The sequence below is a fragment of the Lithobates pipiens genome, unplaced genomic scaffold (genome assembly GCF_037356315.1).
Source record: "Lithobates pipiens isolate NorthernLeopardFrog02 unplaced genomic scaffold, aLitPip1_a1.2 Scaffold_13, whole genome shotgun sequence".
In the NCBI taxonomy this organism is placed as follows: Eukaryota; Metazoa; Chordata; class Amphibia; order Anura; family Ranidae; genus Lithobates; species Lithobates pipiens.
In genome coordinates this window covers 42,180,868-42,325,046 of record NW_027507718.1, presented here as the reverse complement: position 1 = coordinate 42,325,046, position 144,179 = coordinate 42,180,868, and the positions used below count along the sequence as shown (strand labels likewise).

At 42.7% G+C, this 144,179-nt stretch overlaps 1 protein-coding gene across 1 annotated transcript; it reads left to right on the top strand.

The window, feature by feature from the left end:
- Positions 1-46,185: 46,185 nt before the first annotated feature.
- Positions 46,186-122,563, top strand: BRD10 (bromodomain containing 10). Its single transcript, XM_077475052.1, has 8 exons — positions 46,186-46,703; positions 65,266-65,466; positions 89,465-90,846; positions 105,655-105,734; positions 113,873-113,962; positions 114,377-114,492; positions 114,807-114,973; positions 118,760-122,563. Exons 1-8 carry the CDS (start codon positions 46,336-46,338, stop codon positions 122,053-122,055), a joined length of 5,700 nt encoding a protein of 1,899 aa, XP_077331178.1. The 5' UTR covers positions 46,186-46,335; the 3' UTR covers positions 122,056-122,563.
- The last annotated feature ends 21,616 nt before the right edge of the window (positions 122,564-144,179 follow it).

Here is a 144,179-nt window from a genome sequence, read left to right as displayed (position 1 = left end):
ATGCCTGGTTCCCACCGTGAAGCATGGAGGAGGAGGTGTGATGATGTCGGGGTGCTTTGCTGGTGACACTGTTGGGGATTTATTCAAAATTGAAGGCATACTGAACCAGCATGGCTACCACAGCATCTTGCAGCGGCATGTTATTCCATCTGGTTTGCGTTTAGTTGGAACGTCATTTATTTTTCAACAGGACAATGACCCCAAACACACCTCCAGGCTGTGTAAGGGCTATTTGACCAAGAAGGAGAGTGATGGGGTGCTGCGCCAGATGACCTGGCCTCCACAGTCACCGGACCTGAACCCAATCGAGATGGTTTGGGGTGAGCTGGACCGCAGAGTGAAGGCAAAAGGGCCAACAAGTGCTAAGCATGTCTGGGAACTCCTTCAAGACTGTTGGAAAGCCATTTCAAGTGACTACCTCTTGAAGCTCATCAAGAGAATGCCAAGAGTGTGTGGAGCAGTAATCAAAGCAAAAGGTGGCTACTTTGAAGAACCTAGAATATAAGACATATTTTCAGTTGTTTCACACTTTTTTGTTCAGTATATAATTCCACATGTGTTAATTCATAGTTTTGATGCCTTCAGTGTGAATCTACAATTTTCATAGTAAGGAAAATAAAGAAAACTCTTTGAATGAGAAGGTGTGTCAAAACTTTTGGTCTGTACTGTAGGTGTACAGTATATAGGGTTCAGTGCACTGCTGTGCTGGTGTTTGCAGCAGCCTGTCTTTTGTCAGTGCAAGGAGGGACAGGACGCTGTGTGCAGCAGGGACAGTCAGTTTAATCACTAGCTATTATTATTAGGTCCACAAAGGTCCTTTTAAGGACTGGTATAGGTGTACAGTATATAGAGTTGTACACGTATAATATACTTTCTTCCAAATATAGAAAGAATATTATACTTGACTGCTGCCCTATTCTGCAGCAGTCATTTATCAGTGTAGGGACTGAGGTACAGTCTGCAAATCACTAGCTACTAGGTCCACAAAGGTCCTTGTAAGGACTGGTATAGGTGTACAATATATAGGGTTGTGGTGCACTGCTGCAGATTACTGCCCTATTCTGCAGCAGTCCTTTATCAGTGTAGGGACTGAGGTACAGTCTGCAAATAACTAGCTACTAGGTCCACAAAGGTCCTTGTAAGGACTGGTATAGGTGTACAATATATAGGGTTGTGGTGCACTGCTGCAGATTACTGCCCTATTCTGCAGCAGTCCTTTATCAGTGTAGGGACTGAGGTACAGTCTGCAAATAACTAGCTACTAGGTCCACAAAGGTCCTTGTAAGGACTGGTATAGGTGTACAATATATAGGGTTGTGGTGCACTGCTGCAGATTACTGCCCTATTCTGCAGCAGTCCTTTATCAGTGTAGGGACTGAGGGACAGTCTGCAAATCACTAGCTACTAGCTCCACAAAGGTCCTTGTAAGGACTGGTATAGGTGTACAATATATAGGGTGCTGGTGCACTGCTGCTGACTGCTGCCCTATTCTGCAGCAGTCCTTTATCAGTGTAGGGACTGAGGTACAGTCTGCAAATCACTAGCTACTAGGTCCACAAAGGTCCTTGTAAGGACTGGTAAAGGTGTACTATTTGGTGTGCAGTATATAGGTGTGTAATACATGTATAAAATACTTGCACATATAGAAAGCATAGTATAGTGCATTTCCACTGTGCAGCATTGTGACTTCTGAGCGGTTCTGCAGTGATACTACAAAGAGTGGCAAACACAATAAAAAAAAAGTGTTATAACTGGTGTGATAGACCATTGGCCCCCAAAAACAACAGATTGAAGCGGGGTGTTATATACCTTCTTCCACATACATACTGCACTTCTCTAGAGACTTTTGTCACAGGGTCATTTAAAAAATGACAGGCAGAGGAAGAGGCAGGCCCTTACGCAGGGGTGGTAGGGGTAGGGCAGGAGCAACAGACTTCAGCCAAAGTGGCAAATTGCAGAAGGTGCGTGCGATTACGTCAAAGGACTTTGTTGAGTGGCTCACTCAGCCTTACTCTTCTGCACCCTCCTCATCCTCTCGATCTGCACCCTTCTTCACTCTCTGCTATGTGCACCCCCAAAGACACTACCACCAACACCACCACCACCATATACCTTCTGCTTGAGTCACAGGAATTATTTTCTGATCCATATCAAGACATTTCCGATGGGCAGCCACTCTTGGCATTTTATCAGAAAGAGGAGGTAGCAACAACCGCCACTCAGTAATCTGACAACAGTACCCAGATCAGCCCAAGGAGGAGGTTTGTCCCCGCTGTTGCTGCCTACTCCGAGATCTCTAATTTTAGCAGTGGGGAAGGTGACGTCGATGACGACGTGTCTAGTGATGCCACGTGGGTGCCCACAAGAGAGGAAGAGGAGGGGAGTTCAGAGGGAGATATGGACCAGCAAATAGGGAGGAGAAGCAGGTGGAACTTACATTGCACAGGAGGGACAAAGCAGACTGCTAATGTATCAGGAGCGAGGCATCGACCATGTACAGTCACATCTGGCGCTCCCAGGACGCCGGCACATGGCTCCGCAGTGTGGGCTTTTTTTAATGTGTCCGCTGATGACAATAGTGTTGCCATCTGCAGCCTTTGCAGTCAACGCACAAGTCGCGGTAAGCCCAAAACTCACCTAGGGATGACCGCCTTAAGAAGGCACATGAGCTGCCATCACTGAGCCCAGTGAGAGCAACGGAACCCACAAAGCCACACTTCAGGCTCTCACCGTCCAGCCTCGTCTTCTACTTCTCCTTCTCCTCTCTCCTCACAATTGTCCTCCACTCTACCTTCCATCATGCCGTGCTCACGTTTTTCTGGAAAAAGGTAGGCTTCTGTGGGCCAAATGTTCGAGCGTAAAAAAATGATGACGCCGGATAACCCTCTTGCCCAACGGTTGACGGCTGGCTTGTCAGAACTGATAGCCCGCCAACTACTGCCATATAAACTGGTGGACTCGGAAGCCTTTTCGAAAATTTGTGGCCATTGGAACACCACAATGGAAGGTCCCAGGAAGGAAGTATTTCTCACAGAAGGGCATCCCAGAGCTATATGGCCATGTTCAGCGGCAAGTGAATGTATCTCTGGCACACAGTGTCGGTGTCAAGATACATCTGACCACAGACACGTGGCCTAGCAAACACGGGCAATGATGGTATACAACTTTTACTGCCCACTGGGTGAACCTTCAGAGGGCCGTCAAGCATGTAACCCGTGGCACCCGTGTAGATTTGGTTTTACCGCCACGGATTGCATGCAGGCCTGGCTCTTCTTCTGCTCCTACTCCACCCTCCTCCCTTTCCTCCTCGGCTGACTCCTCCTTTTTTCCCGCTGCTAGCGTCTCTTCCGCTGCGCCGCCCAAGATCCCCAGAACCTATTCAACATGCCAGGTGAGATGTTGCCATGCCGTGTTGCGTCTGTTGTGCCTGGAAGCCAAGAGCCACACTGGCCCGGCACTCCTTTCAGCTTTGCGTTCACAGGCAGATCAGTGGCTAACACCGCTCAATTTGACAGTTGGTAAAGTGGTGTGTGACAACGGTGCCAATCTGCTTAGCGCACTGAAACAGGGAAAAATTACACACGTGCCATGCATGGCACACGTCTTAAACTTGGTCGTGCAGCGATTCGTTGTCAAATACCCTGGGGTCCAGGACATCTTGAGGCAGGCAAGGAAAATCTTGGTCCATTTCAGAAGATCTTACACGGCCATGGCCCGCCTTGCTGGCATTCAGCGGCGACACAATCTGCCGGTCAGACGTCTTATTTGCGATTGCCCGACGCGATGGAACTCAACCTTGTATATGCTTGATAGGCTGGTCCATTTTAATGGGAGCGAGTGATTTGATTTCATAATATCAGCTGCTGCTTTCCCTGAATTTAAGTATGTAGCGGCCATAACCCTTTGTAGGGCAGCCTTGACTTAATGGGCTTACCGGATACCCAACAACTTGGACACTGACACCAATAAAGTCCTTCTGGAAGGTTTTATTTTGCAGTGATAACATCCAATAACACAGTCTCTTATAGGAACAGAGGGCACGGGTGAAGAACTCAGGTACCTTGAACTGCAGATATAACAAAGTCTCTAATTCCACCCAGAGAGTAGCCACTCGCAGCTGGGCACTTCAAGGCTGAATAAATCTCTAGCCAGAGATCGTGGCAATCAGCACGTTGATTCAAAACTTGAAACAATCCTATGAACGCGTACAAGTTGTAACTAAGAATGAATAGGGACCCTTTTCCTCAGTACCTGGAACATTCTCCGTCTCCTTAATAGTACTGGAAAAAGTGTGGATTCGTCAATGTCCTTCCAAACTCAGTAACCAGGCACTTCTCAGGATGCCACTTGTCTGCCCTCCTCCAAAGAGTCCTCCCCCGGTCACTTCCACGAGCTGTGGTGCCTCTCCAAGCAGAGAGCACACCCGGACACCTTGAATCCTCCCTTAGTTACTGTGCCTCGGACCAGCCAGTTCTGAGACTCAGGAACAGACGGATCCCTACCTCAGACCAGACGGGTCTATTGGGGGTAACCAGCAGAAGCATGTTGCGGGATGTCAGACACCCCGTGACCGGGACCCATCGTGGGGCTACCCCGGCCCTGGAACTAGAACAGACCACACAGGCCTCACAAACTCCTCTCCCTAACACATGACCCCCAACATCTTAAGTACCCCTTCCCAGACTCCTCAGCGAGGCCTGGCACACCCGCTGATTGGTTTCCGAGAAGGCTGATACCTAAAACGTCCAACCAGGCCTGGTTCTGGCTTGTCATGTGCACCTCACTACACACATGACCAAGCAGAACTTCCAACATAGCCCAGCCAAACTGATGTCAAAGTCTACCTACATAATTAACCCTCAGAACCCCTACTGTTCTGAGGCAAAAAGTAAATTTACACCTGTATGACACTTTGTCCAAAATGTCATCCGCTACAAGTATCTCACCAAAATATATGTAGAAGGATGCGGTCAGTGGTCACTGGGAGGAGCTGGGGCACTGTGAATTTTGGCATAGCACAAGCACCTAAAGGCATAAGGCCGGCCCTGGGAAGGGCTATACATGTATTATATTATAGAGAGACAACTTGGAGCTGACTGTGTGGGGTAAGAGAGAACATCAAATCAGAATAACTTAAATTGTCCCCCCTAATTCAATCCCACAGATACAGAAAACCTCACATGATGGGACAAGTCAAGCCAGTTGTAGTGCACAACCACAGCAAACTATTTGCACTGCTTTTAGGTGCTTCAAAATACAAAATTGACTCCAAGGAACAACATGCAAGGGAGGCCATAGCAAGATGGATTGGGCGCACCGAATTACCAGTCAGAACGTTTGAAGAGGAGGACTTTGTTAGCATGATGGAGACAGTAGATAGGAAGCTGACTGTTCCAAAGAAAACTAAAATAAGCAATCTGATTGACAAACAATATGCAGAGGAAAAACAAAAATTCAAAAAGAGAGTGGCTGCTGCTCGGAGAGTATCTATTTGCACGGATTTGTGGACCAAAAAAGGACTCTCAGCTTCATTCCTTCCCATAAGTGCATGCTACTTTTGTGTTGAACAACATAAACCTGAACACATATTGTTGGCTCTTGAACAAGTGGCCCACCCACACACTGCACAGTCAATCAAATCATGTGTTATCTGCTCTACTCTATGGGTGCACATTTGTTTTTTTTCCACTTTATTTGTAGTCTTGCGTACTGTAAAAGTATTCCCATAAGATGTTAAGTGTTAAAATAATAGAATGGAACAGAAACCTTTTCTATACTTTATGCTTATTTGGCTGTGTGTTCCACTTGTTAGGTACCAACAGATCGAGATGGACCGGACACCATGTGTGGTGCATACTTTGCAACTTGTGGTCCACATGGTGCATTAGGAGGCAAGTGTGAAGAGAATACAGGATGAATCAAGATCAATAGTGAACCTCTTCCACAAGTCTTCAATTGTAACACAGAAGCTATTGGAGCATTGTGGCCTTATTCTTTTAAATGACGGCCTCACACGCTGGTCAACACTCTTGATCGCAAGACTCCTCACACTGAAAGATTGTCTGCCAAATCGCAAACCTGGAATAGGACAGCTTGCTCCCTAGTGAATGGCAAAAGCTTGCATCATTGCATGACCTATTGCTGCCTTTTGCAGAACATGCTAAAACCCTCCAGAGTGACACCATGTCTATGTCCCTGGCTGTCCCTGCCCTCTTTGATCTGCTTAGCCATCTTGAGGACTTTAAATAGAACACTAGTTACCATGACCTTGCCACAATTGCACAGAAGATGAAAGGGAGTGTGAACCAGCATTTTGCTTCATTCTTAGCCCTTGTACACACGATCGGAGATTCTGACGGAATGTGTCCGATCTGAGCGTTTTGTCGGATATTCCCACTGTATGGACTATTTCCGTCAGAATATCCGTCGGACCAAATTTTCCAACTTGCCGGAAATATTTTCAGACAAAATGCTCCAAACGGACATACTCCGATCATGTGTAGAGAATTACGATCGGACAAAGTGCCACGCATGCTCAGATCAAATTCCTACATCAAAGCTATTGGCTACTAGCCTGAACGTAGTCCCATCGTAACGAAATAATGTCATCATGTTCTGAACGATCGGATTTTCCGACAACTTCGTCTGACCGTGTGTATACAACAGTTTCGGACAAAATCCGTCGGACAAAATCCGACGGATTTGGTTGTCGGAATCTCCGATCGTGTGTACAAGGGCTTAGATCCAACTGACGAAATGTTCTCTCCACTTTCAGCAGCTCCTTGTTTTGTCAACCCCATCGTCTGTGAAACCCTTGTTGATGTGACGGATGAGAATATTCAGAAACTGCTTAAAAGGCAAATGCGTAAGCCACAAGAAAATCCACATTGCCACACACAAAACACGAGGAATTGTCTGAAGAAGATGTGGTGGAAGAACTATCGCAGGAAGTGGAAGAAGCACCGCCACAGGCATTCACATCTAAGCAGTCAGTCTTTCGGTTTCTCTCTAAATGCCCCAGAAGACCCAGGCAGAGGATCTCCCCAAACAGCATAGAGCAGCAGATCAGAAAATATAAGGAAGAGCTTTTGCACCAAGTTGCCATCAGTGAGGACACCACAACAAATTTTTGTCTGTCAAAGAGTGACACTTTTTATCCCCAGCTAAAACCTTTTGCATTAGACCTGCTGGCTATGCCAGCTTCTCAAGCCTTTGCAGAGAGGGTATTCAGTGTTACAGGTTACCTTTCTAGATGTCGGCGAAATAGAGCAAGGGTCATGTTGGCACAAAGTGCTTTCCCTAAAATTAATCAAAACAAATAGAAGTGTTCTATTATTCTCTTCAGTATTTCTATTTCTAACATACGAAGCATACCTAATACTTGTGGGTTGTGCTTACTGTGATAGGAAGAATCAATAGTTAAACAGTTTTAATTGTCAATTAAATTCATAGGAAAAATGCACAGGCTGAGGCTCAGGCTACAAATGCCAATGCCATTAGTATGTGGAACAATAACAACAACCACCACTTTTTTATCAACTTGTCTTGTACTCTCTTCTCTTAGCATTGACAAATTTGACAATATAGGTAAATATCACACTAATGAAAAAGAAAAATAGATCAGTAGCGGTAACGGACGGTCAAAAAGGGCAGCCTTTGAGCCTTATCTTACGCCGATGTCCTGCCCCAGTAGTCTTTTAGTGTGATGTTTACCTCTATTATTGTCATTGCGAATGCTAAGAGAGAGAGAGGAGTTGATAAAAAGTCGTGACTGTTATAATTAAGTAAATCCACACACTAATGGCATTATTGTAGACTGTGTACTTTTTCTTTGAATGTATCTGAGAATTAGAACTGTTCAAATAATAAACTGACAGTAAACTTATTTTTATTGTAGAAATAAGCATTACCCTCAAGTATTGGTTTATTATGCTGTTCCTGTACCAGACTGGCAGTAACAGTGCCTGTGCAGTGTGCTGCTGTCAGTGTGTGCTGTACTTGGCCATGTACTGAACATGTACACCTATGGCCAAAATGACACCAGTATTAATTTTGACAATGTCTGCCAATGTCTGCCAGTGCTGCTTCAGTGTTTTTAGATCTTTTTGTGTCAGATGTATCTAGTATACATGGTCTGACATTTGTGTCAGACCATTGTATCTGGTAAAGCATTCCATAGGTGCCAAATGCTTTTATTGACAATTACATTAAGTTTATGCAAAGAGTCAATATTTGCAGTGTTGCTTTGAATTGACCCTTCTTTTTCAAGACCTCTGCTGCAATTCGCCCTGAGCCTGGCATGACATGTTGTCATTGTCAATCCACTTCTGTGCCACATCCTGGTTCCTGACTGATCTGGCATCAGCACTGGCAGTGGCACTGCCCATTATTGCATAATCAATGCTTGCAGTTGTCAGAATTTGTGGGGGATTTTTTGGTTAGCTCACCACCCTCTTGTGGCCGGATTGACCATGACCACTGGTCCACCACAAGTTCTCAAAGGGATTAAGATCTGGGTAGTTTCCTGACCATGGCAATTTTTTGTTCCCACTTCCCCAAACCACTTAGTAATCACTTTTGCCTTATGGTAAGGAGCTCCATCATGCTGGAAAAGGCACTGCTTTTCATCACCAAACTGTTCTTAGATGGTTAGGGGAAGTTGTTCTCTGAGCCTGAGGAGGTTTTCATACCATATATTCATGGCTGTGTTTTTCTAATGCCCTGTACACAAGGTCGGACTTTCCGACAGAAAATGTTCGATCGGATTGTGCTGTCGGAAAATCCGATTGTGTGTGGGCTCCATCTTTCTGTCAGAATTTCCGACACACACAAAGTTTGAGATCTGGATCTAAAATTCTAAATCTGATTGTTTAAATGCCGATCGTATGTAGACAATTCCGATGGACAAAGTGCCACGCATGCTCAGAATAAATTACGAGATGAAAGCTATTGGCTACTGGCCTGTTTATAGTCCCGTTGTACGTCACTGCGTTCTGAACAATCGGATTTTCCGACAACTTTGTGCGACCATGTGTATGCAAGACAAGTTTGGGCCAAAATCCATCAGGAAAAAATCTGACAGATTTTGTCATCGGAAAGTCTGACCATGTGTACAGGGCATTAGGCAAAATTGTGAGTGGGTCCACCACTCCCTTAGTTGAGAAGCAGCCAACTGCACACATGAATGGGCTCCGGATGCTTTACTGTTGGCATGACGAACACACAAAGAGTTCTTATTTTTTTTTGGGGGGGGTTGGAATTTTTACATTACCCATTTGTCAAAACAGCAATATTCTTGACGAAACGGTTTTGCTTAAATAAAGATGATATAAAATGACAAAATCTGTGTCTGTAGTGCATGTTCAAACCTAACCATTAATAACAACAACATATTAAAATTTTCACTCCAGCAGTAGTATATAATGAGTAAAGAAATTGTAGAGAAATGCTTAAATAAATGCATTACATTTTAACTGCACCCATTCGATTTTAGACAACTAAAATTAGTTTTAGTCAAATAAAAGGAGTTTTAGTTGACGAAAATTAGTTTTCGTCAACTAAAACGTACTGGTGATTTAGTCGACTAAATACAACTAAAACTAAAACACTTGCAGAAGACTAAAATAGGACTCAAACTAAAATGCCATTTTAGTCCTAAGACTTATGCCCTGTACACAAGGTACAAAAGATCCGATCTGATTATATTGTCGGAAAATGCAATGGTGTGTGGGCTCTATTGGACTTTTTCCCCAAAAATTTGAGAGCTGGATCTAAAATTTTCTGACAAAAAAATCCGATCAGACTTTTCCGATCGTTTGTAGAGAATTCCAATGGACAAAATGCCACGCATGCTCAGATTAAATTACATGACCAAAGTTATTGGCTACTAGCCGTCGTACGCAACCAACGTCACCACGTTCCGAACGGTCTGATTTTCTGACAACTTTGTCCGACCATGTGTATGCAACACAAGTTTCAGCCAAAATCCTTTGTGGTCAGAATGTCGGACCATGTGTACAGGGCATAAAACTAAAACTAAATCAAAAGCAAAGAGGAGGGGGGGGGATTTTGGGACTTTGAACAAAATTAAGGTAAGGTTGTGTATTTCCATCCCTGTCAATATGACTAAACAAGCAAGAAAGGAAGCAATGAGCTAGCAAGCAAAGGGGGGGGGGGGGGGGGGGGGTTGGGACTTTAAATGAAGCACATGGTTTTCAAAACAATAATTGGTGGATTAATAAACTGCTTAACAAGTCACATACAGTAGACCATAATCCATGCGCTTCATTTAAAGTCCCAACCCTCCTCCGTTCTTGTTCGCTAGCTCCTTGCTTGCTTGCTTACAGTCAAAACTAAATCAAAATTTGCTGCCAGAATTAACACTGGTTTTAGCTAGTAATAAAACCAGCATAGATCACCATCTAGTGGTCATATATGGAAACATCTACTAATGTTCAGAAAAATAGAACGGAGAAATTATTGTGGATACCATGTAAGGCTGGATTTACACCTATGCATTTTTTGCGCATTTTTCAGATTTGCACTACAGAACATGTTCCATAGGAAACCATGTTAAATGGACTCTAGTGCAAATCTGCAAAATGCACAAAAAATGCATAGGTGTGAATCCAGCCTAAAACAAAACAATTTATGCCCAAAATAATTCCCCTTTGGTGAAAATGGCCAGTATGAAAAGAACGGGAGGGAAAAGAAAAAAAAGATATACACAAAAACGTAGGCCTGCAATTATATAGTATTTGTTTGTGAATTACCATTACTAAACACTTCTTATGTACCTTTTGTTTTTCAGAAAATGGTCAAGTTACCTCTTTAAGGCCTGGTTCTCACCTATGCAGATTGCAGTTTGCATATTGCAGGGGCATTTTGCAATTTTCAATACACCTTTTTGATCCATTGAAGTCTATAGAACCAAAAAACAGAAAAAAAGTCCCTTGCCCTTTCCATAAAATGCATAGATGTGAACATGACCCATAGGAAACCATGGTGAATGGACTGTTGGTGTAAACCAAGCCTAAACGTTCATTCATACTTTAAATTACTGCATTTGCTATATGGAAAGGCACAAAGAAAAATGGTGAAAAAAGGGCGAACCCGAGTCCTGAACTATCTTGCCAGCAAGCTGTCATTGCACAAATCCAATCATTAGCACCCAAGGCATTCCCCATCCCACAGCTGCATGAATTCAAGGGGCATGTATAGCTGCAGAGCAGGGAATGTCTCTGTTATTTATGATTACTACATGTGGGTTCAGACTAGGATCTGAACAATCCATGAATGAAGTCTTATAAAACCTAATCCTTATAGTGGCTTCCCTCTTTCTATCCTCAGAAAGTAGAACCTTGCAAAACTTTTTTCTTCCATTTTGGATAGAGTGTGCTTGTCTAGACTTGCAGTTGGAGGCATTAAAATACATTGTTGAGCCGTGTTTTTAGCTCCCCTTTTTAAAGTGGTTGCAAACTCTCGTTGTTTATTTTTACCTACAGGTAGGCTTCAGGTAAACTTATAATATTGTAGCCACGCCCACCACGCCCGCCGGCACTCAAAGCTTCACCGACCGACAACGCATGTCCATTAGGTGAAGCAAGATGGAGACCCGGTGCCGTAGATAGGCGCCATAGACCCCACATAGTGCCGCCACAGGTTAAGTAGAACCAGGGTGGCTTTGCGTGATGGGCGGTCACCAGGATACCGCCATGCCGATCTTTTTTCCCTCCCCTGCTTTTATTTTCCCTCTACTGGCATGGCGGTATCCTGGTATCTTGCTTCACCTAACGGACATGCATTGTCCATCAATGAAGCTTTGCATTCCGGTGGGTGTGGTGGGCGTGGCTACGTTACGACATGCAGCCCTTCTGCGAGCATGCCAAGACGTGGTGGCGCGCGTACCGCTCGGGGGGCCAGGTCCATGAGCTTGGTCTGTTCCTCCTACCTCTTCAGGATCAGCTTTGCTTCAAACAGCTGATTGGGGAGGGGGGAATTATATACCCAGTGATGTTCGCTCGCTCTCACATCACCCGCATTTGGTTGTCGGATGTTGAGACGAGCGGTCAAAACAAATTTGTGCTTTTCAAGGTAAAAATTTTCATTTTTCTCTTCAACTCCCTTACCAGCCTGTGCTTTTGAACTTTCGGTAGTAGAGATCACTGTGCCTTAATAAGGGTATGTCTGGGGTTTTCCTCTATACTCTGTAGGCATAGAAACATTTTTTAATTTAACATCTAATATATTTATATAAATTATTTCTTTGAATAATAAAAAATAATAAAAAAATGTAAAACTACAACTATATATAAAAAAGCTTTTCACTTGCTGATTAAATATAACGGTGCATTTACCCCCTCTTTTTCCATACATATGCACACTCCATGTATATACATTGAAATTAAGTTCCCCTTTTTTACAAAGACCTTATTTACATTATACAGGTCATAGAGAAATATGCATACTTATCATTGCTATTTATTTTATTTTATAGCTGTGGTCCAATATATTTTTATACCAGCCCTTACTGTGTGGGGACAATCTTACTACCAACAGGTATCAAGTTATTTTTTGCTCTCATTTATATTTCAATTTATATTAATTTATATTTTACAGATCATCTATCTACATTTCACAAGGCTTCTCTTTTCCCAACCTCAGTGGGTCCCCAGGCTCCCCCTGCCCTTTGGTCATTCCTCCCTTTGTGGACGAGGGGGTGTTGGGTTCACGGCGGGCTACTTCTTGGGTCCGACATTTGCACATCTATTCCACTGGAGACCTCTTGAATGAGAACTTGAAAGCATTTTTACTCTCGTATGTTTTTAAGGGACAACTACTAGAATGTTAATTATACTGTCACAACATTTGTAAGTGCTTCTTTTAACATTGTACTCCTATAACATTGTATGTTACCAAACACCAATGTCAATATTATGTACTCATTAATCTATTGCTTTATTCTAGAAACCTAGTCTCTTCTTGCTAAATTCCCCTAAAGAAGGAGACAACTTAGTATTCTGAAATATGTTGGGTCCAAGAATTATAGACTGTACTGTATTATATTGTATATGACGGTGTATAAGCTTTTAGATGTGTTAAAACATTCCAGGTTCTTTTATACATTTTTTCTACATATTTTTTCCAATAAATATTTTTGAAACTATGAAAACTATGAAAATGCCTTACTAAAATCTTTTGAAAAATGATTGTGCCTTAAAAGTCCACCATATAGGTTTCCTTCTCTCTTGGAACTTGGGAGTTACACTATTGAACTATTGGGACTGTGTTGTTAGGGGACAGAAGGGAGAGGTCTGACATAAGAAGGGGTCATTCCTCTGCTCTCCTCCAGCCTGGACTCGTAGAGCCCAATTAAAGTAGAGTGGTGGTCAATCAATTACAATGTTTGCTATTTTGTGATCTGTCATTGTTAGAGTGTTTTGCCTCTGCTTTCTGGGTTTCTCGTCTTGAGGAGTCCCCTGAAAGCAACCAGCCAGTATCATTGAGTTCTATTGCTCTTGATTTTCAGTCATTATTACATGGTTGACTTACTTGAGATCTATTTTCTACTGTTCAGCCATACTGTTACTGTTTGTTTCCACTCCAAGAAATTTCACAGTAAATACCATTTCTGTGTTTTACTACAACTTGTGTCAATTATTTGTGGTGTTCGCACTAATATTTTTGCCAGGTGTGCCAGAGGGGCTGAGACTGTTCTTGGGGTTGAGAGGCAGAGTACAGAACCAAACATACTCAAGCAGGGGTAGCGCTACACATACAATGCAGGTTTTTTTATTTTTGTTGTATTGTTTTAGAAGTGTATTGGTTTTAACAGGAAACACAGGAACAGGTAGGCGGTGAAGAAGCCATCTAGTATATGAGCATATGAAAGTAGTACTACAACCCATATGGGGCGGGTGCTGGTTTGTTACGTCAGCTAGTTAGTATAGTAGAGTTGTTAACTTAAAGGTGCTTTGGAGGAGCTGACATAGATGATTGCAAGCAAACTTGATGACAATCTGTTTAAGTAGTAGGGATGGCATTGGGTATGGAGACCAGGAGTGAAAAGGGGTAAGAGAGGAAGAAAGAGAAGAAGAAAATGGGTATGTGGTAAATAAGAAAAAGAGGGAGATAGAGCTCCTTGTGGAGGTAGCACAGCTCTAATTTACGAGATAGCGAGGGGTATGAAAAGACCAATGAGCTTACCAAGGCACCTGCAATGCAGTTTCATCCTTCAGGGAACTTTCTTCCAGTAATAATGGACCTTGCACTTGGCTTCAGTGGGTGACTTTTAAAGTCTAAGCTCTCCTTAACTATCTCAATACCATCATGTTTCTTCATTTCCAAAGAAAAGTGGGAAAAAATAAGGTCTTGGGGTGTCCGCTTTCTTAAAAGGGGTCATTTTGGGAGTGTTTGTTATTTAACATTTTTAATTGATATGGTTTTATAACAGAAAGTAAGGAAACAGCTCTCAGAACAGCTGAACGTTCAACGATAGTATCCGGCAAACTAATGAACAGATTATAAACAAAAGCACTGTAAACATTTTACACCCCATAACATGAGATAACTTTTTTTTTTTTGCCTTAGGGATTTAGATAAAAGTCTGTGGCTGGAGTTGGCCTTTAATTTTGTTTGTCTTTTACTTCAAGTGATATTAAAGCCATTGTTTACTGAAATGCTGGTAGCAGGCCTTACATAGTCTTGTTGTTTTTTTGTTTTTTTTATTTTCTCTTCAGGGCCTTCCCCTCATACTCTCCCCCAGCCATGCTGCCCAACTTTAGGTATGCTTTAGACACAGCTCAAGAGTCCATCACCGCTGTGGAGAAGAAGGAGAGGTGTGGCTTTAGTGCTGGATCTCATGCACTGCCTGTGTGTGTGTGTGTGTGTGTGTGTGTGTGTGTGTGTGTGTGTGTGTGTGTGTGTGTGTGGTGCTGGAATTGGCTTCACAAAATGGAGACCCTGAAGAGACTCCATAGGTCCTGACATCATCGGCACATGCCCTCTGAAGGAACGACCACCTGGGCCGTTCCTTCAGAGTCCTGTGCCACAAACTGCGGCTCCCTCTATGGGAGTGACTTCATTCCACACAGTTACACCCCGGAAGGAAATGAAGCTGGGTGAAGATGGAAGTGACCTCCAGCGGTGAAAGTGCTTTGCTGGAGGGCTTCATTTTCATGTAAATGTCACATAATGTGTTAATAAGCGATACTAGCACATTATGACAAAAAAAAAAAAAAAACTCACCCAGCAGTTTACTACCGCTTTAAAGTGGTTGTAAACCCTTACAAACCACTTTGACCTACAGGTAAGCCTAGATTAAGGCTTACCTGTAGGTCCAAGCAATATCTCCTAAACCTATATGGTTTAGGAGATATTTGCCCGAAAACGGGCACCGCTGTCTACAGCGCATGCGCCGTAGACAGCGGCGCGCAGGCGCACTGAGCGCGGCATTTCCAAGAATGGAGCTGCCGCGCGTGTCGACTCCCGTGCGCATGCGCGGGAGTGACGTCATCGCAGCTTCGCCGAATGACAGTGGCGGAGCTGCAAGACCCCACCAACAAGATGGATGCGGCGGACTACAGGGGACAGCGGCGACTTCGCTGGCTCCTGTGTCAGGTAAGTGACACATTATGGGCTACTATGCGATGCATAGTAGTCCATTATGCTTTGCCTTTGCAGGGAATGAAAGAGGAAGTAAACTCATCAGGGTTTACTTCCTCTTTAAGATACAACAACAAAAAGTTGAAAAATATCACATAGAGTTTATACAGGATATAAGAATCTTCCCAAACACTGCGCTCTCAATAACAGTGAAGTGTAAATTCTTCTTTTAATCCAGACACCGTGCTCCACCGCATGTAGAAAAATGAATACTTCACCAGATTTTTATGGCCAATAAAAGCCTACCCAAGACAGATGGGTCAGATGGCACCACAAACTGTAAATAAGGCTTTCTCTCATAGGTAAACAACATACACCAGAGAAATAATATCTTCATAGTGTAGTATAATTATTAAAAAGTAGGAACCACAAGGTTAGTTGTACCTGAAGAGCACCAACACAAACAGCATGCAGTGGATAATACTTAAGCACCACCGCTTGCAACCACACAGCCTGTGTTCCAGAAGGGACGTCAGAACAGGACCTGGATATCATGACAGCAGCCCAGCCTCAATGCATTTCACAAACATGTGTCCTCAGGATAGGATGTATATTAACCATGTTTTGTTGTAGGTCATGAATATTGATGCTTTGGCTGAAGTTTAATGTGTGTAAATACTGAAATGTGTTAACTAACCTTTTAGCTAGTGATAAGGCTCTATGTAGCTAATCTGTGTACATATCTGAAAATGTAAATATGTGTATATGCTTTGATGTTAGAGTTCTGGTGTTGCATAGCCACTACTCGACCTGATGTCAATATCCCTATTTATTGTACCAAAAATTCTTTGCAATGAATTATTCCATGGACCGCCACGTGTACATATGTTAATTTATTATTTTCCTTTTCCCCTACATTTTTTATAAGATACTCTACTCTTGGGCACAAGTTATTTTTTATAGTCAGCCCATGAGGACATGGCCTATTTTTGGTGGTGGGGTGGATGTAGCCCCCTTTTAGATAGGTTGCTGGTTTGTTAGGTAAATTTAATTTTTTGGCTCCTTTGTAGTCAGTAGAGCATTGCTGATTGCTTTTTGGCTGTTCTGGTCTTCACAGGCTGCAGGTTTGTTCGTTTGTACATAGTTCTGGAGTTTCCCATACAACTCCTCATCTCAGCCACTCAAAAAATTAAAAGAAACAAAATAAAGAAAATACCCTTAGACTGTTTATTAAGCTAATTGGACTGACTGCTGCTGTGCCTGGCTGCCTTTGTACTAAACTGGAGAGACCCTTGGGACCAAATCAGCAGATCCTTTTGGGGTGAGCAGTAAAATTGTATGAATTGTTAACAATTAATGCTTTAGGGAAGGAAACAAATAAGTCATATGAAATAACATGTATTCAAGATAATAAATATATTTTCTGAAGTACCGTATATACTCGAGTATAGGCCGACCCGAGTATAAGCCGAGGCCCCCAATTTACCCCCAAAAAACTGGAAAACTTATTGACTCGTGTATAAGCCGAGGGTGAGACATGGCTGTCCATCCCTGTGTGTCCGTCCATCCCTGTGTGTGTGTCCGTCCATCCATCCCTGTGTGTGTGTCCATCCATCCATCCATCCCTGTGTGTGTATCCATCCATCCATCCATCCCTGTGTGTGTGTGTGTGTGTGTGTGTGTGTATCCATCCATCCATCCATCCATCCCTGTGTGTGTGTGTGTGTGTGTGTGTGTGTATCCATCCATCCATCCATCCATCCATCCATCCCTGTGTGTGTGTGTGTGTGTGTGTGTGTGTGTGTGTGTATCCATCCATCCATCCATCCATCCCTGTGTGTGTGTGTGTGTGTGTGTGTGTGTGTGTGTGTGTGTGTGTGTGTGTGTGTGTGTGTGTGTGTGTCCGTGCAGCCTTGTGTGTGTGTCCAGCCTACCTGTGTCCCAAGCCTCCGTCCCGAGCCGCCGTCGTCCCGAGCCTCCTCCGTCCCGTGCCGTGCCTCCTCCGTCCCGTGCCGTGCCTCCCCCGTGCCGTGCCTCCTCCGTCCCGTGTCTCCTCCGTCCCGTGCCGTGCCGTGCCTCCTCCGTCCCGTGCCGATGGATCGCCGCTCTTCTCGGCGGCCATTCTACAATTCAAAATTCCGCCTCCGCCTGTGATAGGCGGAACACTCAATTTCCCAGCAGCCTGTGTTCCGCCTATCACAGACATCCTCTCATACTCGTCCGTAGTATGAGAATGAGCGGATGTCCGTGATAGGCGGAACACTGACTGCTGGGAAATTCAGTGTTCCGCCTATCACAGGCGGAGGCGGAGAAGGAGGCGCGGCTTTTGAAAATTAATGTCCGCCGTCTGTCTGCTCGATACGCTGATCGAGCAGTCAGACAGCGGCGACTCGAGTATAAGCCGAGGGGGCACTTTCAGCCTCAAAAAAGAGGCTGAAAATCTCGGCTTATACTCGAGTATATACGGTAATTTGTTTTTCAAAGATTGAGTCAAAACATATCTATTTAAATTTAAGAAAGGTGAAAAAGGAAATGGGAAGGCATATATCAAGAAGAAGATGAATTAAGAAAGAAGAGATGAAGATAACAAGTACACAGTATTCTAACATTTTGAATTAATTGTTATTTGCTAGATACTGTACCCAAGGTTTCCATGTTTCATTAAATGAATCATTTATTTTTCATTTTATCCCTACTGTTTCAGTCTAGTCATTGAATTACATCCTAGATGCAGGCAGTGAACTCAAGTCAAGGCATCTGCAATTCCCAATTGTGAATATGGTCTTTGTTGTATGTCTTACTACAAACCTATAATTTTAAATACTTTATTTACGGATTGCAGGTAATACAGAAGCAAATTGTAAAAAAAACAATAGACACCTAGTCTTCTCATTACATCGAAAAATACATTCAGTACATGTTGGGGAGCATCTGGTAGCTTATCATATTACAGCAGTATCAGACCTAGAGTAGCCAAGGCCCTAACACTTACTGGCTTCTTTGGTTCTCCCGCTCGGTACTCCCTTTTATATTAATGCGGCACTTGGAGTGGTCCCCCCTGGGCCGACCCTGAGGGGTCTTCGTTAATGGCTTGGGATCACTCGCAGAATAAAAAGCCCAGTCGGGGCCACTCCCATGGCCAACAGTCTTTAGAAAGGAAACTGGGTAAATAGTTCGATAAGGCCCTTGCAATCACCAGTTATTTTTATCGGGATTGGGGGGAGTGGAAGAGGGAATGGAAGGGGGGCACGGGGTGGGGAGGCTAAGGAGCAGACAGAAAAGAAGGGGGGGTAAATTGGGTCAAAAGGTAGAAAGGGAATAAAGGGGGTGGGGTGGACCAGAACGGTCCTCAGGTGGAAGTAAAGACTGTGGGGACCCCGGTGGTGTGCCCAGACCGGGAGCGCCACTCTGTTCTCTTGCCAAGTTTCACAAGTAAGTTCTGTATGCATCTGAATACCTAAACAGGCTCCAAGGCATCCATCGAGCGGTGTGTTCCTCCTCTCTATCATTCAGGGATGATGTAAGCTGTTCCATTCGATAGATGTCACAAACTCTTGCAAACCATTGAGACACCGTCGGGGCGGCCTGCTGCTTCCACATACTAGGTATACATGCCCTGGCTGCGTTCAGGAGGTGTTTTAACAGTCACTTACGAAATCTCTTACCAGAAAGCGGAGTCAGGTTAAGAAAGATCGCCGCTGGATTATCCCTAAGATCAATAGCTGTGAGGTCAAGTATAATCTTGAGAACTTGCCCCCAGAAATGGGACAATTGCGGGCATTCCCAAAATACATGGAGCAGCGTACCTGCATGAGCGCCGCATCTCCAACACTCTGGGCTATGCCCAGGGAACATGGCTGCTAGGACTGTGGGAGTCCTGTACCAGCGAGTCAATATCTTATATGTGATTTCCTGGTATTTGCTGCACAAAGAAGACCTGTGTGCAAAAAGAAGCACTCCAGTCTTTTGTTCCGTCGAGAACCTGACATTAAGGTCCCTCTCCCATTTTCCTATAAACGTCGGGTCTCCCCGAGATAGAAGATCCATTAAGATCCCATACGATTGGGAAAGAGACCCACGGATCGCCCCCTCGCCCAAGCACAGGTCTTCGAATGGAGTTAAAGGTCTGCGAAAGCTCTCACTGTTGGGCAAGGACTTCAAAAAGTGAGAGAGTTGGGCCAGTTTCCACCTGCCCAGGGCAGTGTGCCCCAACGGCTCATATATAGTCAGGACACTCTTCCATGCCCTCGGGCCCAAAAAAGTGGGAAGCTCTGATCAGATCTTGGTCTGGATTGAGGCAAAAGGACCTGTCTACCGTACCCAGTTCAAAGTGCGGGTGTCCAATGATTGGGGTCATGGGTGAGGGAAAGCTGAGCACCCCCGCTAGTGAGAAGTATCTGGCCATCTCTCGTAGCATGGGCTCATGGTGCAGCAGCGTTACCCCTGTAAAGCCAGGCCCACCCCAGGGTAATCCTTCAATCGGGAAGGGCATGGATTCTCGCTCAAGACGAACCCACAGCTTGTCCTCCAAGTGTCTGCACCAATCAACCGTCCTGTTCATATGGAGCGCTGTATAGTACCAAGCCAGGTCTGGGAGTCCAATCCCCCCCCTGTGTTTCGGTCTAAGTAGTAAAGTTCGACTGAGCCTTGGGGGCTTGCCTTGCCAAACATATTTGATAAAGGCGGATCGTAGAGTCTTGAAGAATGACTGGGGAATTCGTACAGGCAGGGCCTGCATAAGGTACAAAATTTGCGGCATTACATTCATTTTGAGCACATTACTCCTTCCGAACCAGGAGGTTGCCAAATGTGACCATCTCTCTAGGTCCGAGGTAATGGTTTTCAGGAGGGGCTGGAAATTCAGTTGGAAAACAAGCTGCGGGTCTGGGGGTCAAACCTATAATTTTAAAGGCTAGGAACAACACAGCGAGCCTTCTAATTTTAGGGAAGGACTGGTGATCAATTCAAAATGTTGTCTTTGATGGTCATTTCTGAGAAGCCCCAGTGGTTGTACATATGCACATTATGTAGGTTCAGAAATCACATATTTTTCTTCATGATTATTGGGTTTCCTACTGAAGTTTTTATATTGAATGTTTCCTTCTATTTCACGTATGCAGTAATGTGTATCCTTGTCAAATTTGTTTATTGAATTTTAACAATTATTATACATAAGAACATATGGTGGCAGCAAAAGAAAAGATCACATATATGATAATAATATTGAGTTGTAGTTCCAACATAAACTAAAAGTAGTTTAACCTCTAGGGATCCGTGCTATGTCCGAATGACGGCTACAGCGTGGACCTGCATTTCCGGGATGCCGTCTATTGAAGGGTGCGCGCTGCACGCTCTGTGATCAGCGATTCTATGAGACTCACTGGAGTAAGGCATCGATCCCGACCCCTTACCACGTGACCAGCTGTCAGCCAATGACAGCTGATCCCGTGATGTCAACACAGCCGCAATCGGCTATTTTATCTCCTCGCGCTGACAGCGCGAGGAGAAAAAAAAAAGCCGATCACCGGCGGCAGTGAGCGGGACATCAGTCCCGATCACTGGGATGTGTCCAGATCCTCAGTGCCCACCTGTGCCCCCTAAAAGTGCTGCCTACCAGTGCCCACCAGCGCCACCTGTCAGTGCCATCTGTCAGTGCCCACAGTACCACCTATCAGTGCCCACAATCAGTGCCTGGACAGTGCTGCACATCAGTGCCATCTATCAGTGCCACCTATCAGTGCCCATCAGTACCATCTATCAGTGGTACCTATCAGTGCCACCTATCCGTGCCACCCATCAGGGCCCATCAGTGCCATCTTATCAGTGGCCATCAGTGCCGCCTTATCTGTCCCCATCAGTGCCACCTTATCTGTGCCTATCAGTGCCGCCTTAACTGTGCCTATCAGTGCCCACCAGTCCTGCCTCATCAGCGCATATCAATGAAGCAGAAAAATTACCTGTTTGCAAAATTTTATAACAAACTATTAAACATGATTTTTTTTTTTTTTCAAAATTTTCCATCTTTTTTTGTTTGTTTAGCAAAAAATAAAAATCCCAGCTGTAATTAAATACCACCAAAAGAAAGCTCTATTTGTGGGAAAAAAAATTATAAAAAACGTATTTGGGTACAGTGTTGTATGACCGCACAATTGTCATTCAAAGTGCGTCAACGGTGAAAGCTGAAAATTGGTCTGGGCAGGAGGGGGGGGTTTAAGTACCCAGTAAGCAAGAGGTTAACTAAAACTATTTTAGCATGGATCTAACTACTCAAAAGATTGCGTCATACATTGTATAAGGAAGGATAAAACCTACTTAGACTAGGTTAATATAAGATAACCTCAGATAAAAAAAGTCTTAATTATTATCAAGAGTATAGTTTTTAAATAAAAAAAAGAAATAATTTATTCTAGAATCTAAAATCGTATATTATATATTGGAACTATGTACAATTGGTATAATGATAACCAAGGAAATAAAAGTTCTGCTACCACTTAATCTATAAAGAGTAAATTGAAAGAGGAGAGAGAGAATAGGGGGAAAAAGTAGAAGAGAGAAAGAAGATAAAAGAAAACGTAATCTTAGGTATGAGAAAAAATAGATAGGGAAGAAAGAAATGAGAGGTAGTAGGGGTCCCCGGGGTAGTACATGTAAAATAATAAAAATAGCCTTTGTGCTACTAACTAAATGTGAAACCTACATCTATAGTAAATAAATAGCAGTGAATCTCATATAGAAAAAAAATTCAAAAATTCCAAACAAGTGCTCATAAAAAGTGCTATAGAAAATAATCATAAAATAAGCGTGCACTATCAGCAAGAATAAATAAATGTATACACGTGCAAATTGCAATTAAAGTGCTAAAGAATGCAGCAGGGTCTATTAGTACTCACATAATACTAAATAAAAAAATACAGTCCATGATGATCCTGCGCAAACAGATTAGTGTATAAAATAATAAAACAGTTATAAAGTGACTGGTGCTGATAAAGAAGAACAAAATAAAAATATTAATAATCAGGAAGATTAAGGAAAGTAAGCACCATTAGTAGCTCCATATGAGTGAGTCTCTTAATAGCTTAGACCACACCACAGGCATTTAAACTCGTTCAAAGGGCAAAGCAATGCATGGAATCAAAGTATGGGCTCTCCGAACTCTTACCCCCACTCCTTGATTATAACCACATCAAGTAAGATAAATCTTCTGCTCGTCCTGTTATCTACCACCAGGGGGTCTTCCACTGTTGTAGTTAGTAAGTGATCAAGTTTACTTATAAGATTAGGAGCAGAAATATGAGGGGGGTGACATAAACATTAAGATATTATCAGGAAATAGGCAAAGTTTATGTTGGTGACCAGCTAAATCTAGATCTTTAATAAAGGGGTCAGTATGGATTGATTGAGCAAGGGGCTCAATCAGTAGGACAAATAAGAGTGGGGAAAGTGGACATCCCTGATGCGTACCCCTACAGATGTCAAATAGGTTTGATTTAATCTAGCATATTTAACATAAGCTTTGGGATTTTTGTATAATGAGGAGACTCAGCTAAGAAAATTGCGACAAAGTCCCCAACGCTGCAGGACAAAATGTAGGTAATGTCACAAAACTGTATCAAAAATGCATTCTAAAGATAAGAGACACATGGGTATTTATCATGATTTAGCTGCTTGAATTAGTAAAGTAGTCCTGCGTACATTATCTGCCGCTTGGTGCAGTGGGATAAAGCCGACCTAGTCTTTATTTATTAAAGAACCTATAGCAGGTCGTTAAGACTTTCACTAGTAACTTAATTTTAAGGTTGAGTAATGATATGGGTCTATAGTTAGAACAAGATGCATCATCTGACTGAGGTTTGGGGATCATTGAAATTATAGCTGTTAATGTTTCGGGGTGAAAGGATTTATCGTTAAAGGGAGAATTAAATGCGTCTGTTAACATTGGAGCAAGGATATGAGAGAATTTCTTATAGTATAGGGTAGAGAAGCCATCTGGGCCTGGACATTTATTTGGTTTAAGAGAGTTAATTGCTAATTTAATTTTGATAGCTATAATGGGGCTTTCAAGACAATCGCATTGGGCTAAAGGAATAGTAGGACGTTTGATTTGTAAAAAAATTATTCTATTTAAGTTTGATCAAAAGATCCTTCCTTTTTATATAAGGAGGTAAGATATTTTTGAAAGGTGTGGAGGATCTTTGCTGGATTACTAGTAAATGTATCATGAGATAATTTCAGTCGAATCGGTTTAAAGGGGCAATTTTGTTTTTTAATAATAATAATATAATAATACATTTTATTTATAATGCACTTTCCATCAAAAGATCTCAAAGTGCTACATGTTTACAATTAAAATATACAACTAACATCAATTAAAAAATGTATTAAAAAGAAAAGTCTTTAATCCCTTTTTAAAACTTTCAGTTGATTGAAATACCCTCAGACTATCAGGCAGAGCATTCCACAAACGTGGGGCAGCAGCACAAAAATCCCTATCTCCCATTGTTGTTAATCTAGTTGGAATTTGGAGAAGATTTAATTGAGTTGAACGAAGGGAACGAGATAGATTTTGCAATCTCAAAAGTTCCTTAAGATAAGATGGAGCATGTCCATATATGCATTGGTGTGTAAGAAGAGAGACCTTATACTCGATCCTCACAGAAACCGGGAGCCAATGAAGCGATTTAAGAATAGGAGTAATATGCTCATGCTTCCGCACTCTCATCGGGATCCTATCCGCAGAGTTCTGAATATACTGAAGCCTCTGTAGAATCTTTCTCAGAATCCCAATGAGAAGTGCGTTGCAATAATCAAGTCTAGAGGAGACAAAGGCATGGACCAACCTTTCAGCATCAGAAAGGGAAAGAAAAGGACGAAGTTTAGAAATATTACGAAGATGGAAAAAAGAGGTCTTACATAAATGATTTATATGTGCTTCAAAGGTGAGTTGAGAGTCCATTTTTACCCCAAGATTAGTAACTATGGACGAAACAGGAATTGTAGAACCTAAAAAAACAATACCGGTTATCAATGATAATTTAATCTGATGAGTCGTACCAATCATGATAACTTCAGTTTTGGAGCTATTCAATTGCAAAAAATGTTGTTCCATCCATACCTTTATCTCCTCTAGACATGCGGTGAGTACTGAAAGGGGTGACTGTACAGACGATGTTTCTACTACTGCTTTTATGTATAGCTGTGTATCATCAGCATAACAGTGAAATGAGACGTTATAACGGCTCATAATTTGGCCCAGAGGAAGGAGATAGAGAACAAACAAAATTAGTCCAAGAAATGACCCCTGGGGTACACCGAAAGTAACCATATACAGCTTGGATTTAAAGTGACCAAGTGCAATTTGTTCAGTCCTATTTGTAAGATATGATTCAAACCAGCTAAGGGCCAAATCATTTAATCCAACACTATAACGGAGCCGTTCTAAAAGAATGCCATGATCGACAGTGTCAAAAGCAGCTGACAAATCCAATAGGATGAGGAAAGACGGAGAACCTGCATCAGATGACATAAGAAGGTAATTTGTAACTCTAAGCCCCTGTACACACGGTCGGAGATTCTGCCAACCAAATCCGTCGGATTTTTTCCGTCAGATTTAGTCTGACGGATTGTGTCCGAAACTGTTGCATACACACGGTCGGACTAAGTTGTCGAAAAATCCGATCTTTCAGAACGTGATGATGTAATTTAGTTACGATGGGACTACATTCAGGCTAGTAGCCAATAGCTTTGATGTAGGAATTTGATCTGAGCATGCATGGCACTTGGTCCGATCAAAATTTGCTACACATGATCAGAGTATGTCCGATCGAACCAGTTGGTCTGGAAATATTTCCAACATGTTGGAAAATTGGGTCCGACGGATATTCGAACGGAATCAGTCCGATGCATACCACACACAGTCGGATTATCCGATGACACGGTCCAATAGGACACATTCCGACGGATTCTCCGACCGTGTGTACAAGGGCTAACAAGAGCAATCTCTGTACTATGAGCAAAACGAAAGCCTGATTGAAATTTTTCAAAAAGATTATTATCCTTAAGATGATCCTGAAGATGACTTGCAACGGCTTTCTCACTTTTGATATAAATGCAAGATTAGAAATAGGCTTATAATTTTTAAGTGCTCAGGCTAAAAGAGTGTCTGGTTTATTCGCTTGAAGATAAAATTTATGTTTAGACTTGCATAACATTTTATCTACAGATTCTAACTAAAAAAAAAGGTCAAGGTTTAAATGTGCTTTATCAAGCTGTAATTTAGTCACAGGGGTAGGATTGGATTGAAAGATTGTGTGGCATGTATTAAATTCTGCTTCTAATTTTTGTTTTAGTTGTTTTTCTCTTAAAGTGGTTGTAAACCCTCCCCCACAACTTTGTCCCATGTAAATCAGCATAAAAAACCCTAATGAACACTGCTTGTAGATATCTCCTTACTTGCTTAGTATTGTTGTAATCCTTGTTGTTCTGTAGAATGAAGTCACTGAGCATGCCCAGATCTCCCCTGATTTAAGGCATACTCTCTATGTCTTATCTATCTGTTATCAGGACTTCCTACGGCATAGCTCTGAATTCTGCTATGCACTCAGAGCTTCCTCCTACACACCATGTGACCATGTGACATGATATACATTCTAAACTGCAGCTATTACTGCAGTCTTATCAGCTGAAGCTGGTAAGTCTGACAAAGGCAAACATTAGACATCCACACAAGTAAATACTATGAAATAAACAAGTCAGCTATGAACAGGGAAGCAGGGTTGCCATAGAAATGTTGGATTGAGAAGGAGGCTTGGTTAACAGTACAGGAAGTGCTCAATGTAAGGGCGGAAATACACTCCACTGTGGACTCAGAAAACAATACTTAAGATGGAGCTGCCTAACCCCTGGAAACAAGTTTTTAAAGTTTCTTTAAACAGTAAGTAATATGCGATTTGGGCTGGATTACAGTGGCTATAGTCTGATAATGACTTATTATAATGGACTAAATGAAAAGAAGCATCAGAGTGGGAGAGTTTACTTCCTCTTTAAGAAATGAAGCTTGGCGTATACAAACCCAATGGAGAACAGGTTTATGAGCTTCCCATAGGGTCAGTGGGGATATATCAGGGGTCTCATTATTGGCCAGGTAATCTTTTATGGCTATTTCTAGATCAGAGGAGTGTGATGGATGAGATAGGATTGAGTCATGAATATGCCATGTAGAATCTTGTGTTTTGGGTAGAGAAGTGAAAGTTGAAAGTACAGTACAGTGGTCAGTCCATGTAAAAAGGATAATAGATGAACAAAGGAGTTCAGGGGTCATGCCTATTGAGATCAAAAGGTGATGAATACGGGAAAATGAATTATGAGGATGAGAATAAAAAGTAAATTGGCACCTAGTAGGATTGATTTCAATCAAAGTATCTGATAAAGAGAGTTGTTGAAATTTACGAGATTGAGAACTAGATGCAATAGGAGTTGGGGATATATCTAAAAAAGGATAAAGGACTTGATTCGAATCTCCACAGATTAAAAGTGTGCCAGTTTTATGAGTATTAATTACTTGTAATAAATGGGAGAGAAATTAGGATGAAGTTTTGTTAGGCGCATAGTAGGATACCACTGTGATTAGAGAATCGAATAGATATCCCGTGAGTATAAGATAGCAACCTTCTGGGTCTTTGATCTCTGTCAGAAGGGAAAAGGGTGTAGTACGATGAAACACTACTAGCACCCTTCATTGTTTTGTTTGGGCAAAGGCTGTAAAAACTTGGGGATAAGCGGAATCAACATATTTAGGGGTCGCCTTAGCTGCAAAATGGATTTCTTGGAGGCATACATGTGCTTTTGAGGAAGCTAAGGAGCAAAAAACTTTAGTTAGCTTTCGTGGGATATTTAGAAATTGTACATTTAACATAAGGACATTTAAGGGGGCCATCAGTAAATCTTAAAGGAAATATTGTAGTATACTGCATTCATAGATTGTGAGTCCACAATTACCCTGGGGGGACGGGGGCAAGAACCAAGACGTAATGAGTGCATAAAAAAATGCTAACTCAGAGGCCTAGTATCTATCCAAGGAGGTCCTCCAATAATAGGTCAGAATGGAAGTTTATCCTAGGAGAGAAAGATAGGGGGAGCAGTGACCATCTCTCAAGACACCAATGGCCTAGATCTATATACAGAAAAAGAGAAATACCCAAGTTCAGCCGTTGAGAGAAAAAAAAATGAGCAAAAGTAAAAAAAAAAGGTTAATTAGCTATTATCAACTATACTGTAAGGTGAGTATATATACCTACAGGTAACCCTAGGGAAAAAATACATTAAAATAAGAAACTGTATAGTTTGCATAGCAATAATACTTATCACAGGATTGCCAGTAATGAAGAAGGAAAATAGTGCTATTGATAAACAGGATCATTTAATATAAAACAATAGAAGTACTTCAATTTAAAAAATAACTAGATTTTTCTCTAAGATAAAGGTTATAATCGATACAATAGGTTTCTCATTGGCTTGGGGGGGGGGGGGGGGTGGAGAAAGGGGGTAAATAGATAAAACATGATATGTTTATCTGAGATTGTGGAGGTTAAAAGGGGGAAGTTCAAAACTTAATAGAACAGTATTATTTTAAATAAGCTTAGCCAGATTATACTGAAAGTGGTAAATTACTTAGTGAGCAAAGAAAGGCAAAGCCTTAAGATGGAATACGCCTCAAGATAAGGAGTGAAAGTCAAAGTCATTCAGTCTACATGATCTATATCAGGAGAATTGAATCGACTTTTCTTAGAGGAATTTTTGTCGACCTCTATCTTTTTCAGATTTGGAGGATTCCTGAGGGGAGCTGGATGCTGTGCGTCGACAAGGGCTACTTGAAGATTTTTTGATGAGATGTAGTTCTTGTAGAGTGTTTTGTAGTTCATCTGAGGAGCTACATGAATGTTTGACACCTTGATAGGTAAAGTGGATGGAAAATGGGAATCCCTATTGATAAGGGATCTGGCGTTGCTGTAGATTATGAAGTTGGGTTTTCAGTGCACGTCGTTTAGCCACAGTAATTGGGGAAAGGTCAGCAAAAAGCTGATAAGGATGATCTTGAAAAATTAGGGAATCTTTTCCTCCAGCTGCAGCCATGAGTTGTTCTTTGGTCCGATAAAAGTGGAATTCCGCATTAATATCACGAAGAAGACCTTCTGGTTTGCGTGGTGTTAAGGTTCTGTGAATTCTATCCATCTCCAAATGATTGACTGGGATTGACAGTAGTAGTTCTGGGAAAAGTGCGGTCATAGTAGAATGAAGGTCAACAATAGTCTCAGGTATTCCTCGTATACGAAGATTTGATCGACGTGCGCTATTTTCAAAGTCCTCTAAGCGTGTTTGTAGAATAAGGTTTTCTTCCTTAAGAGTCTCTGATTCATTATCATGGGACAGTACATTCGTTTCCATGTCATCCGCTCTGATTTCTAGGTCAGAAGTGCGCTGGCCTAACTCACGGATTTGTTTTGTGAGACTAAGTTATATATAGTCTAAGGCTCGGTTCACACAGGGGCGGCACGACTTGCAGCGCGACTCACAGACGCGACCTGCACACGACTTCAGCGGCGACTTGCAAAACGACTTCTGTATAAAAGTCAATGCAAGTCTCCTGAAGTCGCCCCAAAAATAGTACAGGAACCTTTTTTCTAAGTTGGAGCGACTTGAGCCGCTCCTATTAGAACGGTTCCGTAGTACAGAATGGAGCGCGACTTGTCAGGCGGCTAAGTCGCCTGGACAAGTCGCCCCTGTGTGAACCGAGCCTGAGGTCTGCTTTAAGGCTTTCTGTAACATTTTTTCTATTTGTCTCAAAATATTTGGATGTAGGGAATCTGTTTTTCTTGTGAGGCGGTGCTGTATTCACAGTCAGAGTCATTATATCTGGACTCATAAATAAGAAGTCATCCAAGTAGTGTATTTTATTAGTAGAATCGGCTTGAAATTAGACTGTCCATTCAAGAAAGGAAGCAAAAGATTCAAAATATTTGCAAGACAAGGAGCAGCCCATGGGTAGACATTTATCATAATAATAAGCTCCATTAAAAACCCAGAGATCTAAAAGCGGAATGATTAATAGATAATAAATGGAAAGCCAATTTAATGTCAGCTTTGGCAAGCAAACCGACTGTCCAAGCAAACGTATTTTAGAAACGACGCATACTAAACAGAAATTGCAATAGGGTCAATACTATCGTTAAGAGATGAACCGACAGAATGTCTTTCTTATGTATTAAGCCAAGAGTCGAGACTCTAAAATTTCCAAATGACGGCGAAAGAAAGGGGCCTTTAACTCCACCGTCATCAACTTCTTTCAAACATTTTGGGGATACTATGTTAGGAAAAGACAAACCGAAGGGAGATTATTGTGACAAGAACAACCTGTGCAATCAAACTCTGGCAATCGAAAGCAAACAGAAAAATATGCTAATTATGAGATCCGCTGTTGGACAGTCTGGTCATATTTGAAGAAACGGTAATAAGCCGATTAGTTTCACCGGCGTTATTTCCAGAACTAAAGTTATCCCTAGAATGAGCAACCTGAGACAATTTTTTGAAGCAACGAATAGCAGGATGAGCCCAAGCGCAGGTAACGCATTCATGCGTGTAGTGACATGAATTAGGCCATTTACATTGCCCTTCATTTTTTTATTTTTTAAAAGGTGCAGGCTGTGAAGATTGAGAAGGCAATATTTGTTTCCCAGGTATCAACAGGTTTAGCCACAAAACCACATCTTTAGAACCCCATTTCAAGTTTTTGTGAACCGCCAATTTTTGTTTGAAGGATTCGTCGTAATAGAACCACGCTAAACCTGAACATTTTTTAAAAGCTTCAAGGATAATTTCAACGTGTTGAAACATCCCGCAACATAATCAGGATGTTTTTAGCCCATAATGCTGGCATATATGCAGAAGGCTTGAAACCAATTGTTAAAAGAGCGTGGTACTGACTTGCGCCTATCATCCTCAAATTTATCAGAATCCTTCTTATCCAGACGATTCTCCTTAACCAGTTCCCGACCGGCGCATGCCGATGTATGTCGGCAGAATGGCAGGGCAGGCATACTGGCGTACAGGTACGTCCGATCTTTAATGCCGCCCTGCCATCACGAGCGTGCCGGCGGCGGCGTGGTCGCTTGCTGGTTGGGACCCCCCATGACTCCGGTCGCGGGTCCCGTGGACTCGTTCGGCGCGGGCATACCCGTAATCATCTCACGGGGCGGCTGAACGGAGAAATGCCATTGTAAACAGCATTTCCCCTTTCTGCCTAGCAACTATTGACCCTGATCTCTGCTCCATGTGATTGGAGCAGAGATCAGTATTCACTAAATGAAAGCCCAGCCCCCCACAGTTAGTAACACACCCCTAGGAACACTTAACCCCTACACTGCCAGTGTCATTTACACAGGAATCAGTGCATTTATATAGCAGTGATTGCTGTATAAATGACAATGGTCCCAAAAATGTGTCAAAAATGTCCGATGTGTCCGCCATAATGTCGCAGTAACAATAAAAAATCGCTGAACGCAGCCATTACTAGTAAAAAAAAAAAATTATTAATAAAAATGCCATAAAACTATCCCCCATTTTGTAAACGCTATAACTTTTGCGTAAACCAAATAATCGCTTATTGTGATTTTTTTATCAAAAATATGTAGAAGAATACGTATCGGCCTAAACTGAGGGAAAATTTTTTTTTTTATATATTTTTGGGGGATATTTATTATAACAAAAAGTAAAAAATAATGCATTTTTTTTCAAAATTGTCACTCTATTTTTTTTTATAGCACAAAAAATAAAAACTACAAAGGTGATCAAATACCACCAAAAGAAAGCTCTATTTGTGGGAAAAAAAAGGACGCCAATTTTGTTTGGGAGCCATGTCGCATGACCGCGCAATTGTCAGTTAAAGCGACGCAGTGGTGAATCGCAAAAAAAAAAAGCGCCCCTTACTAGGATATCTGGTAAGGAGCCAATCTTATCTGTTTGGTGGTGGTGCACTTCAGTTTGTTCTACATTGGAACACGATTCAGAGACTTGGAGTCATCTGGGAAACGTGGTGTTTCGTTTACAGTGCATTTATATTTAAAATCTTGTTTTTTACAAGAATTATCACAATGAGGACACATCATCAATTTATGTGATTTATTCATTTGCACATTTTTAATTTTTGTGTCAGTATATGGCACAATATTATTGTGATTCACTGTTTATGTAATTAGTGACACTGTTGCATATGTATTGTCAAATGTGTTTAGTACACGTCACACAATAGGTTTGGGTATTTATAGTGATGTGATTTCTTATATAACACTTTGCACTCTACGAGACTTTTTTCTAAAACAGGTGTTATTGAATTATAATCACTTAAGGTTCATATTCAATTTTGGGTGAGGTGTTTATACCTTAATATTCACTATTAGGGATTGCGCGGTTTTTTCCTTTTCTCATTTACATATGTATATAACTGTTTTTGGTATATATTAGAACTGCAGCATCACTTATTTTTTATTTTCTCCATTCTGTAGCACACTTTTTCCTCTTTTTTTCAGGTTTGTTGAATCACCTGGCCAACTGTTGAATCTTCTATAAGTCAAATGTCAGCTGACATGTAAGTGACCAATTAATAACTGTATTTTAAATTTACAGTGAACTGCCCTATTGATTTGTCCCTATTCCCATAGGTAGGGGGCGCTATTGCGTTCCCCCCACTTTCATTATAGGCATCCTGAGGTAACTGCAGTTGCTTAGCATGTGCCTGTGTGTGAGGAAGGAGGCTGTGCTATTTTATAGGGACCTATTGACTGTGTATCCTTGGCACGCTTTCGTTTATTTTTACCTCGTGCGGCACCAAAGACCATTTCATTTATCAGAGGGTCACTGAGGAGGCTTATAGTAAGATTATTTTCAGTTTACCATGCCTTGCGGGTGTCTTTCTCAGCCGAGGAGTCCCGAGAGATGTGGAGCTTCAGCTGGACATGTCTGTCACCGGCGACTCTGCCTCCTCCCCTCCGCAGTAATGCTTATACTGCATCTATTTCACAGGCTGTAAAATTAACTCTTTTATCCACTTCCCGACTGGCGCAGGTCCCACAGACTCGATCGCCGTGGGGATACCTGCGATCGTCTCACGGGGAGGCTGAACGGGGAGATGCCGATGTAAACAGCATTTCCCTGTTCTGCCTAGCAACAAGTGACACTGATCTGTGCTCCCTGTGATTGGAGCAGAGATCAGTCTTCACTAACACACAGCCCAGCCCCCCACAGTTAGTAACACGCCCCTAGGACACACCTAGCCCCTACACTGCCACCCCCTGGTTAACCCCTTCACTGCCAGTGTCATTTACACAGGAATCAGTGCATTTGTATAGCACTGATTGCTGTATAAATAACAATGGTCCCAAAAATGTGTCAAAAATGTCCGATGTGTCCGCCATAATGTCGCAGTCACAATAAAAAAAGTCACTGATCGCCGTCATTTCTAGTAAAAAAAAATAATAATAATAAAAATGCCATAAAACTATCCCCTATTTTGTAAACGCTATAAATTTTGCGCAAACCAATCAATAATCGCTTATTGTGATTTTTTTTACCAAAAATATGTAGAAGAATACGTATTGGCCTAAACTGAGGAAAAAAACTTTTTTTTATATATTTTTGGGGGATATTTATTATAGCAAAAAGTAAAAAAGAATGCGTTTTTTTTAAATTGTCGCTCTTTTTGTTTATAGCGCAAAAAATAAAAACATTAAAAAAAATATTTGTGGGAAAAAAAGGACGTCAATTTTGTTTGGGAGCCATGTCACACGATGGCGCAATTGTCAGTTAAAGCGGCGCAGTGCCGAATCGCAAAAAGTGGTCTGGTCTTAAGCCAGCAAAATGGTCCGGTCTGAAAGTGGTTAAAGAACTCAATGCCTCCAACATTGGCTGAGAACACAGAAACCTAAAAATGACTTTTCCACTTTGGCAACCCATAAGTCACTACCGACTATCTTTCTTCAGTTACAACTTTTAACTTGCAGTTATTTTTTTTAGACTTAAATAAAAGTGTTAAATGAATAATAAATGTAACTCTTGTTCTACTAATACTACTGTGTATTTAAATAAAGTTAAATAAGTGTAACTTACAATAAAGATCTGTGTTATAATCTCCAAGCGGTAAAACATAAAAATGTACCTGCTGAAAACACCAAATTGTGTTCCCAGAATAAACCAATTTAAAATCTGTATAATAAGGGCTCTTCCACACAGGTTGATGATCCGCCCCGCGGACATCCGCTTGCTCAGCGGGGATCGATCCGTTGATCCCCGCTGAGCAGGAAGATGACAGGTCCGTCTCTGCACACTGCGCAGGGACGGACCTGTCAGATCGCCGCTCTCCCCTATAGGAGATCGGATGACGACGGACCGCAGAAAAATTCCTCCGTCATCCTTTTTCGGATCGAAGCGGGTCGGATGTCAGCAGACATGTCACCGCTGACATCCGACGCTCCATAGAGGTCTGAAAAACTGACAGGCGGTCCTGTACGGAACGGTCATGTGAAAGAGCTCTGAGAGTGATGTGCTGATAATGAATAAATCAATACATCAATGACAAAAACCAACTACTTAATAAAGTGTAAAACCTGTGACAGTGCAATCATCATTCGGTATTCACAAAACACACACACACCACAACGATTGAAATCAAACTAATTCAGTTTAAATGAAGTGTCCAGTGTGTGTTTTCTTTACTTAATTCTTCAAATTACTGTTGCTTCCATCATGAAAGATGTGAAACCACAAAGTACTCTTGATAAATAAAACGTGTGCCACCACAGTTCTCTCAGAAATCTCACCTTAATATAATGACCTGCATGTTTCGCAAGGTCTAGAGAGCTTTTGTTAACAGGCCAACCAGGTCTCCTGTTTTTTCAAGAGTATGGTACCAAAGGTCTCCTGTCTACTGGTTTCTCTGTGAGTGCTCTCCCATGAACATACAGGTACACAGAAAAGTGAGGGTCCCCTACATTTACAATATGTAGATAACAATTTGGTAAACTTGGTGGATTATAATGAACGGCAGTTCCCTGCAGTTTTGTTGTGCCACATCCGATAATTGAAAACTAACCAAAGAGAACCCCTAATGGTGGACTTTAAAGGCACGTACAAAAAATAAGTAAATAAGAAACACAATTTATTATTAATTAGACTGTCATAAAAACATTACATAGGAAAACCACTTGAACAACATGGGTATCAATGGTATACAGTGCAATACACTATAGAGTTTGACACCCTACGCGTTTCAGAGCACCGAAAGTCTCCTTCCTCAGGGGTGTATATATAGCAAAAGCACATTTCTATTCAAAAGATATAAATAACAAGGTATTAGAACAAAAATAATTTCATATATATATATATATATATATATATATATATATATATATATATATATATATATATATATATATTGTAAGGGATCTTCCCGGGGTAGGGTGTGTTTGGACACAGTTCACAGCAGACTTGGAATTTATAAAGCAGATCTTGGCATTTATTCGTGGTACAAACAGTCCTAGCCCGGCTGGGCGCTTACTAACAGGTTCTGCTCACCTATCTGACACTTACAAACACAGCGTCTTTCGCCTGGATATCGCAGGGTGAGTTTTAGCTCCAGCAGTGGCTGTGCTTGCAGCTTCCTTCAACACACAGATTGTTCGTTCCCTGGCTGAGAGCAACCACCTGCAGACCCTGCAGTGCCTTTAGCTTCCCAGGCTAATTAGGATCAAAGCTCACCTGATCCCAAACCCAGAACTGGATCGGGGGATGTGGAATGACAGGTCCCTCTACCAAACCTACCTGCCATTCCATATAAACCCAGGCCTGGCAAAATTAAATAACAACTCAGCAGCATATCGCTGCTGAGAAACTGATCCATCCTGGATTTACCATCTCACACTGTGTAGCAACCTAGGTGAGATGTACACCCCCTCAACCACTTCTCCAGTGACATGTCTACATATCCCCCCCCTCTTTTTCAGACCGGAGGGCTGAGCCTTTTGTCCCCACAGACAACTTACCCTTGACAATGCGTCAGCATTTGCCTGTAATTTCCCTGGCCTGTGTTCCACAGTGAAATTAAAGTTTTGTAGGGAGAGAAACCATCTAGTCACTCTTGCATTTCTCTCCTTGTTTAACTTCATCCATGTTAGGGGGGCATGGTCTGTCACCAACTTGAATTTCCTGCCTAGCAAGTAATACTTTAAAGATTCTAGGGCCCACTTTACTGCCAAACATTCTCGCTCCACAATGGCATAATTTTTCTCGGCCGGGGTTAGTTTTCTACTCAAGTACGTCACTGGATGCTCCTCACCATTCACTACTTGTGAGAGTACTGCACCTAAGCCTGTGTTAGAGGCATCTGTCTGGACCAGAAATTCTCGCCTGAAATCGGGGGTAACTAAGACAGGTGGTTGGCACAAGGCAGACTTAAGGCTTTGGAAAGCCTTCTCGGCCTCTGGGGTCCACGTGACCATTGCTGTCTTTCCGCCCTTTGTCAAGTCAGTTAGTGGAGCAGCAACTGAGGCAAAGTTCGGCACAAATCTACGGTAATACCCCGTAATACCCAGGAAAGCTCTAACCTGTTTCCTTGTCAGGGGTCTAGGCCAATTCTGTATTGCCTCAATTTTATTTAGCTGTGGCTTAATCAACCCTCTCCCAATAATGTAGCCCAGATATTTGGCCTCTTCTAGGGCTAGAGCACACTTCTCGGCATTTATGGTCAACCCCACATCACTTATGGCATCCAACACGGCCTGTACCTTACAGAGGTGACTTTCCCAATCAGGGCTAAAAATGACCACATCATCGAGGTAGGCAGCTGAGTAATCACGATGTGGTCGCAGAATCAAGTCCATCAACCTCTGGAAAGTTGCAGGCGCTCCATGTAACCCGAATGGCATCACTACATACTGGAATAGCCCATCAGGGGTGGAGAATGCAGTTTTCTCTTTAGCCTCACCAGAAAGTGGAATCTGCCAGTAGCCCTTTGTGAGATCGAGAGTGGTTATGTACCTGGCGTTACCCAACTTCTCAATCAACTCATCTACCCTGGGCATAGGATACGCATCGAACTTGGAGATCTCATTCAACTTTCTGAAATCGTTACAGAACCTCCAAGTTCCATTGGGCTTTGGGATTAGCACAATTGGGCTGGACCATTCACTCTGTGACACCTCAATTACCCCCAGAGCAAGCATACGTTTTACCTCGGCAGATACGGCTTCCCTACGTGCCTCCGGTATCCTATAGGGCTTAAGGTTTACTCTGCTTCTAGGCTCAGTTTCAATGTGATGATGGATGAGGTGTGTACGCCCTGGGAGGTCAGAGGACTTTTATTTTTGTTGTATTTAAAAGCACGGTGTTGCTGTATACTTTTGTTTGCTGGACTGTTTTTGGAGTGTAGTTGCAGCTTTCACCCAGGACATCAGCAGCTGTAGCCAAGTCTGTCCACACCGTTGCCCCTAGCAACCGCGTTGCCCGCATTCTCCACCAATTGTAAGGGATCTTCCCGGGGTAGGGTGTGTTTGGACACAGTTCACAGCAGACTTGGAATTTATAAAGCAGATCTTGGCGTTTATTCGTGGTACAAACAGTCCTAGCCCGGCTGGGCGCTTACTAACAGGTTCTGCTCACCTATCTGACACTTACAAACACAGCGTCTTTCGCCTGGATATCGCAGGGTGAGTTTTAGCTCCAGCAGTGGCTGTGCTTGCAGCTTCCTTCAACACACAGATTGTTCGTTCCCTGGCTGAGAGCAACCACCTGCAGACCCTGCAGTGCCTTTAGCTTCCCAGGCTAATTAGGATCAAAGCTCACCTGATCCCAAACCCAGAACTGGATCGGGGGATGTGGAATGACAGGTCCCTCTACCAAACCTACCTGCCATTCCATATAAACCCAGGCCTGGCAAAATTAAATAACAACTCAGCAGCATATCGCTGCTGAGAAACTGATCCATCCTGGATTTACCATCTCACACTGTGTAGCAACCTAGGTGAGATGTACACCCCCTCAACCACTTCTCCAGTGACATGTCTACAATATATATATATATATATAGTCATTAAACAAATCTTTGATACTTACGATTCAAAGAGAAAAATGACACAGATATTCCATGCTGTTACAGTTAAAAGCAGCGAGACAGGTCAGGCATTGCGGGAGATCTCCTAGTCCCAAAGGAGTAGATGATAGCAAAAAAAGACTCATAGATGTAGTTTACTACAAATGGGTAGCAAAGCTGCTTATTTCTGGCTTTTCTATAGCAGTTACTAGATTCTTGCGTTTTGGAACCCATCGTATATTACACCTCTATTATTGCTCCAGATACAGATTGGCTTACACCACATTATAAATATATATATATTTTTAAAGAGTTTTCAAACCCTCTTTTTACTTCACTCTTTCTTAAAGATTACCCATACTCGAGTGCTACCTCGCCCCAGTGTTTCTCCCAGCCTACCCAACGGTTTTGGGACACTAAGGGCTTTGCCACCCATTTGTAGTAAACTACATCTATGAGCCTTTTTTTTGCTAAATAAGAAAAATTATTTAATTTTTTTTAAAACACCCCGTCCCGACGAGCTCACGCGCAGAAGCGAACGCATATGAAAACGGTAGTCAAACCACACATGTGAGGTATCGCCGCGATCAGCAGAGCGAGCACAATAATTCTACCCCTAGACCTCCTCTGTAACATAAAATATGCAACCTGTAGAATTTTTTAAAATGTCGCTTATGGAGATTTTTGAGGGTAAACGTTTGACACCATTCCACGAGTGGGCGCAATTTTGAAGCGTGACATGTTGGGTATCAATTTACTCAGCGTAACATTATCTTTCACAATATAAAAAAAAATTGGGCTAATTTTACTTGTGTCTTATTCTTTTATTCAAAAAAGTGAATTTTTTCCAAAACAAGTGCGCTTGCAAGACCGCTACGCAAATACAGTGTGAAAAAAAAAGTATTGCAATGACCGCCATTTTATTCTCTAGGGTGTTAGAAAAAAAAACAATATATAATGTTTGGAGGTTCAAAGTCATTTTCTAGCAAAAAAAATGTTTTAAACATGTTCAAAAGTCTGAAAAAGAGGCCTGGTCCTTAAGTAGTTAAACCCCAGACCATTTGGCTGGCCAAAGACCAGAGCACTTTTTGCAATTTGCCACTGCGTTGCTTTAACTGACAATTGCGCAGTGGTGCTATGTGGCTCCCAAACAAAATTGATGTCCTTTTTATTCACAAATAGAGCTTTCTTTTGGTGGTATTTGATCAACTCTGCAGTTTTTATTTTTTGGGCTATAAACAAAGAAATAGCGACAATTTTGAAAAAAACATATTATTTTTTACTTTTTGCTATAATAAATATCCCCAAAAAATATATAAAAAAAATTGTTTTTTCCTCAGTTTAGGCCAATACGTATTCTTCTACATATTTTTGGTTAAAATAAAACTATAAATACTAGTAATGGCGGCAATCAGTGATTTTTATCGGGACTGCAACATTATGGCGGACACATCTGACAATTTTGGCGCGACTTTGAGACCATTCACATTTGTACAGCGATCTGTGCAATTAAAAATGCATTGATTACTGTGTAAATTTGACTGGCAGTGAAGGAGTTAACCACTAGGTGGTGTTGTAGGGGTTAAGTGTGTCCTAGGGAGTGATTCTAACTGTGGGGGGGGGGTTGTGTGTGACACGACACTGACACCATTCCCGATCACTGGGAGCTGTGATCAGCGTCAGTGTCACTAGGCAGAATGGGGAAATGCTTATTTACATTAGCATTTCCCTGTTCTTCCTCTCAGTGAGACGATCACGGGTATCCCCGCAGACATCGAGTCCACGGGACCTGGGATCATGCTCCCTCTTAAAGGGCAACGTACAGGTACATTAATCTGCCTTTACGTGCCCTTCTGCTGCAGTATATCTGCGTGAGGCGGTTGGGAAGTGGTTAATAAAGTTTATTCGAAAAAAATACATAAAAGCAAACAATGTGATCCGTCGAGCACAGCACTTCCGTCAACACTGTGCTAATCTCAGATGGATAACACTGCACACCTGCTCTAAAGGACCTTGCAGTTCTACTTTAACACTAGTTATGATATACTGTATCTAACTGTGGATCAGCAGATGGTGTGGGGATCAGTTTAAAAGTCATGATGATGGAGAAGAAGAGAATTGAAAGTTGTTCTAAAGGCTAAGCATTTTTTACCTTAATGTATTTCTTGCAATAACAGCTTCCAGACCACACATAGCCACGTGGCCCATCTGCGCAAAACAACGTACCTGTACATTGTTTCCTATTCTGGGTCTCATGCACGTGCGCTCACTGCCAGAGGCCCCCTCCTGCTGTGATTGGACACAGCGGGGGCCATTCAGGGACCCACCGATCATTCGCTGGAGAGACAAAACGGCAGTCTACCTATGTAAACAAGGCAGACCGCTGTTCTGTCAGACAGAGAAAGATCTTATGTTCCTGCTAATCAGAAATACAGATGTCTCTCTTCCTGCAGTCAGTCCATCCCACTGACAGTTACGCTGCGTACACATGACTGGACTTTCCGGCAGACTAGGTCCGACGAAATCAGTCCGTCGGACAATCCGATCGTGTGTGGGCTAATCCGATTGTTTTTCGTTTTAAAAAAAAAATCAGACGGACCTAGAAATAGAACATGTTTCAAATCTGTCCGAAGGATTCAATTCCTATCGGGAAAACCGTTCGTCTGTATGCTGGTCCGACGGACCAAATACTACGCGAGGGAAGCTATTGGCTACTGGCTATTGAACTTCCTTTTTTAGTCCTGTCTTAAGTCATTACATGCAAAATGAATGGACTTTCGAACGGACTTAGTTCATTCGTGTGTGGCCAAGTCCGTTTGTTCGGAAAGTCCGTCGAAACTCCGCCGAAAGTCCGTCGGGAAGACCATCAGACCTAGTCTGCCGGAAAGTCCGGTTGTGTGTATGCGGCATTAGAAAGCATTCCCTAGGGGCACACTTAACCCTTTGATTGCCCCTAATGTTAACTCCTTCCCTGCCAGTGTCATTTATACAGTGACTATAATGTCACGTACACACGATCGGACTATCTGGTGGACTTAGTCCGACGGAAAAAATGCCGGACCTTGAAATGGAGGTCCGGCCTGACCTTCCGAACGAGTGGACCTGCCCACACACGACCGGACTTTTCCGGCGGACAAACCGCCAGACTATGGCTGGACTTTTGAAATGAACGGACTTGCCCACACACTGAGGAAAGTCCGTTCATTTTTGAACGTGGCTCCAGGTAGACGGGACTAGCAAAGAAAGTCAATGTTCGGCGGCGAGATTGACAAATCGCTGGCCCCGTCACCTGGTATGGACTTAAAGAGGAAGCCCTATGCTGAAAAAAATGGCGTGGGGTCCCCCCCCCAGGTGCATACCAGACCTTATCCAAGCACGCACCCCGACCGGTCAGGAAAGGGGGTGTGGACGAGCGAGCGCCCCCCCCCCCCTGAGCCGTACCAGGCCGCGTGCCCTCAACATGGGGCAGTGCTTAGGGGAAGGGGAGGCCCTACGGCCCCCCCACCACAAAGCAAAGGCCTCTTCCCGACAACCCTGGCCATTGGTTGTCGAGGTCTGCCGGCGAGGGGCTTATCGGAATCCGGGAGCCCTCTTTAATAAGGGGCCCCCCTGATACTGGCCCCCCACCCTATGTGAATGAGTATGGGGTACAATGTACCCCTACCCATTCACCTGGTGAAAAAAATGTAACTAAAACACAACACAAGGTTTTAAAATAATTTAGTGCACAGCTCCGGGGGTCTTCTTCCGTCTTGGGGGGCCTTCTCGCCGGACTCCTCCGATATCTTCTGCTAGCTCTTTTACTAGTGGTGGCCTGGTCTTCTGTCACCGCCGCCTCTTCTTCTGACTTTGGGGGTCTTGTCCCCCTCTTCGGTTCTTCTTGCCGGGCCTCCGCTTTCTTCTTCTAGCTATTTTACTAGCGGTGGCCCGGTCTTCTGTCCCAGAGGGTGCTGGGATTGTGACATCACAGGTGACCCCGCCCCTTATGATTGTGACGGGGCAAGCGAGGTGTCAATCTCGCCGATGGAGGCGGCGACATTGACCTCCTTCGCTAGTCCCGTCTACTTGGAGCCACGTTGAAAACGAACAGACTTTTCTCTGTGTGCGGGCAAGTCCGTTCATTTCAAAAGTCCGGCAGACTAGCACACAGACGGCCAGACTGCGGTCCGGCGGACAATTTTGAGTCAAAACTTCTTTCTAAGTCTGCCGGACTTTTTGGGAAAAGAAAGTCTGCCGGAGCCCACACACGGGCGGATTGTCCGGCGGGCTCTGGTCCACCAGACCAAGTCCACCAGATAGTCCGATCGTGTGTACGCGGCATTAGTGTCACTGGTCAACAAAAAGTGTCAGTGTCCAATTTGTCCACCACAATCTTGCAGTCCTGCTAAAAATCGCTCATCGCTGCAATTACTAGTAAAAATAAAAATGCCATAAAAAAAAAAATCCCATAGGTTTGTAGACGTGATATCTTTTGCGCAAAGCAATCAATATATACGCCAATTGGGATTTTTTACCAAAAATATCTAGCAGAATACATATTGGCCTAAATTGATGAAGAAATTAGATTTTTTACATATTTTTATTGGATATGTTTTATAGCACAAAGTAAAAAATATATATATTTTTTTCAAAATTGTCACTTTTTTTTGTTTATAGCGCATAAAATAAAAACTGCAGAGGTGATCAAATACCACCAAAAGAAAGCTCTATTTGTGAGAAAAAAAAAGGACGCTTGGGTACAGTGTCGCACTACTGCGCAATTATCAGTTAGAATAACGAAGTGCCGTATCACAAAAAATGGCCTGGTCATTAAGAGGTAAAACCTTCTGGGGCTGAATTGGTTAAGGTAAAAAATGTTTAGACAACAATGTGGAAATTCTGCTGCACCGGTTGAAATAAATCTACACACGTGTTTATAACAAATTTAAATATGAATGAAAAGTCCTCCAAGCAGCCAGCACAAAAATTGAACAACAATGCAAAAAATTTAAAAGGAGGTGCAGCGCTCAGAGATAATGTCCTTAAGGTGATGATTCTTCAAAGGGGCTCAAACATCATAAAATAAACGCTTGGTTCCCACCATTACTAGTAAAAATAAAATTATTAATAAAAATGCCATAAAACTATCCCCTATTTTGTAAACGCTATAACTTTTGCGCAAACCAATCAATCGTTGATTGCGTTTTTTTTTTACCAAAAATATGTAGAAGAATACATATAGGCCTAAACTGAGGGAAAAAAATGTTTTTTTTTATATATTTTTGGGGGATATTAAATAATGCGTTTTTTTCAAAATTGTCGCTCTATTTTAGTTTATAGTGCAAAAAATAAAAACCGCAGGGGTGATCAAATACCACCAAAAGAAAGCTCTATTTGTGGGGAAAAAAGGACGCCAATTTTGTTTGGGAGCTACGTCCGCGCAATTGTCAGTTAAAGCGACGCCGTGCTGAATCACGAAAAGTGGTCTGGTCTTTGACCAGCAAAATGGTCCGGGGCTGAAGTGGTTAATAAATTGTTTCAATTAGGTTTATTTATGTATGTTTCATGGGATGCACATTGGTGTGGAACTAATGCTATTAAAGTTGGGAATGACCTGTGGAAACCTGATCACCTGTGTTCATCCTGCCTGGTTTGATCATGGTGTGCTGTGATCAAGGATCTCATTATATCCAAAGTGGATCTGACCCCTGTAATAAGGGTCCACAGAGGAGGGTAAGAGGCAGTGTGTTCTGGTGGTAGTTCTCCCCTCTTTTCCTGACCAAGTGTTCCTATTATGATGTTTAAGCCCCTCGGAGGAATCATAACCTTAAGGACATTATCTCTGAGTGCTGCACCTCCTTTTACTAATTTTTTTTTACACATCAGCACCCCCCCCCCCCCCCCCCTTCTAATTTCAGCTTGTTCAGTTAAGCTTTGACAGTAAAACCTGTAAGCTGATTGGTTTCTCTGCAGAGCTGCACCAGATGATGCATGCTGCAGTTTTAGTCAATACCCCCCCCCCTATACTGTATAGTATAGTACTGTTAGTAGGTGAACCTGTTTATTGCAATAGAGTTTATATGCAGCTACGGTTATTTTAGTTAACTCTGTCTCTTCTGGTCTGGGATTCCATAGCTACTTTTAGCTCAGGGCTCAACAACCAGCATAAATTAGAGCCAGGTTAGGCATCTGATGGCCACTTCTGTTAGTTAGAAGTCTGGTTGCATGACAGATTAGAAGCTACTGGGGACTGGGATGCAGAGGAGATAGGTTACACCTGAGTTCCAGTATCACACCACAGTTTCTGTTGGTGAGAAGCGCATTCCAGGCTGGTAAGAGAATGGCTGGAAGATGTCTCCATCACTGCTTCTCTTGTCTTTAGCCTCCAAATGGACACTACAATACACCCTTAGGTGTCCCTGAAACTGAACGTTGCTGCAAGATTCATCTGGAGGTATATCTATTGATAATTATAATATATATATACCCTGATACATGTTCACAATTCCACCAGGATTCCCGTAGAGCCCTTTGTCAATATTATCTGTTTGTACATTAGATGTGTGTACTATTATTCATCTTTTCTCATATAAAGTTTGTATTATTTCTATACTGGTGTGCATCTATACACTTATGGTTAATGTTATATGCTGGTTGCAGTAGTTTCTCTGTTCCTAATTACTTTGTTTAGATTACTGGTTAATTTCCTAGCAAGGGAATCCCCTCTGTTCTCATAGGCTCTTTCCTGAGTGCCAATTTTATCATCAAGCCCACTCTTCCACTTAGCAAAGGTTCTGGTTGTCTTGTTTACCTACAGCAGGGCTGTCTTAATAGCATCATGGGCCCCTGGGCAAAGTAAGGCACTGGGGCCCCTACCATCCTGCCCCAATTTATACAGCTGCTCTCAAGAATTAAAAGGTGACAATGTCTGGGGAATGACCAGGAAGAAACCAAAGCCTACTTACCACCAGCTCACAGACAACCAAATTAACCTGTCTAATGCCGCGTACACACGGTCGGAGAATCTGTCGGAATGCGTCTTATCGGACCGTGTCGTCAGATAATCCGACTGTGTGTGGTATGCATCGGACTGATTCCGTCCGAATCTCTGTCGGACCCAATTTTCCAACATGTTGGAAATATTTCCCGACCAACTGGGCCGGTCGGACGTAATCCAATCATGTGTAGAGAATTTTGATCGGACCAAGTGCCACGCATGCTCAGATCAAATTCCTACAGCAAAGCTATTGGCTACTAGCCTGAATCTAGTCCCATCGTAACGAAATTACGTCATCACGTTCTGAAAGATTGGATTTTTCGACAACTTAGTCGGACCGTGTGTATGCAACAGTTTCGGACAAGATCCGACGGAGAAAATCCGACGGATTTGGTTGTCGAAATCTCTGACCGTGTGTACAGGGGCTAACAGTATGCGTTAAAAACAGGGGTTTAGTCCGCACGCATTTGCAAACGCATGCGTGAGCCACAGAGCCACATCAAGGCACCCTGGTATCTGTGGTCCTAACACTAAAATATGAGTGTCCCCGCAGTGGACGCACAAGAATTAAAGTATAAATAGTAGATAGAATTAAACATATAGTTAAGAGTACTTTTAATATTTACTTTAAACAAAAAAAAAACAATGCCATAATTCAAAGACTAATCAACACAAAGGACACAATAGGGAAAGTACGTGCACAGTACATGGGGTGGTCAGGAGGGCACAATCCTGGGATCAGGTGGGCACAGTACAGGTTTTGGGACATCTCCCAGGACACAGACATCCAGGGACAGCTTAGTAAAAAGCGTTACTGTCCCGGGAAATCTGGGACATTTGGCAAGTATGGTGTAATGCAAGAGTATCATGGGGCCCCTGGACCCATGCATTAAGACAGCCCTGACCTACAGGTTTATGGCACTATCCTGTTTGGGGAGGATCATTTCTCATAACTCCCCAAATAAAAGCGGACTTCATAGTACAGCTCACATTGCAACCTCATTGTTCCTGGACTGACAGCAGCCCTCATGCTAAAACTGAGTATTTTATCATTGGGTGTTGTGTGAACAAATCTATGCAACTAGAAGTCCCTGACCTAAAACAAGCGTGCAGATCAATATATGTTCTAACTTTGCTTTTGCTTCACTTGCTACATGCTTGTTCTGGGATTGGAGACAGGCAGAAAACGAAATTTTCAGAATCCGGTCAGGAATGGCAGCCCACATGATTCTCTCGGTTTATAATCGCACTTGTCACGCTCCTGCCATTCTTAGTACGGCCGATTGACTATATTCCATCGCTGCATTCTCACACCTGTCTTAGCAATGCCAAGGTGAGAGCTGTCAAAACAAGCAGGCCCCAGCCAATCAGCTCTCTCCTCTCACCTAGCAGCCGCTGGTAAATTACGTCCTGTGATTGGCAGGAGGAGCCCAAGCTCTCCAGTGGCTGCGAGCAGCGCGGAGGGCGGGGCCGGGGAGACAGCAGGGAAGTGTTTAGCTGCTCACCTCAGTGCTTCCGGTACACCGGATTGTTCTGTGTGTGGTGGCGCTGTACCGGCTCCTAGGGCTAGGCTGCCGGTAGGAATGAGTCAGTGCGGGACGGGAGCGGATGTGTCAGCTGTCCCGCTATGGCTGAGGTGCCGGCGCTGTCACCTTTAGAGGATGGCGGAGGGACGGCGGTGGTGCGAACGCCCGGCACAGGGGCTGTGGAGGAGGTCAGCAGCTCGGCATGTGAGGAAGGCGACACCGAGCCGGCTCCCGGGAGTCCCAGGACATCTGGGCGGGCGGAGGAGGAGGAGGCGGCGGGCACCATGTCTCTCCTCAGGATAGAGGAGAAGTTCTTCGCGGGCCAGTACCGCGCTATAGACCAATTCGCCACTGACTTCAGGAGCATGCTGGAGGGCTGCTACCGGCTCTACGGCGCCGACCATTGGCTGTCCAAGCAAGCCCAGAAACTCGAGCTAGTGCTGGAGCAGAAGCTGGCACTGCTGCCCCGGTGAGTCCGCTCTAATAGACAACACATAGAAGCCTGACCGCTGTGCAACCTGACTGGGCAGGACCGCTATACTGTGTGCATGTCATCAATGGGCAGCACCACTCATCTACTTCTCACAGCTGTGCAACCTGACCAGGGAGGGCTTCTTATACTGACACCTGTGAGAGGTCTATGAGTAGTACCACTCACAGCTGTGCAACCTGACCGGGGAGGGCTTCTTATACCGACACCTGTGAGAGGTCTATGAGTAGTACCACTCACAGCTGTGCAACCTGACCGGGGAGGGCTTCTTATACCGACACCTGTGAGAGGTCTATGAGTAGTACCACTCACAGCTGTGCAACCTGACCGGGGAGGGCTTCTTATACCGACACCTGTGAGAGGTCTATGAGTAGTACCACTCACAGCTGTGCAACCTGACCGGGGAGGGCTTCTTATACCGACACCTGTGAGAGGTCTATGAGTAGTACCACTCACAGCTGTGCAACCTGACCGGGGAGGGCTTCTTATACCGACACCTGTGAGAGGTCTATGAGTAGTACCACTCACAGCTGTGCAACCTGACTGGGGAGGGCTTCTTATACCGACACCTGTAAGAGGTCTATGAGTAGTACCACTCACAGCTGTGCAACCTGACCGGGGAGGGCTTCTTATACCGACACCTGTGAGAGGTCTATGAGTAGTACCACTCACAGCTGTGCAACCTGACCGGGGAGGGCTTCTTATACCGACACCTGTGAGAGGTCTATGAGTAGTACCACTCACAGCTGTGCAACCTTACCGGGGAGGGCTTCTTATACCGACAACTGTGAGAGGTCTATGAGTAGTACCACTCACAGCTGTGCAACCTGACCGGGGAGGGCTTCTTATACCGACACCTGTAAGAGGTCTATGAGTAGTACCACTCACAGCTGTGCAACCTGACCGGGGAGGGCTTCTTATACTGACACCTGTGAGAGGTCTATGAGTAGTACCACTCACAGCTGTGCAACCTGACCGGGGAAGGGTTCTTATACTGACACCTGTGAGAGATCTATGACAGTGGCGTCACTAGGGCTGGTGTCACCCCCCCCCCCTTCCACAAACTATAGTACAGACACCTCCAGTGTAGAACCCCAATCAGTACAGACCCCCCTTAATGCAAACCCCTGCAGTATAGACAAACCCATTTAGTGCAGACCCCTCATCAGTATAGAATCCCCCTTAGTGCAGACAGCCCCATCAGTATAAACACCCCCCCTTAATACAGACCCGCCCATCAGTATAGACACTCCCCATTTAGTGCAAACCCCTGCAGTATAGGCACCCCCCCCCCCACCGCACATGTCCATCTACTTATAATAAACGAGTGTACAGTACAGACCTCAAAACAGCACGGCCACAGACATGCACACACAGCAGTGTGTGTCCCTTTGGCTCCTCCTCCTCACTGGATGTAAACGGAGAAGGAGGAGGCGGCTTCAGTCCACTCCACTGGGGACACAGCGAGGTGCAGATCATCAGGGTGGTGTTAGCAGTGCGGCAATCCATGGGTGTCAACTGGGTGCTGCCCGCCCCCACCTAGCAACGCTACTGATCTATGAGTAGTACTACTCGTTTACTTCTCACAGCTGTGCAACCTGACCGGGGAAGGGTTCTTATACTGACACCTGTGAGAGGTCTATAAGTAGTACCACTCATCTACTACTCACAGCTGTGCAACTTGACCTGGAAGGGTTCTTATACTGACACATGTGAGAGGTCTGAGTAGTACCAGTCATCTTCTTCTCACATGCTCACAGCTGTGCAACCTGACTGGGAAGGGGTTCTTATACTAACACTTGTAATGGCTCTGAGTAGTACCAGCCCTCTTCTACACCTACCTACTTCTGACATACACATGCTGGGCAACCTGACTGGGGAGGACCGCTATACTATGTACATCTCATCAATGGACAGCACCAATCATCTGCTTCTCAGATACACTCACAGCTGTGCAACCTGACCAGGGGGTGTTATTATACTGACGCCTATGAGTAGTACCAGTCATCACCTACTTCTTACACATGCTGGGTAGCCTGACTGGGGGGGGGCAGCTTATTATCCTGTGTACTACTCATCTACTTCTCACAGCTGTGCAGCCTGACCAGAGAGGAGTTCATATTTCATAGTTATATCCTACACCTACCTACCTACTTCTTACATACACATGCTGTGCATCCTGACTGGGAGGGAGTTCTTATACTGACACCTGCTACACACTGCAAAAAAACACACACAGGAGGGTGCAAACACCTTGTGCATTACCATAATTATATTTGATTAAAAACAAATGGTTACTCGCATGCTTTACTAAAAATTGAAGTAACACTGCTACCTCCAGCTGTACGCAGTTAAACTTGTCCCAGGTTGGAAACTTATGCATTACGGGGGTAATGCCGCTTTCTTCAGAGCTTGCTTCTAACAACATGTTAGTAAAAGGATCACCCACTCCTAAAAATGACTTGTTAAACTCAATCGGGTGTAGCTAATCATCTTCTCAATGGCACACATGACCATTTGGGTCCTTTCACACGGGAGGTCCACCCAATGGACTTGGCTTTGCTGAGCGGGGGATTGCACCGCTGAGCAGGCGAATGACCGGTCCATCTGCGCTCACTGTGCAGACATGTCTGTCCCGCTCTCTATGGTGAGATCGGATTAAAATGGACCGTCATCCTCCCTTTTTTAATCTGATCCACCAGAGTGATGAAAAATAGGGTCACTATCCGTCTGGCTTTCACGGACAGCATCGGATTGGATAGCAGTGGGTGTCAGCTGCCATACAACTGATGACATCCGCTGCTCCATAGGAGTGAATGGAGGCTCCGATCCGGTCTGCATGAAAAACTGACAGGTGGACCTGATCCGAAAGCCCAGTGAAAGGGCCCTTTGACTTTAAACTGATCAGCTGTGGTCATTTTGATTAGCTTAGCATGAAAAGAGCTTTTCAGTCTCTGGTAGTGCAAATGAAGCAAACAATCAACTATGGGTGGCACGACATTGTCAAAAGATCTCTGGGATAATGTGGACAGGCACAGGTCAGGAGATGGATACAAAAATGTTTCAAAGGCTTTATCAATGCCTAGCAGCACAGTAAAGTCTATTAAGGAGGCGTACAGCAACTCTGAAGCAGGAATTTGACAAAGAGTAGTCATTATATGCATGTGACAACAATATCACAAATTTGGCTTGTGCAGGAGGGTTGCAAGAAAGGCCACATGCAGTCATGGCTTTGCCAAAAACGCACCTTGAAGATTCTGTAATACCGTTCCTACAGTAAAGCATGGAGGGGGTAATATCCTGTTATGGGGATGTTTCTCTGCAACTTTTTTTCTGACATGTTGGCGTTTTATCTTTTACTTGGATATTATAAGTTGCACTCTGTAAATACAGCTGGATAAAACAACCCTGTCTGTCTTCGGGCTGCAAAGCAACACAATGTGATTATTTTAGAGGGGGGTGTTCTTTTCTATACCCACTGTGTATACATTGATAGCTGTGCAGCCTGACCCAGGGAGGAGTCGCTATAATGGCACCTGCTATAGATCAGTAGTCAGCACCAATCCTCTGCTCCCCCTATTTACTTCTTACATACACTTGTCTCTGATTTTGCAACTTCCACTCCATTTAAAAGGAAGCCTAAAGTGGTTGTAAACTCTTACACATGCCCAGTGAAGTGACTGGCCTCAGGTGATAAACAGAGATGAAGCATCCTCCCAACATAAGTTGTACCTGTTTTTTCCAAGTCATCTTCCAGGGCGGCTTAAAGAGAGAGACGGGCTCCTCCCACCTAGCACAGGAAACGCATGATCCACATCATAAAAGCAGCACACGTGTATTAGCCTCTCAGTATTTGTGTTTCCTCCGGCCAGTCAGGAACTCCAAACAGATGTTTATTTTTCCGACCTTCGTGCTAGGTGGCAGGGGCCTCCTAACATACCCAGGGCAAACAGGGGTAGTACTCCTGGGGTATGAGTCAGTTTGGGCCACCCAGAGACCTGATAGAGCGGTCTGGGGTGAAATTAAGGGACCCCCCCAGCCGATTTGAGTTGTAGCCTCAGTGAGGCACCTGTGAGGAGTGGAGGAGGTGATCCAGTGGGTCCATCCGAAATGGTACAGCAGGGTGTCCTAGTGGAGGCTCAGGCCGCCGCATGGTCCGGGTACACTTTTTTTTTTTTTTTTTTTTTTCTCTTCTGCTGTTTAGAGATCTCCATGTGCAGGGCTTCTCTATCCCCGGCATGTGGATCCTGTTGGTGGAGCAGAGTGATGAGGTAACTTCCAGCACTGGTGGCAGGAAGTCCAGAGGCTGTCATCTTGTTACACCCAGATGCCGGGAAGTGAAGGCCTAGCTGGGGAGGATAACAGGGCGGCTTTGGATCCACAGCCCCATCCTGGATTCTCCACACCCCCTTATATAGGGGCCCGAATATAAAGATGGCGGCAAAGGCTTTCAGGAGCATAGGGACGCCAGGATCCATGGAAATGGCTCTGGTTTATTCAGGCCCTAAGGTAAGAAAATAGGGGGCAGACTGCTCCTTCCTTCTCTTTTCTTATCCTCCTGTGTGTGTGTGTGTGTGTGTGTGGGGGGGGGGGGGGGGGGGGGGGTGCTTCCAGAGCCTGTTTATTGATATGCTTAGTTTGGACAGGTGTTGCACATACTAGCATAGGCTCCGGTGGTGGGTACTTTTTAAAAAGGTTCTTAGATTCATTTTTTTTTTTTTTTTTTTTTTTTATCCACAGGGTGTTTTTGTAATGGGTATTGTCTTCAGTGGAAGTAATGTGCTGGCATTTGTCATTTGATTTATTTCAGGACAGCCCACAAGCCCAGAGATGGCAAAACAGGGACATCCAGAAAAAGGTGCCGATGTGCATGTCAGGACTGTATAGACAAGCTCATCAAAGGAGAAACAGGCCTTATCCTCAGGTTTTATGGACTCAATGAAGAAAGTGATGAAACAGACTTTACAGTCCTTTTAAACCCAGAGAGCAGGAGGCTCTTGCTGAACCTATCCCATGTACTTCTGATACCAGTACTAGTAATAGGCCAATGGTCCTGACCCAGGCAGAGGCAGCCCACCAGCAAAGGAGTATTGGAGCTCAGAGCCTGAGGAGGGGGACTGTAATGAGCAAAGACCCAGCAAGGTTCAAAGATCATATTTTTTTTTTTCCCTGCAGAGGAAACCGAGGAACTATTAAAGGCTATATACGACACCCTGGAGCTGGAGGAGCCAGAGGACCAGAAGTTGTCTGTACATGACCTTTTTATATACAGGCCTTCAGCCTAAGCAGAGCAGAACCTTTCCGGTACATATGTCCCTAAAAGAGATGGTACTTCAGGAATGGAAAAAACTGGAAAAGCGTGTCATCTTCCCTAAAAATTTGAAAAGAAGGTTCCCCTTCAAAGAGGAAGATACAATATTGTGGGAAAAGTTTCACACAATTCTTCCGAAGGATGTGGAGAAGGCAACAGCTATGTGTTCCCTCCTACAGAATATGCTGGAGGAGAAGGTGATGAGCTTCAGCGCCCCCCCCCCCCCCCCCAACCCTAAGAAAAGGGCAGTTTTACTCTCACATTTGTTTTGATAAAAAAGACATCAGGGAAATTGCGACTCATTTTGAACCTGAAGCAAGTGAATATGTACGCAAAGTACAGACGATTCAAAATGGAGTCGATTTACACCACCAGAGCTTTGTTAACCCCTGGCGTCTTCATAGGCTCATTGGACTTAAGAGACACCTATCTTTATGTCCCCATTCAAAAGGAGTCCAGGCAGTCTCTCAGGTTTGCAGTGAAGAAGGGGTTCAAGACCCTCTATTTTCAGTTCAATGCTCTGCCCTTCGGATTGGCGTCGGCCCCATGCATCTTTACGAAGATTTTGGCAGAAGCTCTGTGGATTGGACTTCATATATTTCCCTATCTGGACGATCCACTGATCTTTGCAGACTCAGCAAACGAGATGAAACAGAACCTGAGCAGAACTTGGACACCTTCGGCAGCTGGGGTGGCTGGTAAATCAGGGAAAGTCTCAGTTAGTACCTACTCCAAAGTATAGTATTCCTAGGACACCTAATAGACTCAACTACATCCAAAATGTTTCTGACAAAAGAAAAAGGGGCAAAGATAATTTCAGAGGTGAGCAGCCTCTGCGTATGTACAGAGACCTCAATTCAGGGTATAATGAAGTTCTTGGTTTGACAGCAGCCATCTCAGGAGTCCAGTGAGCATAATTCCATACTCAAGCACTTCAGGCGTTCATGTTTTCTGTCTGGGATGTAAGGAAGGATATCTTCAGAGGCAGATAGATCCCGCAGGAAGCAAAACTCTCAATAGAGTGGTGGTTGATCTCTGCAGGTCGACTTTGGTCCCAACACAATCCTCTGGCAGTCACCATGGATGTCATCATTCAAGGGTGGGGACCCCATTCAGGTGCACAGATGGCCCAAGGAGTCTGGAACTGGCAGTCTCTCCTCCAATGCAATGAAGCTGATTGCAGTCCTAAAGGCTCTAGTAGTCTTTGGTCCGACTCTGAGGGGAAGATGAATGCAGGTCCTTTCGGACAATATTACCACAGTAAGTTACATCAACAAGCAGGGAGGTACAAGAGTCCCAGGTCTTATGAGGATAGCAGAAAAGATCATTTAATGGGCGGAGGCAAATCTTTTATCCCTGTCTTCAATCCAAATAAAAGGGGAATTAAATACTCTGGCAGATATCCTAATCCGGGAGACTCTGTCTCAGACCCGATGGTGTTTGAATCATACAGTGTTCGAACAGATAGTGGGGAATCCCACAAATAGACCTTTTTGTTACAAGGCAAAACAGGCAGGTGGAACAATTTTTCTCCCTACAGAGAGATCAACTGGGTCTGGGCCTAGATGCCCTATCCCAGGCCTTTTGGAGGCAAATCTGGTGTATGCATTTCCACCTTTTTGCCCTCATTCCAAAGATTATCTGGAATATGAGTGTTGAGCACAAAGCTTATCCTGATCACACCATTCTGGCCAAGGAGGTCTTTGTTCTCGGGACTACTAAGACTCAGCATCTCAGAGCCTTGGAGACTGCCTTACAGGGCAGACCTCATATCAGGGAGAGGTGAATCATCCAGAAGTAAGCTCTCTTTCTCTGACAGCCTGGCTTCTGAGAGGGAGCTATTAGAGCAGAGAGGGTTATCAGCAAAAGTAATCAATACCATTCTTGGCAGTTGGAAGCCCTCCACTAATGCAATTTACAATAAAGTCTGGAAAAAAATGTGGGGCCTGGTGCCTGCTCAATAACGGTGTCAGGAGCCATGATTCCGGCAGTCCTAGATTTCCTCCAAGCCGGAGCATATCTAAATCTGGCAGTCAGTACCCTTAAGGTACAGGTATCGGCTCAATCTAGCTTTTTAAATCTGACTATCGGAGGAGCCACTGATCAAAATCATATCTTACATCCATCAGCCGTAATTGGGTCCCCAAGTCAAGGAGGATCCCTCCCTGGGACTTATCCACTTTGTTGTAAAGTCTTTGTAAAACACCTTTTGAGCCAACAAACTGCCCATAAAGCTCTTAACCTTTAAAACAGTTGTTTTGGTGGCTCTAGTCTCTGCTAGGAGGGTTGGTGAGATACAGGCGCATTCAGTGACTTAGCCCTTCTGTATCATCTTGCAAGTCAAGATTATCCTCTCGCTGGTCGGCAATTCTCCCCAAAGTTTCGTCTAATGTCCATAGGTTGGAAGAGATTGTGATACCATCATTTTGTGCAATTCCTAAAAACAAGGAGGCAGGATTTAATAAGATGTCCGGAGATGCTTGATCGCTTACATAGAGCTCACCAAGAAATGGCGACGTTCCACCAGCCTGTTTGTGTTGTTTGCAGGTTCAAACAGGGGCAAAAGGGCATCTAAAAATATTGCAAGGTGGATGAAGTCAGCAATCGCGGAGGCATACAAAGCAGCATCTCTTACACCTCCATTAGGAATAAATGCTCATTCCACAAGAGTGGTTTCTATTTCTTGGGCTGAATTGGCAGGAGTGTCTCCCCTCCAGATTTGCAAGGCCGCAGCCTGGTCCAGGTTCCAAACGTTCGTAAAGCATTACAGACTGGATCTGCTTGCCAGCCAAGACCATTCTTTCGGCAGGAAAGTGCTGCAGGCTGTGGTCCCGCCCTCATCAGGTAGTCCTATTTTGTCCTCTGTAAGCTGTCCTGGAAGATGACTTGGAAAAAGTGTTAACTACTTTTTCCAGGAATCTTCCAGGATGGCGTCGGTTCCCTCCCTTCTTGGTTGGTGATTAGCAATGCAAGACAAAGAGTAATGAAACAAGTTTCTTTTATTTTATTTTTTATCTTCAGTCTTCTCCTTTTTTTTCTACATCCATTCAAAGTGCAGAATGTATCTAGCCTGTCCAAGCTCACAGAAAGCAGGGGGAAGGGGGGGGGGGGGAGGGTGCTGAATTTACAGCTCAGTGAGGAGAGCTCAATGAAAGAAATGGACACACAGAGCTGGGGCTCCCTTCCCTCAGCTTTTTACCTCTTGATGTAAAAAAAAAAAACTTGTCAGAAGTGGCTCATATAGATAGCAGAGGAATGTGGCAGCAGCCTGAAATGACACGTAATGCATTGGATTGAGACAAGTGCTTTGTTCATATTTCATGTCAGAGGTTTACAACCACTTTAACACTGTGGCTGATCATAAATCTCTGGTTATAACTGCTGCAAAAATACTCTGATTTGGGCAATGCATGGCTCCAATTGCCCCTGTGAATGAGTCCATAATCAGACTATGGCTGCTTTTTTTATGGTTAGACTTTTATCAACTTTTGTTTTTGATGTACAGTGCCTTTCAAAAGTATTCACCACCCCCCCCCCCCCCCCCCCCTTTTAGTTCAATGTTTTTTTTTTTATCTGAATTATGTGATGGATCAAAACACAATAGTCTAAGTTGAAGTAAAATTATATACTTTATGTATTGGCGTATAACACTCACTTTTTCACCCTGAAATCGGGTGCAAATTTGTGTGTGTGTGTGTGTGTGTTAGTTATACGCCAATACTGGAATTTGGGCCACCGGGGGGCGGGATGAGTGCCCTCAGATTACATACAGTGAGAATCTCCTGTTCACTCATTAGCCTCTGTAATTGGAAGTCCTGCATCCTGGGCCAGCATTGGACCACTGTTCTGTCTATCATAGAAGCCGGTCCAGGAGATGGAACTTTGTATTAAAGAGGCAGAGTAAATAGGAGATTCTCACTGTATGTAATCTGAAATGTAACCTTTCAGAAGTCACAATTGGTGAAATGATGTCCATCTGTGTGCAATCTAGTTGTCACATGATCTGTCATTACATATACACGCTCCTTTTTGAAAGGCCCCAGAGGCTACAACACCTAAGCAAGAGGCACCACTAACCAAATGCCATGAAGTCCAAGGAACTCTCCAAACAAGTAAGGGACAATGTTGTTAAGTACAAGTTAGGGTTAGGTTAAAAAAAATCCAAATCTTTGATCCCTAGGAGCACCATCAAATCTATCATAACCAAATGGAAAGCACATGGCACAACAGCAATCCTGACAAGACGGCCGCACACCAAAACTCACGGACAGGGCATTAATTAGAGAGGCAGCACAGAGACCTAAGGTAACCCTGGAGGAGCTGCCGAGTTCCACAACAGAGATTGGAGCATCTGTACATAGGACGACAATAAGCCGTATGCTCCATAGAGTTGGGCTTTATGGCAGAGTGGCCAGAAGAAAGCCATTCCTTTCAGCAAAAAACAAAATGGCACGTTTTGAGTTTGCAAAAAGGCATGTGGGTGACTTCCAAAATGTATGGAGGAAGGTCCTCTGGTCTGATCAGACTAAAATTGAACCTTTTGACCATCAAAGAAAACGCTATGGCTGGTGCAAACCCAACACATCACATCACCCAAAGAACACCATCCCCACAGTGAAACACGGTGGTGGTAGCATCATGCTGTGGGGATGTTTTTCAGCAGTCGGGACTGGTAAACTGGTCAGAGTTGAGGGAAATGGTGCTAAATACAGGGATATTCTTGAGCAAAACTTGTACCAATCTGTGTGTGATTGGAGGCTAGGACGGAGGTTCACCTCCCAGTAGGACAATGACCCCAAACACGCTGTAAAAGCAACACCTGAATGGTTTAAGGGCAAACATGTAAATTTGTTGGAATGGCCTAGTCAAAGCCCAGACCTCAATCCAATAGAAAATCTGTGGTCAGACTTGCTATTCACAAGTGCAAACCATCCAACTTGAAGGAGCTGGAGCAGTTCTGCCAGGAGGAATGGGAAAAAATCCCAGTGGTAAGATGGGGCAAGCTCATAGAGGCTTATCCAAAGAGACTTGGAACTGTGATAGCCGCAAAAGGTGGCTCTACAAAGTTTTAACTTTAGGGGAGGTGAATAGTTATGCACATTGACTTTTTCTGTTATTTTGTCCTATTTTTGTTGTTTGCTTCATAATAAAATAAAAATCTTCAAAGTTGTGGCCATATTCTGTAAATTTTAAATTATGCATTTCCTCAAACAATCCATGTTAATTCCAGGTTGTGAGGCAACAAATCACGAAAAATGCCTAGGGGGTGAATACTTTTGCAAGGCACTGTACCTGGAATGGATTCAAACTGAAAGTTTAGTTGGGTTTTATAGCTGAACTCTGGAATTGGGCTACATTCACACCAGAGATTTAGCCCAGTGCAATTTGCAGTGGCAGGATTCTTCTGATTTCCTCTAGCTTAACTGTTTAAGAGGAAAAAGGGATGGGGAAGAGAAGGTAGAGGGGGGAATCGGGTAAATTGAGTTCAGTTTAATCCTAAAAGTCTAAGCCCTTGTACACACGGTCGGACATTCCGATGGACAATGTCCGATAGGACTGTGTTGTCGGATAATCCGACAGTGTGTGGGCTCCATCGGACTGTTTCAGTCGGAGTATCCACGGACCAAGTTTTCCAGCTGGGCTATAAAATTTTCCAACAACATGATCCGATCGGACTTTGTCCGATCATGTGTAGAGAATTTCGATCGGACAAAGTGCCATGCATGCTCAGATCAAATTCCTAGACCAAGGCTATTGGCTACTAGCCTGAACGTAGTCCTGTCCTAACGAAATAACATCATCACGTTAAGTACGATCGGATTTTCTGACAACTTTTGTCCGACTTTGTGTATGCAACAGTTTCGGACAAAATCCAACGGATTTGGTTGTCGGAATGTCCGACCGTGTGTACAAGGGCTAAAAGTGTAATTTGGTGGCAGGGGAAAAAAAAAAGATTGTCAAGATAACCTGCTCTAGAGTGCTTCTAATTTGACAAAGTTTATCTTATAATTCGAGAGGTCAGCGCTTTGGCTTCATTAGACAAATGAGGTGGGGGAGTGGATGTTTCTTCATCTTGTTTGTGATTACTTATCCTGGCCATTTGCTGCAGCCTGCAACTCCCTGGAGGATGGGAGAGCCAGGGAGCCACCACAGGCTTGTTGCAGGGTGAATGGGGAATGGCCCTTCTCACTTCAGTAAAAATGGGTGGCTGTAGAGCTGCCCTGATCATTTTTATTTATTGAGAAATCGATCGCTGGCTGTGGGGCGGGTTGCAGCTGCAGTCATGTGCTTGACCACTTGCTGTGTGTGGTGTTTTTATTTTTATTTTTTTTTAATTTTTTTATATTGTAGTAGCGCAAGCAAGTGGGTTAAAAAAAATAAAACCATAAAATGCAAGATCAAGCACTCTGGCATAGTGTTTTCCCATCCCCTGAAACTTTTTCTCTCCCCTTTTTGTTCAAGAAGAAAAAAAGGGAGAGAAAAAGTTTTAGGGGATGGGAAAACACTATGCCAGAGTGCTTGATCTTGCAACTTATTGATTTATTTTTTTAACCACTTCCTGGCTGGCCGCACTACTGCATTATAAAAAAAAATTGCTCTGTATGTAAATGACGTATAATTTTAAGATAGTATATCAGATACTGTCATTGCATATATTATCTACATGTGGCTATCAGAATATGTGTGTGTATGTATGTGTATATATATATATCTCTTTCAATGCAATATAACACAAAATTATATTAAAATCAATTTGCATGTATGAATAGGTGAACATTTCAACAAACAAATATTAGTTTTATGAACCCAATGTGAACAAATGGTGTACGGTAATATCAAAATAGTGTTAAATCAAAACAGTCTTGTGAGGGGGTGTATCTAAAACTCTGTGCAATAGTGCACCCCCAGGTGAATGACCACCACTGTCCCCTTAAGGGTAAACGCTCGCCTTAACCGGTTCTGGGTGGCATGTCTAGGCTGGATGACGTACCTGTAATTCATCAAAAACCACGTGACACAAAAAATTGCAACAATGGCTGTTTTTTTATTCTCTAGGGTCTCTGCTTTAAAAAATAAAAAAAAGTCATTTTATAGCAAAGAAAAAAAGATTACACAGACATTGCTTCAAGTCGCGTCAAAACCACACTCACTTTTTAAAATGCCAAAACTGTTTTCATGAATTACTGACATAAGGCACGTGAACAGCGCTGTACAGAGCCAAATTACTATACAACACTACAGTCTTCCAGCTCATGCTCAATCCCAGGATCACTAAGATCTACATAACTTGTTTTGTCATGTGTGCTGTCATCAGGACACAAAATATTTATATATACAGTGGAGGAAATGTTTGATCCTCTGCAGATTTTGTAAGTTTGCCCACTTGCTTAAATGGAGGGTCTATTTATTTTATTTTTTTTGTCATAGGTGTACTTTAAATGATAGAGGCAGAATATCGACCAAAAATCCAGAAAAAAATTATAAAACAAATGCTATAAATATTCAGTGAGTGAAATAAGTATTTGACCCCTGAGCAAAACAGGACTTGGTGGAGAAACCCTTGTTGGCAAGCAAAGACGTAAGACGTTTCTTTGTAGTTGGTGACCAGGTTTTCACACATCTCAGGAAGGATTTTGGTCCACTCTTTACAAATATTCTTAAAATCCTTAGTTTCTTGGCTGTCGCTTGGCAGCTCAAAGTTTCAGCTCCCTCCGTAAATTTTCTATAAGCTTAAAGAGGAAGTAAACCCTGATGGGTTTACTTCCTCTTTTTTTCCCTGCAAAGGTAAAGCATAATGGACTACTATGCATCGCATAGTAGCTCATTATGTGTCACTTACCTGACACAGGAGCCAGCGAAGTCGCCGCTGTCCCCTGTAGTCCGCCGCATCCATCTTGCTGGTGGCGTCTCGCAGCTCCGACGAATGACAGCTGTGAAGCCGCAATGACGTCACTCCCGCGCATGCGCACGGGAGTCGCGTCTCGCAGCTCCGCCGCTGCCATTCGGCGAAGCCGCGATTACATCCCTCCCGCGCATGCGCACGGGAGTCGACAAATTAGGCAAATCCATTCTTGGACTTGCCGCATTTAGTGCGCCTGTGCGCCGCTGTGTACGGCGCATGCGCCGTAGACAGCGGTGCCCATTTTCGGGCAAATATCTCCTAAACCATATAGGTTTAGGAGATATTGCTTGGACCTACAGGTAAGCCTTAATCTAGGCTTACCTGTAGGTCAAAGTGGTCTGAAAGGGTTTACTTCCTCTTTAAGGTCTGGAGACTGGCTAGGCTACTCCACAACCTTAATGTGCTTCTTCTTGAACCATTCCTTTGTTGTTTTGAGTCATTTGTCATGGTGGAAAACCCATCCACGACCCATCTTCAGTGTTCTGGCTGAGGGAAGAAGGTTCTCATCCAATATTTTCCAATACATGGCCCGGTCCATTGACCCCCTCAATGTGGCAAAGTCAGTCTGTACCTTTTTTTTTTTTTTTAGTAGACAAACAAACCCAAAGCATAATGTTTCCATCAACGTGATTGACTGTAGAGATTGGTGTTCTTGGGGTCATAGCATTTCCTCCAAACATGGCTAGTCCAACTCCTTCATTGGCATGTACAGTCATGCCAATGAACATCTAAATAAATCAGAGAAGGATTAGGAGAAAGTACTGTGGTCAGATGAGACCAAAATTGAGGTCTTTGCCAATAACTCAACTCGCCGTGTTTGGAGGAAGAAAAATGCTGTCTATGAGCTTATGAACACCATCCCTACAGTCCAGGACGGAGGTGGAAATCTGATGCTTTGGGGCTGTTTCTCTGTTACAGGTATAAGCCAAGTTTGTTGCATTGATGGGCCATGTATTGTAAAATATTGGATGAGAACCTTCTTTCCTCAGCCAGAACACTGAATATGGGTCGGGGGTGGGTCTTCCACCATGACAATGACCCAAAATATTGCGCCAAGGCAACAAAGGAGTGGATCAAGAAGGAGCAAATTAAGGTCACGGTCTGGCCAAGCCAGTTTCCAGACCTTAATCCTATATTAAATTTCTGGAGGAACGTTAAACCACTTAAACACTAAACCTTTTTCTAAAACTTGTTTTCAACTCAAAGTCGACATTTGTCAGGTGTTTGATTACGCGGGTCTCCTCCTGACAGAATAGTCCAAGCCTGGGACTGTCCCAAAAGAGATATGCAACATTGTACCCACCGCGCTGCCACAGTGCCAACACAGACTAGAAAATTGGGGGAAGAATCGGTGTAGAGTGGTAGGCACTCTGAACCACGCGTCAGAATTTTGTAGCAGGTCTCTTGGACTCTGATAGCTATGGAGGACTTCTGTGCAAAATGAAGGATCTTCTCTTTCTGGGACTCAGTGAATTGAGTATCCAGGTCCGATTTCCATCTGGACAGAAACAGAGGGTCAAAACTGTCCGCTGGCCGATTCAAAAGGGTGTAGGTTGTCGAGAGACTATGGCAGATCGGTTCCACTCGGTGACAAATGTTTTCCAATTCCGTGAGTTTTCGAGATATACCTGGTATCTGCAGACATCTGCAAAGAAAGGTACGTAGCTGGAGACCACTCCAGAAGTCCAGCAGGGGGGTCAGAGACAGACACTCTGGGCGAGGAGTACAGTTGACCGTCTGGGTCCACAAAGTCGCAGAGATGGAGCCGTTTGCTCGCTTTCAGACGTTGGAAGTGGGGGTTCCGGAGGCCAGGTACAAACTCTGGATTACCCAGGATCTGTATCATTGGGGAGGGGGGTGGTGACACTGAAGAGTGTCGGAAGGCGTCCCTAGCCACCACCAGTTTACTGCCTAAGGTGGGGTAATCCATGAGGGCTTTGGGCAGAGATGATGTAAGCCATGGCCAACTCCTAGCTGTGCTGTTGGAGTCTTCTATTTCCATGGCCGCCCAGTGTTTTGCCGCTACGTGGCAGTACCAGTCCACCATTCTCATAAGATGTGTCGCCCTGTATTAGGCTTTCACACCAGGAAGGCCCACTCCGCCCCTATGCTTCGGGAGAGTGAGTAGTTGAAATTGTATTCGTGGCCTGCGATGAGACCAGACGACATCACAAAATAGTTAATTTGCTTAAACAAGTGGATGGAAGTCTAGGGAGCACCTGTATCAAGTACAACACCATTGGCAGCATAGTCATCTTGAGGGTGATACAGCAGCCAAACCATGTTAATGTGAGGGAGTGCCAGTGGAGGAGCTCAGTTCTAAGATGAGCAAGCAGTGGGGCGAAGTTCGCTGAGTACAGGTTGGTGAGGTCAACACCCAAATAATGTATAGCGTTAGTTGCCCAGTGGAAGGGAAACATTGAGCTTAATGACTTGACCATCTCCTTATCTACTGTAATACTGAGAATGGATTATTTGGACAGATTCATTTGAAAAAAGGAGAGGGAGCCATACTCTTGCAGGAATTGCAGTACATTTGGGAGAGAAGTGGAGGGATCCCTCAGGAAGAACAGATCATTTGCAAATGCGGCTACCTTGTGCATCCCTGATGTTTTTTTTTGGGACCTGAAAATGGCAGAGTCCGCCTTCACTGTGCACAAAAAGGGCTCTAAAGAGAGTATAGATATCAATGGGGACCGAGGACAACCCTGCCTTGTACCGTTATGAATATTGAAGAAATCCAGATGTTGTCTCATTCACTTTAACTGCGGTTGTGGGGTGGGAGTATAGAGGCAATATCCGATTCGGCATAGATGATCGGAGACCAATATGTTTGATGGTGGCCCACATAAAGGTCCAATTAACCAGATCAAAAGCTTTGTCTGTGTCCGTGGTCAGCAAGAGAAGAGGCTGGTTTGATGATTTACCTGCGTGTATCAGGTTCACTACTCGAATGGTATTGTCACAAGCCTCTTGGAGAGGAACAAAGCCTGCCTGATCCCTATGGATGAGGCTCGGGATATGTGGGAGCAATCTATTGGCTAGAATTTTGGTGAACAGTTTCAAATCAGTGTTTAGGAGTGCTACCACGCACATTGCAGTGGGATCAGAGAAATATAGATCTCTGCAGCTATTACCTTTTTGTGCCACCACCTCCTCCCTTTAGAATGTAAGCTCTATGAGCAGGGCCCTCCTGTACCTTTTGTATTGTACTGTAATTGTGTTGTCTCCCCCTATACATTGTAAAGCGCTGCATAAACTGTTGGCGCTATATAAATCAATAATAATAATATAGGCTCTCAGGGTGTTTAGCGGGAAGGTTTCCCCTTCTGTGATAGAATTAAAGGCTGAGACCAGAGGTCGTGAGATTGTCTTTCTTAAAAAAGGCCTTACAGTAAGGCCATCAGGGCCGGGGGCCTTTTTTGGTTTTGAGTGGGCCAAAGCGACACCCAGTTCCACAATCGTGATACACTCTTCCAGCTCCTCTTGTACTTCAAGAGAGAGCGAGGGCATGCTGGAGGAGGTTAGATATGACTGCGGGGTTGTTCCACCATCAGAGGGGGAAGCAGTATCTTAAGTTGTAGAGGCCTTCATAGAAGCACTTAAACTCTGCTGACATATCAGGTGAAGTAGTCAGCCTCTGACCTGAGGGGGCTATGATGCTGGAAATGTAAGTTTTCATGCGAGGACCAAGCAATGCCCACGCAAGCAATGTACCTTGTTTGTTTCAGAATTTTGTACATTGTAAACGAAATGTAAGTGAACAGCGTTCCTTGTGGACTCTCAGGAGATCTTGATAGGTGAAGCGGGCAAGAGCGTTCCAAATTACGTATCTGGGTAATAAGTTCTTTCGTACGATGAGTTCTCTCTCTTTTAAGGCAAGCTCCTCTTCTGATCAATGCTCCCTGGACAAGCGTTTTTATGGTCCTCCCACACCACCAATGGATTGGTAACCGAGGCTTCATTGATCTAGAAATACTCCCGTAAGGTGGTCAGGAAGTTGGTGCAGATCTCTTCTGATTGGAGCAGAGACTCATTTAAGTGTCCATGATGGAGGGGTCTGGGACACTGGTCCCAATTGGAGTGTCATGTGGACCTGAGCGTGGTCGGAGAGGGAGATAACATCAGTAGAGGTTGGCACTACTCTAGCTAGGTCTTTACGTTATGAAAAGATAGTCAAGCGGTGAGTGGGTGGGATGGACCAGGAAAAAAAAAAAAGGAATAGTCACAGGTCTGTGGATGTAGCAACCGTCAGGGGTCTACCAGGTGCAGAGTTTATAGGTCTGTCTTCATCCGCCAAAGGATGGAAAAGGAAAGATGAGAGCAGCCCCGCGAGACATCCAGTAGCGGAGGGGAGCTGAAACTTTGTGTTGCCATGCGACAGCCAAGAAACCTTAAAGCTTTAGAGAAGATCTGTTTAAAAAAAAAAAAAAGAATGGACCAAGATCCCTCCTGAGATATATGTGAAAACCTGGTCACCAACTACAAGAAACATCTTACCTCTTTGCTTGCCAACAAGGGTTTCTCCACCAAGTACCAAGTCATGTTTTGCTTGTGGATCAAATACTTATTTCGCTCACTGAACTGCAAATTAATGTATAGCATTTGCTTTAGGGTTTTTTTTTTTTTTTCTGGATGTTTGGTTGATATTCTGTCTCTATAATTTAAAATAAACCTGTGATAAAAATTCTAGACCCTTAATTTCTTTGTATGTAGGCAAACATGCAAAATCTGCAGGGGATCAGATACTTATTTCCGCTAGTGTGTGTGTGTGTGTGTGTGTGTGTGTGTGTGTGTGTAATGTATGTATATATGTATGTATATATACGCAGCACCAATTCGTACACCTTAGCAACAATTTTGTCACATTGTGCTTGCAGCCTAATGTCATTTTGGCTCTTTATTCAAAATTATTCATACAACAGTCCCAATTATTGCAGACAGCACTCACCCAGTAGATGCAGATATGAAAACAAAAGTCCGATCTGCAGCAATGTACCGCCTTCCTTCCTGCCTTCCTTCCTTCTTTTTTTTTTTTTTTTTTTTTTAATATTCATAATTATTTCTTCAGCACAACAAGTTTGGATTCCACAAGGAAAACTATTTATACATACAATATTTAGCACAAAACCCATCGCTGTTTCTTAGTACTGTATTTGTTGTGTGCTCTTATTCAAACAATTTCAGTTATGTTTTTTTCATTTGCAGTGTTTCTTAGATTCCATTCTAGATATATAGGCAGCAGAAATACTAATGTCTATTGTGTCCTACTTAAATCAGTCTTTGATTCCTGTAAATTGATGGATGTATATATTTCAATCTTGTAGGAGCTTTCGAGATAGAACATTGCTAACTGCATCATCTACAAGTCTCTGTGGAGTGGAAGAAGATAAAGCATCAGAGTGCGCATTAACAAGACGGAGATCGTCTGCAAGAAGTTTAGCCAGTGTTAACGCAGGAGCAATGGAATCTGTAATGGTGCAGGTTCTAAAGCAAGCTGAGTTTTTAAGAGCAAAAGAAGAAAAAAGGTATAAAATATATTCAGTAATTGGGTGACACATTGAAACTTAAAGAGGGATTCCACCTAAAAAAAAATATTAAAAGCCAGCAGCTATAAATACTACAGCTGCTGACTTTTAATAAATGGACACTCACCTGTCCTGGGTTCCAGCGATGCCGGCAGCTGAGGCCGATCGATCGCTCGGCTCTCGGCTGCTGCCGTCACCATTCTAGGTGAGGGAATCAGGAAGTGAAGCGAATCGGCTTCACTTCCCGGTTCCCTACTGCGCATCCGCGAATCGCGCAGCGCAATAGGAATTGTCCGCGCTGTCACTGGGACCCGTGTGTGTCCCAGCAGACAGTGCGGCAGGACAGGAAATGACATAGACTCCCACGGGAGTCTATGCCCGGAAGTGGGTGTAAATACCTGTCTTTGACAGGTATCTCCATCCCCCTCCCCCCTGTAAGGTGCCAATTGTGACACCGGAGGGGGGGAGGGTTCCGATCAGCGGAAGTTCCACTTTAGGGTGGAACCCCGCTTTAATTGCAATCAGAAACCTTGCAGGGTTTATTTTTTTGTAAATATAAGATTGTACAGTCAGGTAATGCAGTGCATTCAGATCTTGACCTGTTCTATCAACCGCAATCTTCCTTAGACCACTTTCACACTGGACCGCTTAAAAAAAAAAAAAAAAGCGGTAGGGTCCTTTTTTATGCTGCACAGTGTGATGTCATGAGCCATTGACCATTTACTCCATCACAGACTGCAGCAGCAGATCTGCCAGTCACCACTCCCACAGGCTGAAATTGAAAAGAGACAGAGAATACTAAGCTAGGTGAGTGATTTTATTTCATCTGGCAAATGATAAAGAGGAGGCGATTCTATAAATAGGGACACCTGTTTAAAGAGAGTATTCCCTTTTAAGTTGGGAGGGATTGACGGGAAGCTAAAGAAAATTTCCCCTATGAGTCACAGACAGGAACAAATAAAAGCAGATCTTTTATCCATTTCCTATTCTACCCAAAACGTAAAACAAAACAGACCTACTAATAATGGTATTTCCAGGAGTCAGCTACCTAAGATGATTGACTCCACCTTCAACTGGGAATGCAAACCAAAAAAGTTGTCTATGATCTTGTCGAATGTGTCTCTTAGCTGGAGCCTGATGACTTATCCTATTATATGTGGAAAGGATCACTTCTTTAATTCATCTGGCTATGGAATCTTCAATGCACGAAGCCCCTTAACCCCTTGCCGCCGAGCGTACGCTGATGTGCGTACTCGGCTTTCGGGGGTTATACTGGGATGATGCCCGGTACTGTTTTTTTTAGAGCCGGCGATCGGCTTTCCAGCTATAACAACCGATGCAGCTAAAAGCCGCTCGGCTGTTATACGGGAGGAGTGGGAGGAGACCTCCCGCCACTCTTACCAGGGCTCCCGTTCCATCGGGAACCCCCGATCAACAAACCGCTCCTAGGGACAGACTGGAATGAAGCCGTAAGCAGCTCCAGCCGCCTAATTGTAAATACGGGAGCGACGTCATGATGTCACTTCCCGTTTACTCGGCTGGCAATGACGCTGGTTTAAAAAAAAAATATACAGTATTCAGAATCACCAAAAACGGCAATCTGAATACTTTGAAGTGCAAAGGAGGGATTGGAGGTCTTTTAGACCCCCGATCCCTCCATAAAGAGTACCTGTCACAAGGGATGTTTACATTCCTTGTGACAGCAATAAAAGTGATCAAAACATTTTTTTTAACTAGATGCTGACCGCCGGCCGTCAAATGACGGCCAGGCGGCGCACCTATTGTGGTGGGAGGCCGTCATATGACGGCCTCCCGTTTAAACAGGGAATGCGTGCGATCACTAAAATGTAAACAAACCGCGGTAACGAGATGTTACCGGGTTGTTCTCCCCCTCACACACCGATCGCGTGTGAGGAGGAGATTGCGGTAACATCTCGTTACGGCTTAGTGTACACCAATCACACTGATTGCCTGCCTCCCCCCCCCCCCCCCAATAAAGAGGACCTGTCACCAACCCTCATAGTACCTGTCAATCACAGTCCATCAGAGTACCTGTCAATCACAGTCCATCAGAGTACCTGTCACAGTCCATCAGAGTACCCGAGTACCTGTCACGGCACATCAGAGTACCTGTCACGGCACATCAGGGTACCCGAGTACCTGTCACGGCCCATCGGGGTACCCGAGTACCTGTCACGGCCCATCGGGGTACCCGAGTACCTGTCACGGTCCATCTTAGTACCAGAGTACCTGTCACAGTTCATCTGAGTACCCGAGTACCTGTCACAGTTCATCTGAGTACCCGAGTACCTGTCACAGTCCATATGAGTACCTGTCACAGTCCATATGAGTACCTGTCACCGCCCTTCAGAGTACCCAAATACCAGTCACCAAACCATCAGAGTACCTGTCACCAGGCCATCAGAGTACCCGAGTACTTGTCACCAGGCCATCAGAGTACCTATCTCCAGCCCATCAGAGTACCCGAGTACCTATTTGCAGCCCATGTCTCATAGAATATACGTTGGGGTGTTTGCTTTCCAAAATGGTGTCATTTTGTGGGTAATTTCACTGTCCTGGTGGTCCAGGACCTTCAAAAGTGTGATAGGTAGGAATGAAATTAGATGTGTCATTTATGCTCCTAGAACGCCTGAACGTAATACTTCAATGTTCAGCCTCTCTATGTGGCCAGGCTGTGGAAAAGTCCTACACATGTGGTATCGCTATACTCGGGAGGAGTAGCAGAATGTATTTTGGGTTGTAATTTTTGCTATATACATGCTATGTGTTAGAAATATATTATACATTGACAATTTTATGTAAAAAAACAAAAAAACAAAATGTGTTTTAATTTTTTTCCACATATTCCAAAAACTTCTGGAAAAAAATTAACTATTCAAAAGACTCATTATGCCTCACAGATTATACGTTGGGGTGTTTGCTTTCCAAAATGGGGTCATTTTAATGGGAAATTCCACTGTCCTGGTACTCCAGGCCCTTCAAAAGTGTAATAGGTGGTTGAGAAATGAGATGCGTCATTTTTGCTCGTAGAACGTCTGAAGGTACTACGTCAATGTTAGTGCTCTGTATGTGGCCAGGCTGTGTAAAAGTCTCACACATGTGGTATCGCCGTACTCGGGAAGAGTAGCAGAATGTATTTTGGGGTGTAATTTGTTGTATGCATATGCTGTGTGTGAGAAATAACCTGATAATATGACAGTTTTGTAAAAAAATAAAATAAAAAATAATAATAAAAAAAATAATAATAAAAAAAGGGGTCATTTGGGGGGTATTTGTACTTTCCTGACTTGTTAGTGTCTCAAGAAATGAGGTACACCTGATGTACTGAAGGCCTGATCAGATATGATCAATTTTTAGTGATTGGCACCATAGTTTGTAGACTCTATAACTTTCACAAAGACCAAATAATATATACTAATGTAGGTTATTTTTACCAAAGATATGTAGCAGTATAAATTTTGGCCAAAATTTATGAAGAAAAATTACTAATTAGCAAAAATTTATGACAGAAACAAAGAAAAAATGCATTTTTTTCACAAAATTTTATTTTTATTTTATTTATAGCACAAAAAATAAAAAACCCACTAGTGATTAAATACCACTAAAAGAAAGCTCTATTTGTGCGGGAAAAAGGACGCAAGTTTCATATGGATACAGTGTTGGATGACTGAGTAATTGTCATTCAAACTATGAGAGCGCTGAAAGCTGAAAATTGGTCTGGTCAGGAAGGGGGTGTAACTGCACTGTATTGAGGTGGTTAAAAAAAAAAACAATTTATTTTAAAATAAGAGAATTTTTTTTTTTTTTAAAGTGCCCCCCATCGCTGCGAGCTCACGCAGCAAAGAAAACGCATACGGAAGTCGCGTCCGCATATGTAAATGGTATTCATGTGAGGTATCCCCGCGATCGTCAGAGCGAGAGCAATAATTCTAGTACTAGAACTCCTCTGTAACTCTAACCTGGTAACCGGAAAAAAATTTAAAGTGTCGCCTATGGAGATTTTTAGGTACCGTAGTTTGTCGTCATTCCACGAGTGCATGCAATTATAAAGCGTGATATGTTTGGTATATATTTACTCAGCGTAACATCATCTTTCACATAATACAAAAAAAATTGGGCTGATTTTACAGTTTTCTTTTTTTTTTTTTATTCATGAAATTGTCCCTTTACCCAAAAGTTGCGTTTAAAACACCGCTGCACAAATACCGTGTGACATAAAATATTGCAACAATAGCCATTTTATTTTCTAGATTCTCTGCTAAAAAAAATAAAACAAAACAAAAAATATATATATATAATATACACACACACACACACACACACACACACACACACACACACACACTCAGGGGGTTCTAAGTAATTTTCTAGCAAAAAATACGTTTTTTAACTTGTAAACACCAAATGTCAAAAATAGGCTTAGTCATGAAAGGGTTGATCTAGCCAAGAAGTAGAACTGGAAGATGACAACCTTCTAAACTCCTTATGCCACATACACACATCGGACTTTTTACGTCAAATTCTGATGATTCTAGAAATTTAACATGTTCTAAATATTTCTGACAGAACCAATTCCTATCGGGAAAACCGCTCGTCTGTATGCTGTTCCGACGGACCAAAAGCACCGCATGCTCTGAAGCAAGTACGAGTCGGTGTGGTAACACTAGCGTTCGTAATGGAGCTAGCACATTCCTCACGCAGCAAATTCTGTGATCTTTTTATGCAGCGCATTCTTTTCTTTATAATGCTAGAATAATGACGTTATTTTGCTGCTCATATTCACACAGAGTTCTCACAAACTTCTTTATTATTTCTCCTGATCTCATGAATAATATTGTATTTTTTAAAAGCCCGATCTCCATAATAATCTTCTTTCATTTTTATTTCATCAATATCTCCTTCTTCTTTTTTTTTTTTGTGTCAAGTTACCACAATAACATTATTATCTTGTATTTTTTTATTAACCTCAAGGATGTTGGTGTCCCTTATTAATTTGACATTGTCTTTTAGAAAAGTATCTGCCTACACAAACTGTCCTATTTTGAAGAAAAACACACAGGCAAGTATTTTCATAAAATAAAATCTCCATTTTATTCTGGGTCACAAAATGAAGAGAGAAGCAGCGCTGGAGAAACTTTTGTAATTTGTGAAGCCTTTTGGCCCCCAGGGCACTCATCAAGTCTGTGGAAAATAAAATTGGTAGCTTGAGGAGTCCATATAATTTGGAGCACAATCTGGTCCAGGAATCCCAGAGATTAGGACCAGCAGCAGATGACATATCTGTCCCCAGGCTGTGGCACTAAACCGGCCTGCGTCTTCTGCCAGACCAGACTGAAGCCAGGTCATCACTTTCTTCTCTTCACTGCAGCCTTCCCGCCAGCCTTCATTGTGCCTCTGGTGGTGGACTTGTGGCAGGAGGAGGATGGGCGAGCTCATATATGTGGCTGTTCTCAATCAGCTGGCCCCTCAACCCCTTCTGAAGGGCCTTTAGCAATTATTCCCACAGAGGAGGCGTTGGCCCACCTCCAATTTCAGCAACCTGGTTGCTAGATAGCAGCTATTGGCCTCTTCAGCTTCGGGGAGGCACCTGTGATTGGGTGAGGCTCCTACTGGGCCCACTCACCTTCTGGCTGACACTGGGCCCTGCCCTCCTCCTTGCTGCCACTGGGCACGGCCTCCTCCTGGCTACCACTTTCCAGACCCTCCTCCTGGCTGAGCTCATCCTGTGTATAAAAAAGGGACATAGTTTTAGTTTTTAATTCATCAATCACACATAATTTTCAGCTCATGACTTGTAAATTGAATCTTAATTTAATAAATAGAAAAGACTATCATTCTGACCCCAGAATTTTTCGTTCTTGTCACATTTTTGGCCCCTACTGTGTATTGATATGTAAATCACTTTTCTTTTTCTTTTTTTAAATCATTCATTTGTTATCAATTATAACATCTAGTTAACATCATTTAATATTATGACAATAAATATGTCTAAAAATAATATACCTGGCTCCAGCTGGGCACATCCACTTCTTCCAGGATGGAAGGCCCAGGTTGTTCCTCGTCAGCCTCTGCTGGGGTTGAGGGAAGGGTGGAGGGAAGGTTGCAGGGAATGGTAGAAAGAGATTCCCTGGCTTCAGTCTGGTCGTACAGAAAACGCAGTTTGTTGAAGTACCACAGCCTGGGGACATACACTTACGCTGCTGATGCGCCTAATCGGAGTGATTTCTGGATCTTCTTATGCTCCTTCTTATACATGTTCCTCAAGATCCCAATTTTTCTTTCCAAGAGCACGATGGTTGCATCGGGGACCCAAGTCTTCACAAATTCCAGAAGTTTCTCCAGCGTTGACCTCCTAGCTTGTTTATTATAATATAAGCTGTTTCACCTCCCACAAATTCCTCATCTCCCTGTACTTGTCAATGATACTGGCCATAAATTCTGGGTCCTTAAAGTGATTCATATTTTCTGTCAGACAATACACAAGACAAAAACACTAATGTCAGCCTAAAATCTCATAACCCTTTCATGACTAAGCCTATTTTCTGACATCTGGTGTTTACAAGTTTAAAATCCGTATTTTTTGCTAGAAAATTACTTAGAGCCCCCCAAACATTATATATATTTTTTAGCAGAGACCCTAGAGAATAAAATGGCGATTGTTGCAATATTTCATGTCACACGGTATTTGTGCAGCAGTGTTTTAAACGCAACTTTTTGGGTAAAGGGACCATTTCATGAATTAAAAAAAAAAAAAAAAACTGCAAAATCATCCCAATTTTGTATAATGTGAAAGATGTTACACCGAGTAAATATATACCAAACATGTCACGCTTTATAATTGCATGCACTCATGGAATGGCGACAAACTACAGTACCTAAAACTCTCCATAGGCGACACTTTAATTTTTTTTTTTTTTTTTACGGTTACCAGGTTAGAGTTACAGTGAAGGTCTACTGTTATTGCTCTAGCTCTGACGATCGCGGTGATACCTCATATGTGTGATATGAAACATAGTTTCATAGTTAGTTAGGTTGAATAAAGACACCAGTCCATCCAGTTCAACCTGAGTGAGTTTCTACAATTGTCCCTATCCCTGTACATTACACACTCACATTGGTTCCTACCCTCAAGGAGCCCACAATCCAAGGTCCCCATTCATATACTAGGGCCAATTTTGGACAGAAGCCAATTAACCTACCTGCATGTCTTTGGATTTTGGGAGGAAACCGGAGTACCTGGAGGAAACCCACGCAGGCACAGGGAGAACATGCAAATTCCAGGCAGGTAGTGTCGTGGTTGGGATACGAACCAGCGACCCTTCTTACTGCTAGGTGAGAGTGCTAACCACTACACCACTGTGCTGCCACTGTTTACATATGCGGGCGCGACTTCCACATGCGATTTCTTTGCTGCGTGAGCTCGCAGGGACAGGGGCGCTTTAAAAATGTTTTTTTTTTGTATTTGTATATTTATTATTATTATTAAAAAAATATATATTTTTATTGCTGTCGCAAGGAATGTAAACATCCCTTGTGACAGTAATAGGTGGTGACAGGTCCTCTTTATTGCACTTCAAAGTATTCAGATAGCCGTTTTCGGCGATACTTTTTTAAAACCAGCGCCATTGGCAGCCGAGTAATCAGGAAGTGACGTTGTGATGTTGCTTCTGTGTTTCAATCAGGAGACTGGAACGAAGCCATTTCTGGCTTCGTGCCAGTCTGTCCCTAGCCACTGGAAGTGGCGGATTGTGGGACAGGAGGCCCGTTCAGAGCGGCGGAGGGGGGGAACGTCGTTTAGCCGCATAGGTTGTTATCCCTGGAAAGCCGATCGCCCGCTCTAAAAAACTGTACGTGCAGCTGTGGGCATCATCCCGGTATAACCCCTGAAAGCCAAGGCTGCACATCTGCGTACACCTGGAGGGAAGGGGTTAATCTTATCCCAATATAGGCCTCAATCTTTAAGCAGTATAGGCCACTGATGTACCAAAGTTAAGATTTTACCATCGTTAGAACGTTCATCCTCCTTCCTCAGCACACCGAACTTACGTACGACATAAGCATGTTACTTTATATATACTGCGCAAGTGTCGCCCGCCCCTGATGTTCTTTCTAGTGTATTCCCCGCCCCTTCTCTTCGGTGCGCAGTAGGAGGGACATGGAGACACAGCAGGTGTCTGTCAATAATTCCAGTAATGAGGAGGAGGGCAGCCCGGAGGCAGAAACGTCCCGATCCCGGAGGCGAAGATTTAAGGCCTCAAATATGACCTTTTGGTGAGATGGTGGACATCTTGAGGAGGAACCACTATGATGGCAAGAATGTGAGAAAGGACAAAATCATGATAAAAGTTGTGAAGAGTCTGCACACAAATTTTGGGGTACGACGATCAAAGGAGCAAATAAGGAAACGCTGGTCAGATCTGAAACTGAGGGAGCTGGATCAGTATAGAAGGATCAAGAAAGTGCTTAGAAAAAGTAAGTAGTTGTCGTGTGTTCTGATTCTTATTATTATTTGCATGCTGCGCCATGTGATTTTCTTTACTGTAGGACATTTTAAAATGGCAAGTTTCAGGTTAGTGGGCACAGTAATCGGTCGTTCATTAAATACGATGTTTTGGGCAGATGCAGGTTAAATACATTTGGTCATGCCTAAATATCTGTGTGCTAAAGTATACCTTTTGTTTCATTCTCATAGGGGACCAAAGACTTGGAGGACACCACTCAACCAAGGACGCCAGGAACCCCCGCACCTGACAGCAGGGGAACTTTCAAAAACAACACACCCCGGGGATCTGGAGGAAATGGGCGAACTTGTCACCACAACAGGTGAGTGTCTGACACCCCAGCTTCAGGTAATATATGTATGCCTGCATATTTATAATACATGTTTTTCCCCACATTTTTAGGTGATTTGCTGGTTGTGGAAGAGCAAGCTCAAAAGTTTACAAGTGAAAGTGCACAACTCCTAATCCAGGACATCATAAGAGAAAATGGAGTACTGTCCGTGAAACTTTTTCTATTTGCACTAACACAATTTTTCAGGACAAGATTTTGGGGTATGTCCCCTTCTTCAAGGTCCAAGCAGTACTGATTCAAAACTTTTTTTTTTTTTTTTTGTAGAATGTTAACAAAAAACAAACAAAAAAAAAAAACACAATCTCTGAGGGAAAGGGGAAAAAAAAACACCTACACATCATTGGTAATAAAGATAGCAGTAGAGTTAGTGAGATAAGACAAAGGGAGAGCTATAGACTGGAGGGGGCGATGCTAGTCACAGAGGGGGTGCGTCCTCACCAAACCCCAATGAACTGCTAAGGATGTGACACAGCTGATCAAATTAATTCTTACGCACAACTACTTCACTTTCAATCATGACCTCTATCTCCAGTGTATGGGTACTGCTATGGGAAGCAAAATGGCATCCCAATATACAAACTTATTTATGGGTGACCTGGAGGACAAATTCCTGAACAGCATGCAACAAAAGCCATACAGATATCGCTATATTGATGATATCTTCTTGATATGGACTGAAGGTGAAGAAAATCTAAACAAATTCTTCTCATTGATCATCACTTTTCACCCATCTATCAAACTAAAACTGGACTATTCGAATACACATGTCAACTTCCTAGACACCACACTATACATCAGGAATGACAAGCTTCACACTTCGATATACAGAAAACCGATTGACCGATGCAGCTATCTTCATAGTTCCAGTTTTCACCCCACACATTAAACTGACCATCATACAAAGCCAGGCCATCAGATACCACTGAATTTGTTCAGACCCAGAAGACCGAGATAAACATCTCAGAACACTGGCAGGCTCCTTGCTTAAGAAAGGTTACAAAGACAAAACCATCAACGGCATAAACACAGCCTTGAAAGCCTGTAGAGAAAACCTCCTCCATTACACAGAGAAAAACAAATAACCGAGTACCTCTAGTCTCCACATATTTACAACCCATTATAACAGAGGATGAAACTATGAAAGGAATATTCCAACAACCCCCATTATTGGCTTTCAAACAACCACCCGACCTCAGACACAAACTAATCAGCAGGAAACTTCACTCTGATTATGAAGTCACAAATAATGGAAGCAAACCCTGCCATCAAGGAATATTCCAACAACCCCCATTATTGGCTTTCAAACAACCACCCGACCTCAGACACAAACTAATCAGCAGGAAACTTCACTCTGATTATGAAGTCACAAATAATGGAAGCAAACCCTGCAATAAAAAAACGCTGCCAATTGTGCAACCAGATCAATCTATCCAAAAGTGTCACACACATGGGACCTTTAATATCATGGGATCTTACAACTGTACCTCCAGTAATGTTGTATTTCTCATCCAATGCAAAAGGTGCAGCAAAGGATCTTATGTTGGTGAAACGGGACAGAAGTTACAAGCGAGGATGAATTTGCACAGACATACCATCAAGGAACATAAAGAAGACCTTTTATGCACACCACTTCTCACAACCGGACCACACTATAGAAGACCTCAATGTTTTAGCTCTTAAAGGGAATTTCAGAACTATCCAGGAAAGGAAAGCATTTGAACTAGGCATAAAAAGAAAAACTAATGGCCTAAATTTAGATATTGGTTTCCTAACCCATTATACTAAAGTTTTACGACCCCCCTCTGTGACTAGCATCCCCCCCCCCCAGTCTATAGCTCTCCCTCTGTCTTATCGCACTAACTGCTGCTATCTTTATTACCATTGATTTGTATGTGTTTTTTTCCCTTTCCCTCCAGAGATTGTGTGTGTGTGTGTGTGTGTTGTTTTATTTTTTTATTTTTAAACATTCTGCTAAAAAATGTGTGAATCAGTACTGCTTGGACCTTGAAGGGGGGACATACCCCGAAAGCTTGTCCTGAAAAATTGTATTTTAGTGCAAATAAAAAAAAGTATCACGGACAGTACTCCATTTTTTATTTGTCATAATTGCACTAATACAGCTACAATCACAACAAGTATAATATAACCAGGACATCATGACATGGAATCGTGAAATCTACATCATAAGAAAGGAACTACATTTTCTTGAACAAAAAATGAACAACATGATTGATATGTTGGGGAGAATTTAAAAAATCTTCAAAATACAACTATTTTAACAATTGTTGTTCTAAAAACACTATTTTTGTGTCATTAGCCAAATTTTGAAGATGCACATGGTATGTCAACATGTGCTATCTGCCATCAGGGGATTTTAATGTATGTGTTTTGTGAATGCAACCCCTTCCTCCCAAATGAAGTAGGTCAGAGGAAGGGATTGCACCCCCAAAACACGTCCATTGATTCCCCATGATGGCAGATAGCACATGTTGACATTGGGCATGGGATCAGGAGGTAAATAACCAGTTTGACTCCCAAATTGTGTGCATCTTCAAAATTTGGCTGTTACAGGGGTGACATCAGCCCATCTGATGAAGGCAATATCCAGACATTTAGTGCATACTATAATGTCTGATATTGCCTTCTGGTTTTCTATGTTGAACTTTGTAAGTTCCAGATTTTTGCATTTTATGTTATTAAACATGCCTATTTTGAACAAACAAGTGAAAAAAAACAAAAAAATATGTTTTTACCCCAAAATTTTAGAACGCAAATGTGCACAGAGTAAAGACTTTGCTCATCAACAATGTGTGGCTTCTTCTTTCAATGGTCAATACCAGTTTTTGAAGTAATTTTGTGTTTACAGTGACAATGGGGCTTATTTACTGAAGGAGAATCCACTTGGCACTAAAAGTGCACTAGGAGACAACCAAAAACAAACACAAGCAATAAAGAAAATGCAAGATTTTATCAGTTTTTTTCTTTTTTCTTAAAAAAATGTTTTACACATTGTCTGGCATAGCAATGGCCCCCCTACCCATAAAATAATTTACATATTTCTGCTGAACTTCATGGGTGTTTTGGGGGGCCAAGTCAGTACGGCCAGTATCCAGGCCCGTCAGGGGGTTAACAGGAAGTCTGGCCTCAGGCCCAACTGAAGTAATATAATTTTGGGCATTTTTTTTCCTTAAAAAATTGTGCAATATGCAGCAGGATAGGACGATATGGTTGATTTTGTAGTCCACCATATGGATTGCTGTCAGAAACAGGCGGATCCGGCTGGCCATTATCCCGAAAGTATTCTCAACAACTCTTCTCGCACTGGCCAGCCGGTAGTTTAAAAACCCTCCTCTTCAGGGTGAGGGTCCTTTGGGGGAATGGCCTCATCAGGTGGAATGCTTCATCAGCAATAAAGACGAACGGGGGTCCTTCCACGTTGTCTGCACCAGGTGGCAATGCCAGGCCACCAGTCTGGAGACGTTGGTAAAACTCCATCTGGGCGAAGACTTTGACATCCGACCATTCTTCCCCACGTCCACATAGAGGAACTCATATTGTGCCGACACCGCCTCCATTAACACTATACTATTAACCACTTAAGCCCCGGACCAATTTGCAGCCAAAGGACCAAGCCCCGTTTTTGTGATTCGGCACTGCGTTGCTTTAACTGACAATTGCACGGTCTTGCGACGTGGCTCCCAAAAAAAAATTAGCGTCCTTTTTTTCCCACAAATAGAGCTTTCTTTTGGTGGTGTTTGATCACCTCTGCGTTTTTGTTTTTTATTTGTTTTTTTTTATTTTTATTTTTTTGCGCTATAAACAAAAATAGAGCAACAATTTTTGAAAAAAAATTTAATGTTTTTTACTTTTTGCTACAATAAATATCCCTAAAAAATATATATAAAAATTTTTTTTTTCCCTCAGTTTAGGCCAATACGTATTCTACATATTTTTGGTCAAAAAAATCGCAATTAGCGATTATTGATTGGTTTGCGCAAAAGTTATAGTTTAGTATTTATATATATATATATATATATATATATATATATATATATATGTGTGTGTGTGTGTGTGTGTGTATTTTTATATATATATATATATATATATATATATAAGTTTACAAAATGGGGTATAGTTTTATAGAATTTTTATTTAATATTTTTTTTTTTTACTAGATCAGCAATTATTATATATATTTTTTTTTTTTTATTGCGACTGCGACATTATGGCGGACATTTTTGACACATTTTTGGGACCATTGTCATTTATACAGCAATCAGTGTTATTTAAATGCTCTGATTCCTATATAAATGACACTGGCAGTGAAGGAGTTAACCACTAGGGGACAGTGTAGGTGTTATGTGTTTTTTTTATTGTAGGGGGCTTGGCCTGGCATGTGACATCACTGATCGTCTTTCCCTATAAAAGGGAAGAGACGATCAGTGACAGGCTCAGGAAGCACAGGGAGAGGTTTGTTTACACAGAACTCTCCTCGTTCTTCAGCTCTGTGACCTGATTGCGGGACATCAGCGGCAATTGGGTCTGCTGGTCACGGAGCTCAGGTCCGGATCGGGAGCGCGCCGCCGGCGGCGCACACCCGACTTACGGCTGGGCACTTAAAAAGCAACATACAGGTACGTGCTTGTGCCCAGCCATGCCATTCTACCGACGTATATGTGCATGAGGCAGTCCTTAAGTGGTTAAACCCCTTATAGTTCTAATAGTAAGACCCTGAATGGGGTGGTGGCACGATGTGGACGAGCTTCCCAGCTATAGCCTCTCCACAGTTGGGAAAGTTCCAATGGTCAGCAAAATGGGAGGCCACAGTCTGCCATTCCTGTAGCGTTGAAGGGAACTGTGGAGTCAAAACAGAAAAAATATAAGTACTTTTGCACATAACATTGCAAGCAGATTAGACACAAACATTCTTGGCCAACATCCATATAGCATTTTTTTAATGTCATGTTTAATGTACTATGGAGTATTTCCAGACAAGAATCTAAGGTCCACTTATCATATTCCTCCCCCCCCCCCCCCGCCCCGATGGCCCATTGTAAAAAATTTAGGGGGGGCGGGCATGTGCGAGAATTGGTCATGCTGGAGTAACCAATTCTTGGTCCATGAACTCCCCCACCCCCCCACCCTGTTCATGGACTGGACTTAAAGTATAAACCCCAGCACCAAGCCCCCACACAGCACAAGCTCTACGATGAAAGTATTGAACTTCCTTTTTATAGTCCCGTCATACGTGTTGTACGTCACCGCGTTCTTGACGGTCGGACTTTGGTGTGATCATGTGTACGCAAGACAGTTTCAGCGGAACTCCGTCGGAAAAACCTTCAGCGTTCATTCCCATGGGGAAACCAATCGTGTGTACAGGGCATTAGTGAGTTTCACGTATCTCAAGAGAAACAATTTCAATCTAACAAATCTGAATTTTGAGCTTCCTTCTGATTTTATCTGGGTGCTGTAGTTGGGACAGTCACTGCTTGTAATCTATGAAAACCTGAAGCTACCTTGTGTTACACGCTGACTGACTTTAGGATCACCGCATCTTCTAGGATGAACAAGCATGGGTCCCTACATGACAGAATTTGCAAGTCTCCTATCCCCCCAATGCATGCAATGACTAATAAGAACAACATCTTTATTGTTGAGCATTTGAGACAATCTCAAATGGGTTGTTAGAGCATACAAACCTAAAGTTAAATCCCAGGGAGCAGTAGTTTAACAATTTGTGAGGTGCAGTGTTCTCTGGATATCTCATGAAAAAGGTCATCCTCCGCCAACCTAGCTTTCAAAGAAAACAGAAAAATCTGCTATTTCTATATTAAGGGTACTAGGTGGCAAACCCTTATCTAATCTAGCCTGCAGGAATTCTGGGATGGTAGGTGATTGAGCCATAAACCTTGTATAGTCTTCTTCCCCCACCAAGTAAAAAATGAGTTCCATACTTTAGCACAATGTATCTCAACTGCAGTCTTCAAGTACCCCCAACAGGTCATGTTTTCAGGCTCTCCATTATTTTACACAGGTGATTTGATCAGTTTCACACCCGTTTCATGTGAGGTATATCCTGAATACACGACCTGTTACTTGAGGATTAAAGTTGAGAAACATTGCTTTAGCATATCTCCTTTCCTAGTAGTCAATGTATCACTACAGAGAAGGTTTCAATTACTTTCTCAAAATAATTTGTGTCTGGAAATCCCCCTTTCTGTCTCCAGGATTTCAAGTGACAGAGTTGAATGCTCGAGTATCCTGCCGTACCCCAACACAGGGGATCTAGCTGAATCTGTAGAAACACTGGAGCAGAAATTGGTGGAGACATGAAGTTTGATAACAAACACTTTTTTGGGCACCAAGAACCATACTGATCTGTAATGATATCAAACAAAAAAAGGGTAAAAGCATACTCCATCCTGAAATCTTATCTGTAAGTTAAGGGTATCTATCCTGTGACCAGGAAGGTCTCTCTCTCTCTCTCTCTCTCTCTCTCTCTCTCTCTCTCTCTCTCTCTCTCTCTCTCTCTCTCTCTCTCTCTCTCTCTCTCTCTCTCTCTCTCTCTCTCTCTCTCTCTCCTTTTTTGTATCTGCTTTAAAAAAAACATATTTTTAAGATATTAATGGACAGGAAAGTCCTCCTCTTCTTGCTCCTGTAAACCCCCTATAAATCTCTATATCTTGGGAGTTAGCAGGCTGAATACCTTATGATTGCATAAATGTGTATATGCACTCTAATGCAGTGTTTCTTAACTCCAGTCCTCAAGGCACACCAACAGGTCATGTTTTCAGGATTTCCACTATTTTGCACAGGTGATTTGATCAGTTCACTGCTTTAGTAATTACCACAGCTGTTTGAAAGCATGGAGTTACAAGTACCATACTTTTCTTGTGTTTAACAGCTTTATCCATTACGTTAGATGATGCATATGAAAAAGTATTCATGCCGAACCATTTTGGAAAATTTCAGGGCTCATGGCAAATGATAAATTTGGAAGCGCTGAATATCAACTTACCAATCTCTACTTTTGCGGAGTATCCAGACTCGATACCCTTTTCAGTGGCAGCAGACATCCCTTCCCTATTTCGGAATCCGACTGACCCCCACCATCTCTTCAATTTACAAAGCTAATTATCTGACTTTGTTCGATTAAGCTATTAGAGGATGTGCAGGCATGGTCTGATGTAAATCTGTCATGGTTGGGTAGAATTGCTTTCGTTAAGTTAAGTTCTATCTAGGTTACTACATTATTTTCGCACTTTGCCTATCCAGGTCCCAGTTCATGCCACGCGACTCTTTTAATCAAAAATCTTCCATTACATTTAGGGAACCAAAGGCTACAGGATAGCTCTGGCCACAATGTAAGCCCCTAAGGATTCAGGCAGACTAGGCATGCCTGATTTTAGGAAATACTATGTGCCTGTGCAGCTCGCCCAATTATGCCAAATTTACAGCCAACATTATCGATGTCATGGAGGAGGGGAGAAACGCGTCAACGTAATTTCCAGTCTACAGTCTAGCTACTGACGCCATTTCCTGCCTCCGTGGAACACACGCCATCTGAGCAGCGATCGTGGAAGTTTGCTCTGAATGTTCCATTTTCCATTGCATCCTGTAAGTAGCGCTTTATGTGCAGTTCTTTTAAAGAAGTCTTGCAATATTTCACCATATCTAGTCTTTTTTTCTTATCGGTGGAACACTTATATCAAAATCCCTCTGCTATCTGGTGTGCATCTGTTGGTTTTTGGAATCCCTCGAGTCTATACCATCAGTTCATATATTTGCCTAATCTGGGTGGTGAGTCTAACCCAAGAAGGGGACATATTGTGTTGCACGCTTAGTATGTTGGACACTTTATTAATTGAATTAATTTTGATGGACATATATAATATATATATATATTTTTTTTTTTGTATCATTTGCCCATATGATGACACTTTAGGCACAATCATGATGGATATTTATTTTTGTTAATTTTGAGCATATTTATGTAGTCACTATTGCTAGCGCTGTTTTCACTGGTACAGCAATTTTTGAAGTCTTAGCACTTTTATACAGCAGCTGCAAAATTATTTCTATTTTATTTTATTTTACTTTTTGCGTGGATAATTTGCTTTTTATTTTGTTTTGTCACTGAGCGCCAGTTTTATTTTTTACAACTTTATCGACCAGATTGGGTTTCTATAGAGGCCCAGACATGCTCTCCATTTACAATAGATCTTGCCCTTTTGGAATCCACCAGAATGTTGTAAAGCTATACTGTGCCCTACTATCTCCCACTCATTACATGCGTGGGACACGAACTGTAGGAGGTGGCCTTTGCACTTTGCACATATCCCGATAGCTCCTCTTTTTGACAATCCCCTGTTTCCACCATGTTCAACCTGAAAGATTTGGCTGGTGATTGAACAAGGGGCTATACCATATAGGTGACTATCTTGATCATAGGGGCATACACCCCCCTTCCTATTTCAAGGGAAGTTTGGAGATGCCCCCCACGGAGAGCTTCCATTTGCAACAAATTTACCACTTTCTCAAATCTTTGCAGAAGGAAAGCTCTGACTTAGCAGTCCAAACTGTGTTCGAAATTGGATGCATGCAGGATGCTGCTATGTGAGTGAGTGTCTCCATGCTATACAAACTTTTGGTCGACTGCACTGCTAGATTATCTTACCAGGTGGCATGGGAAAGGGATCTGTCCATAGCCGCTGAGGTGGAGGACTGGCGTAAATGGAGTACGCAACTCCGTAAAGTGAATAATGTTGCTTTGATTGAAGCAGGTTACAAAGTCTATACCAGATGGTAATTAGTGCCAGAGCTCCTGTCAAAAATGTATGCAGGCACCTCGGCTACCTGTTTCAGGGGATGTGGCCAGATAGGCTCACTGTTGCATGTGTGGTGGTTGTGTCCCAAGGTTCGTTTTTGAAAGAGGGTTCATTCATTTTTTTAAGTCACGATGGTCAACATATAGTGAGAAAGTCAACCAGCGCTAAAAAAACTGAAACAGTAAAAAATAAAAAATATATATATATATAAAGAAAAAATGCAGCTAGAATACTGTAGGTCAAATTACCAAATCCCACATTTCAAAATATAAATATCTCAGTACAGCGCAAATACATAAAACTCTTTACAGTGAAATACTAAATGCATAAATAAAAGTCCATATAGTGAATGATACAATATACAGTGATCAAGAAAGATCAAAAAGAGTCCACTTGTGCAGTGTGTCTTTAATCAATATATCCAGTGACGATGTGATCCCTTCACCAATGAACTAGTTGGACTCTCACCTCATCGAATGGACCCCTGATAAATCAGATAGGTCAAAAACACATGTTCCCATCAAGGGTGAAGTATAAGGCTACAGCAAACCAAACGGAAGCATTTCCAGATAGAATCTCCTCAATGTCATCAGATCAGGATAATGTCATATATGAAAAAGAACAAGCAAATCTAGTGCTCTCCGTTTGATAACAATTTATTAAAACAAATGAATAAAAACAAATTTCCACTCACATTTCTAAGCACTGATCTCCAGTGCCGAGTGCAAAGCAGGAAATAACATGCATGGATCAGTGTGTCAGCTGGCGGATGACGTCACGACGCGAGTCACGTGGTCCGTACGCGTTGCGTCCCAGGGAAAGGGCGGGACTTCATCAGCGGTGACGGAATGACGTCGGACGACCGCTTTATACTAACACACTAAATTTAAACCAATAAACAGCGGAGTTATGCGCAAGGCAAATGCCGCTACTAGCGTGACACCGGAACATACATCTGTGATCACTCCATACACAGAGGGAAAGGAGAGGGCGTATAGAAAACTTTATGAGCGCCAAAAAATATTTAAAACAAAATTAAAATCAACACCAGAGAGAAGCGTACGTCAAGTCCGCTAATTAGGCAACAAAATATCACCCACTAATAGTTCTCGCATAAAATATGCAGAGAAACGAACGAGACGTTGCCCAAACGGACAATACAAAGCTTTAAACGAATCTCCCGGTAGGTCGCATGACCAATGATAAGAACTAACGAATATACCCGCAAATGCCGCTGACGTCATCAGAAAGCTACACTGATCCGTACATGAAGAAAAAACAAACAAACATACCTATAATTAAACACATACCATACAGGTAAAAAAGAAATCAAAAAATATATACAAAAAGTAAATATAAAAATAAAAATATCACAATAAATATAAAAAAGAATCAGATACTATAGAATAAAACAATTATCTGTCCGAAATGAAACAATTTAAATCAAATTCCACATTTAAACCTCCCGGGGCAAGAACCCGTGTTTCATGGATCCAATAGGATTCACGTTTGCTTAATTGGCGATGGTCAACATCACTATATATTGAGTATTGCCCTACTAAATAAGCCTGTTGAAAATGTTCCACAACATACTCAGACCTTAATCTACTTTTGTTTCTAGCAGCCAAAGTCGCTATAGCGACAACGTGGAAAAGCCCTATCCTAGACATTGCGATAGTAAAATAAAAACTCACATGTGAGTGTCTTACGAGATAATCAATTTTCGACAAAATATGGTCCCCTTGGCTGCTTACTTGCAGGTCACAGATGAATGAATCTCATCATATGAATAAGTTGATGCAGGATCCCTAGACAAATCCATTTCCTTTCTTCTCTTTTCCTCGTCTTATCTCTTTCATTGTTTCCTTAACTCCTGCCAGCCTTGGCATCACGTTATCTTAGCTTTTTCTTTTCCTTTCTTATTTAAATTGATGTTTATATTTGAGGGCCCGGGGTCCCTTTTGTGGGACCGTTACAATGCTTGGCAACGAATATTAAACTTTGAACCATGGTAGCTGGATGTGAGCTTTCCTACCTGGTAGGCCTACTTCCAGGGATTACAATTTAAGGTGATCTTGACCTCGAAATCCTGGGTTTTATTGTCCCACATTCTGATTCAAGGAGTGATCACCTCCAAGTGTTAACAATGTTTTTGTTGTTTTTATATCCATGTTATAACACAAAATTATTATTATTATTATTATAAAGTTATTCCTGTCCACTTCTGTTGGTGGTCAAATGCTCACTTGTGAGCCAAGATTTTCTGCTGTTGCTTCCCCCCACTTATTTACCAATTTATTGTCTATACAGAGCATGCAAGGATTGTTCGCTGCTCTGCACAGTTTTCTTGTTGCTTTTACTCTTCTCATATTGTAATAAAAACGATTGAAACAGAAAAAGTATTCATACCCATTGAAGTTTTCCACATTTTGTCATGTTACAACCAAAAAGATAAATATATTTTATTGGGATTTTATGTGATGGACCATCACAAAGTGGCACATAATTGTGAAGTTGATTGAAAATGCTAAATGGTTTTCAATTTTTTTTTTTTTTACAAATAATCTGAAAAGTGTGGCGTGCATTTGTATTCAGCCCCCCTACTCTGATACCCCATAACTAAAATCGAGTGGAACCGATTGCCTTCGGAAGTCATCTAATTTAATAGAGTCCATTTGTGTCTAATTTAATCTCTGTATAAATACAGCTGTTTTTAGGGAACCTTAATGAACACACCAGACAGGTCAGGGATAAAGTTGTGGAGAAGTTTAAAGCGGGGTTAGGTTATAAAAAAATAACCCAAGCGTTGAACCTCTCACAGAGCACTGTTCAATCTCCATCATCCAAAAATGGAAAGAGTATGGCACAACTGCAAACCTAGCAACATATGGCCGTCCACCTAAACGGACAGGCCAGACAAGGAGAGCAATAATCAGAGAAGCGGCCAAGGCTACAGCTGCTGGCAAATAATTGCATGTAAAAGTCTGACATGTTGATTGTACCCAAGTCGATCAATGGATCAAAAATTTACTGATATTTGATAAACCCCCACAGATGTGTTTGTCAATTTACTATAGACTTGAATGAAAGAGGTTGACAAGGTTCAACTCGTAGACTTGACATGTAGCTTTGTTTTCGCAGCACAATGACAGAGGTGAAATCCTGAGATTATATTTTAGCCTGGAGTTATACTTTAATATCCCCTTAACCCAGGGCTCGACAAACCCCGGTCGCCAGGTCGCATTTGCGCCTAGATTTCGTGTCCTGGCGACTGGGGCAACGCTGCTGGGGTATCCTGTCTCCATTTGGACCCCGAACTCCGCCGCGCAATTCCATCGGGCCGCGCCGGCCAGTAATTGAGGCCGCGGCTTTGCGGCCTTCTAAAATCTTTCGGTAGTCTGGCGCCATCTTGTGGTGGATGTAGAAATGACACCCTATTCCAATAATGCTAATTCCTAATGGAGTGAAGCTCCCCTGCCTGTTTTTTGCCCAACGGTGAGTGTGGTGGCTGGTAAATGGCTTCTCATTATATTATATATATATTATTAAATTTATTAATTTATTTATTAATTTAATTATATATATATATATTTTTTTTTTTTTTTTTTTTTTGGAAAAAGTAAAAAAAAAATTATTTTAATTAAGGAAAAAAAAAAAATTATTTGTAATCCTCCCTGCTTGACCCCTTTCACAAGGGCTGTCTGATCAGGTTCACCTGTCAGTTTTTCAGGCGGACCTGATCGAACCCTTAGCAGGGAAATGGCAGTAAATGAGCGGGAATATGTCGGAAATAATAGTCACATTCTTTTGTTAACCACTTCGTGCCCGCGCTATAGACGAAAGATGTCTACAGCGCGGACACCAATTGCCGGGAGGGCGTCCCTAGACATCCTCCTGTTTACTTCCCCTCTGCACGCCGCCATGGGCGAGCATCGGGGAAGTTCTGTGTTGGCCGTGTCCCTTGGATACAGCCAATCACAGATCATGCTAAATGACCAATCACAGCGGCCATTTAGCACTCGAGCGGTGTGTCCAATGAGAGGTGATCTCATATGTGGGGGGCTGGGGGCTATCTTCCCCTCACTCGTCTCCATGTCAGGCCAGGGACAGGTCCAGATCGCCGTCACCGACCTGGCTCCTAACTTTTTTAGCTGGCTCCTAGATTCCAAGCAAATTTGTCAACCCCTGCCTTAACCAGCAATTTTAAAGACTGGGCTACCATCCAAATGCTTTGTTCTTTCTCGCCTTTTTATTTTATTTTTTTATTGAAGACTACCAGCAATACATGCCCTTCCATCTACCAAGAGCATTCAGAATAATTAATAAAAACAGTTATCAATTGCTGCAATGTTATCTTATAAATATATACTGGATGTTTCATTGTTTACCTTTTTACCTATTGGGCCCTTACTTCCTACCTAGGCAAACTGGCCAAATGAGAATTGTGTGGTCATACAACACGGTACCCAAACAAAATTTTTATCTTTTTAATTTTTTTTAAAACATAATATTTTTTGGTGGTATTTAATCACCACTGGGTTTTATTTTTTATTCTGTTTGTTTGCTAAACAAACAGAATGTTTTTTTACTTAGTTTCCCCGATAAAACATTGTAAATAATTAATGTGTCTCTTCACTGATGTGGGCTAATGAGGCTGCACTGATGGGAACTTAAAGGCGACACTGATGAGGCATCACTGATTTGCATCAGTGTTGGTCAATATTGGGGCTGCACTGATCATCAGGACACTGATCATCAGTGTAGATGTCCCCGTGTGGATTTGCTGGGTCTCGGCTCTCCTCTCCCTCTCCATACGTGCTGTCAGCCTGAGGAGAAGATAACTGGCAAATCTTGTTTACATTGTGATCAGCTGTGATTGGACACAGCTGATCACATGGTAAAGAGCCACCATGATTGGAGCTTTACCACGATCTGTGATCAGCTGCATCAGAGGAACGCATCGGTCACAGATCACTGCAGATGCACACCACAGGGGGCAAGCAACGCGAGCACAGGAGGACATCCTATGATGGCCTTCCAGCAAAGTGCGACCCTGCTGTAGCTGTCATAGGGCGTCAGGTTCTCTCTCCTGCGCGACTCGGCATAGCTGTACGCCTGCTCGCACAGGCATAGCGGCGGGCACACGCCACCAGCGATGCACTCTGCGGAGCGTGCCCGCGGGTGAGGTGGACTCTGTCCGCGATCGCCTAGTACAGAGGCAGAATGGGGATCTGCCTTTGTAAACAAGGCGGATCCCCATTCTGATAGGGAACATCAGAGATCTACTGTTTCCAGTCATCTATCATGTCCTTGGCAGCCCATCCCCTCCCTTACAGTTAGATCACACCTAGGGAACACAGTTAACCCCTTTGAACTCCCCCTAGTGTTAACCCCTTCCCTGCTAGTGTCATTTTTACATTCATCAGTGCATTATAGCACTGATTAATGTATTAATGTCACTGATCCCCAAAAGGTGTCATTTGGCATCAGATTTGTCCACCGCAATGTCGCAGTCCCGCTAAAAATCACAGATCGCCGCCATTGCTAGTAAAAACGATAACAAGGATAGATCTAACCCATAGTTTGTAAACGTGATCACTTTTGCGCAAACCAATCAATATACACCTATTGCGTTTTTTATTACCAAAAATATGCAGAATATATATATATATATATATATATATATATATATATATATATATATCGGCCTAAACTGATGAAGACATTTTTTTAAAAAAAAAAAGCATTTTCTTTTTTTCAAAATTGTCGCACATTGTTTTTTTTTTATAGCGCAAAAAATAATAACCACAGGGGTGATCAAATGCCACCAAAAGAAAGCTTTATTTGTGGGGGGGAAAAAAGGCAGTCAATTTTGTTTGGGTACAGTGTCGCACGTCAATTATCAGTTAAAGTGATGCAGTGCCGTATCACAAAAAATGGCCTGGTCATTAAGGGGGCAAATCCTCCCGCTACTTAAGTGGTTAAATAGCTGTCTGTTCTCTAAAAGATGGTCTATTTTTCAACAGTTGCTGATGTATATCTGCGGTCTGACCAATTCCGGTGTGACTCCAAGCGACTAGAGGCAAATTCAATGTAAACCTTGTCTACTTAGCAGAAAGTTTGGCGATGTAAAGTGGGATTGTGCTTTATCTGAAGTCTGATAAATGCTATAGTAGCAAAGAGGGGTGGGGTGGAAGACCCCATGCAGGATTATTTATACAAAGGCACAATTGTACATTAACAAATGCAAAAATGGTATACAGACATGTTGTATTTTGTCTTTTATGTCTACACAGACTTAAGGAACAAGAGCGCAAGGAAGCAGAGGAAGCTAGCCAAAAAGAAATGGATGAATGGGACAAAAACCTCCTAGCTCTTGCTGCACCTTCATGCATGGAGACAATGTGGGAAATACCAGCCATAGGTCATTTCCTTTGTTTAGCACAACAAATATTAAATCTTCCTGAAATAGTATTTTATGAACTAGAAAGATGTTTATTCATGCCTCAGTGCAATGTATTTTTGTCAAAGATAATGACTTCTTTATTAAGCCCTCCACATCGCAGACCGACTTTACACCGTAGGCCTAATCTCCTATACCGAGCTTGGGAAGCAGCACTTAGGCAGAAGGTTCAACAATGGTATACAGTTATAGGTCAGGCAGAGAACCCTGAGAATTGTGCTGAGAAGCTTGGACTGTGTTCTCAATTCTTCAAGGTCCTTGGGGAAGTTAATCCTCTTGAGCAAAAAACATTTCATGAACTGACCTTTCAACAGAAGGTCTGGTTACTTAAAGGTCTTTGTGACTTTGTGTATGAAACACAGATCGAAGTACAGGATGCAGTACTTGGACAGCCAATCCATGAATGTAGAGAAGTGATTTTAGGTTATGATGTTCAAGAAAATTCCTATATTCACTTCCCACAATTTTGTGGTGCAGATGTGCGTGTATACAAACAAAGGCCATTGAAAGCCCCTGAGTTTCCTATCCCTCCAATTAAAATTAAAAGAACACCGCGAGCAAGATTCCGTAGATCCAAATGTAAATTTACAAAAAAGAAAAACGGTCAGTTTAAACCTGTTAAGCCAGTAGTAGCTCCATCCTCAAGGACTGTGGAGCTAAATGTTGACTATCCTGGAAACTGTCATATGGACAGTTGTGTGAGTAGCACAAAGACAGTCCGGAAACATGAAGATGGAGATCTTTGTGACATAAATAAGCCTGGCTCTTGCAAAGAGAACATAGAAAAGCCTAGTAGCCCCGGAGAACTAGTGGGTTACGGAGAACCTCTGAGTCCTGGAGAAATCAGGATTCTGGAAAATGTAGAGAAATATTCAGATGCTGCCCTTCTCAAAACTGACACTAGTCCACTGAAAGAAAATGCACTTAAAACTTTTCAAGTCCATGTGAATGGCAACCACACCAACAACACTGAAGGCTTTTGCCACCGAGTGGCAATGGATATTATTTTAGATCATTCTGCACTGAACCATGAAAAACTGAAACTTCGGAGACCAAAAAAGAAGAAGAAGAAGAAAAAAATGAAAGATCTTTTGGCAGAAAATACACAGGGTAGATGTGAAAATCTTCAAAACACATTTAAATCTTTTAAGACTGAAATGCATAACAAATTGTTGCTTAACAAAAAAAGAGCCAAGCACAAGAAACACAAGTCTGGTAAGTTTTCTAAAAATGATTTGGTCAACACTAACTTGCCATGTTTTTTTCAGGTTGTGAACGCGGTAGCCATTGTGATTTAAAAAATAAATATTAATGTATATAAACACATGCATACATACATGGACAAATTTGTTGGTACCTTTCCACGAAAAAAGAGCCCACAATTTTTTACTGAAATAAGCCATTCACAGCCGTCAGTGTTTATTTTATATTTCATAACCAATCAGACTTTGCTTCCCTTTTTCTTGTGATTCAGCAGAATATTTTGGATAAAACAAATGACAATGACATTGTCAAATGTAATATCCTTAAAGCGCATCTAAGCCCCAAAGAAAAAGTGGTCCAGCAAAAGCGGCTGTTAGAGGGCTGAAAAACTGAGGTGATTTCACGCGACTGGCTGTTGCTTAATCATTTATTTTTTATTTTTGCGAGACCTGCAGCCCCTACTAATAAAACTACCTAAGTAGAGACTGAGATGAAAAGTATATGAGGGTAGTAGGTATGGCGCTGCTCTAATATTTTTAAATGGGTGTTGCTCTTTAACCACTTTCAGACCAGACCATTTTGCAGGCAAATGACCAGACCACTTTTTGCGATTCGGCACTGTGTCGCTTTAGCTGACAATTGCGTGGTCGTGGCTCCCAAACAAAATTGACTTCCTTATTTTCCCACAAATAGAGCTTTCTTTTGGTGGTGTTTGATCACCCCTGCGGTATTTATTTTTTGTGCTATAAACAAAAAAAGAGCATCAATTTTGAAAAAAAACGCATAATTTTTTATTTTTTGCTATAATAAATATCCCCCAAAAATATATTAAAAAAACATTTTTTTTCCTCCGCTTAGGCCGATACGTATTCTTCTACATATTTATGGTAAAAAATCGCAATAAGCGGTTATTGATTGGTTTGCGCAAAATTTATAGCGTTTACAAAATAGGGGATAGTTTTATGGCATTTTTATTAATAATTTTTATTTTTTTTAAATTTCTTTTTACTAGTAATGGCGGCGATCAGCGATTTTAATTTTTTGACACATTTTTGGGACCATTGTCATTTATACAGCAATCAATGCTATACAAATGCACTGATTCCTGTGTAAATGACACTGGCAGTGAAGGAGTTAACCAGGGGGTGGCAGTGTAGGTGTTAAGTGTGTCCTAGGGGCGTGTTACTAACTGTGGGGGGCTGGGCTGTGTGCTAGTGAACACTGATCTCTGCTCCAATCACAGGAAGCACAGCATCTTCCCGTTCTCCTTCCCCGTGAGACGATTGCGGGTATGCCCGTGGCAATCGAGTCCGCGGGACCCGCGACCAGACTCTCAGGGTCACGCCGGCGGCGCGCACGCGATGGCAGGGCGGCAAATTCAACTGGACGTACCTGCATGCCAGTTTGCCTGCCCGTGCCATTCTGCCAACGTACATTCGGGAACTGGTTAAATAAAAGGGAAAGAAATCTAAATCCCTGGGGCTCTATTTATTTAAAGTGTTTATAACCCAAAAAAAAAAGAGATCCTGTTTCCTTATAGCAAATTAACCAACACAATGATTGTGCTGTATAATCTGCCCCTCTCTAAACTAAAAAAAAAAAGAAAGCTGACTTATCCTGCCACTTCCTGTCTACCCCTCTGTGAGCTGACCATGATAACCATGGCTGCTGAGCCCTGACTACAGTGGTCAGCTTACATGCCTCCTTCATCTGCAGCTCTGCTCTGTCCTCCTCCCTCCCTGCCTGTCCGCTCCATGTCTGTGTCTCTGTCTCTGCCCCTCCCTCCTGCCGCTATTATTAAAAAATAAAAGATTACCAATTGTCACTGCCAGCCCCTCCTATTAGAACGACGCATAACACACAGGGTAAATGTTTTTCAAAAACAAAGCTTGTAAATACTGTTTTACAGCTATCTTCAGGCCGGTGACGTGACTCCCGGCCGGTCTCCTACTCCGATCCAGGGTTACTGCGGGAGGGCCACGGGACCTTCCCTACTAACGTCGGAGGGAGATCTCGGCCCCTTCTGCAGTAGCCCTGGATTGAAGTAGGAGACCGGCCAGGAGTCACGTGACTGGCCTGAAGATAGTTGTAAAACGGTATTTACAAGATCCATTTTAGAAAAACGTTACCCTGTGTGTTCTGCCTTGTTATAATAGAGGGGCCGGCAACTGCTGCAAACAGGTGATTTCTGTAGCTCTCTGAGACATTTCTGCACGTGCCAACAGATAGTTTGCCCACTCTTGCCCCAGCTGTCTAAGGTTTGAACAGTGTTTTTTTCACACCACATTCTTCAGCTACTTCTGCTATTCATGCTTGGGTGCTTTAGCTTTGTGTTTCTGGTCATTATTTTATTGAAGGAGCTATGACCTTAACAGCTTTCTGACACTGGGCAGTAAGTTTCACTCCAAAATTCCTTGATAGTCTTGAGATTTCATTGTGCCTTGCATAGTTTAGACACTATAGTCAAATGCAACAAAGCACTTTAAAAAACATAACTGAGAATCCTCTATGTTTTGCAATAGGTCCTTTTTATAATGTTTTTCCTCCAGTTTTGTCTCTTCTGTCTAAAGGACATTTTCCCAGAAGCATTTTGGTTTATCAATATGATTTTTTTTTTCTCTTTTTCTTTTATGTTTTTGTGTAGAGTGCTCCTGGGTCTGCTTTCTGACACAGATGTATCTTGGCCTTAGAGTTTAGGTACTTATATAGCACTGTCAATTTATGCAGAACTTTACATATACATTCACATCAGTCCCTACCCTCAAGGAGCTTGCACTCTAAAGTCCCCTAATCCACAATCATACATTTAATACTAGGGTCAATTTAGACAGGATCCAATTAACCTACCAGCATGTCTTTTGGTGTTCAGCTTGTATCTCTTCTCTTCTCTTCAGTTTAATTTAAGGGTCGATTTCCTCTTGTGGCAACATTCAGGGTGCTTCGCTACACTCCCATGGATGTAAACCTGCACATAAACCCAGTGAAGTGAACAGCCTCAGATGATGCACAGGAAGGAAACAAATCCTTCTACATAATTTTTACATGTATATCTGCTGTCTTCATCTTTATATACTGTTTAGAAACTGCACATCTTGTTGATTTATCTTTCTGGTTAGCACTGCGGTGAAAGCATGCAAAGATTTTGGAAACCAAGCCATTCAAATAAAACTGAATTACCGCCAGGCGCTCATCCACCCACCCCATGTATAGAGAGGTGGGGCACAGTGGCTAAATAACATAGAAAAAATCCTATGCCAAAAGAATATAGGTATCGAAAAATGCCATAGGCTCTATGTAGTGGCACTTTTCTATACCAGTCTTCTTTTGGCATAAGGTTTTTTTTCCAACACTGCAGTGCAGCCTCGGTATACAGCCAAGACAGCTGATTGGAGGAAATGCGCACAAACCCCCTCTCCTCATAGATAAAGACTTTCAGCTCTGTTTGTTGAATAGTTCAGGGCTCAGCTAATCTATTTATAGCATCCCCCCAACACAAAACTCAGATTGCTTTTATCATGTGACGGAGAACTTGTCAGGAGTTATCAGGCTGATAACAGAAGAACAGAGCAGGAGACAGCTACGGGATGTAGTGCTTTGAATAAAGATAACAAAACACTGCAGATATATGTGCCCAGCTCAAATTTCATGAATCGCGTTTACATCCACTTTAAACTTTTTAATAATATTTTCAACTGTAGTCACAGGAACATTAAGCTGCTGAGAGATGGTTGTATATGTCTTTTACATTTGACATGCTCAACTATAATTTACTTTCTGATCTCCTCAGGCAACTCTTTCCTTTGGTTTATTTGGTCATGTTCAGTATGCTGCACACAATGAAACCAAAAAGCAGACCATTTAGGAAGGCTGTCAGATCAATTAAAAAGACAAAAGCTATTTGATACTAATAATGGAAAACCGTTAAAAAATATCATCAAGATCCAATTATTTACAAAAAAAAGTTGGGGCACCGTGTAAAATCTACATAAAAACAGAATGCAATGATATGAAAATCTCATAAACCCATCCCATATTTTTTTTCACAATAGAAAACACATCAAATGTTTAAACTGAGAAATGGACCATTTTAAGAAACAAATGTTATTTTGAAATTGATGGCAGCAACAGGTCTCAAAAAAGTTGGACAAGTGCAATAAAAATCTGTGGTACTAAGATCCCATACATACTATTAGATTTTCTGCAGATTTTTGTCTTCAGATTTACCAAAACCATATAATATGAGGTCCTTGCACTACAAGGTTTTGGTAAATCTGAAGACAAAAATCGAATAGTGTGTATGGGGCTTTAGAAAGAAAGTGCTGGAAGAACATTTTGCATCTAATTAGATTAATTGGTAACAGGTCAGTAACATAATTTGGTATAAAAAGAGCATCTTAGAAAGTCAGTGTCTCAGATGTAAAAATGGGCAATAGTTCAACAATCTGTGAAAAGCTGTGTCTAAAAATTGTTGAACAATATCAAAATAATGTTCCTCAATATAAAATTGCAAATACTTTAAATATATAATCATCTACTGCAGTGGTCTCCAACCTTTTTGGCACTGTGGACTGGCTGTGTGCAAGAAAATATGCTAAGGCCAGGGGGGAGGGGTTTTTCGTGGGCAATTTGTTGGGGCAGTGGCTGGTGTTGGCGCTTCAATCATCACAGCACCATGGCTGATATGGTATCAGGATTGTTGAAGCTCATTATTTAAATTATTACATTGTAATATAAAATTAAATAGTTCAACTCGCCATAATGCAGAATCAGTGGGAGGCCTAGGCATGCCACTTGCCACCAGATGCAGTTTTTCACTTACCACCATGGCCTACCACCAGATGCAGCTTGTCACTTGCCACCATTGCGTGCCACCAGATTCAGCTTGTCACTTGCCACCATCACCTGCCACCAGATGCAACTTGTCACTTTTCACGCCACCTGCCTTTGGATGCAGCTTGCCACATTGCCTGCCACCGTATCCAGATTGTCACTTGCCAGGTCACCTGCCACCATATCCAGATTGTCACTTGCCACGTTGCCTGTCGCCAGATGCAGATTGTCACTATCCTGCCACCAGCTGAAGCTTCCCACTGTTGCCTGCCACCAAAAAAATACCAGATGCAGCTTGTTTGTAAAGGCTTCTCTCCCCAGCTTTTCAGCACATGTGCATTGGCTGGGTCCCAGAGGGCGGGCAGTGATAGATAATGTAATCTCTCTGCTACGCCCGGCTGCACAGTGAGGGTGGAACTGCTGTGATGCAGGGCAGGCAGTGAGTGTTTATGACATCTCTCTGCTCTCATGTCGCCCACCCGCCTGTACTCTCGTCTGCCGCACTCACAGCCCGGCTGCAGAGAGGCCACATGTCAGTGGTTGGGGACTCCCAATTTACAGTACATAATCTCATCAAAATATTCCAAGAATCTGGGGAAATCTGTGTACAAGGCCCTCAGACAGGACAGCATTAAAAACAAGAATGATTCTGAAATGGATATGACTGCATGGGCCGAGGAAATCCATTTTCATTGTCACAGAAATCGCTGTCTGTGAACACAGTAAGCCTTGCTATCCAAAAATGCAAGTTAAAGCTCTATCGTGCAAAAAAAGAAGCCATATCTGAACATGATCCATAAACACCGCCATCTTATCCAAGGAAATGCCATGCATATTTCAGCAGGGCAATGCTAAACTGCATCTATGATAACAACATGGCTTCGTAGTAGAAAATTCCGGGTGCTTTATTGGCCTACGGCCCAGACTTTTCACCAATTGAAAATAATTAGCACATCTTGAAATGAAAAATACAACAAAGACCAAGGACTGTTGAGCAGTTAGAATCCTATATCAGACAAGAAAGGGACAACATTCCTCCCCCAAAACTCCAGCAACTGGTTTCCTCAGTTCTCAGACAATTACAGTGTTGTTAAAAGAAGAGAGGATGCTATATTGTGGTCAACATGGCCCTGTCCCATCTTTTTGAGATGTGTTGCTGCTATCAATTTCAAAATTAACTTTTGAAGGTAATTCATTTTTTTTTTAACTAGTTCCTGCCCAGCCAATAGCAGCTTGACTGATCAGAGTACCTACTTGGTACCATGTGACCGTTGTGACCAAGCACTGCTGGTCGCATTACACTTGTACACAATGGAAGGCTTCCTTTTATGCTTTACTTTGTGTAGAATTATGTTGCTAGCTGTGATTGGTCAATTTGATTACATGGTAAAGACAAGGCCAAACACAGCCCACCTGTACCATTTGTACCAGCTTTGACTAATCACAGCTAATCATAACTAAGCAGATTGTTTCATTCAGTAAAATGCTTGCTTATTGCTATAACCAAACATAATGTGTAAAAAAAAAAAAAAAATCCTGATCACTCCCCCAGAGTACATATAATGTTACTAAGGTAACATTATGTTGCTCTGGTCACAGTGTATTAAAAAAAATTATAACTTTAAAAAACCTGTCATGCCATTTACTAAATACCTTGGACTGTCTAGTTTCCAAAAAGGGGTCATTTTGGCAAGAAAATAAAAAACCCAGTGGTGATTAAATACACTTTCTGTTAAAGCGGGAGTTCCGCCGTTTACAAAAAAAAGTCAGTAGCTACAAATACTGTAGCTGCTGACTTTTAAAATATGGACACTTATCCGTCCAGCGCACCCGCGATGTCAGCACCCGAAGCCGATCTCTCGATCGGCTCTCAGGTGCTTCCGCCGCCATCTTCGGTATGGGAATCAGGAAGTGAAGCCTTGTGGCTTCACTTCCTGGTTCCCTACTGCTAATGCGCGAGTCGGACTGGGCAATAAAGATGGTCCCTGCTGTCTCTGGGATCCATGTGTTTCCCAGCAGACAGCGGGGGCCCGCAGGAAGTGGCGTAATAGCCGCAGAATCTGCGGCTATCTATGCCCCTGAAGTGGGTGAAGCTACCTGTATTATACAGGTATCTGCACCCCCCTCTACCCTGAAAGGTGCGGCAGTGATGAAAGCTGAAAATTGGCCTGGGCAGGAAGAGGGTAAAAGTGCCCGGTATTGAAGTGGTTAAAATTGTAACTTCTCTTTCTTTAAACCAGTGGTTCTCAACTTATGAACTAAAGGGGGCCTCAAATGTGGCCCCTGACATCACCATAATAATGCTTTAATAATAATTCTTTAGAGAGTAGTTAGAAACTGCAGACCTAATAGAGGAAATGAGGGTCAGAGAGTGGACAGGATACATTTTTTTTTTTTTGGCTGGGGATAAGGCTGCAGAAGACAATATGAAACTGGGGACATGTTACACGAGGCTAGTAGGGATCAATGCTATTACCCGAATCAGTGTTCCCACTAAAAACTGCTGAGGTCCGAGGACCACACATCAAATACCAAAAGGCTGCATGCATGCACTAGGGATTTAAACATTTGATGTTTTCTATTGTGAATAAAATATGAGTTTATGAGATTTGCAAATCATTTCATTCTGTTTTTATTTAGATTTTATACAGCGTTCCAACTTTTTTGGATCATTTCTAGGGGTACCAATAAATTTGTCCAGGCCGTTTTAGAATATCTTTGTAGAATCTCTTTTCACTTATTTGTTGCTTTGCGCCCACATACCAAAGGCATTCACATGCACAATTGCTTTTAATTTCAGTTGTCCCCTTTGCCAGTATAAAACCATGTAAAATGGCTCTTACTGCATTATCTGGGTTCTAGAGCTGTCCCATGCAGTGGGACAGACTGAGCATATCTTGTGATGAAGTACAAGGGTCACGGGACTGCCCAATGAGGGGGCATCAACACAAGACTCTGTACTCACAGTGTAACGATGCAGAGAACAGCACTGATGTTAGTGTGTTAGTATTACTCTCTGTCAGAGGAGGAAAGAGGTTTGCAAGACATCTGGAATAGATGTTCAATACAAAGGTCAACACAGGGAAAGGGGTAGTATGCTGGTGTTGGGCACAAAAAGAAACTACATGGTGCTAAGATAGCTAGGGTGGTGGAGTGGAGTGTGGATGAAGTCACAAAGAAAAAGGGAAAACATACAAGGTGTGTTTGGGGTAGTAAAAGTATATGCGGAGTCCCATGTATGTGTCCACGTGAAATGGCTGCAGCTCCTTTTGTTGTTCAGGATATTAACTCTTGCATATTAACTCTTGCACTATCAAAACAAAAGAAACAGTTGGCGCCTCCATCTAAGTGTAGATTTATTTGAAACCATACTGTTGAGTGCTATTTTAAGTACTTTTTATTGTTTCAAATAAATCTACAATTAGATGGCAGCGCCCGCTGTTTCTTTTGTTTTTATGCTAGAGGGGGGTACTGAGTTAGGCTTTTAAAGCCCCCTCTGGGATAGAAACATACACCCTCTAAACCAGTGGTTCTCAACCTGGGGGTCAAATGACAATTTGCCAGGGGTCACTGAATCCTGGGCAGTTCCTGAAGCCCGTGCTGCACTCCCAGTCTTTTCGCGGCCGCCCAGCAGGGCTGTCCCTGGAACCTGCGGCCACCCAGCTGTGCTGTTCCTGGGTGGCCACAGCTGCCCATTGAGTGCGCGGCATTGCTGGGGGGCAGAGGCTAGAGGTCAGCTGACTGGTGAGAAATTTGAAGTGGGAGGGGCTGGAGGAGATCTCTTGATTTCGGCATAGATGTCACTGCTACCAGATGCCACAAAGTCAGAGACACAGTGAAGCTGGAGACAAAGTGAGTAACATTATATGTGATTATAATTGCCATTAAAAGCCCCCACTACAGTTCTCAGATCAGCAGATGACCTTGATCAAGAGCACCTAAGTTGGCTGATCAGAACTCCCCCCGGCACTGGCACTCATCCCAACTCCCGGCCAGCACTACACCCCCCCCCCCCCAACCTCCGGGAGCATCCGCTGTGTTGATATACAATTTTCTCCATTCTAATCATATTCCCAACTGCAGAAATACACTCCTTAACTGTGGGCGGATCCTCCGATATCCAGTGAAGCATTATCATCTTCCGTGCTAACTGCAGGGTTCTGATAACTGCTATTCTGACGCCCTCCTTCCATTCAAAGACTTCCAATACATTTAACAAACATTGTTTGGGAACCCGTACTACTTAAATAATTTTTACTGTTAGGGGTCCCCACAATTTGGGAAATTTTATTAAGGGGTCATGACACTACAAAGGTTGAGAACCACTGCTCTAAAAATCCCTTTTAAAAGAAAAACCAAAAAAATAAAATTGAAATACTTTTTTTTAACTTACCTGAAGCCGTCAGTGCTGAACCCAGCAGTCCCCCACACCAGAACTAGCAGCAGTGGAGATATGGGGGACTTAGGTGAGTATATCTGCTACCCGTCTCTTTGGCTATTGTAAGTCTTGCTTTGAAAAATGTATTTGCTATTTAGTATATGTAAATAGGCAGGCATTACCTTTGGCTGTGCAATATTGATTTCTCAGAATTGCACAGTAGGTACACAGAATAATGGGATGCCTGACTGCAGCATCTAAATCATCTTTTCTTTTTTGTACATCATGGGACACAGAGCACCACAGCAATAACTGTATCACCTTCAGATGATGGACCCTGGCATAATTACAGACAGGAAGTCCCCCTCCCTATATAACCCCTCCCACACAGAGACTACCTCAGTTTTTTTCACCTATGTCTAAGGTGTTGGTCACGGTTAAGATCTGTGCTAAAGGGTCGAGGAGCTGTACAATCGGATCCATTCAAAGGCCACAATCAAAGGCTAAGGTGGATGGTACCTGAGCCTTGGTACGGAAGAACAAGGTTTTGCCCGTAACGCTTCTTTTTAAGAGAGCCGTGCCCTGGGATCCAGTGCCTTGGTCACATTCTCATACCACAGGTTTTGTTCTGGTAGGGCACTATACGGGTCCAAGACAGTGGACCCTGCATTAAAAAGGGGACCTCATCCTTGAAGGTCTGGCATAAATCCAACCCACCGTGATGGGTGAAGATTGAGTCACTGTGAGTATTCCAGTTTGTACTCTGCGGCGGGAATGGTAAGCTAAGATACTGGGCATTCCTATGGACTTATTTTAAGTAGATGATGTCTTGCCTGTATTTATATGGTCAACCATTAGAGGGTGTTGACATATGTAGTGTTAAACATCTAATGTGAGCCCCTATGGATTGCTGTGTCAGCAGTACCTGTGGAGGGGTCTGCTTCCTAGGCTCCTAGCAGCACAGGCATCAGCATACAAACCCTCCCTGGGATTGCCGATGTGTGCTGTTGCGCGTGTATACGCGAGTGCTCTCCTCCACAGTTTTGTGGATTAAGAGCTTGTCACAAGGGGGCGGGGCTCGATGCTGCCGGCGTGCACATGGAGCGGACTGGCGGCTTCGTATAAGCCATTGCTGTGTACAGAGTGCTGGCTGAAGGAGTAACACAGACACAGTCCAAGGGCATGTAAGCGCTGGGTGATTAGCTACAGGCAATTCAGACACATCCACTTAGCATCTTGCTGACATTTGATAGCAGCATATTAACCATTGCTAAGACTGTGCTCAGATGGATGGTAATAGTACCTCTGCTGTGTGCTTAGGACTATGTATTCCCAAAAGAGAGGGACAAAAGCAGGGAGAAGGGGTGCAAAAGCGCAGCGGTCAGGGTCTGAGCACCATAATCATGCCTCCACAGTATCCTCCTCTCCTGAAAGTCCTGAAGCAGCTGACCAGGCTGAGCCATTGGAACCGTCAGGCATTGTAGCTAACTTGAACACTCCGGCCTCTGCATATGTCACTAAAGACGATTTGGCTGCAGACCTGGCTGGTTTGGAAGGAAAGATAGCTAGTTCGCTCGCATCCTCCTCCCAGGCTGGGAGGGAACGCGAAAGATCCCCTTCCCCTGCCCTGGACTCGGCATCTGCGGATCAGAAGTGGGTAGAGGATTCGGATGTGCCCCTGGGGGGCCCACTGGAGGGGCAGGAGGATGGTTCCTTGTTTGAGGACTCTATCCCAGAGGATTCGGTTTCAGCTTCACAGTCGCAAAGATTTCTAGTTCAATCACTCACTGAAACGGTGCGTTTTGGTTATAAATTACCCTTAGCAGAGACGGCTGAAGCACCTTTATCCTCTTTGGGTTCACATACTTTTCCTATGCACTTGTTGCTGGAACAGCTTATTTATGCTGATTAGGATCATCCAGATCCTTTGTTTTGCAGTTGACGCTATTAAAGATTCTATTCATCCGGTGTCTCACCTTGCCCTTAAGTTAGTTCATATGTGCAGGGTTTTGTGGTTTAAGCATTGGTCAGCAGAGTTGCCTTGTAAGAAGCTGCTGACTGGTTTTCCCTTTCATGGGGAACAATTATTTGGTAATGACCTGGATAAATATATCCAGAAGATATCTGGTGGAAAAAGTACCCTTCTTCCAGTAAAAGGAAGAGTAAGCGTTTTTCTCTTTCAAAGGTTCTGCCTCTCCATTGCCAGGGGTAATGGCCTCCAGACAGCTGCGACGGCCTTTGCCATCAACTCCAAGAGGAAGGCCTCAGAACCAAACGCAGGGCCAGAAAAAGCCCTGGGAGGCAGAAGTCTACAAAGCAAAGTCCCAAGGCCTCTTTATGTAGGGGCACCCCCGCTCGATCGAGTGGGGGAGGCTCTGACAGTTTTCAGGGGTCTGGTGGGAGGAAATCCAGGACAAATGGGTCACCTCCACAGTGTTTCTGGGGTACAAACTAGAGTTTCGGGAATTTCCACCATCTCACTTTCTAAGATTGAACGTTCCCAAGGACGCAATAAAAAAGTCCTTATTTCAGGCACTAGACTGGCTGCTATCTCGGGGGGGGGGGTGATCATAGAGACTCCCTTAAAAGAACAGGGGTTGGGGTTTTATTCAAACCTCTTTACAGTGCCGAAACCAAATGGAAGTGTCAGACCCATTTTAAATCTCAAGGGTCTGAACCAATTCCTAAACATTGATTCGTTTCGCATGGAAACAATTCGCTCAGTAGTATCCACGCTTCGGGGAGGAGAACTTCTAGCATAAATAGACATTAAGGATGCATATGTCCATGTGCCAATATTTCCCGCTCATCAGAAATTTCTGCGATTTGCAGCAGAACAGCTGCATTTTCAGTTTGTGGCCTTGCCCTTTGGGTTGGCCACTGTACCTCGGGTGTTTGCAAAGGTCCTGGCTCCGCTTTTGGTGAGATTGAGAGACAAGGGTAGAACAGTGGTGGCATACCTGGACGACCTGCTGCTGATAGATCAGTCTGTAGCAGGGCTAGATCAGTATGTGATAAGCACTTTCAGATATCTGGAACATTTAGGTTGGGTTGTCAACCTAGAAAAGTCGTCCTTGCGGCCAGCAAAAAGACTGGAGTACTTCGGTTTAGTCATAGATACTACCCACAAGAAACTGTTTTTACTCCAGGCAAAGGTTTGTGCCTGGTGCTTACGGTCAGGACAAAGGACAGTCCACCTTTGAATGAGGTTGTTAGGGAAGATGGTAGCCTCATTTGAGGTGGTTCTCTATGCCCAATTGCATTTAAGGTTTCTGCAAAACAGTATCCTGGTTGCCTAGAGCAGGAAAAGCCAGGATTTGGATTGTCCAATGGGTTTGACTCCAAGTGTTCGTCAGAGTCTCAATTGGTGATTGTCAGCCAAAAATTTGCAAAAAGGGGAAACCTTCATACCCATCACTTGGAAGGTAGTGACAACCGATGCCAGCCTTTTGGGCTGGGGAGCAGTTTTGGAAAAAGACACTGTCCAGGGAAATGGTCAGATTCTGAAAGGTTCCCACCCATCAACATTCTAGAAATTCGTGCGGCACGTCTGGCCTTGAAGGCCTGGACAGACAGACTACGAAACCGTCCTGTCCGGATTCAGTCCGACAATGCCATGGCAGTAACCTATATCAATCATCAAGGTGGCACCAAGAGCCGTGCTGCCCAGAGAGGTAAACCATATTCTATCTTGGGCAGAAGAGAATGTGCCCTGCCTATCTGCGGTGTTTATCCCAGGAGTGGAAAATTGGCAGGCAGACTTCTTAAGTAGCTAACAGTTGCTCCGAGGTGAATGGTCTCTGCACCCCGACATCTTTTGGGCTATATGCCAAAAGTGGGGCACCCCGGACGTAGACCTGTTGGCGTTGAGGTTCAACAAAAAGTTGGACAATTGTGTCAAGGACAAGGGATCCACTGGCTTGCGGGACAGATGCCTTAGTAACTCCTGATCTATGCATTTCCTCCAGTTCACTTGCTCCCGCGTCTCCTACGCAGATTAAAGGAGGAACGGAAACTAGTAATTCTAGTGGCTCCAGCTTGGCCCAGGAGATCCTGGTATGCGGAAATCGTGAGAATGGCAGTAGGGGATTCTTGGACTCTCCCGTATGGCCCAAATTTTCTTTCGCAAGGGCCAGTGTTCCATCCTGTCTTACAAATGCTACATTTGACGGTTTGGCTGTTGAGACCCTCGTTCTAGAGCGTTGTGGGCTTTCAAGTCCATTAATAACTACCCTGATTAATGCAAGAAAACCAACCTCTAGAGCTATCTAATATAGGGTCTGGAAGGCCTACATCTCCTGGTGCGAGAGTAGGGGTTGGCAGCCTCGCAAGTATCTCATAAGTAGCATTCTATCCTTCCTGCAATCAGGAGTAGAGATGAAAGTAGCCGCGAGTACTATCAAGGGTCAAGTCTCGGCTTTGTTAGTTTTCTTCCAAAAACCTCTTTTTTCTCATTCCTTAGTTTGAGTCTTTTTATACAGGGAGTATCGCATATAAATCCTCTGGTCAGATCACCTCTGTGTCCATGGGATTTGAACCTGGTCTTGTCGGTCCTTCAGTAACATCCTTTTGAACCAATATGTGATGCTCCATTGGTCCTTGTGACAAAGAAATTGGTATTTTTAGTTGCAATAACCTCCGCAAGGAGAGTTTCTGAGTTAGCAGCCATACTTGATCATTCATAAGGATAAGGTGGTCTTACGTCCTTGCCCATCCTTTTTACCTAAGGTAGTATCCAGTTTTCATGTGAACCAGGATATTTCTCTACCTTTTTTTTTTTTTCCAGAACCACGTTCTGCAGAGGAAAATTTCCTACACTCTCTTGACATAGTAAGAGCGGTTAAATTCTATCTGGAAGCAACAGCTCAAATACGAAAAACTGCCACTTTGTTTGTACTACCAGAAGGTCCCAGAAAGGGGCAAGCAGCATAAAAATAAACTATTTCTAGGTGGATCCGTCAGGTCATTATTCTGGCCTATTATTTAAAAGAGAAAATTCCACCTTTTTGTCCTAGGGCACACTCTACCAGGGCAGTTAGTGCTTCTTTGGGCAGTTCATCACCAAGCCTCCATGGCTCAGGTTTGCAAGGCCGCAACGTGGTCACCAGTATATACATTCACAAAATTCTACGAGGTGGATGTAAGTGAAGAGGATGCCGCCTTCGGGCACAGTGTTCTGCAGGTAGCAGTATAGGTCCTCACATCTGACAGTGGTCTGCATTGTTTTTTGTACCTCCCTCTCCTCAGATGGTCCCTCCCCTCTTTTTTGGGATATGTATATATTGCTTTTCTACAAAAACCGAGGTACTCCCTGTGGGGGAGGGGTTATATAGGGAGGGGGTCTTACTGTGTAATTATGCCAGTGTCCATCACCTGAAGGTGGCGTATAACCCCATACAGTTATTACTGTGGTGCTCTGTGTCCCGTGATGTACTTCCAAGAAAAGAATTTTACAGGTCAGCTGTTATAAAAATCCTATTATTACATTTGAAAAAATGTTTGATGATTTGTTTTATTTTTGCTGACTATTTTATATTAACAAATTTGTAAGAATTGACCAGTTTGATGCAACAGAATACTTATGAGGGTATTTCCCTATTCATTTTTGGAAGGAAAAAAAACTGTCTCTACAAATATGGTTGTAAAGAAGAAGAAAAGTGCTGTGGCTTCATCTGCTACTCCAGAATTTCAGGTAATATGTGACTGCAGTTTCAGCAGTGACTTTTTTTTCTAAAGAAACATTACTACTCCAAAGGTCTACATAGTCAAGTTGAAAAAAGACACAAGTCCATCCAGTTCTACAATCCAGGAGTTACCGTATTTATCAGCATATAACACACGCCAGCGTATAACACGCACCCCAAGTTTAGGAGGGGATTTTAAGTAAAAAAACTTTTAGGAGGGAAGTTTAAGGAAAAAAACTTACATTTAAATGCCCATCAATGCAGCCTTGTCAGTGTCACTTGCAGCCTTGCATTGCAGCCTTGTCAGTCATTTTCAGCCTTGTCAGTCATTTGCAGCCTTGTCAGTCATTTGCAGCCTTGCATTTCAGCCTTGTCAGTCATTTGCAGCTTTGTCAGTGCTGTTACAGGCTTGCCGTTAAAAAATGACGCCCACGAGATACAGAGCGGATGTCCTGTGTATCTCGGTAGCTCTCGGCCGTTCTTGTTGACTTTCGGTTATTCTCGGCCGTTCTCGGCTGCTGTGCCGAGTGCGGCCGAAAATAGCAGAAAGCCGCAGAAAACCTCATAATCGGCGGGGGGGTCGGCGTATAACACGCACCCACAATTTTTCCCTGATTTTAAGGGGAAAAAAGTGCGTGTTATACGCCGATAAATACGGTACATAAAAAATACTAAATCAATTCTTACTGTCTGAAGCTGATAGGGTATACATTAAGCAGATAGAAAGTCACACACCACATGCCACAGGAACAGACCTACCCAGTCTAAATGTGAGGGGAACTCTGACATCTGGCTGCAGCTGTTGCACAGAACATTTTTTTTTTTTCTCAACTACAGTTTTCAAACTACAAAGACTTTTTTTGTTATTAGTTTTGGATAGAGTGTAGATGGATTAGATCTCCTGTTTTTAGTTACCTCTTCCCCTTTAGGGAGATTCACCCAACCCTATTTGTCCTGGTTAGCGTTGTTATCAAAAGTGAAAGTAAAAGAAAATCCCACATTTTAGGTTGTCCCCAGAACAGTAATAGAGGGGAAATCTTCCAATGGAGCCACAAGTTCTGGTGACCTAGGGGTCCCCAATGGATTCCCTTAATTTGCAGGGATTTCCTCTCACTACCTGATTTGGCTATAAGATGAGAAGTGAAAGGAAATGTCCCCCATTGGACACAGATGGCAAAAAAAAAAAATGCTGAGGGTATCCAAAATGAAAAAAAAAAAGTTTTGCCTGTAGCTCTACTTTAATTACCCCAATACAAGGGTCTGGAGTTCAGCTTTAAATAATATGCATTTATTTAGCCTTTAAACATTTAGCTAAAAAGAATATTAACCCTAGTAACACATATATGCAATGGCCAGGAGGTGGGCTTTAAAGTTGGACACCGCATATACGTGTTCCTGTGTTTGTGCAGGGAGCATGCTGCACCCTCACCGAGAGCCCTGGGTGGGTCTCATGCTAAACTTTGGGAACCAGGACTTCTGATGACCTGATTGCTGTGAGAGCCTCTGCTTGGCTGTCACAGTGAGAAGTCACTATGCAGCCTGCCATGTGTTTTCTTTCTCTTCTAAATAGAGGGAAAGAAGCTATATCAAGGTTTAATCTAAGGCATGGTTAGTATTGGAGTCAAGTCAATGTCGGGTTCAGCATATTTTAGGTAGGATTAAAAAAACTGCACTTTTAAAATTAGTATCCGTGTCAGTGTGTTTTAGAATTAAAAAAAACATTAGTGCACTATTGTTTCTGGACCCTACAATGAGTACAAATAACAAATAACATACACATGTGGTATTGCCGTGATTGTCAGGAGCAGGAGAATATATTTTGGGTTGGTCTTTGGGGGTTAGTTATGGTAGTAGCAAGAAATATACAGCTAAATGGGCCAATTTTTCTTTTGATAATAAAAAAAGATTTGGGAGATATCCGTTACCATTTACCACCAAATGTAAGCCCAATTTGTCCTGAAAAAAAACAAAAAACAGGTATAATCCACCTGGATGTACAAAGTAGTTGTGATGATAAGTACAGTTTTACTAACATGTCAAAGTTGCAATATTGGGTCTGGGCATTAAGTTTTGTTTTACCCTCCATCGTGAAGTGGTTAAGAATGTCTGATATGCCAGTGTAGCGGAGGTCATTTTCTGTCACTCAACACGAACCTCTACTCTATTTAACTAGTAATTGTCTTGCCTAAAGCTAGCCACACACATAGTCTGACTGTACAGTCTCCCTAAAGCCTAGTACTCATGGGGCAACTGTTGACCGGCATCAGCCAGTTCAATAGAAACTGAGTGACATTCGGCCTGTGTGTACTGCAGCCAGTCTGACAGAAGCAAGCCGAATGGCTGCTCATGATCGAAAAAGGTCTGCTGAGCACAATAGCTCAGCAGGAGAGATCGCTGTACTAGCATTGGACTGTTAGTACAGTGGCTCAAAACTGTCAGGTATTTTTTTGCGTTCAACCAGCTGCCTTTTACGAAAACTAGTAGTGTGTACTAGGCTTAAGGCTGACCATACACTCTACTACCTCCTTTAGATCTATCATCAACTATGTAGTACAAAGGCCTGCCTGATTGGATACAATGATTGGTTGGTTGGAATAGGTAGGACCTTACATGACATAGTTTTGGTAAATCTGAAGTTGATTTTATGGGGCAGTTTGTAATGTATACATGGTTACCATACGGCTGGCTGTTCACTACACAATATGATTGTGCAATTTCTGTACAAGTTCATTAAGAGTTGCCAAAGCTATATAATACAGGGACATACGTAAGCAATGTATTCAATTATTATCAAATCAGGCAGACTCTTGCACTTCCAAATAGGGCCAATGATCTAAAGGAGATTATACAACCTGAGTTTCAAAAAAGGGGGCACTGTGTAAAATCTACATAAGACTGAATGCAATGATTTGCAAATCTCAAGAACCCATATTTTATTCACAATAGAAAATAGACAACATTTCAAATGTTTAAAATGAGAAAATGGACAATTTTAGGAAAAAAATAAGGTAATTTTGAAATTGATGGCAGCAACACGTCTCAAAAAAGTTGGGACAGGGCAGCAAAAACCTGACAAAATAAGTGGTACTAACAAGGAAGTGCTGCAAGAACATTTTTCAACTAATTGGGTTAATTGGCAACAGATCAGTATCATGATTGGGTATAAACAGAGCATCTTAGAGAGTCAGAGGGGTTGATTTACTTAAACAGGAGACTGCAAAATCTGATGCAGCTGTACATAGAAACCAATCAGCTTCCAGGCTTTATTGTCAAAGCTTGATTGAACAAGTTGAAATTAGAAGCAGATTGGGTACAATGCAGAGTTGCACCAGATTTTGCACTCTTCAGTTTTAGTAAATCAACTACAGTATATCGGAGATGTAAAGATGGGAAGAGGTTCACCAATCTGTGAAAAACTGCATCGAAAAATTGTTGAACAATTTCTAAATATTGTTCCTTAACCACTTGCTGACCAGCCACTGTATATATACGGCAGCAGGTCGGCTCGATTGCGCAAACCGACGTAACCGTATGGCGGTCTGTGCATGTGACACCGTGGCTGAGCACGCAGCGGGTCGCTGGCGGACATCGAGTTTGCGGTACGCCGGCAGAATGGGGATCTGCCTATGTAAACAAGGCGATCCCCATTCTGACAGAAGACATCATGGAGATCTACTGTTCCCAGTGATCGGGAACAGCGATCTCTGTCATGTCCATGGTAGCCCACCCCCCTACAGTTAGAACGCACCCAGGGATCACACTGAACCCCTTGATCGCCCCCTAGTGTTAATCCCTTCCCTGCCAGTTTAATTTTTACATTGGTCAGTGCATTTATAGCACCGATCAATGTAATAATGTCACTGGTCCCCAAAAAGTGTAATTTGGGGGCAGATTTGTCCGCCGCAATGTTACAGTCCCGCTAAAAATCACAGATTGCTGCCATTAAATAATAAATTTTGCACAAACCAATGAATATACCGTATTTATCGGCGTATAACACGCGCCGGCGTATAACACGCACCCCAAGTTTAGGAGGGAATTTTGTGGAAAAAACTTTTAGGAGGGAAATTTAAGGAAAAAAAACTTACATTTAAATGCCCATCAATGCAGCCTTATCAGTGTCCATCTGAAGCCTCGTCAGCGTCATTTGCAGCGTTGTCATGCAGCCTGTCCGCATTGCAGCGTTGTCATGCAGCCTGTCCGCATTGCAGCCTTGTCATGCAGCCTGTCCTCATTGCAGCCTTGTCATGCAGCCTGTCCTCATTGCAGCATGTCCTCATTGCAGCATGTCCTCATTGCAGCATGTCGTCATTGCAGCCTGTCGTCATTGCAGCCTTGTCATGCAGCTTGTCCGTCTTGGTGCATTGTCCGCTTATGTTTTTAAAAAATTCGCCGCCGACATGTCCCGTGTATCTCAGCGGCACCCGGAAGTTTTTGGCGGCTTTCGGCCGCTCTCGGAACTTCTCGGCGGCTTTCGGCCGCTCTCGGACCTCGGCAGGTTTCAGCCGCTCTCGGAAGGTCCGAGAGCGGCCGAAAGCCGCCGAAAAGGTCCGAGAGCGGCCGAAAGCCGCCGAGAAGTTCCGAGAGCGGCTGAAAGCCACGAGAAGGGCTCTGGGCGGCTTTCAAAAAATTATGCTGAAATCGCAGAGTATCGGCGTATAACATGCACCCGCGATTTTCCCCTGATTTTAAGGGGAAAAAAGTGCGTGTTATACGCCGATAAATACGGTATGCTTAATGCGACGTATTTATTTATTTTTTAGAAGAATATACAGTATCTCACAGAAATGAGTACACCCCTCACATTTTTATAACTATTTTATTATATCTTTTCATGTGACAACACAGAAGAAATTACACTTTGCTACAATGTAATGTAGTGAGTGTACAGTTTGTATAACAGTGTAAATTTGAGGTCCCCTCAAAATAACACAACACACAGCTATTAATATCTAAACCGCTGGAAACAAAAGTGAGTACACCCCTAAGTGAAAATGTCCAAATTTGGCCCAATTAGTCCTTTTCCCTAGCCAGTGTCATGTGACTTGTTGGTGTTACAAGGTCTCAGGTGTGAATGGGGAGCAGGTGTGTTAAATTTGGTGTTATCACTCTCACTCTCTCATGCTGGTCACTGGAAGTTCACTAATGCACCTAATTTCAAAGAACTCCGGGAGCATCTGAAAAAAAGAATTGCTGCTCTACATAAAGATGGCCTAGGTTATAAGAAGATTGCCAAGACCCTGAGCTGCAGCACAGTGGCCAAGACAATACAGCAGTTTAATAGGACAGGTCCCACTCAGAACAGGCCTCGCCTTGGTCGACCAAAGAAGTTGATTGCACGTGCTCAGCGTCCTATCTAGAGGTTGTCTTTGGGAAATAGACGTATGAGTGCTGCCAGCATTGCTGCAGAGGTTGAAGTGGTGGGGGCTCAGCCTGTCAGTGCTCAGACCATACGCCGCACACTGCATCAAATTGGTCTGCATGGCTATCATCCCAGAAGGAAGTCTCTTCTAAAGATGATGCACAAGAAAGACCGCAAACAGTTTGCTTAAGACAAGCAGACTAAAGACATGGATTACTGGAACCATGTCCTGTGGTCTGATGAGACCAAGATAAACTTATTTGGTTCAGATGGTGTCAAGCGTGTGTGAGGGCAACCAGGTGAGGAGTAAAAAGACACGTGCCTACAGTCAAGCATTGTGGTGGGAGTGTCATGGTTCGGGGCTGCATGAGTGCTGCCATCACTGTGGAGCTATAGTTCATAGTTCATGTACTGTGACACAAAATGTGCATTTATTATTTTTTTTACTGTAAAGAATTGTACCTGCAGGACTCCTGCAGACTTCTCAGTTCATTGAGAACTACAAGCCGGAGCCCCACATGGCTGCGTCATATTTAAACAGTGACAGCAGGTGCCTGGAGAAGATGCCCGCTCGCTGTCAACTGGTCTCCTCAGTTCCCAGATGTTTTTTTTCACAAGAAATTTCCCCGATGTTTACAGAGTTTTGTAAAAGAATAGGGGATGCTGCACCATGGTAAGCATGGTCGTGTCCCTCACATCAAATGTGTTAGTCCATCTAAAAGAGACTGCACAATCAGAGTGTGAGACCAGGTTGCAAGCAGACAGCACAGTTGATGTTGTCTCTTCTGTTTCCCTCTATGATTTAGTCTCCCTTTGTTACTGGGGCATGACTTTTCCTAAATTCTTGATACCTGGTGACTAAGTATCAGTTAGTTTTCCTTTACATTTTTTCTAACTGTGAAGGGTTTATCTAAAAAAAAAACATTTAATTTGTAGTAATCAGTTAGGCCCTTGCAGTACACAGCTCTTGGTCCATTTTGTAAATCTAACAGCAGATATAAGGAAAATATAACTAGTGTGTAGCCAGCTTAAAGCAGAACTTCATCCAAAAGGGGAAGTTCCACTTGCCTGCCTCCACCCCCCTCCTATTTAGGTTTTGGCACTTTATTTTTTTTGGGCAGGGCGGAGCGAGTACCTCGTTTTGACAGGTACTTGTCACAGGTCCCAGAATGCTGCGGGACCATTCACAAAGCGTAGCACGCCTCGTGCATGCACATTGGGTAGCTAGCTGTAAAGCCGCAAGCAGTCATAGCCGGCTTCCCAAAATAGACATGCCAGTGTCTGGAGCCAAAACCCGACAAAGAGCTAGCTCGGGGGAGGACCATGCTGAATCCTTGGACAGGTAAATGTGCAAGAAGTCAGCATTTACAGTATTTGTAGCTGCTCACTTTTAATTTCTTATTTCTAGGGTAAAGAACTACTTTAAAGAGGAAGTAAACGCTCCCACTCTGATGCTTCTTTTCATTTAGTCCATTATAATAAGTAATTATCAGACTATAGCCACTGTAATCCGGCCCAAATCGCATATTACTTACTGTTTAAAGAAACTTAAAAAAAACTTGTTTCCAGGGGTTAGGCAGCCCCATCTTAAGTATTGTTTTCTGAGTCCACAGTGGAGTGTTTTTCCGCCCTTACATTGAGCACTTCCTGTACTGTTAACCAAGCCGCCTCCTCAATCCACCATTTCTATGGCAACCCTGCTTCCCTGTTCATAGCTGACTTGTTTATTTCATAGTATTTACTTGTGCCAATGTCTAATGTTTGCCTTTGTCAGACTTATCAGCTTCAGCTGATAAGACTGCAGTAATGGCCAAGTTTAGACTGTATGTGAGGTCACATGGTGTGTAGGAGGAAGCTCTGAATGATTGGCAGCCTCCTGTGAGTTCAGTGTTGTGCCGTAGGAAGTCCTGATAACAGATAGATAAGACATAGAGAGTGTGCCGTAAATCAGGGGAGATCTGGGCATGCTCAGTGACTTCATTCTACAGAACAAAAAGGATTACAACAATACTAAGCAAGTAAGGAGATGGCTACAAGCAGTGTTCATTAGGGTTTTTTATGCTGATTTACATGGGACAAAGTTGTGGGGGAGGGTTTACAACCACTTTAAGCTCTACTTACAGCCATTACAATGTCAAGTAAACTGCTAGTTGGTAGGGCTTTACCATCATTTCTGGCTTCAATAACAAAATTAAATAAAACCAGAGATACTTTTTTTTACAAAGGGAAACAGCAGCTGTCTTGTGGGCACAACTTACTTGTACAATTTTAAACTGAAGCAGAGCTGTACAACTAAGAATTACATCACACAGGGCGAGCTCTCCTGTTCCCCGCTGAGTAGAGGGATAGCTGGTCTGTGTCCGCTTCGCTTATGCAAAGTGGACACAGCCCACTCTGCTCTATGTGGGGTCCAATGCAAACAGACCGCCATCGGATGTCAGCGGGCATCAACGGACACATGTCTGTTGACCCTGCTGCTCCATAGAGGAAACTGGAGGGCCAGATCCGGTTCACCAGAGAAACTGACAGGCAGACCCGATTAGTCCACTATTATGAAAGGGGCCTAATTTAGCGACAAAAGGAACAGGGATATAATTGTGTAGCAGGTCAGTTTTTGTGTGTCTGACAAGTTAGATGATCCTGTACTTCTATATTCATGCTTTAATACTTCCCTTAAGAAACGTGGCATCATGTATGTAAGAGACCCTGTCAGCTGTGTGTTTGAGGGGGTAAGGATTTGATTTTATATATACATTCCTTATAATAAGTGTTTTCTCTTTTTAGCTCGTTTGCACAAATCTTGATGACCTCAGGGAGCTGATTAAGAAAATCGATGGAGAGCTGAAAACATTGGAAAGCAACAAAAAGAAATCGGTTAGAGCATTTTTGATGGTGTAAAAAATTGCTAATACAATTCAGCAATATATATTTAATGTTCCTATATCTGGTAAAAAAAATAAAAATAAATAAAGTTGTCTAACCCTGCATTTTATTATTATAATATTGGTGAAGTACTTGTGTTTCATGAACTATGAATACTTATCCACAGCAACATTGTCAATCTGAAATTGTTGTTACATATATTGTTATAACATGTAAGTCATGTATTGTCTGTATAATCTTTCAGTTTAGTTCTGTCTGTTTCTTGTGACAGCTAAGGTAATTTCTGGGCTGTAGCCACTTGTTGCTGTCTGCAGATTTGTTCAGCTTTTTTATAGGTTGTAAACAAGTGCTGTATATATATTTTTCATTTTCTTGCAATGATTTATACCTAAATTATTGTTTTAGGGAAAATGGCACTTACGAAGGCAAGCTGTAAAAGAGCTTCATGGCACCTTGACACGTCTGCTAAATGAACTGTTGCCATGGGAACCAAAGCTACTGAAGGCTTTTCAAAAAAATCGGTAATAACACACTGTAAACCTAGCATATATGATCGTTGCTTACTCAAAAGATAATATGTAGTCTCCTGTTTAGCAGATGGATATTGCATTTTACGTTATTGTAATTCATCAATAGCTGAAAACTGATTGGATCCTTTAAATCTATACATTGTTTTCCATAACACAATAGAGCTGTATTCTACATATAGTTGGTATCAACATTCAGATGTGCTATTCACCTTTTGTATCATGTAGCATCAGTCCTGAATGCATCTGTAGCAGCATTAACACATAAGAGTGGTAGTTGCTGACCTTTTTTATATGTCCTCTTGCAGTACACGTCTTAGAAAAGACTATGAGGATTTCCGAAGGCTACCAGAATCTGACAATTTTACCAGAGAATCATCTTCTCCTGGTAATTGTGAGCCAAGCAAATCTCCCATTTCTGTACCTAAATCATCTGAAGTCTGTCACAAGGAAATTGAGAAGAACAATTGTCATGGTATGATTTCAAACAAAACTGTAGCCAAACAGCTATATCTACATGTGTGATCTGTTTTACCTGGCAGAGTACCGTATATACTCGAGTATAGGCCGACCCGAATATAAGCCGAGGTCCCCAATTTACCCCCAAAAAACTGGAAAAAATTATTGACTCGTGTATAAGCCGAGGGTGAGACATGCCTGTCCATCCCTGTGTGTCGTCCATCCCTGTGTGTGTCCATGCATCCGTGTGTGTGTGTGTCCATGCATCCGTGTGTGTGTGTGTGTGTCCATGCATCCGTGTGTGTGTGTGTGTGTGTCCATGCATCCGTGTGTGTGTGTGTCCATCCATCCCTGTGTGTGTGCATGCATCCGTGTGTGTGTGTGTGTCCATGCATCCGTGTGTGTCCATCCATCCCTGTGTGTGCATGCATCCGTGTGTGTGTGTGTGTGTGTGTGTGTGTGTGTGTGTGTGTGTGTGTGTGTGTGTGTGTGTGTGTGTGTGTGTGTGTCCGTGCAGCCTACCTGTGTCCAGCCTGCCTGTGTCCGTCCAGCCTGTGTCCGTCCCGGCCTGTGTCCGTCCCGGCCTGCGTCCCGTCCCGGCCTGCGTCCCGTCCCGGCCTGCGTCCCGTCCCGGCCTGCGTCCCGGCCCGTCCCGCAGCTCTTCGTCGGTGGCCATTCTAGGATTCAAAAGCCGCGCCTCCGTCGGTGATAGGCGGAACACTCAATTTCCCACTGACTGCTGGGAAATTGAGTGTTCCGCCTATCGGATGTCCGTGATAGGCGGAACACTCAATTTCCCAGCAGTCAGTGGTCCGCCTATCATGGACGTCCGCTCATCCTCATACTACGGACGAGGATGAGAGGACGTCCGTGATAGGCGGAACACAGACTGCTGGGAAATTCAGTGTTCCGCCTATCACAGGCGAAGGCGGAGACGGAGGCGCGGCCTTTGAATCCTAGAATGGCCGCTGTCTGTCTGCTCGACACGCTGATCGGGCAGACAGCGATGACTCGAGTATAAGCCGAGGGGGGCACTTTCAGCCTCAAAAAAGAGGCTGAAAATCTCGGCTTATACTCGAGTATATACGGTATTTATAATCCGTTCATTTAGTTTTTACTTTCAGACAGTCCTGCAATACTCTATATTTAGGGGAGTATTGCCAGTATTCAATATTGCTGCTCTGAACTCCTGTGTCACGTTTTCCTGTCCAGCATGCTTAAAGTGGAACTAACCCTCTAATCCTTTACAGCCACAGCAGGTTCCCTTTTAACCTTTCTTTTACCTTTAGTTGCTTTGATGCTGCTCATGTGATCAGATATGACACCAGCCGTTTGATGTCATGGTGGTTCAGTTGAGAGCTAACATAAGCACACTAGTATCTGTAACAGTTATCTTTCAAGACATGCCTTAAAGTGGAACCAGAAGCAGAAATAACCACCTATTCTCCAAAGGTCCGAAGCTGGTGTGATCCCTCATCCCCCATTTTCTCCCTGGCATATTCTGGGTACCGATCTTCAGGGCCTTCTTGATTGAGCGGTGGGGGTTGCCATCACTCCTGCTTCACCAGTTGCAGTTCTTTTTGTGCTGCCACTGGCTCAAGCACATGCCGATCAGCGGGTCTGAGCCAATGATTCATAGTCGGGTTCCCCCGATAGGTAGGGCTGATAACAGGAGAGAGATCTGTGTTGGTAAACAACACAGATCTCTCTACTGACCGTGCAGATGTTCCGGTGTTCTATCGAATAGTGCCCTCCATCAAAAAGTGCCCACGCAGTGCAGAAGGGCTCTCCAGCTGATTTTAAGATCAGCTGGCGTGACGTCACCATAGCACATGCGCACATCACAGGAGGCATTTTTCAACGGAAGATACCATTTGACAGGCACAATTAAAAGCTATGCAAACAGCGGAGGGAGACCGTAGTTGTCAGATTGTGCAGGGTGGATTGTGGCTGTGTTGAAAGGTGGGTTTTGTCTGTGTTGCAACCCACCCTTAGACACAGGCAAAACTCGCCATTCACATTAAACCCGCCCTGCAACACACACAAAACCCAACCTTGAGCACACTGTAAACCCACCCCACAACAGTGAGGCACAATCTGACAACTACAGTCTCCCTCTGCTGTTTGCATAGCTTTCAATTGTGCCTGTCAAAGGGCATCTCCCGTTGAAAAATATAAGTTGTTAATCGCATTACTAGTATTAAATAAATTTAAAAAATTTCAGTATATATACCACAATAACTTTATAACTTTTTATAAAATAAAAAACTAAAATAATATGGGTGCATAAGTGTACACACGTTAATTCCACATACAGACAATCGGACATTCCGACAACAAAATCCTGGATTTATTTCCAACTTGTCTTGCATGCACACGGTCACACAAATGTTGTGGGAAATGCTGAACGTCAAGAACGTGGTGACGTACAACATGTAAGACGAGTCGAGAAAAATTAAGTTCAATAGCCAGTGCGGCTCTTCTGCTTGTTTCCGAGCATGCATGGAATTTTGTGCATCGGAATTGTGTAGTCATGATCGGAATTTATGATAATTTTGTTGGAAAATTTGAGAACCAGCTCTCAAATTTTGTTTGTCGGAAATTCTGACAAAAAATGTCCTACACACGGATTTTCCGACAACAAGCTCACATCGAACATTTGTTGTTGGAAATTCCAACTGTGTGTACGCGGCATAAAATCCCATTTCACACTGGGACCACGCCACATTAGCAGTAAAGCTCCACTAGTGGGGTGCTTTTAACCTCTGCTAGCGGCCGAATAAAGGGTTAAAAACACCCATGTTGTGGGGCTGCCAAAGCGCTTTGCAGGCACATCAACAACGCTGCCCAATAATTTCAATGGGCAAGTCATTTTGGGAGTGGGGTGTATACACCCCGCTCCCAAACAGCCCCAAAAATGCTGCTTGCAGGACTTTTCAGAACGTCCTGCAAGCACACCGCCCCAGTGTGAAAGCACTCGGGCTTTCACACTGGGGTGGCATAGAAAGCGTTTTTCAGGTGCAATTTTTAGCACTAAAACGCCTTCAATGTGATAGGGGTCTTAAATTAATACTTTGTTGAAGCACCTTTTGATTTTATTACAGCACTCAGTCTTTTTGAGTATGAGTCTTATTAGCATGGCACACCTTGATTTGGCAATATTTGCCCACTCTTCTTTGCAAAAACACTCCAAATCTGTCAGATTGCGAGGGCATCTCCTGTGCACAGCCCTCTTCAGATCGCCCCACAGGTTTTCAATCGGATTCAGGTCTGGGCTCTGGCTGGGCCATTCCAAAACTTTAATCTTCTTCTGTGAAGCCATTCCCTTGTTGATTTGGATGTATGCATGTTCAGGTTTCTAGCAGAAGCCTGAAGATTTTGTGCCAATATTGACTGGTATTTGGAACTGTTCATAATGCCCTCTACCTTAACTAATGCCCCTGTTCCAGCTGAAGAAAGACAGAACAAAAATAAAATAAAATAAAAATCATAACTAACACAAGAAAATACTTTAAGGAATGGCACTATGTAAGCTGTGTCTTTATTTACTCTAGAAACAAGCAAAGTGTCTCCCAAGGAACAGTGGATACTGTAGGTTGCTTAATATGTAAAATGAATTGTTTACAAATCTGACATTTTCACTGACTCGCCTTGCAATATCTAATTTTTCAGTATACAGGAATTGGGCTTTATGTATGAAAAAGTGATTATGGTTGTTATGTGCTCAATGAAACCAATTGGGCCAATGGAATATGTTTAAACAGTATTATAACATAATATTGTTTTATTTTCTGTGTTACAGATAAACTAGAGCATGCTGAGACAGACATCTGTGGTAAAGGCAAGAGCCCTAAGAAGGAACATATTTCAAAATATCTGTCAAAATCCCAAACAAGGAGTAGTAGTAGGCGTCAGCTTAGATTAGTAGATGCTGAAGATGAAGGCATGTTGGCACAAAAGAAAATCAAATTAAGCACCCCTGAGATCTCTTCTACTTCCACAGAAGAAGAAACACCTGCAAACAGTGTTCCCAGTAATCTTCAGAAAATGGAAGCAGGAGTTCTAGAAATGAGCAGAGAAGCTCTTGGTACTTCACCATTTGAAGTATGTAAAGGACCGAAACTGACTGAAACTTTGCTGGCAAAGAATATGACCTTAATGAGTCAGCCAACCCACACTATTAGCAATACTGTGCCTTGTTCTGAAAGTACATCATCTTCACCTACAGCCCCAAACCCTGTTAAATCTCCCTTGTCTTGCCAGACTCCTTTTAAAGCTCCTTTGCAGATGATTTATAAGCTCCCGGATGGACAGTGTGTCCCAGTTGATCTTCAGAATTCTTCTGTGAAGATTCAGATGCAGCCTGTGGTAGATGCTAAAACTGGAGATAGGCTCATGCAGCAAGTCCTGGTTCTACCTAAAAATCTTTTTATACAGCAAAAAGATGACCGAACACCCCAAGTAAACCAGCCTAGTCAATGTGAGGTAGCCCATCAGCATTGTGCTCTTAATGTGCCGTTGTCTAGTTCCACCACAGGCCACACTGGTTCTAGGGCATCACCATTAGCTTTAAGGCAGAGTGATTTAAGTTCCACTAATTTTGCTGCTCCAATTTCCCAGCCACAAGTATCCACATTTGCAAACAGCACATCAATATCAACATGTGAAACATATAAAAACAGAGCTCCAGATTTTCTAGCAACGGTTGTATCATCCAATTACAGCCAGTCCTTACATATTAAGTCTGACTTTGGACGTGTTACATCAAGCACAGGTAATCCTCCTGTGCAAATGACAAACTCGTCTCCAGCACCTCAAAGGGAAATATCTGAAGCAAAGCAAGAATTAAGAACTGTATGCATTAGAGATTCTCAGTCAATTCTTGTGAGGACGCGTGGTGGTAACACTGGTGTTGTAAAAGTACAATCAAGCCAAGATCAGGGACCTTCTGTTATATCTCCAAGTCCTATATTCACTTTTACACCCCAACTGCAGTCATTTCTGGTGTCAAGAACCACACCTTCAGCAACTTCTACTTTCACTTCTGTAACTACATCACAAACCCAACCAGTGTTCTCATCAGCATCTGTTGGTATAAACCAAGTGACGGAATCAAACACTAATTGGGCACAAGTGCAGCATTCTGCTCCTAGGGTAACTAATCAGACTGTTGGTAACCCTATGCAATCTAAATTTCTTCCGATTGTTTCGCAAGCAAGCACTTGTCCTTCTACAAATTCCGTTATTAATACAGCAGCAGGGACTGTAACTCCTATTTCCTGCTATAGTACTGGGCAGGACTGTAGTGTCAATAGGAAGGCTGGAACAGATTTAAAGCAAGCTGAAACCAAGACAGCTAGTGTTTCTGTGGTACAGCCTGACAGTACTACTCCATCAAAGAGTGATTTTGTGAGTGGATCTTCCATACATAAAGTCATGTTACTTACAGCACCTTCAATACATCCACCTGGTACTTCACAAAATGTGGGAATTGTTGCTTCGCCAACATTGGCACAGGTACCATCAAAAAAGTTTGTTTTTATTAATACCCAACTTCCAGCCAGTTCACCAAGTGCAAACATGACATCACCCGCCTCAAAGCAAGCTACTAATACTAATATTGGTAAAACATATATCAGGCCTCCTGAACAGCAGCAGGTTTTCCTAATTCCTTCCACCATGGGGTCACAACTAAAAATGAGCTCCCCACCTATTGTTTCTCAAGTTAAAGATGTAAAGATTGGTCTAACCATAGGGCAGACTATTGTTAATAATACTGCTGGCATGAAAAACATTCTACCAATTAACATTTTGCAGAATACATTAGGAAAGGGAGATGCAGGCACTCTGAAAGACTCTGCTATGATAACACCATCTACTTTTTCAAAAGCATACAATGAACAAGTAACAAGTTCAAATATTACTTGTGATTATACTGTAGCTTCTACAAAGGGTTCAGCGGCATGTGCTGTAGTAGCACCTGCCAATACAGTCCAATATAGTGCCACTGAAGGAAAAGGGAATGACTTCTTAAAGACTTTACCATCTGTGTCTAGCAGATTACCTACAACAAGTTTAGGGAGTACTGTTGCCATTTCAACTGTGAAAACTGGGCATCTTTCATCATCTGTTCTGCTGTCAACTAATCCAATGACAAAGCATGCATCATCATCATTGCAGCGGCTGGTATCATCAACTTTGCCTGGAACAATTTTAGGCTCAGGCGCAAATCCTATTGTATCTACATATCAGCCAACATTGAGAGAGCAAAGGGAAATTAACAACTCCATATCTCGAAGCATTCATAAAGTAGTGTCAACAAATGTGACCAACCCTTCAGCCACAATATCATCTTCTTTGCTACCCACATTATGTAAAACTGGGCCTTGGCATACTTCTTCACAGACCTTGCCATCATTGCCTGCATCTACTCTAAATCAAGTTAGGCCACAGATGAATGAACCTTCAACACATCATAAACTGGTTATTAACACTAGCACACCGCTTGCTCCTGGAACTCAAATCACAATTAATGGTACACGATTTATTGTACCTCCACAAGGTCTAGGAGCTGGCAGTCATGTGCTGCTCCTGTCAACTAATGCTAAGCAAGGACTTCCTTTATATGGTAGCGCACAAGTGTGTCATGGTTCTCCTCTTGTTAGTACTACAGCACCACAGCCTGCTTTAAAACAAAACCTATCACCACCACGGTACCCAGTACAAACATATCCGTGCACTGCTGCACCTGATTTGTCCAAGTCTCTACATAATATTCAGCCTGCGTCTCAGATTGTAAATATAACATCTGGTGATTTCTCTCCATGCTCCATGTCTTCAGTTAACAAAACCCCATCAACAACTGCACTTCAACCACTTCTTGATCCTTGTATACAAAGGGGAAGTTTTCCACAACAAACCAACATGGCGCCTATATCCAAAGGTACACCATTGACGGAGGCAGTTATGTTGAACATTGCAAGCCCACCTAACAATCTCTTGCCTGCATCTGCCACGTCAGAGAGCAAGAGGGAAGATACTGATAGTTTTAGGCATCAATCCTTAACAACTGATAAGCCGTACACTGTAGCAACGTAAATCAGACTTAAATATGGGGAAAACAGTAAGCTATGTAGCACTTACTTTACAGAACTGACAATGTATTGTTGGTTGTTTCCTATATTGTTCATGAAGAGTTTAAATGGTTAACCTAAAGTTTTTGTTTTAAAGTTAAATTTCTTTTCCGTGAACAAGAAGGTTCATTTTCAACAGCCAGTACCATTTTATAGTTTAAAATTGATAGTCTAGCTATTTGCACAATATGTCTTGGAGTTTGTCTAGAACAGTATTTGTCTTTTTACATTTGTAAAGAAAACCAATTTTTTTCATGAATATTTATGCGTTCTGAACATTTTAGGCGAAATATAAACTTGTATATATTCTTTACCTTTTAACATTCTTAACTAAACCATATGTATAAAGAGCATTGTCTTATTTATGTTTTGTTTACATAATGTATAGTTTTTTAAGTATTTTGCAGATCAGTGTATTGTTTAGCATTAATGCAGACTCCTCTGCATGTAGTAAATAAACAAGAGTCACTGTATTTTTTTTTTGTTTTGTTTTGTTTTGTTTTTTCTATCTTCTTGTCTATAGCAAAAGCATTAGTCATAGCCCTATGATCTAATTTTATGGTCAATCCATGTAATAGATTGTATGATACTAGATTTTCAATAAGGGGAAGGGAATCAATATTTTTTTTACCCCACATATTTATTTCTTGCGAGTACTATCTTTTCTGTACTTTTTTTTTTTTTATGGTATTAGTCCACATTATCAAAATAATTTCTGCTATCAGATCACATTATAACAATCAAGGAGAAAAAAAAGAAAGCACCAAATCAAATGCCATAGTATAAACCTTTCAAAATTATCTTTTCCCAAACCCCCAATTTGGATTAAGATCAAAATACCCAGCAGCAAGTTCTTGGGTTGTGAGAGGACAGTGCATCACTTGGCAGAAACACACAAAGGTATAGAGACATCATGGAAACCCTGTGCTGATTGTTTTTGTATGCTGTGGGTGTTATGGTAAGCCACCACTGCACCCGTTTCACCGGTTTATGTGGAAAGGGTTAATGTAATGAGCTATAACATGCTACATTGTTCTGTGTAGTGCACTCACTCCCCTCTGTGTTCCTGCTTGTTTTCCTTCAACATGAGGTAGTTACTTGCCATTGCTCCTATCTGTAAAAGATAAACTTTCACCTCAGTTGGTCATTGCTGCCAGCTACAGTTACCTATTTGCTCCTGGCTTTTAACCTCTTCTCCTTAAGCAGTTACTCACATACTTTGGTGAGCAGAGCGACATGTACTGGCCCTGTCGGCCATTTACATCCTGTGAGTGGAGAACTGGCAGGCGGACTGTCTGAGTCGCCAGATGCTGGACCCAGGAGAATGGGCGTTTCATCTGGAGGTGTTCAGGCTACTGTGTCTGCAGTGGGGCACACCAGACGTGGCTCTTCTGGCCTCCCATCTCAATCGGAAGGTGCCGAGATTTGTGTCCAGGACAAGAGGTCCATGGGCAGACGTGTCAGACACGCTGGTGGCTCCATGGGATCAGTACCAGCTGATCTATGCCTTTCCTCCACTGAAACTGTTACCGCGTCTGCTTTGCAGAGTGGAGGTCGAGGGGATCCCAGTAATACTGATTGCCCCAGATTGGCCCCAGCCCTAGTGCGCCTGGTGGCAGACGCTCCCTGGCTACTATAAATACAAAGAATTACCGCTCTAAGGTAATGACTTCTCTCAAAACAGCTGTCTCCACAATCCCACAGGGTGCTGGCTCTGTTTGCAACAGGAACTGAAGTAGAAAAGATGTAGCTGGATAGCCGCACTCCAAATTATTCAACTTTATTTCAAAAATGTAATTAAAATCATAGCATCTAGGCTGGTAAACAGACTAACTGCACAGCCGCTGACATGTTTCACACCGAACACGGTGCTTAGTCATAGCTAAGCACCGTGTTCGGTGTGAAACATGTCAGCGGCTGTGCAGTTAGTCTGTTTACCAGCCTAGATGCTATGATTTTAATTACATTTTTGAAATAAAGTTGAATAATTCGGAGTGCGGCTATCCAGCTACATCTTTTCTGCTCCCTGGCTACTGCCGTTACGAGAAGACCTTCTGTCTCAAGGTCCGATTCTCCATCCTGCTTTACCATCGCTGGTTTTAACGGCATGGCTATTGAGAGCCAGGTATTTAGGAACCGGGGTCTATCGGACTCTGTGATCCCAACTATGTTGGGAGCATGGAAATCTTCTCGGAAGATATATCATCGTACCTGGAAGGCCTACACCTCCATGTGTGAGGAGAAAGGATGGCATCCGCTCTCCTTTTCTATATCCAGGGTCCTGCTGTTTCTTCAGCAAGGAGTAGACCAGAAACTGTCTCTGAGCACCATTAAGGGACAAATATCATCTTTGGCTGTCTTTTTTCAGCGACCCCTGGTGTCTCAGTCTCTAGTGAGCACTTTTGTTCAAGGGGGCGTCCACCATTACCCCGTGGGATCTGAACCTGGTGTTATTGACCCTGCAAAAACCGCCATTTGAAAATATCAGAGAGATCCCTTTGTTGACTCTTTCACAGAAAGTGGTCTTTCTAGTGGCCATTACATCAGCCAGGAAGGTTTCGGAACTGGCGGCCTTGTCCTGCAAGTCGCCCTATCTGGTTATCCACAAGGATAAGGTGGTGTTGCGTCCGCAACCATCTTTTCTGCCGAAGGTGTTCTCTGTGTTTTAACATCAATGAAGACATTGTGTTACCCTCTCTGTGTCCTAATCCGACACATCCTAAGGAGGTGGCCCTACATTCCCTGGACGTGGTTCAGGCTCTGAGGGTGTATTTGTCTGCCACGGCTCCCTTCCGGAAGTCAAACTCCCTGTTTGTTTTGGTGGCTGGTGCAAAGAAAGGCATGGTGGTCTCGTCGGCCACCATTTCCAGGTGGATCAGGCAGATTGTAGTACAAGCCTACACCTTGAAGGTGCCCCCCCCCCCTTTTCCGGTCATGGCCCACTCCACAAGGGCAATCTGAATGTCTTGGGCCTTTCCGACATCAAGTGTCTGTCGTTCAAGTGTGTAAAGCGGTGACCTAATCATCTATTCACTCTTTAACAAAGTTCTACAAGGTAGATGTCAGTGCATCGGCTGATGCCTGTTTTGGCTGTAAAGTTTTGCAGGCGGCTGTATAGTTGCAATTGCATATGCAATTTTTTCCTTTTTTCCTGTTTTTTTGGGTAAAAACTCAGTAACTTTAAGTTAATGCACTGTTGCATTTGTTACCGCAGTTTTGGTGCGGTTTGAGGGTAGTGCCTCTCTGTTGAAGAGCACTCTGTTTTTTGTGGTGGTTTTTTTCCACACACTGTCGTTTTTGTGGGTAAAGTTATACTAGTTCCCACTTGCCATGGTGGATGAAGTTTTTATGCTGTTTCCCACCCCTCGTTTTGGCACTGCTTGGGGATGTCCCAATGGCATCCCCCAAGAGAGGAGCTGTTTAAGTCGATGAATATAAGAGAAAATAGGATTTTTTTTGTACTCACCGTAAAATACTTTTCTCTGTAATTTACCGACTGACACAGCACCCGCCCCTTCTATTTTTATTTACGTTATACTGCTTGTTGACGTACTGAGGGCTATATGGCAGGGTGGGGGTTGTTACCTAAGGGACTGCCCCTTGGGCGGAACTAAAAGTTCTGTGTTTTTCATAACATGTTATGCATGGTCTTCTCCTAAAGGTGGCGTAACAACCCAATGGCTAAGAGAGGAGCTGTGTCAGTCGGTGTATTAGAGAGAAAAGGATTTTACAGTGAGTACAAAAAATCCTATTATTTACCTTTCAGCAGCGCTACATTTTTTCCATTTATTCTGAGTGTGTATCTCACTTTTAGTGTAAGTTCACCTTTACAGAAAATCTGTAAGGTTAATTTACACTGGACCCTGTCCCACCCCAGCCTAGAAACTAGAGTATCTGTGAGGAGTTGCAGTGTCGTGGCACCAGCACTAGTGCCTAAGTCCCAGTTTTTCAGCCCCTGTTTAACAGGGGCATGTAATTAAATTTTTTGATGCAATATTTTGCAGGAGGGTGCGTTGCTGCGCTCAACTACAATATTTGTGAGTGGTTGCAGTGTTATGGCACCAGCACCAGTGGCTAAGGCCCAATTTTTCAGCCTGTGTTTAACAGGGGCGTGTAATTACAATTTTTGATGCAATACTTTGCAGCAGGGCTCATTCCTGCGCTCCAACTAGAGTATCTGTGAGGGGTTGCAGTGTTGTGGCACCAGTGCCTAAGGCCCAATTTTTCAGCCCTTGTTTAACAGGGGCGTGTAATAAAAAATTTAGCATTTCTTGATATAATAGTTTACAGCAGGGTGCTCCAGTGCCCACCAAGAGTCACTTGAAGGGCTTACAGTGTTAACTTGTGGTAACACCAACACCTTAGGCCTAAATTTCTGCAGAGCATATAGGGCAGGCCCCTACTTTCAAACATCCAACTTACAAACGTCTCTTACTTGCAAACGGAAGGAGATAACAGGAAGTGAGATGAAATCTACCCCTGGGAAGGGAAATTCTCTCTTGTAAGAGTTGATATGGGAAAAACGTGTCTCCTCTCTCCACTGATGCTTTATCCTAATCCTTGTTTTACCAAAAACCCCAAATTTTCAAAAAACATTGGTCATTGGGACAGAAAGTGAGGTGAAATCTGCTGAAGAGGTGCACAGATGGAAAAAAAATGTTACAGGGGTGATAACCCTTCCCTATGTTTTCCAAAAAGCTTAAAAATAGATTTTTTGACAGGAGCTACACTTTAAAAATGTACCAGTTCAAAATTGCAAACAGATTCTACTTAACAACAAACTTACACAGTCCCTGTCTTGTTTGCACCGCCTGTATACTGCTGTTCTGAGTATATAGGGCCTGGGGGCCCCACGCCTTTCCTTTTTTTTATTTGGGTAGGGGTTCCCCTTAATATCCGTACAAGACCCAAAGGGGCTGGTAATGGGCAAGGGAGGCTACCCATGCCATTTTTCTCAATGATTTTCATCCATATTGCCAGAACCAGACATTACATTAAAACCGCAAGCAGTTTTAAATTACTTTTTTTTTTCGTTAGAAATGTCATTTTGTGCAGGGACTGTTCTAAACACAGGAAACACGTGCCACTTCACAGGCATACCATAGACACCCCCAGGCACGATATTTAAAGGAATATTTCACTTTTTTTTTTTCACTTTAAGTGTCATTAAAATCAGTGCTCCTGAAAAAACTGCAGTTTTTAAAACTTTTTTTTTGCTTTGATACATGTCCCCTGGGGCAGGAGCCAGGTCCCCAAGCCCTTTTTAGGACAATAACTTGCATATTAGCCTTAAAAATTAGCACTTTGGATTTCGAACGTTCGAGTCCCATAGACTTTAATGGGGTTCTAATGTTTGCGCAAATTTTCGGTCCATTCACAGGTTCTGGTGCGAACCGAACCGGGGGGGTGTTCGGCTCATCCCTAATCAGGGGTATTCCTCTGTCTGACCTTTGCCATAAAGTGGCCATTCCCTTGGCTATCCTCTCTGGGAGGAAAGTCTCTGAGTTTGCAGTCTTATCTTGCAGAGCGCCCTTCTTGGTGTTGCACATAGACAAGGTTGTCTTGAAGCCCAAGATCTTCCTCCTGAAGGTGGTCTCTGCCAACTTAATCAGGTTATTGTCCCTCCTACTTCAAGGCTTCCTTCACACCTATGCAGGTGTGATGGTGCATGCTCATTTAGGGCAGCCCATGTATTTTAATGGGCCCTACAAGCAAGAATTGCACAAAAGAAGTGCATGAAGATTTTTATTTTTAATTGGTTACTACCAAAACACATGGTTGTGTGTTTTCATGTGTTCTGGCTCATGATTTTATGCACATTTTAGCAGGGACATTAAATTGCCATTAGGAGTTAATTGCTGCAAACCTTCAAAAGGCATGCACTTTTCTGCATGCATTCTAGCATCGCACAAATGTGACCCTAGCTTAAGTTCTGCTGCAAAACATCCTAGTGAAATTACTTTCCACTGTCTAATCACATTGCTCGCTGCGAGATTATACCTCTCAGTTACTGCTGTTTATAGGAAATTGTATTCCTTCTTCCTGAAGGTTGCCAAAAGGGTCTTCCTCCCTCTCACTTCACCTTGCTAGGTGGATTAGACGTGTTATCTTTAGAGCCTATAGTCTAAAGCAGGGGTCTCCAAACTGTGGCCCTTTGCTAGCCATTATCCAGCCCTTGGGGAACTATTCCCCCCACTGATACCAACAATGAGGCACTATTTCTTCCACTGACACCAATGATGGGATACTATTCCTTCTTCTAATAGGGGCACTACTACTCCTATTGTCCCCAACCCCGAGGCCAAATTTATTCTCATGCAGAGTCTGTGACATTTTCTACCCCTGTTGGCCACAATCTGGCCCTCCTAAAGTCTGAAGGACAATAAACTGACCCTTTGTTTGAAAAGTTTGGAGACCCCTGGTCTAAAGGATAGGGTTCCTCCCTTCTCTGTTAGCACATAGGTGGACATTCTCCTTAGATGCCAGTTTTTGGGCATAAGGTGCCATAAGCTGCTCTCTGAGTCTTATCAAGTCCTTCTTGCCTTGTTCGTGGCCTCGGTGTTATTCGCTGTGCTACCCACCACTTATTGGACTGCCTTTTAACCACTTCCCGACCAGCGCACGACGATGTACGTTGGCAGAATGGCACGGGTAGGCAAACTGGCGTACAGGTACGTCCATTTGAAATTGCCACCCTGTCATCACGTGCGCTCTGCCGCGGTGCGTGCGTGTGTCCGTTGGGACCCCGTGAGTCCGGTCGCGGGTCCCGCAGACTCGATCGCTGCGTTGATACCCACGATCATCTCACGGGGAGGCTGAACGGGGAGATGCCAATGTAAACAACATCTTCCCGTTCTGCCTAGCAACAAGTGACACTGATCTCTGCTCCCTGTGATTGGAGCAGAGATCAGTGTTCACTAACACACAGCCCAGCCCCCCACAGTTAGTAACACACCCCTAGGACACAACCCCTACACTGCCACCTCCTGGTTAACCCCTTCACTGCCAGTGTCATTTACACAGGAATCAGTGCATATGTATAGCACATTTTACTAGTAAAAATTCTAATTTAAAAAGTAAAAGACTTTTTGCTTATTATTACTTGGACTGTTGCAAAGTGAAAGCAGCACAATATCTTGTGAAGGGTACAACGGGCTTTGGAACAAAACTAGGATTGGTTCTGAGGTATAAACTTTTGTCAAAAAACCTGTAAGTGTTCTCAAACAGACAGTGCAGTCACAATGGGGTTGATTTACTAAAACTGGAGAGTGCAAAATCTGGTGCAGCTGTGCATGGTAGCCAATCGGTTTCTAACTTCAGCTTGTTTAATTAACCACTTAAGGACCAGCTGCTGTCGTTTTACGTTGGTACTTTGATGCTAAATACCATTGTTATAGCAGCAGGTAGCTGCTATAACCCTCGCATTTTTTTAAAAACGGCAGACGGCTGGCTTTCATATACAAGTGGTCTCGGTGGTGGATTCGCTACGAGATCACTTTTATCGGTGACGGGAGAGGCCCCCTCCCGCCACACTTCGGTCTTCCCCGCTGCTTACCAGAGCCATCGGTAGCGTCCGCTCCCCTGTGAGGCTGTATGCTGAGTGAGGGAAAGGTGGCCCCCCACTCGGCTCCATAGCATTGGATGGCAGAAGCAACGTCAAACATCCTTTCCGCCCAATGTTCTTAAAGGGGATTTTATTTTAATTTTTTTTAAAAGACTTTATTTATTTATTTTTATTGCATTTTGGTGTAAATATGAGATCCGAGGACTTTTGACCCCAGATCTCACATTTAAGAGGTCGTGTCATACTTTTTTTTTTCTATTGCAAGGGATGTTTACACTCCTTGTAATAGGAATAAAAGTTTTTTTTAAAAGGACGGTGAAAAAATAAAAACTTAAATAAAAAAGAAAAAAAGGAATTTAACCACTTAAACCCTGGACCATTTGGCTGCCTAAAGACCAAAGGACTTTTTACAATTTGGCACTGCGCTGCTTTAACTGGTAATTGCACGGTCATGCAATGCTGTACCCAAATTAAATTTGTGTCCTTTTGTTCACACAAACAGAGCTTTCTTTTGATGGTATTTGATTGCCTCTGCGATTTTTATTTTTTGCGATCTAAACGGAAAAATACCGAAAATTTTGAAAAAAAATTACATTTTCTACTTTTTGTTATACGAAAAATCCAAATTTATTCAGCCACATGTCTTTGGTAAAATAAATGTCAATAAGCGTATATTTATTGGTTTGCTCAAAAGTTGTAGCGTCTACAAACTAGGGTACATTTTCTGGAATTTACATAGCTTTTAGTTTATGACTGCCTATCTCATTTCTTGAGGTGCTAAAATGGCAGGGCAGTACAACCCCCCCCCCCCAAATTACCCCATTTTTTGAAAGTAGACACCCCAAGGAAATTGCTGAGAGGCATGTTGAGCCCATTGAATATTTAATTTTTTTGTCTCAAGTGATTGAATAATGACAGAAAAAAGTTGTCACTAAATTATATATTGATCTCACATGACATGGTTATATGTGGAATTGTGCCCCAAAATAAATTTTGCTGCTTCTCCTGAGTATGGGGATACCACATGTGTGGGACTCTTTTGGAGCCTAGCCGCATACGGGGCCCCGAAAACCAAGCACCGCCTACAGGATTTCTAAGGGCGTAAATTTTTGATTTCACTCCTCACTACCTATAAAAGTTTTGAAGTCCATAAAATGCCAAGATGGCACAAAAACCCTCTAAATTAACCCATTTTGGAAAGTAGACACCCAAAGCTATTTGTTGAGAGGCATGTTGAGTCCATGGAATATTTTTTTTTTTTTCAAATATAAATTTTATTAATTTTCAAACAATGCCCAACATGGGCATGGACATGTAATATAACATAGAAATGGGATACAAAAAGGGGAGGGAGGAAAAGGGAAACATATATCAAACATATTGCCGAGTTCACGGGAGAGATAGGATCATAGAAAACATTGTGCATGGCCCACCCATAACACCTCCATGTCCCATGGAATATTTTATATTTTGCCATAAGTTGCGGGAAAATTAAAACTTTTTTTTTTTTGCACAAAGTTGTCACTAAATTATATTGCTCAAACATACCAAGGGCATATGTGGAATTACACCCCAAAATACATTCTGATTCTTCTCCTGAGTTTGGAGATACCACACCGCGTACGGGGCCCCGAAAACCAATTACCGCCTTCAGGATTTCTAAGGGCGTAAATTTTTGATTTCACTCCTCACTACTTATCACAGTTTTGAAGGCCATAAAATACCAAGATGGCACAAACCCCCCCCCCCCCCCCCAAATGAACCCAAAAATGTATTTTTTTTCCTATTTTCAAATTTCAAAACATTGTGACAAAAAGCGAGGTCTGCAAAATACTCAACATGCCTCTCAGCAAATAGCTTGGGGTGTCTACTTTCCAAAATTGGATAATTGGGGGGGGGGTTGTGCCATCTGGGCATTCCATGGCCTCCCAAACTGTGATAGGCAGTGAGGAGTGAAATCAAAATTGTACACCCTTAGAAAGCCTGAAGGCGGTGCTTGGTTTTTCGGTATCCCGTATGGGGCTAGGCTCCAAAAAAGTCTCACATATGTGGTTTCCCCCTACTCAGGGGAAGCAACAGAATGTATCTTGGGGTGTAATTTCACATATGCCCATGGCATGTTTGAGCAATATATCATTTAGTGACAACTTTGTGCTTAAAAAAAAATGTCTTTTTCCCGCAACTTGTGTCAAAATATAAAATATTCCATGGATTCGATATGCCTCTCAGCAAATAGCTTGGGGTGTCTACTTTCCAAAAGTAGGTAATTTGGGGGGTTTTGAACTCTCCTGGCATTTTATGCACAACATTTAAAAGCTTATGTCACACATCACCCATTCTTCTAACCACTTGAAGACAAAGCCCTTTCTGACACTTTTTGTTTACATGAAAAAATAATTAATTTTTTTGCAAGAACCCCCAAACATAATATGTTTTTTTAAAACAAAGGCCCTACAGATTAAAATGGTGGGGGGGGTTCATTTTTTCACACAGTATATGTGCAGCGATTTTTGAAATGCTTTTTTTTGGAAAAAACACTTTTTTAAATTTTAATGCAATTTTAATGCACTAAAACACACTATATTGCCCAAATGTTTGATGAAATAAAAATGATGTTCTTAGGCCAAGTACATGGATACCAAACACGAAATGCTTTAAAATTGAGTACAAACGTGCATCGGCGACAAACTACATAAATTTTTTAAAGCCTTTACAGATTGCCACTTTTGATTTTTCTTTTGACAGAGGAGGTCTACTGCTAAAATTACTGCCTTCGATTTGACCTTCACGGTAATACCTCACATGCATTGTGCAATTGCTGTTTACATATGACGCCAGACCAGCACTTGCGTTCGCCTTTGCGTGAGAGAAGGGGGGGACAGGGGTCCTTTTTTTTATAATTTATTTTATTTTTAAACCTTTAAAAGGTACTCTTTTTTGAAAAAATTGGGGTCTAGATCTCTCCTCTGCCCTCAAAGCATCTTACCACACCAAGATCGGTATAATAAAATGCATTCCCAATGGTGCTGTTTACATCCGGTGAAATCTAAGTCATGAAATGCTCGTAGATTCCGGTTTCTTAGGCCATAGAGATGTTTGGAGCCAGTCTCTGATCGGCTCTATGGTCAGCTGGCAGAACCACCGGCTGCTTTTTTGGGTTCCCTGTTGGGATAGGAGAGCCAGAAAAAACCATGGAAGACGGTGGGGGGGGGGGGGACATTCCTTCCCACTGCTTGTAAAAGCAGGCTAGAGGCAAATTAGCTGCTAGGATTGCTTTTACATGAAAGCCGACTGCTGGCTTAAAAAAATGATACCAAGATGATACCTAAACCCGCAGGCATCATTCTGGTATAACCACTCAAAGTCCAGCAACATACCAGTACGTTGCTGGTCCTTGTTGGACATACAGTGGTGTGAAAAAGTGTTTGCCCCCTTCCTCATTTCCTGTTCCTTTGCATGTTTGTCACACTTAAGTGTTTCGGAACATCAAACCAATTTAAACAATAGTCAAGGACAACACAAGTAAACACAAAATGCAATTTGTAAATGAAGGTGTTTATTATTAAAGGTGAAAAAAAATCCAAACCATCATGGCCCTGTGTGAAAAAGTGATTGCCCCCTAAACCTAATAACTGGTTGGGCCACCCTTAGCAGCAACAACTGCAACCAAGCGTTTGCGATAACGTGCAATGAGGCTTTTACAGCGTCCTGGAGGAATTTTGGCCCACTCATCTTTGCAGAATTGTCCTAATTCAGTTACATTAGAGGGTTTTCGAGCATGAACAGCCTTTTTAAGGTCATACCACAACATCTCAATAGGATTCAGGTCAGGACTTTGGCTAGGCCACTCCAAAGTCTTCATTTTGTTTTTCTTCAGCCATTCGGTGGTGGACTTGCTGGTGTGTTTAGGATCATTGTCCTGCTGCAGAACCCAAGTTCGTTTCAGCTTGAGTACACGAACAGATGGTCGGACATTCTCCTTCAGGATCTCTTGGTAGACAGCAGAATTCATAGTTCCTTTTATCACGGCAAGTCTTCCAGGTCCTGAAGCAGCAAAACAGCCCCAGACCATCACACTACCACCACCATATTTTACTGTTGGTATAATGTTCTTTTTATGAAATGCAGTGTTCCTTCTACGCCAGATATACTTGGACACACACCTTCCAAAGAGTTCCACTTTTGTCTCATCGGTCCACAGAATGTTGTCCCAAAAGTCTTGGGGATAATCAAGATGTGTTGTGGAGAAATTGAGACGAGCTTTGATGTTCTTTTTGCTCAGCAGTGGTTTTCTCCTTGGAACTCTGCCATGCAGGCCATTTATGCCCAGTCTTTTCCTGATGGTGGAGGCATGAACGCTGACCTTAACTGAGGCAAGTGAGGCCTGCAGTTCCTTGGACGTTGTTGTGGGGTCTTTTGTGACCTCTTGGATGAGTTGTCGCTGCGCTCTTGGGGTAATTTTGGGCGGCCGGCCACTCCTGGGAAGGTTCACCACTGTTCCATGTCTTCGCCATTTGTGGATAATGGCTCTCACTCTGGTTCGCTGGATTCCCAAAGCTTTGGAAATGGCTTTATAACCCTTTCCAGACTGATAGATCTCAATTACTTTCTTTCTCAATTGTTCCTGAATTTCTTTGGGTCTCGGCATGATGTGTAGCTTTTAAGGATCTTCTGGTGGACCTTACTGTGTCAAGCAGCTCCTATTTAAGTGATGCCTTGATTGTGAACAGGTGTGGCAATAATCAGGCCTGGGTGTGGCTAGAGAAATTGAACTCAGGTGTGGACAACCAAAGTTATAGTATGTTTTAACAAGGGGGGCAATCACTTTTTCACACAGGGCCATGATGGTTTGGATTTTTTTTCACCTTTAATAATAAACACCTTCATTTACAAATTGCATTTTGTGTTTACTTGTGTTGTCCTTGACTATTGTTTAAATTGGTTTGATGTTCCGAAACACTTAAATGTGACAAACATGCAAAGGAACAGGAAATGAGGAAGGGGGCAAACACTTTTTCACACCACTGTATATTGTAATCTTTTTTTTCATGCAGCCTGTGGGCTGAACGAAAAAAAGAGATTGATCGGTGGGTATGCCCACCATTAGAATACCTCCCTTCACCCACCCACTTCTAATGATGGGCATGCATGCACCATTTTGTTGTTAACTGTGGTGGTGAAATCACCTCCTACAGCGCTGGAATCACGGCTTTATGTATTGTGGGAGCAAACGATGTTGCTGTCAAGATAAATTAGTGCTGCAGCTGGCCAATGGCAAAAAAAATATAGGCCGAAGCATGGGGGCATCCGCCCCAAAAGTTAGAAGCAAATCGCTCCTCCACCCCTGCTGCCACGATGCTTTGGCATATATACTCTTTTTTTTTTAACTGTGGTGGTGAAATCACCTCCGACATTACTGGAGTCACGGCTTTATGTATGTGGGAGCAAACACTGTTGCTGTCAAGATAAATAAATCCGCGCTACAACTGAATGGTGTACCTGCTAAGCAAATGATGGTTAACAATAAAACAAAGTAACATTACAGTATAACAGTAAGACATACCATACCTGCAAAGCAAATACAAAAAAAAAAAAAAACATTTTTAACACAATCTGTGCCTAAAATATATATCTACTGAAGTATAGGGGCATCCGCCCCAAAAGTTAGGAGCAAATCGCTCCTCCACCCCTGCTGCCCCCATACTTCGGCATATATGCTCTTTTTTTTTAACTATGGTGGTGAAATCACCTCCTACAGCTCTGGAGTCAAGGCTTTATGTATCGTGGGAGCAAACGCTGTTGCTGTCAAGATGAATCCAAGCTGCAGCTGAATGGCCTACCTGAAAAAAAAAAATGGTTAACAATAAAACACAGTAAACAGTGAAGTAAAAAAATGACATACCTGAAAAGCAAACATGATAAAATATAATAACAATGAAAACATTGCAGAATAGAATACAGTGAAAAAGAGCAGAACGAGAGAGAGAGAGAACAATAAAACAACAACTATTTTTTTTTTAATATATATATTTTTTATTTTTTTACTTTTTATTTTTTATTTTTAACTGTAACGGTTCAAGGTTTGGGTCTCTCAAAATGCAATGGCATCCTGGGAGACCCTGTGAAAGTGTGTCCTAGTCTGTGCAGTGCTGTACCCTACGCTAATACTCAACTAGTGTATGGTAACATTCAAAACATTCACCAATGCAATGACCAGGATTGTCAGAACAGGAGGCACAATAATAGCAGGTGTCACGCCTATATCCACGCTTGCTGCAGACACGACATTTTCTTTGGGGGGCTCCTTGGGTAGGGGTACTCAGGAGGACATAAGGAAATTGCCTCTCATGCAGTCGGCTTACTGCATTTGAATTGGGAAGGTGAGGTGGAACACTGTCTGGAAGCAGAAGTGCACCGACGATCTCTTCCTGAAGCTCTGTATAGCACATGAGCGTTCAGCAAAGCCAATTGAAATAAATAAACAGACACTTTTTTTTTACCAGTGTCTGGCCTTATGGGCAACTAGGTACGGCACCAACAACTGGTTGTTGAGGTCCACCCCTCCCATATTTTGGTTATATTCGTGGATACAGATGGGTTTCTCCACAACACCAGTCGCCGTAGGAATTTGGACCGTCGCGTCTGCATAAAGGGAGGAAATAACAAAAAAATTGTTATTATCCCTCCACTTCACAGCGAGCAAATTATTACACTTGAAGCAAGCTCTCTCCCCCAGCCTAAGATAGGAATCTACAAGCCTCGGGGGTAAGCCCCGACAATTAGGTCACAGGGTGCCACATGCTCCAATCTGATGATCAAACAAATGACTAAAAAGTGGCACATACAAGTGGTACCCCTTTCTGAATAAGGGTGACACCAAGTCCCACACAATCTTGTCAGCACTCCCTATGTAATCTAGGCAGTTCAGAGGCTCTATGTGACAATTTTTTTCCATGGTAAACCATAAAACTACATGTATGGCCTGTGGCCCTGTCACAGAGCTTATACATCTTGACCTTGTATCTGGCACGCTTGCTGGGAGGATACTGTTTGAAAGACAAGCGGCCAGAAAACGTAATCAGGGACTCAACAATGCAGACAACTTGATGGGAAGTAAACAAGTCTGCAAAACGTTGGTTGAAGAGGTTTACGAGGGGCCGAATTTTGTAGAGCCGATCGTATCCAGGGTCTCTGCGAAGATGAGAGTTCATTGTTATTGAAATGCATGAACTGCAAGATCTGCTCATATCGTGCCCTGGTCATGGAGGCAGAGAACATGGGCATATAGTAAATTGGGTCAGTTGACCAATATGACCGCAACGTACTCATTTTAACTATGCCCATGTCGAGGGATAGGCCCAGAAAGGTCTTAAATTCAGAAACCGTAATTGGTTTCCAATCTCTGGCAAGGCAGGACTGGGGATTAGCGGCAATGTATTGACCAGCATACAAATTACTTTGGTCCACAATAGATCTATAGAGATCTTCGGTGAAAAACAGTGAATTAAAATCAAGTGAAGTAAAATCAACTGTTTCCACCTGAATGCCGGGTTGGCCAGTAAAAGGGGGAAGTACGGGTGCTGCAGAAGTGGTGGGCTCCCAATTAGGATTAGGAGTGTAGGGGAAAGACTGCGCTAAAACACAAATAAATTAATCAAAAGTGAAAAAGCTGCCAAACACTCAATAACTCAAATAACACAATAGTTGAACGTAAATAATGAATCAAATAGTGCAGCGCTAATGTGTGAAGTAAAGTGCAAAAATATGTATATTTATCTCAATGTAGTGAAATAGCTAGTTACATAGAAATGAAAAAATTCAGTGAGAGAGCTCAAGAGATGCATAAATCAATAGGAAGGTCAGTCCACAAATATGTGCAAGGGGTGGTCTTCTTATTCAAAAGACACCAAGCCAAATGGGGTCAAGAAGACAGCTTGTCTGTAGTTGTTCTCAAGACACTTCAAGAGTGAGTGAATAAATACTCTTACCAAATCAGGTGGACACATATGTCATGAGACAGTGGGTCAGTGGGTCAAAAAAGGCTCTGGGTCCTATGGGGTCTGAAGCTGATGTTGTACCTCGGAGATGGTCAATCCAATCCGGCATGGGATTCCCGGCGCTCGGTTCTAGTGCTCCACAGGTGTATCCAAAAGTAGGGTGTTATCGCTGCATACAATTCCTCATAGGCTCCAAAAAGGCATATGGACAAAAAAAAAAAAGGGGGAAGAGGACTCCAGTGCAGGTCAAACCAGGAGGTTTATTAAGATATGTCATATGCCAAATGACAAGATGAAAGTGGTCACAAAAGTAAAAATAGTATATAAAATAGCAATGTGGGGTTCAGTAAATGCTAGCCCTGACGCGTTTCGACACTAGAGGGTCTTCAACTGGGGCAAATGTCTGTCCCCTCACATTGCTGTTGAATAAATACATTTCTAGCTGGATGGTCCGACCTCTAAGGGGCAGAGTCATGACAAACTAGAAAAACATCTACCAAACTCAACACATTTTTACCTGTGCAAGTATGGAAACAATAGTTTATCATAAACATAACAAAGAATAAACAAAATTCAATTGTGGATAGTTGATTTCTTATAGTTTGTGAACTCCAGTATTGTGGTTAAAAATGGAGGCCTGGGCATCCTGGGGAGTGCCCTCCAAGCCTCAATTTGGAATTTTATCATGTGACATGAAAAGGGCCAATAAGAGGGGATTAACTTCATATAATGGTGTCTTTACTGCATTGCCATAGTGATACCAAAGCTGTTCATAATACAAGTGCATGCTCATTGAATTTAGAGCTGCATGTCGCCATGATCTCAGTGTACAGGCGGGCGGAGGGCATCATCATTTGATTCCACTGGCTCATCCAATAGGGATGTGTCCTGACACTTGGATCACGTGACACACAACAACAATATCACGTGATCCCGCTTCTCCATATGCAGACCTAAACACTATGGGCACATGACACGGCTCATCAAGGTTACATGATATCCGCGGCGTGCATAGTACGTATATACAGTTACCACATTGTAAACAAAGTAATGTGACAATCTGTCACGTGACCACCTCAGCTTACGTTGTACAAACCTATGATCTCCAATCGGAAGAAGAGGTGTCATCGTAGCCTCATCGTAAGGGTCACAACTTTGTCACAATAAAAAGTATCACCTCTACTCCCACGGCCAATGTGTCACCTCCAAATTGCAATCTAATTTTAAAATGCTACTTATGACCCCATCTTCTGTTGAAGGGCGTACACTACTATTCGCCAGTCAGCGGAGTCAACGGGTCTGCTGTAACCAAGTGAAACCATGTTGTAAAATATGTGCCAGCAATGGGCCACTATATATATGAGCTATGGACAAAGTAGTTCACGTGAAAATAATTGCGTGCTAAAGAATAAAACCTAATGTTGCATATCATGATGAAAATTCAGGTAATAAATATTAAAAGAGTCTGAAAGACTCAAAAGACATGGAAATACAATCCATGATAATAAAAAGCAGAAAGAAAATTAAGCCTGGTTAATGAAACAATTTATATCCCAGTCTACATTCATTCCATGAGGCGAGTAACTCCTTTTTTATTTATTTTTTTTTATTTATTTTTTACCACTCAGTAAGATTTGTTATTTATGGATTCTAATCATATTGACTGTCTGAATCTTATCCTGTGTACTTAGCATCATTGTGGCAAAAGTTTCGTTTTCTTTTCCCAATCTCTTTTTTTCTTTTTTTTTTTTCTTTCTTTCCTTTATAAGCTTAATTCAGTTTAATATTTTCCACTAAAAAGAGAAAACCATACATATATAGAGAAAAGGGGAAAAAGAAAAAAAGAAAAGAAAAAAAAACAACAATAAAATTGACATCTACTTGGTTATCATTGCCATCTTATTCTTACTACCTTATCTCTTTATTTAACTCCTTATTTTGTTAGATTTTTCCACACCCACCCTTCCATCTTCTCCCCATCTGTTGACCTTCCCCATACCCACTACTCTTTATTCCATTAATGCTTGGGTATAATGCTTCGTCTTTTTAAATATTCTCCACTTTTCCCACGTTCTACGGTATTTTATCATTTTATTTTCCTCCATTTTTCTTAGGTATTCCATATTGTTGATATATTCTATTCTTTGGATCCAATCTCTGATCAGGGGTTGTTTCACCTGTAACCAATTTTTTGGTATTAAAGCTTTTGCGGCATTGAGTAAAACGGGTGTTAATGAGTTTTGTATACTTCTTTTGAAATGCTTACTCGTTTTTACATCTACCCCTAAAAACAAACATTCCCCTGGGGTTAAAGGTACTTTTTGCCCTGTTATTTTCTCTATATATTCTGTAATTTTACTCCAATATTGGTTTATTACTGGGCATTCCCATCAGAAGTAGAATATCGTTCCCGGTTTCCCACATTCTCTCCAGCATAACTTGGAATTGGATGGTTCCATTCTATGTAATTTATCTGGTGTTAAATGCCATCTCATTAGGCATTTATAATTTACTTCCATTGATCTTATATCAAATACAGAATAATATACTGAGTTAATCATTTGGGTCTCATCAACTTCATAACCCAAGTCCCTCTCCCATTTAGCTATAAATGGGATATGTCCTTGGCCTTCTATTTCCGATAAACAGTCATATAACTGTGAGACACAATGTTTAACTGCTCTTTTCTTTGTACATAATTTTTCCATTGCTGTTAACCTTTTTTCATTTCCTATTGGTTTTGGGATGGAATTAACGAAGTGCTGAATCTGGAGGTATTCCCAGTCCTTCAATATTTGCCAATTGTGCTTCATCATTAAATCTTGTTTTGACATTAACTTCCCCTCCCTTATGATGTCTTTTAATTGTAAATCCCTCATTCGATTCCCTAGTGATGTGTCGTGCCCTGGTGTGAAAAAACTCGTTCCCTCCAGAGGGATTAATGGTGAATTATATTGCCATTTGTTTTTGCGCTGTGTTGTGTCCCATTTTTTTAGTGCCGTTAAAGTGATTTCGTGCGTCCTACTACTAATTGCTCTAAATTTTGGTGGAATCCATATGTTTTTTTTTAATTGTGACCCGGTCAATATCTCCTCCATTTTTGCCCATTTCTTTTTCGTGTTTTGATTTGTCTATTCAACCAATCTCGTAAAAATAATTGCTAAATAATATCTGTGAATGTCTGGTAGTGCCATTCCTCCCCTATTTTTTTTCCTAGTTAATAAATTAAATTTTATCCTGGGTTTTTTATTTTGCCAAATACATTTTGAAAATAATGTTCTTAATATATTAAAAAAACCTATTGGGATATTTATCGGAAGCATTTGCATTTTGTATATAATTTTTGGTAATACCACCATCTTCAGCACATTGATTCTTCCCATCCAACATATTTTTCCTTTATTCATCTTCATTAATACCGCTTTGACTTCGTTTATCAACGGGACATAATTAGCTTGATATAACCCCCGGATTGTTTTTGTTATTTTGATCCCTAAATATGTTATTTCTTTTTTTTCCCATGTGAAAGGGAATTTATGCCGTATCTTTTCTTCCTCATGCAGATCTAATCCGATATTCAGGATAACTGTTTTAATTGGGTTTATTTTGAAATTAGAAAGGGCCCCGTAGTCTCTGATCTCCTTCATCATACCTGATAGAGATGTTTGGGGGTTGATCAAGTATAGGAGTATGTCGTCCGCGTATGCCACCACTTTATGTTCTTCCCCCCCCCATTCTTATACCTTCTATGACTGGGTTGTTACGAATTTTTGCTAATAAGGGTTCCAGAGCTAACACGTATAGCAATGGCGAGAGGGGACACCCCTATCTTGTACCATTCTGCATATCGAACGCGGACGACATACTCCCATTTACCCCCACTCTGGCTGATGGATATGTATATAGATTGTTTACCCATTTTAGCATTTTTGGACCAAGTCCCATTGACTGTAATGTTTCCATTATAAAGCTCCAATCGACTCGGTCAAAAGCTTTTTCTGCGTCGATCGAGACCAAAATCATTGGAGGATTGGTTTCCTTATCCTTCCCCATTAATAACAGCGTTCGCAAACTGTTATCGCGGCCCTCCCTCCCTGGTACAAATCCTGCTTGATCTTCGTTGATCAATTCTGGGAGTAGGTTTTTTATCCTCGTTGCCAACACTTTTGCGTATAATTTAATATCCGTATTCAAAAGTGCGATTGGACCGTAATTAGAGCAACTCGAAGGATCTTTACCCGGTTTTGGAATTAGTATGATATTAGCTAGGAGTGATTCTTTCCTCGGGAGCTCCTCCTCTGCCAGTTTGTTCCAGAGTTTACATAACTGTGGGACCAACAGCTGTTTGAATTTTTTATAATACCTGATGGTGAAACCATCTGGTCCTGGGCTTTTCCCGTTGGGCATGTCCTTTATTGCATACTCAATTTCCTCTGGAGTGATTGGGGCCTCTAGGCTATTAGACATTTCGGGGGTTATCTTTGGTAGATCTACTTCCCTCAGGTATTCTTGTATTTTAATTTTCCTGGTCTCCTTCTGACTTTCAGTCTCCTTGTTCCTGATTGAGTATAGGGCGCTATAATATGTTTTAAACGCGTTTGCTATTTCTGATGTTCTGTATTTTATTTCACCATTCGCGTTTTTGATTTTTTCTATATAATTAATAGCTTTTTTATCCCTTACTATTCTGGCCAATTGTTTCCCCGGTTTATTACCCCACATGTATCTTTCTTTAGCTACGTGTTTATAGGTTTTTCTTACTTCTTGCTCCAATCTATTGTTTAGTTGCATACGTTTATGTATTATTTCTTTATATGTGTTTTTATCGAGTTGACCCTTATGTTTTTGTTCTAATAAGTGAAGTTCTTTTTTTAAATCGTTTAGCTTCTTTTCACTCTCTTTTTTTACCCAGGATCCTATGGATATTAATTTCCCCCTGATTAGGGCTTTGTGGGCCTCCCAGAGTGTAGCCCTTGGGATCTCCTCTGAGTCATTGGCTAGAAAATATTGTTCAATTTCATATTTAATAGTGTTTTCTGTTTCCACATCTTCCAGAAGGGACTCATTTAGTCTCCATAACCCTTTACTATATTCTCTTCCTAGATCTTTTAATTTTATTATTACAGGTGCGTGATCCGAGAGGGTTATAGATCCTATTTTAACTTCCAATATATTTTCTAGTAGTTCGTGGTCTACAAATATATAGTCCAATCTAACATACATATCGTGTACTGTGGAATAGTATGTGTAATCCTTTTTCCTTAAATTAAGTATTCGCCAGGTGTCCATTAATTGATGCTGCAGCATCTTCTTTTTCAGGGTTCTATGTTGTTTGATTTCGTGTACCATGCCCAGTGAAGTGCTATCTATATACGGATCCATGGCGAAGTTTAGATCCCCTCCCAAGATTATATGGCCCTGTTTGCATGTTTCTAAAATATTCAGCATTTTGTTTAAATATTTCTTTGGGCCTTTATTGGGACAGTATATATTTACTAATGTGTATCTAACTCTTTCTATTAGTCCTTTTACAAATAAGTACCTCCCCTGTGGATCCGTTTTTATTTCTTCTACTTTCCAATTGACTTTTTTAGAGATCCCAATTGCCACTCCCCTAGAGCCCCTGATTGGGGTGTCTGCATAATACCACGTTGGAAAATTCTGTGTGTTTAATCTGATACTTAAGTCTAGAGCCAAATGCGTTTCTTGTAAAAACACGATGTCTGCTGAATAACCCTCCAGCTCCCTTAGTATATTGTACCTTTTTTTTGGAGAATTCATTCCTCTGACATTGTATGTTACCATTTTGATTTCCGGCATTATACGTGTTTAACATTTTTTCTATCCTTTTTTAGTAGGAGCAATGGTTTCTTGTCAACAGATTTAACCCTCCCCCCCCTCCCTCTACCCACCTCCCATTCCCCCTTTACCCTCCCATCCCGCCCCCCTCCCCGTCCCCCCATTAGATGTATATTTGACCAACTGGTCCGGGACCTTTTATCTGGAACGTCCTCGTTCCAGTTATCCCTTGGCCCTAGGGTGGAGTTCTGCTCAAAGGTGCGATCGCCCATCCCGTCTTTCTTTGGCGGGGTGGTTAATCCACGTACCAGGGGCTCCCCTACCCCCACCGCACCCTCCCCCCCCTCTTCGATCAGAAAGAAAAACGTCCCACCCTACTGGGAGTATAACTCCCCCCTCTCTCTAATTTATGACTCTATCTTTCTCGTCTCCCCCCCATCTCCTCATAAGAAGGGGAGGGACTAATTTTCGTCTCTATTCCCTCCCCTCTCCTCCACCCCTCCCCCCGGAACCGGGATCCCCAATTTTCCACAAAATTCTGCGGTTTCTTCTAAAAATCTTAATCTTGCTGTGCGGCTGTCCTTTCTCCCTATTAAACTTGCCGGAAAACCCCAATTATATTGCACTTCGTTCTCAACCAGAACTGTCAGTAACGGTTTTAGGGCTCTTCTCCTCTTCAAAGTTTCCAGTGAGATATCTTGAAATATCTGAATACCATTTCCTTCATAT

Bases quoted from the DNA above. Each gene is read 5' to 3' on its own strand.
- BRD10 (XM_077475052.1), top strand. From the start codon at position 46,336: ATGGCTGAGGTGCCGGCGCTGTCACCTTTAGAGGATGGCGGAGGGACG. The intron at 46,704-65,265 runs GTGAGTCCGCTC...TCAATCTTGTAG, and splicing joins AAGCTGGCACTGCTGCCCCG to GAGCTTTCGAGATAGAACAT. The intron at 65,467-89,464 runs GTATAAAATATA...ATGTCTACACAG, and splicing joins AGAGCAAAAGAAGAAAAAAG to ACTTAAGGAACAAGAGCGCA.